The 126,238-nt window shown below is 41.8% G+C and overlaps 1 long non-coding RNA gene across 1 annotated transcript; it reads right to left on the bottom strand.

Annotated features, from left to right (window-relative positions):
• Positions 1–4,890: 4,890 nt before the first annotated feature.
• LOC135365394 (uncharacterized) lies at positions 4,891–120,948 on the bottom strand. Its single transcript, XR_010413096.1, has 3 exons — positions 120,448–120,948; positions 52,385–52,515; positions 4,891–4,968 (listed from the first exon to the last, which is right to left on the bottom strand). It is a non-coding gene; the product is annotated as an uncharacterized LOC135365394 (long non-coding RNA).
• Between the last annotated feature and the right edge of the window lie 5,290 nt (positions 120,949–126,238).

Here is a 126,238-nt window from a genome sequence, read left to right as displayed (position 1 = left end):
CCCATTTTGCAGGGAAGACACTGAATCTTGACCAAGGCCAATAAGCAGTAAGTCAGGATCTGAATCCAGGTTTGCCTGGCTCCAGAGCTTACTCTCGATGTCATTAATACTGCCTCTTGCAAGTAAAATTTTCTTATTATAAATAACCATGTGAACACCACCAACTTTTTAAACATGGTAAGTGTGTTTTAATCAAATATCTGTGTAGTATAGAAAACATTGTCCTATACTTCCCTCAGGTAAAGCATCAGGTCTATATCCTTTTTGTTAGTTTGCTTTTAGCATAACAGGAGAAATTCTGTTTTCAAAGCTATATTCCAGAAAAGTAATGACAAGCAGCACCTCCATCTTTAGGGACAGTCTGATATTCTTGTTAAAAAGGAAACATCAGGTCCAAAATGGAGTCACTTGTACTAAGTCCCATGTCAGCAAACCAAGGCTTGATACCTAACCTAACTGCAGCTTCGATTACCTGGTCAGCTCTAGTGAGGTAATCGGCCCACCTGATATGCCCTTTCTGTTCCCCTTATGAGGGTGACCTTGCCTGAAACAATGCATTCATTTATTTTTAATTAATTTTTTATTTTTGTTATTGAAGTATAGTTGACATACGTTATATTACTTTCAGGTGTACAATACAGTGATTTGACAATGCTATATATTACTCACTGCTACATGATTAAGTGTAGTCAGCATCTATCCACCATACGTCATTATTATAATATTATTGACCATATTCCCTATGTTGTACTTTTCATCTCCATGACTTACTTATTTTATGACTGGGAGTTTGTACCTCTTCATTCTCTTCACCTACTTTACCCATACCCCCATCTCCCTCCCCTCCAGCAACCAACAGTTCTCTGTATTTATGAATCTGTTTCTGTTTGTTTTGTTCCTTTCATTTTCTTTAGTGTCCGGATATAAGTGAAATCATATGTTATTCATCTTTGTCTGACTTATTTCACTTAGAATAATACCCTCTAGGTCCATCTATGTTCTCACAAATGGCAAGATCTTATATGATCCAGCAGTTCCACTACTGGGTATTTACCCAAAGAAAATAAAAATACTAATTCAAAAACACGCATGCATCTCTACGTTTACTACAACGTTATTTACAATATAGCCAAGATATAGAAGGAACCCAAGTATCCATCAATACATGAATGGATAACGAAGATGTGTGTATATATATACATATATACACACACACACACAATGGACTATTACTCAGCCATAAAAAAGAATGAAACACCGTTTTGTTTGCTAATTTCCTTTCCCCCTTTTCTGCCTTTAAAAGCTCTTCCTTTTCTACAGCTCAGCAGACTTCTATTTGCTAGATGGGGTGCTGCCCAATTCATGAATTGTTGAATAAAGCCATTTTGATCTTTAAATTGAAGATCATTGAAATTTTGCTTTTTAACACTCTTAACATAGTCTTCTCTAAAAACCATTAAGTACCTCATATTGTATACCGTAGTCTCAATTTTTAGAAAAATCTAAGTCCACAGTTATTTATTTTTCCTTTGTAGAATTCTGACTTTGTGTTGATTTAATTCAGGAAGAGTTTAAGGGGGGTGTCTGGGTGGCTTGGTCAGTTTAGTGTCCAATTCTTGGTTTTGACTCAGGTCATGATCTCGAGGTCATGAGATTGAGCCCTGTGTTGGGCTCTGCACTCAGCACAGAATCTGCTTCAGATTCTCTCTCTCTCTCTCATTCCCACTTGCACTGTCCCTCCCTCTCTCTCTCTCTCTCTGCAAAATAAATAAATAAATAAAATGTTTTTAAAAAGGGAGAGTTTAAGAACAAGACCTGGATTTTCATTTAAGACTTTATTTTCTCCGAATCTGATCCATGGGAAGTGATTTTTGTGGTACATATGCTCAGTATATAACAGATCATAGTGCTGTATCACAGACTTTCACTCTGTGGGCTTCTATCCCTGAATCTTTCTGCTTTGGGGAGACAGTGTGCTTAGCTCCAGTCTGTAGATCTCGATTCCCTTAAACCAGTTATAATAATCCTTCTGTTGTGTCAGATACCCACTATCCCAATCTCCCTTGCAACTAGTGGTGGCCATGGGATCCAGTCTTCATCAATGAGATATATGGATGAAGTCTGTTAAGAGGATTTTAAGAAAGATTTTATTTTCAGATACTACAACAGACACACGAAGAAAAGCTTACTGGCACCACACTTTGTCTCGTTTCTACTTGCTTCTTATGTGAACATGTTGCCTGGAAAGGCAAGCTTCATCTTGTGACCATCAGGCAACATGCTAAAGACAACTGAGCAGAACGTTAGAAAGGCCTGGATCCTCTGAAGCTGAACCAAGCCTGCCACTGCCTACCTCCCAACTACTCATCAGGTGAGGAAACCAAATTTTTAATTGCATAAGCCAGTGTTAACCAAGTTTCCTATTTCTTGATATTAAAAGTCTTCCTAATGATTAGATATCACAAATGTATATGTTAAATTTTTAAGACAAGGCACCCCGGTGACACGTGTCAGTGCATTGTTTGCTTGGTCAGTGCTGTCAAGATTAAGTCACATGCCTTTGCATTGGTGATTTCTTAACATTCTGGGGTATGACAGGCCACTTCCAAAAGGTTGGTTATCACATTATAACAGAAATACCTATATAATACACTTGTTATTTTTCATGAGTATTCAGTATGAAATACATTTTAGAAGAAAATCTGCTGGCATTGATTTTTTCCTCCCAGGATCACTTGCAAACATCTAAATGAATGCTCCTGATTTGGAAAAGACTGACCCAGCAAGCTCCTCTCTTCCCATTTAAAGCCACCCCCAGGGCTGCAGCTCAGAGCCAGGGAGAGCCTGCTGATCACAGAGGCAGCTGTGGCAGAGTATTCATTAGAGGAACCCAAACATGCTCAGAAGTACATTTCCTGAAGGTTGCACCTAAGTAGTAAACTTGAAGCAGTTGAAAACAGAATGCTTGTGAGTTCTCAATAATTGTGTAATCAAAGCCACCGTGACCAAGATCTAGAGCTGTGTGGTCTGGAAGAGAATGGGTGGCAGATGCAGACCAAAGATGAAGAAAGCACTAGGACATAGCCTGCCTCCTTTCTCACCCGTGGGGAAGGTGTCTAGTGATTCCCCAGTGAAAAGGGATTTGAAGTTACCATCACAGCTGAATGACTTGTTACTTTACTATTAGACATAATTATGCTTTGTAAACAACTCTTGAGCAAAACTACATTCACTTCTTTTTTCATAGTATAGGGCTAGTAATTTCAATTAATCATCTTTTTCACCTTTGTAAGCTTTTTTTTTTTTTTTTTTAAGATTTATTTATTTGAGAGAGAGAGCATGAGAGCAAGTGGGGAGCGGCAGAGGGAGAGAATCTCACGCAGACTCCCTGCTGAGCATGGAGCCTCTCAAGCAGGCCCATCTCATGAAATACGAGATCACGACCTGAGCCAAAACCAAGAGTCAGATGTTCAACTGACTGAGCCACCCAGGTGCCCCCATCTTTGAAAGCTTTTAAATGATAGAGACCTTTCACAGTGATATTTGTAATGGGTGGACCGAGTTGATGATTTTAGTCAAATTTCTTATCTCTAGAGTGAGCCCCAGTAGGTGAGCAGAAATGCCCTCTTATTTCCCCCATCCTGCTTAATGGTCTAATGTTTATAAAGCACTTCACACAGTCTGCTTATAGTAAACACCACAGATAATAGCTTTCTCTCCTAGCCCTTACAGAGGTCTTTCTCAGCACTGCTTATATTTCCCATGAATAACTGTCATCATCAGTAATGAGGAACGTGATAGTCACACCGTGTCCACCTCTGTTAGATCATACCTTAAAATGGGCAGCACACTGTAAGAGAGACAGTATCAAAATTAGTCCAGCTGAGACTGAAAATCACATTTTCTGGGGAATGGCTAATGGGTTAGGGATGTTTAGTCTGGAGTAATGAAATCTTAGGAGAAATGTGTTTGAAAGATATCTTCAACCCTATACAAGGCTGTCATGTTGCAGAGGGCTTCGTCTTGTTCTATTTGGGCCCCAGAGGATGGAAATAGGCTCAGTGAGTAAAAGGAGTACAGAAATTATTTTTTAGTCAACCTCCTTCAGTAGTGTGGTTCTCAGGAATCATGGGCTAACTTAAGAGAGTACTGACATTGTTGGTTTGAAAATTTAGGAGACATGGAAACCAGGTATACCTTTGTTTTAACCCAAATCAGACCACAAAGATTTCACCAAGATTTTATAAGCTACACAACTGAACTCTGCTCACAATCCTGCCCCCTCCTTCCACACTATGACCTATAACAGAAGATTCAGGAGATATCTCTCATCCCAGGCACTGCCTCAGCCCTTGACAGCCAAAGATTTGTAACAGTAGTATGAGGCTTAGCACTATGCTTTGAAGAAGCAAAAATAACAAATATTAGATATGCTTGGACTGGTTCCTAAGGGGAGGGGTCTGCTGGAAATAACAATGTTGTTCTAAAGCAATTTGTCAGGGTTAATTAAAAAAAAATAAAGTCATGCAAATATGAGGCTATGCATAACAATTCAAAATCACCTGCCTTGAAATCATCTCAGCTGAGAGGGTGTGAAAATTTTCCTCCAGTCTGAGTTATTATCTGTCCTTTTCATAACTGTCAGGCCTGTATGATTATTGATGTTATTTTCCAACACTCCCGCACACTTTCTCTCCCACTAAAACTCTCTCATGCTTCTGCTTCACTGCTAGGTGTTCTTCGTTCTTGAAAACCAGAGATCCCCCGCATCCAGCATCCTACCAGTGCCCCTCTGGGCTGAGAGGAACAGTAATGAGCTTACAGTAAGAGAAAAGGTAGCCCTCTTATGAGGATGGGGTAGTGATGGAGAAGGTGGTCCCTCTTGCTGACCTTTGGTCCAGTGTCCTGAGACTCCAGGAGGCCAGCTGATCTTCTGTGTGACCAATATGTGAGCTCAGCTCTGGCTGCCTAAAAAGATAAACATTGTGAAACCTCTCCCTTAAGGAAAAGTCAAGGAATTTATTTAAAGTCATAATGATCATAAACTCATATATAGAATCCTTGAACACTTAATAGTAACAATATTGGTAAAGGAGACTATAGTCAGTAATTTTTATTAAAAACCTTGTTGAAGCATAATTTTCGTACCATAAAATCACTCAGATTAAATCTACCATGATTTTCAGCAAGGTTATAGAATTTGCAGCCATCACCATTGTCTGATTTCATGTCTTTTCCATCACCCTCAGAAGAAATCTTACTGTTACTCCGCATTCCCAACCCCAGGGCTAGGCAACCTCTAATCTCCTTTCTGTCTCTGTGGGTTGGCCTGTTATGGACACTCCATATAAATGAAATCATACATACGTGTTCTACTGCTCTGACTTCTTCCGCTGACCTTAAAATTTTTGAAGTTCATCCATGCTGTAGCATGTGCCAGTCAGTACTTCATTGCTTTTTATCGCCAAATATTCCATTGTGTAGACATACCACATTATGGACATTTAGGCCTTTTCCACTTTTTGCCTCTAGTGAATAATAGTGCTATGAACATTCATATACAGCAGTCTTTTAAAGGGTTTATCCAAAATCTCATCCTATCTCCTTTCCAGTAGACTAAAAAAGTGTCATAAACGTCCAGATTCTTCCACCTGAGAGCCACTATTTGAACCTGTTTCCTTCTCCATGTCTTCCTTCATGTCTGCCCCTGCCCATTCTTTTGCAGCACCATCCAGTACCAAATTACTTGCTATTCTCCAGAAGGCTTTGTAGAATCCACCAACATACCTATTTAAAATATTGTATTTCAGGCTGCATTCCAACTATTAGAATGTTCTAACCAATTTCCTTTCATTCTGTCCTACAATCTCCAGCCAAGCCCCTTGGCCCCATTCTTGTGAGGCATAGTATAAAGGTCTCTTTTCAGGACATGGAAACATACAATTTTTAGATGGAAAAATCAGATGCCAGATAGGGATAGCTAGTAGGTAAAAACAGCCACATCTTCTCCAGTAGTTAGATCTCTAGCTAACTGAGTAGCTTGGACTACCCCAACACTGATGGTTGGGAGCAGAAGATTCAATTCTACTTTAGAAAGGAAAAAAAATCACTCATTTAAACCTGTAAAGTAAGTTTACAACTAAGCAATACTTCCATTAAAATGGTATAAAAATTTTTCCCTTTTATTCAGATCTCAGAATATAACACATAATCACACTTTATATTTCCTACAAAGAAAGGTAAGATTTCCATTTATTTTAATGAAGACCTAGTTCATAATATCCAATTGGTAAACTTAATGACCTTGATACTTCAAGAAATTGGACTCCAATAGCTAATGGAAAGACTGATTTTTTTTTTTTTATTTCTAGCCTTGGCATGTACATATATGCATACACGAAAAGCATTGAAATTCCTCAAAATGTGCATAATTACTGACCTTTTTTTTTTAAGATTTTTTAAATGTATTTATTTGAGAGAGAGAGAGAACAGAGTGAGAACATGAGTGGGGGGGGAGGGGCAGTGGGAGAAGGAGAAGCAGAGTCCCTGCTGAGCAGGGAGCCCAATGTGACCCAGGGCTCTATCCCAGGACCCTGGGATCATGACTTGAGTCGAAGGCAGACGCTTAACCGACTGAGTCACCCAGGTGCCCTTACTGACCTTTTTTCTTAAGGAAGGATCCTTAACGTTCTCGAAACCAAAAAAACCACTTTACCCTATAGCGTCAAGGATAATTCTTCAGGGTTCCTACCTATGTGTGAAAGGAGGAGGTTGGACACATTTATAGACAAGGCTTCAAAAGTCGAGGAAAAGCCTGTGCATGAGCCCCAAGCCTGATCTCATCCCAGGTCCCTCCCCTTCAGATTTCCATCTCCAGTAGTCATCAGGTATGTTCTAGGAGGTGGGTTTCCCAGCAGTTCTCCAGAGCCCAGTCCCTCCCTTCAAAAAGGATGTGGTGTCCCCAAAGCCCATTATTTCTTTAATTAGCTCATTCAAGGAGTGAGTTTGATTATTAACAGTCAGTTTCTCTTTTCCAACATCTCTGGAGGTAGAGACTTTTGTGAGTACTGCCAAGGGAGGGAACAAACTCTAATTTTTCCATCTAATCTTGCTCCCCCTTAGTGGCAAAAAATTTTATCCCTCTACCCAAAAGCAAAAGAGAGTTTATGAGAGGGGTTTAACTTTCACCTATTTGCAGCCTGAAGGATGATTTTGAAGGAGATCAGTATATGCCACCCACAAATATGCCAATTTGATATAAGGATTATTTTGAGCTGAAAGCAATTAAAAATTAACAGGTGCAGGAAGAGTCACTACCTTTTTCTTTTTTGCCTAAAAGCAGGGTATAAATTTCCCTTTGTGTCGGTGTTTCCTCACCCATTCCTACCACCATACCAAGAAGCAGAGAGCACTCTTACCACTGGAGACAGAAAGTCAACACCAAAACAAGTTTGGTTAAACAGATGTTGGTAAAATAACCCTTATCTTCTATTAATCCCTCCAAATATTTCCTACTCACTTTCTCACAACCTATTGTCCCTTGAAACCCAAATCCCCTTTCCTTTTTTAAAATGGAAAAGTCTAGGCACTTTTTTGTGAACTCCCATGCACTTAAAATACTATAAACGTTGTACACCTTTTCTTTTGTAAACTTCTTTTGTTAGTTTTTAAAAAATTTTTTATTGTTATGTTAATCACCATACATTACATCATTAGTTTTTGATGTAGGGTTCCATGATTCATTGTTTGCATATAACACCCAGTGCTCCATGCAGAATGTGCCCTCTTTAATACCCATCACCAGGCTAACCCATCCTCCCACCCCCTCCCCTCTAGAACCCTCAGTTTGTTTTTCAGAGTCCATCATCTCTCATGGTTCATCTCCCCCTCTGATTTCCCCCCCCTTCATTCTTCCCCTCCTGCTATCTTTTTTTTTTTTTTAAGATATATCGTATTATTTGTTTCAGACGTACAGATCTGTGATTCAACAGTCTTGCACAATTCACAGCACTCACCATAGCACATACCCTCCCCAATGTCTGTCACCCAGCCACCCCATCCCTCCCACCCCCCACAACTCCAGCAACTCTCAGTTTGTTTCCTGAGATTAAGCATTCCTCAGATCAGTGAGGTCATATGATACATGTCTTTCTCTGATTGACTTATTTCGCTCAGCATAACACCCTCCAGTTCCATCCACGTTGTTCCAAATGGCAAGATCTCATTCCTTTTGATGGCTGCATAATATTCCATTGCATATATATACCACACCTTCTTTATCCATTCATCTGTCGATGGACATCTTGGCTCTTTCCACAGTTTGGCTATTGTGGACATTGCTGCTATAAACATTGGGGTGCACATACCCCTTCGGATCCCTACATTTGTATCTTTGGGGTAAATACCCGGTAGTGCAATTACTGGATCGTAGGGTAGCTCTATTTTCAACTTTTTGAGGAACCTCCATACTGTTTTCCAGAGTGGCTGCACCACCTTGCATTCCCACCAATGGTGTAGGAGGGTTCCCCTTTCTCCACATCCCCACCAACATCTGTCGTTTCTTGACTTGTTAATTGTAGCCATTCTGACGGGTGTGAGATGGTATCTCATTGAGGTTTTGATTTGGATTTCCCTGATGCTGAGCGATGTTGAGCACTTTTTCATGTGTCTGTTGGCCATTTGGATGTCTTCTTTGGAAAAATGTCTGTTCATGTCTTCTGCCCATTTCTTTTTTTTTTTTTTAAAGATTTTATTTTATTTTATTTGACAGAGAGAGACACAGCGAGAGAGGGAACACAAGCAGGGGGAGTGCAAGATGGAGAAGCAGGCTTCCCACAGAGTGGGGAGCCCGATGTGGGGCTCGATCCCAGGACCCTGGGACCATGACTTGAGCTGAATGCAGACGCTTAACGACTGAGCCACCCAGGCGCCCCTCTTCTGCCCATTTCTTGATTGGATTCTTTGTTCTTTGGGTGTTGAGTTTGGTAAGTTCTTTATAGATTTTGGATACTAGCCCTTTATCTGATATGTCATTTGCAAATATCTTCTCCCATCCTGTCGGTTGTCTTTTGGTTTTGTCGACTGTTTCTTTTGTGTGCAAAAGCTTTTTATCTTGATGAAGTCCCAATAGTTCATTTTTGCCCTTGCTTCCCTTGCCTTTGGCGATGTTTCTAGGAAGAAGTTGCTGTGGCTGAGGTCAAAGAGGTTGCTGCCTGTGTTCTCCTTTAGGATTTGGATGGACTCCTGTCTCACAGGTCTTTCAACCATTTGGCATCTATTTTTGTGTGTGGTGTAAGGAAATGGTCCAGTTTCATTCTTCTGCATGTGGCTGTCCAATTTTCCCAACACCATTTGTTGAAGAGACTGTCTTTTTTCCATTGGACATTCTTTCCTGCTTTGTCGAAGATTAGTTGACCATAGAGTTGAGGGTCCATTTCTGGGCTCTCTGTTCTGTTCCATGGATCTATGTGTCTGTTTTTGTGCCAGTACCATACTATCTTGATGATGACAGTTTTGTAATAGAGCCGGAAGTCCGGAATTGTGATGCCGCCAGCTTTGCTTTTCTTTTTTAACATTCCTCTGGCTATTCGGGATCTTTTCTGGTTCCATACAAATTTTAGGATTATTTGTTCCATTTTGTTGAAAAATGTTGATGGTATTTTGATGGGGATTGCATTGAATGTGTAGATTGCTCTAGGTAGCATTGACATCTTCACAATATTTGTTCTTCCAATCCATGAGCATGGACGTTTTTCCATTTCTTTGTGTCTTCCTCGATTTCTTTCATGAGTATTTTAGAGTTTTCTGAGTTCAGATCCTTTGCCTCTTTGGTTAGATTTATGCCTAGGTATCTTATGGTTTTGGGTGCCATTGTAAATGGGATCGACTTCTTAATTTCTCTTTCTTCTGTCTTGTTGTTGGTATATAGGAATGCCACTGATTTCTGTGCATTGATTTTATATCCTACCACTTGACTGAATTCCTGTATGAGTTCTAGCAGTTTTGGGGTGGAGTCTTTTGGGTTTTCCACATAAAGTATCATATCATCTGCAAAGAGTGAGAGTTTGACTTCTTCTTTGCTGATTTGGATGCCTTTGATTTCTTTTTGTTGTCTGATTGCTGTGGCTAGGACTTCTAATACTATGTTGAATAGCAGTGGTGATAGTGGACATCCCTGCCACGTTCCTGACCTTAGGGGGAAAGCTCTCAGTTTTTCCCCATTGAGAATGATATTCGCTGTGGGTTTTTCATAGATGGTTTTTATGATATTGAGGTATATACCCTCTATCCCTATACTCTGAAGAATTTTGATCAAGAAAGGATGCTGTACTTTGTCAAATGCTTTTTCTGCATCTATTGAGAGGATCATGTAATTCTTGTTCTTTCTTTTGTTAATGTATTGTATCACATTGATTTGCGGATGTTGAACCAACCTTGCAGCCCAGGGATAATTCCCACTTGCTCATGGTGAATAATCCTTTTAATGTACTGTTGTATACTATTGGCTAATATTTTGGTGAGAATTTTTGCATCCATGTTCATCAAGGATATTGGTCTGTAATTCTCTTTGATGGGATCTTTGTCTGGTTTGGGGATCAAGGTAATGGTGGCCTCATAAAACGAGTTTGAAAGTTTTCCTTCCATTTCTATTTTTTGGAACAGTTTCATAAGAATAGGTATTAATTCTTCTTTAAATGTTTAGTAGAATTCCCCTGGGAAGCCATCTGGCCCTGGGCTTTTGTTTTTTGGGAGATTTTTGATGACTGCTTCAATTTCCTTAGTGGTTATAGGTCTGTTCAGGTTTTCTATTTCTTCCTGGTTCAGTTTTGGTAGTTGATATATCTTTAGGAATGCATCCATTTCTTCCAGGTTATCTAATTTGCTGGCATATAGTTGCTCATAATATGTTCTTATAATTGTTTGTATTTCTTTGGTGTTGGTTGTGATCTCTCCTCTTTCATTCATGATTTTGTTGATTTGGGTCATTTCTCTTTTCTTTTTGGTAAGTCTGGCCAGGGGTTTATCAATCTTGTTAATTCTTTCAAAGAACCAGCTCCTAGTTTCGTTGATCTGTTCTGTTCTTTTGGTTTCTATTTCATTGATTTCTGCTCTGATCTTTCTTATTTCTCTCCTCCTGCTGGGTTTAGGCTTTACTTGCTGTTCTTTCTCCAGCTCCTTTAGGTGTAGGGTTAGGCTGTGTATTTGAGACCTTTCTTGTTTCTTGAGAAAGGCTTGTATTGCTATATACTTTCCTTTTAGGACCACCTTTGCTGCATCCCAAAGATTTTGAACAGTGTGTTTTCATTTTCATTGGTTTCCATGAATTTTTTAAATTCTTCTTTAATTTCCTGGTTGACGTGTTCATTCTTTAGTAGGATGCTCTTTAGCCTCCATGTATTTGAGTTCTTTCCAACTTTCCTCTTGTAAGTGAGCTCTAGTTTCAAAGCATTGTGGTCTGAAAATATTCAGGGAAGGATCCCAATCTTTTGGTACCGGTTGAGACTTGATTTGTGACCTAGGATGTGATCTATTCTGGAGAATTTTCCATGGGCACTAGAGAAGAATGTGTATTCTGTTGCTTTGGGATGGAATGTTCTGAATATATCTGTGAAGTCCATTTGGTCCAGTGTGTCATTTAAAGTCTTTATTTCCTTGTTGATCTTTTGCTTAGATGATCTGTCCATTTCAGTGAGGGGGGTGTTAAAGTCCCCCGCTATTATTGTTTTGTTGTCAATGTGTTTCTTTGCTCTTGTTATTAATTGCCTTATATAATTGGCTGCTCCCATGTTAGGGGCATAGATATTTACAATTGTTAGATCTTCTTGTTGAATAGACCCTTTAAGTAGGATATAGTGTCCTTCCTCATCTCTTATTACAGTCTTTGGTTTAAAATCTAATTTGTCTGATATAAGGATTGCCACCCCAGCTTTCTTTTGGTATCCATTAGCATGGTAAATGGTTTTCCACGCCTCACTTTCAATCTGGGGGTGTCTTTGGGTCTAAAATAAGTCTCTTGCAGACAGCATATCGATGGGTCTTGTTTTTTTAATCCAATCTGATAGCCTGTGTCTTTTGATTGGGGCATTTAGTCCGTTTACATCCAAGGTAACTATTGAAAGATATGAATTTAGTGCCATTATATTGCCTGTAAGGTGACTGTTACTGTATATTGTCTGTGTTCCTTTCTGGTCTATGTTGCTTTTAGGTTCTCTCTTTGCTTAGAGGACCCCTTTCAATATTTCTTGTAGGGCTGGTTTCGTGTTTGCAAATTCCTTTAGTTTTTGTTTGTCCTGAAGCTTTCTATCTCTCCTTCTATTTTCAATGACAGCCTAGCTGGATATAGTATTCTTGGCTGCATATTTTTCTCATTTAGTGCTCTGAATATATCATGCCAGTCCTTTCTGGCCTGCCAGGTCTCTGTGGATAGGTGTCTTGCCAGTCTAATGTTTCTACCATCGTAGGTTACAGATCTCTTCTCCTGAGTTGCTTTCAGGATTTTCTCTTTGTCTCTGAGACTCGTAAGTTTTACTATTAGATGTCGGGGTGTTGACCTATTTTTATTGATTTTGAGAGGGGTTCTCTGTGCCTCCTGGATTTTGCTGCCTGTCTCCTTCCCCAGATTAGGGAAGTTCTCTGCTATAATTTGCTCCAATATACCTTCTGCCCCTCTCTCTCTTTCTTCTTCTTCTGGGATCCCAATTATTCTAATGTTGTTTCGTCTTATGGTATTGCTTATCTCTCGACTTCTGCCCTCGTGATCCAGTAGCTGTTTATCTCTCTTTTTCTCAGCTTTTTTATTTTCCATCATTTGATCTTCTATATCACTGATTCTCTCTTCTGCCTCATTTATCCTAGCAGTTAGAGCGCCCATTTTTTATTGCACCTCATTAATAGCCTTTTTGATTTAGACTTGGTTAGATTTTAGTTCTTTTATTTCTCCAGAAAGGGTTTCTCTAATAACTTCCATGCTTTTTTCAAGCCCAGCTAGTATCTTTAAAGTCATGATTCTGAACTCTAGATCCGACATCGTACTAATGTCCGTATTGAGTAGGTCCCTGGCAGTCGGTACTGCCTCTTGTTCTTTTTGTTGAGGTGATTTTTTCCGTCTTGTCATTTTGTCCAGAGGAGAATAGTTGAATGAGAGGACAAAATGCTAACAGGGTAACAACGTCCCCAGAAAATATACTCTAAACAAATCAGAAAAGACCTGAAACCGGGGGAAAAGAAAGGGAAAGAAAGAAAAAGAAAAAGATAAAAACAAACAAAAACAGAACAAAACAACAACAAAAAAACAGAATATGATCAAATATGATCAGGCTGGTGCATAGATCAGTGCCACACACTAGATTTTGGGTGTATTTTGTTCTGTTAGAAGAAAGTGCCTCCCAAAATTTTAAAGAAAGAAAAACTTATTTATGTACAAAAATAAGGGTTAATATGATGAAGGGATGGAATACGACTGTAAAGATGAAAGTTATAAAAATTTTTTTAAAAGGAATTGTTAAGTTGTTTGAAAAAAAGAGGATTTATTTTTTTTTTAAAGATTTTTATTTATTTATTTGAGAGGGAGAGAGAGCACACGAGAGGGGGGAGGGTCAGAGGGAGAAGCAGACTCCCTGCTGAGCAGGGCGCCCAATGCGGGACTCGATCCCGGGACTCCAGGATCACGACCTGAGCCGAAGGCAGTCACTTAACCAACTGAGCCACCCAGGTGCCCGAAAGAAGAGGATTTAAAAAAAAAAAGTAAAAAGGGAGAGAATGTGATCAGGCAGGAGACTAGAACAAAGCCATACAGTAGAGATTTAGGGTATATTTTGATCTGTTAGAAGAAATTGTATCTCAAAATTTTAGAGAGAGAACAACTTATATATATGTGCCCAAAATAAGGGTAACTACTATGAAGGGATAGAATATGATTCTAAAAATGAAAAATAAAAATGTTTTTTAAAAAAGGGATTGATAAGATGTTGGTTGAAAAAGGGAAAAAGAAAAATTAAAAAAAAAAAAGACAGTTAAAAAAAATTAACTTTGAAAGACTAAAGAATCATGGTAAAAAAGCCATGGATTCTATGTGCAGTATTCCCCTAGCGCTGGAGTTCTGCCGTTCTCACTGATCGGTAAACTTGGTCTTGGCTGGCTGTTCTTGCTGATCTTCTGGGGAGGGGCCTCTCCTTCTTTTGTTAGTTTAATTAACAGACCTCTAAACATAGAACCTAAGAGGGTAGAGGAAAAGGGTTTTGTTTTTTTTTTTTGTCCAGAAAGTCTTCAGTCTGGATTCTGAGCATTTGTTACAGGCCAGGGTAGCACCTGTACAAAGACATGTCCAATTCATGAGTCTCTTAAAAGGCCTCCCCCAGTGATTTTTTAATGATGTAATCCATATAGTGACTTGAATCTCTCCACAGGGCCTCATCCCTGTATGAATGAGTCCTTTAAAATTTAGTTGCATGTCCAGATTTTTCTGCCTCAGTCTGAGTTACTCTGTCATAATTCAATCCAAAATGCATAGCTCTCAGAATTTGCCATACTTGCTTTGGTAGTTGTGGCTCATTAGGGGCCCTATAGGGTAACTTAAAAGAATACAGAAATTATTGTCCCTTGTGACACAGGAGTCAAAGTCTCCTAAAAATCTTTACAAATTATTAAATTATAATATTTTCTCAAGTCTTTCATAGTGTTTTCTTCATCCCATTGTAAAATAACAGCACTTAGTATGAATAATACAAAAACAAAAACGATGCCATTACACAAATGTGTTGCCAATTGTAATTGGTCAATACCTTCTTGCCTTGAGAAATTAAAGTCAGATAATGAGGGAACATAGAGTATTTGATAGTTTTCCCTTGGCTGAGTTATTAAACCTCTTTTTTTTTTTTAAGATTTTATTTATTTATTTGACACAGAGAGAGGGAGAAAGCACAAGCGGGGGGGCAGCAGAGGGAGAGGGAGAAGCAGGCTTCCTGCTGAGCAGGGAGCCCCATGCGGGGCTCGATCCCAGGACTCTGGGATCACGACCTGAGTCGAAGGCAGACACTCAACTGATTGAGCCACCCAGGCGCCCCGGAGTTATTAAACCTCTTGAAAGGATTATTTGGATTCTTCATGCTTATTAACATCATTCCTCAATAGTTTTGGGTCCAGAAAAGTATGAACCATATTCAGTTAGAGCTGCCCTTTGAGTAGAATTTGGTCTCTGGGAGGTAGTCAGTGTGCCATCAGTAGAGTGTTGTTAGTTCAGGGAATGAATGAACCTCAAGCAGCCTCCACTTGAGGTGTTTATGGAGGTAGTATGTGTCTATACTTAGTGGGCACAGCACAGGGACTTTGCAGCTAGTTCATGTCCAAAGTTTTCTGAAACCCCACCCTTCCATGAGCCTCTAGTTAGCCTCAGGTGGCAAAAGAAAGACAGATATGAACAATCACATTTCCGTTCACTGTCTAAGTTCTTCAGGGAATTTACAGTGTTTTTCCTCAGTTTCATTGATTGTGCAGTTCTGGTTCCTTAGGAAATCTCATAATTTATCAATGCCTCTTGGCAACTTCTTATAAATAAACTGCAATTCCAACAAAAAAATATTGATGGAACGATTTCAGTCCAGACCTTCTGATCAGGCTCTGATATAAACTATTTTATTCTAGGCTGCTTTTTATTGCTTAATGAATAGACTTTGCTTTGGAAAGACACAGACTGTCATACTTCGATTTGATTTCAAGAATTCTGAAGCATTTTCAGTGCTGGCCCGGGGAGTTTTACTATTGCCTGACTAAGTCATGCTTCAGGAAAAGGAGTTCTGTGAATTTATTTTGTAAAGCATTTTTAAAGCTTTCAGGCTATCATCAGTGAAAAGCTGAAAATCAAAACAATGCAAACTTAGCTTTCATTTCATTCCATTGACCAAAGGCTTGTTTGAAGATTACCATCTGATTGGTAACTTGATTTACCTTGATTGACTGAGGTAAAAACACATTACTTGTCCCCAAACTAAGATTAGGGCCAGCGCTGTGAATCTGGCAGCCACATTTGGAAAGAGAGTATAAAGAGCCTCTGCTCTGTGTCTTTCTCAGTCATGTGATCATGACACATTTCTAGGCAAAGGAGAAGAGTTGCCTGGAAAATGTGACTCTCTCCCCTAAAGGTCTGAGGGGAGCATATAGGGTATCTCTTTTTCCTTTACTCTTTGCTCCTTTGGGTCTTTGGACCTCCCTAGGCTGGCTGTGACTTAGGCTCTAGCCTTCCCGAGCAAAAGCATTTTCAGTAAATACTGGCTTGGATAAGAGGCCCAAGGGTCTGTTCATTTTGCTTGAAGGGAATCAGGAGAGGGAACAGGGGTATCCTAATACATTTTTAAGACAAGCATTTGATTTTTTTGTTTTCTCAGGAGTTCTGAGCAGAGAGGGCAGGTTAATCCTAAAACAGTAGCGATTCAGCTGAAGTATTAAAAAGAACTTTTGTGTGTGAGATATTGACCTGCCTACCCCAGGGAAGTGGAGTTTTCCTAGGATGAATAGGCAGTTCAATGCTGTCTGAAGGTGGGAAGATGAACTATAACACCATTTCAAGTTTGCTTCTGGCTGTAGAGCTCTGTAATTTCTTACTGGACATGGTTTCTATTTTTGGAAGAGCAGAAAGATTTGATTTCAAAGGCAGATAGGAAAACTGCATGTGGGTGAACCTCTGGTGCAGGAATTCTTACATGAGATCCCCAGCCGCTAACTGAGGGGCATCAGAGGCCTATGAACTCCTGAAATTATATATGAACTTGTGTTTTTGTGGCTATTAGGGAGAGAACATTCATGGCTGCCATCAACTTCACAAGGGAGTCTATAATTAAAAGACAAAAAGAAAAGAAAACCATTTAAAGAATCATTGCTCCAAGGGAAGAATTTGTTCAGTGAGGATGACTGACTAATCCTGGATATTCCTTCTCAGACCTTTGCAGTTTGGTGAGAAGATGAGGCAGATGGCTGGGGTGGGTGGGACAGAGCCCTCTCCACTGACAAAGGGCTGAGCTACAGGGAAGGAAGTGCAGGATTCCTCCACCCTGATTCATTCATTCATTTGTTCAACAAATACTTAATTAACACCTATTGTGTGCCAGGCACTATTCCAGGCATTGCAGGCATAGCAGGGAACAAAACAGATCAAGATTCCTGCCTGTATGCAGTATATATGGGTTGGAGGGTGGGCAGTGGCAGAAACAAATAATAAACATAACATGAGTATATCATATAGTGGAGCAGGGTAAAGGGGACTTACCATGTGGAGGAGAGGAACAAGACCGAGAAAAGGAGGCAGTTTGCATTATTATATAGGGCAGATCTCAAAGAGAAGGTGTTATTTGATAAAAAATTGAAGGAGGCAAAGGAGATAGCCTTGCAGATGTCTTTTATCTGGGGGAAGAACATTCCAGCAGAGAGAACAAGCAGTATGCTCCTAAGATGGGAGGGTTAGGGACCATGTGATGAACAGCAAAGAGGTCAGTAGGAATGGAGCAGAGAAAACAAAGGGGAGAGTAAGTAGAAGAAGAGGTAACTGGGGGAGGAGGAGGCAGACCGCATAGGGTCTGGTGATTCATTATAGAAGAGTTTGAGGAGAGAAGTTACCTAATCTAACTTACGCTTTAATAGGATTAATCTGGTGCTGTTTTGGGGAGAGACTATAGGGGGAAAGGGTGGCAACAGGGAGACCAGTGAGAAGTGATCCAGGAGAGACAGTGGTGGCTTGCACCAGGATGGCAGCAGCAGAAGTGGTGAGAAGTGACAGGTCTGGATATATTTTGAAGGGAGAACCAGTAGAGCTTCCTTATGGCTTGGGTATGGGACCTTTATCAGCACGACTCCATTTCTCTTTTTCACACCTGCTCCTCACTGGCGTGAGTAGATAGTGTCTCCAGCCACTCTCTGTGCTAGGTTGGCCCGTGGTCTGCGTCAGTGCTGTCCAGTCCCACAGCCACCAGCCACTCGTGGCTGCTGAGCACTTAAATGTGGCTCGTTGGAATTGAGATGTGCTTTAAATGTAAAATACTGTATTTTGAAGATTTAGTACAAAAAATGTAAAGTATTTCAAGGGTGATTTTTAAAATATTGATTACATGTTGAAATAATGATATTTTAGATACATTGGGTTAAGTAAAATTTATTAAAATTAATTTCATATCTTTCTTTTTACTTTAATATGATCAACATGAAATTTTAAATTACATGCTTAGCTCACATCATATTTTATATTTCATTTGGGTAGCACTGTTCTAGAGAATATTTGAGAGACCCATGGTTACATTTGACTCAAAAGTCCCTCTGGGCTCATTCTTTTGAGAATGGAAAGCTGATTTGAAATACCTGCCTAACAGTGATTAAGGGCCATAAATTTCCAAAGTATTTGTTGTGTAGAGCCTCACATGCTGCTTTCTTTGAAAGAAATGAGACATTTGCTCATGTGCAGACACCCTGAGGTTGGCCCATCCAAAACTCAACAGTCAAGAACTGGACCTCATGCAGGTGCCCTTGAGAGGACACTGCTCCAGATAGCCAGAGATTGAGTCCTCTTCACCACCTGTAGCAACACACCACTAAGCCCCCAAGTGGTGATCCCTTAGGTCCAACAATATGACTTCCAACTTGAAATATCCCTTCATATTGACCTAATGTGAATATCTAACCCCTGGTGGCCAGGTGGTATCTGAGCATCTCTTGACAGTGGGTGCACACTGGAGCTACATGTTTCTGAATACTTTTTCCTGTTTATTTTGTAGAGAGACTTTGCATATACAGTCTTTGCTGTTTTATACAGGGCATAATGCTGAATACTGTGACTAGTACAAATGGTTTTAGACCCTTTGAGTCAGGATCTCTGAGGAGGACTCACATCTCTACCAAGCTTCACAGGTGATTTCTATGCTCCCTGAAGTTAGAGAGCTGCCATAGAGAAATGGCAGCAGGATAAAGGGTATCATTCCCTTCTTTCAATCAAGAGTCTTATGCTTGGCAGCTCTATTTTGGGGGGCTTAGTCTAGTATGTCCTAAATTATTATATTCGTGTGTGTGCCTGCATGAGAGAGAGAGAGAGATAACAATAGAAGATCAATGTGAATGACCATAACAACAAAAACTTCAACCTATTTTCATTGTCTGGGAGGAAAATTCCACCCTGAGTCACGGACAGGCAGTTCTGGGCAGCTCCCACCTCACAGGCTCGGGCTCTTCAGGCTTCATCTCCTCCTTCTGACTGCCTATCTAGAGCTGCTGAAGCTGGCAGGGGAATGATCTCTTTTGCTATTCACTTGGGGATATCCCTTTTAAAGCTCCTGTCTCCTACACACCTCTGCCTGCCACCCCCCCTCCAAGTTCTGCCACTTTCTTTCTAATTCTTTGTCTCTGTAGCCCAAAACATCTTTGGCGGGTAGCAGACTGTCCCCTATCTGAGTGTGGGTACAGGAAATTTAATCCCAAACCCATTGTCTTTCTGCTCAGCAGCCAGGGCCATGGACCACAGCCAATACAACACAACAAAATGTTAAGGCCTGTGGTTTCCCCTTGCCCATGGCCAAATAATCCCCTGTTGCTCCACCATCTCCCTGCTCTGTTTCCTTCAGATCATAGAGTCTTTGGGGGAGACACAGCTTTACCTTTCTGTGGTGAAATGGACCCATGGAGACATGTTTACAAATTGGTTTGTTTACCTGGATTGCATTTTTCAAGAAACAATGTAATACATAGGCAGCCATTAATCTTTTTAACTTATAGTGGGCCTGAATTGGGGTACTCTTTTAACTGCACTGTTTCAGTTCTGTCTACTGAAAACGTTTTTATGTGGTCCAAGTGTAACTTGAGAATAGGAACACGTGTCCCTGAGCTCTGGGAGTGGGAAAGGATGTTCCCACGGTGGTGGGGGTAGGTGGGGTGGGTGAGGATCAGGAGGCATGTAGAAGGGGGTTCTGGAGAGGTGCTGTGGCTCAGGTGGGGAGGGGAGCCAAGAAAATTGCTCCTGTGCTCCAGTAACTCCATCATTCCCTGTGCTCCATAAGCTTGCAGCCTAAAGGTACTTTGAATGAGGGACAAAGGGCAGGGAAATAGGGCTTTTCTGGGATACTGAAGTGATTCACAAAATGAGAGTTGGTAGATGGGACATGGCCCACATTTTATTTCTTTCCACTGTAGTCTTCCTATCGACTATTTCAAGACTAGTACATAAAACATTTCACATTTTGTGAGATTATCCTGCTTTTTAATATTTCTGACAGGTGTCCTGCGGGTCCTTCTGGACTGGCAATCTGTCCCTTTCTTCTGTTATGCAAATGTGCTCACCCTATTTTCCTTGTCAGGGAGAGGATCAGAGATGAAAGATGTCCCTCCTAACCAAGCTCTTCTGTCACTGGTGTATTAAAAATACTGTGAAGCATCCAAAAGGGACAGACAGGCTTTAGAACTTGCTCCTGATTACAAATCATGCCCTTTCTTTCATGCTTTTACTTGCACTCTTGGCTATTTGCATTGCTTTTCTGACAGAGTCCCCCTCCTGCCGCTGTTGCTGTGGCTTAGATGGCGTTCATTTGTGTTTCGGAGCTCTCTCACTTTTCATATCTGACCTTTGTGGAGACAGAAAGCATTTGAGAAAGCTGGACTGTCAGAAGGAAAGGATGGATGACCTGGGGGCTGGCGTCAGCACAGAGTGCTTTCTTACCCGCAGCATCTGTATTGGGTTATCATTTAGAAACGATACCAAATTTAAATTGCATAAGAGTAGGCTACTTTCAGAGCCAAATCCTATATATTTTTTAGCCTTTATAGGCCAAAGTCGGATTTTAAGACTTGTGGAAGAGCAAGAAGGTTGGAGGGAGAGAAATGTGTGTTGGGAGATCACCAGAGCATGGAGTTAATTATGTCTCTTGTACAAACCTGTCAATATTTTTCTTCTCACATTAAAACTGCACTCTCTCTTCAGCAGTCGTATTGATGATATTAACCCATTGTGACCCTTGAGAGAAGGAGGCAGGGCTTTATTTGGGGAGAGTAATAACACATGCAGACGAAATAGGCCTAGACTGACAAGCTGGGTCTCACACACAAATCACTTTGAAAAATTTGGCTGAATGGGAGGTTGATGAGAAGGCAAGAAACTTCTGACTCATCACTGTTTTCTCTCCTTGAATTATGGTTTATACGATCTCAGGGCTGAAGGGGAACCTTAAGAACGGCCAGTACAATTCCCTCTGACCCAGTCTTCCCTTCCCTTCCACCCTCAGGAAGCATCTTTTTGACTCTGCCTGGCTGTACCCAGGCCCAAGAAGCTCTGTGCTGTTAGAGCTAGCCTTCATATTGAGAGGAAATCTGTCTTCCTATAGCTTCTACCCTTTGAGACTGGTCTCTCAGAGCTTTGAGTAGATTGGGGATTACTTATTTCTGGCAGCCTGCAACAACCAAACATCAAGTCAGGCCAGAATTGATGGCCTTTCTACTTATCAGACTCCCAGGAGGACATGCCAATTCCTTGGCCCTAAGCGCCCAACACAGTGATGTCCACAGTGGGGAGGCTGATCTACGGCTAACATTAGCATTGTCTACACCCCCACCCTTTCCAGTATGGAACCTTCACCGGTGGCATCAGTATCCCTTGGAGCTTATTAGAAGTGAAGAATCTGGAGTCCCTACCCCCACTTACTAAATCAGAATCTGTGTTTTTGTTGTGGTTTTTTTTGAAAGATTGTATTCATTTATTTGAGACAGAGAGAGAGCCAAAGAGAGATCACAAGTAGAAGGGGTGGGGACAGAGGCAGAAGCAGACTCCTCACTAAGCAGGGAGCCCGATGTGGGGCTCGATCCCAAGACCCTGGGATCATGACCTGAGCTGAGGGCAGACACTTAGCTGACTGAGCCACCCAGGTGCCCCCCAGAATCTGCATTTTAACAAGATCCATTGAGCAGATGATTTGTCTGCACATTCATATGCACATCCTCACTTGTCCATGTGGCTTAGGAAGAGCACCAGCTGATTCTGACCCATGTGCCTGACTTGGGGCCCCAGAATATTGATGTATGGTGTCACTAGGGACCAATGACCCCGTCCAGGAAATCTGGACTTCCACAGATGAGGTAGTACTTTTAAGGAGGGTACCTTGAAGGGTGACAGAGATATCAGGTATGTGCTTTGAGGACGTCCCCTTGAGGAGGTGACCTTGGGGAGGAACCCTGAAATGTACCCCCAAGACTGGGAGACGCAAGCTTCAGGAAACATTCCACCCTTCCTCTGGTACAGGCCCTCAGGCCAACTTGCTGGGATGTGATCCAGCTCAATGACTAAGAGAACTGTTAGATTCTGGAGCCTTTGTAAATTTCCCAAGCTTGTTGTTATTGTTCTTAGTCTCTATTTATTCCTATAATTTGTTTTTAAAAAGATTAATAGTAGCAAAACCACTCTGGGAACTGACTTCCCAAAGACAGCAGGTAGTTAGGGAATTGGCCAGTCTATCACTCACAGCCAAGCTTGCAGAGAAAGGAGCCTCCAGAGCAGAAAAGATGGTGTTAGTGTGGTGAAAAGGAAAAGGGGAAATCAGGAGCTGAAGGAAGGGGAGCGCAGAAGCCTGGAGATGGCCACCTGGTGACTATCGCTTCAGGGTGCACGTGGTAGGAGGACCATGTAGCTGACATCCCAGTTCCCATCCCAGGAGACTCATGAGCACCACAAGAACTGGAAGGCAGTGCAGTATAGTTGTGGAGGGCATGCTGCTTACCAGCCATGTAACCTAGAAAACCACTGTGTTGCGCATGGTGTCCTCTTCCCAGCATCCATTCCACCCCAGCTGCTTCAGCCTCTAAACAGTTTATAGAACCCATCATGTCCACAGTGATTTGTTAGGAATGGGCGGGCCTCAGCCAACTTGGGTCTCTCCTATTGGATGCAAATATAGAAGCACGCAGACCCAACTCTGTGGCATTTTTCTCATGGCACCTGCAAACAGTAGGACAGAAAGACCAAAGGCACTTTGGGACTTGGCTGATAATGGTAAGCTTCTGCACAAACCAGTCCTGAAGGCTGTTGATTCTCCTTTTTCTTCTCGGAAGAGACAGAATGTATCTAACACATTTCCTTGTTGTTTAACTCCATTGGGACAGAGTTTTATGATACTTGAAGCTAGAAGCATCCATACTGTTACAAGGCTGTATGTAAAGTGCTTAGCGAAATGCCTGGCACATAGTAAGCTCTTGAAAATTGTTAGCTCTTGTTATTATTATTTATTACAGTGTGTAGGACACAGAAAGGAAACCGTATCAATTCAAAAGGGGTACAAAGAATGAGATACCTCTTTATAGGAGGTTTAAAAACAACATACTCTAATCTGTTACAACCAGGCAACAGGAAAGGTTTCTTTCCCCCTCCTGCTCCCACCCCCCACCTCGCTTTTCACTTACAGGAAAATAACTAAGAATACTAGCTGACTGAAAGGATTTATCAGCAGCAATTCCCAAGCTTGCCCTAGCCTCAGTACAGCTCCAGGCCCTCCCCTTTCCCTTGATCTTTATATTCATACAATAGAAAGAATAATAGCGTGACACCCAGAAGACAGGGCTCTGGACCAAATGGTATCTTTTTGTTTGTTTCTCTTCATGTTGAGAAGCTTTAAAAATACAGAAAAAGATAAAGAACAACATAATAAACACTCATGTTGTGTTTACTTCATTTAATACAGTAAAAATTACAGAAAACAATTTGAAGACTTCGACCATTTTCATCTTTCAGCTGATTTCATTGATATTTTTACAGCCTTTTTTTATTCATGAATCCATGAGTAGAATATATTATTTTATCTGTGTTTTAAAGATTTACTTACATGGTAGGCTATAATATAGTTAAAAAACTTGCTCTTTTCATTGAATGTTATTTTTTTAGATTTATCTATGATGAACATGTAGATCTATTTCATTGTCTGCATTTAGAGTTTCAACATATACATGTAAGAGATTTTATTTATCCATTACTTTGTTAATGGACACTTAGTTGTTTTCAATTTTTTTGCCATCATAAATGTGATAGCAATGAACACCCTTGTATATGACCCACAGTTTTAGATCTCTTTCACACTGAAATGTATAGCTTGAAGCCTAATGCATAAAACATGTAACTCATCAACACATATTTATTAAGCCTAGTTGGTATGAGGGTAAAAAATTAGGTCAGAGAATCTTAATTAGCCCCTGACTTGCATAGGGACATGGTCTATAGCTTAAGGAATTGTCAGTGCAGGGAGGAGTAAATATAGCTAATAATACAAGGCAGGAAATCTTAAGTATCAAATTAGTAGTATAGTCAGTGCTGTTAGAATTTAGAAGATACGAGTTTGAAGTAAGGTGATCAAGAAGCATCATGTTATCCTGTATCTAGAAGGTTGAGTAGAATTTCAACCAGCAGAAATGGGGAGGATATTCAAGGCAGGGTCAAGGTTATGAACAAAGGTAAAGAAGTGGGAAGCCCTATAAACTCTGGGCTCCAGATGAAGGGAAACAGTTCACTCCCACCATCCCAGGAGGAGTTACAAATCCAGTTGATCAAATTTAGGACAATGATTGGACCAAGTTTTGGTGGTGGGCAAGAACATGTGAATGTTAAAAAGTTGATGCAAGGGGTGCCTGGCTCCCTCAGTCGGAAAAAGATGCGACTCTTGATTTCCAAGTCATGAGCCCCACCTTGGGTATAGAGATCACTTAAATAATTTTTTTTTAAAGGTTTACTTATTTATTAGAGAGAGAGTGAGAGCACATGGTGGGGGGGAGGAGGGAGAGAGAGTCTTAAGCAGACTCTGTGCTAAGTGTAGAGACCCACACAGGGCTTTGATCTCAAGACCCTGAGATCACGACCTGAGCTGAAACCAAGAGTCAGCCATTTAACCGACTGCACCACCCAGGCGCCCATTAAATAAATAAAAAATTTTAAAATGTTGATATAATAAGTTGAGTATGGCACTCTCTTATGCCATTCCTCTCCATGTGGCTAGATGGGAGGCTAGAGGTCACTTTTGCTTGAGAGCAGCCATTTTGCTTGCTTTGATTTCTCTTTGGTTATGAGTATTTGGGTTCTCTGCCTCATTCACATTAGGTTACTGCCTGGTGCTGAGCTTTCGGTTTATGCCTAGAGGAGAGAGAGTCCCATTGTAGGCTTTGGGCCTTAGCCTCAGTTCTCGCCCAGTTTATGAGTCAGTGCTGTACATTGGGTACCTAAGTTGACAGAGAAATTTTGTAAAAAAAAAAAAGAAGAAATAGATTTGAAAGGGGAGATTTGGGGTCAGATTGTGATGGACACTGAATGACAGATTGCAGAATTTTGACTGATTCTCAAGGATAATTAGGTGCCACTGAAGATTTTTGAGCAAGAGATCATGGGTGTTATATGCAACTAATGAATCATTGAATGCTGTATCAGAAACTAATGATGTACTCTATGTTGGTTAATTGAATTTAAATTAAAAAAAAAGAGAGAGATCATGAGATCAAGGAATGATCTAGAACGACCAGTCTGAATTAGAGGGGAGTGAGTGAAGAGGCCATTGGAAGAAATTCAAAAGTGGATGACCTGAAATTCCATTTCTGAAGGTGGTAGTGGAGTCAGAAAAAAAAGAAGGAATAGCTGTGAGAATTTTCAAGGTTTGATGAATAATTGGATGTAGAAGTTCCTGGAAAGAAATATGATTGGGATGTTTTCAGTTTAGGTAACAGATAATTAGCAAATATGTCAAGAAGGGGATTTGGGATTGATTGTTATACATTTGAGCCACTCACATTTTAGTGGGGTGATAACATCTATTGGGGCTTAAGAAATGTGAGCCTGGGGCTCATAAGAAAGATGAGGAGATATGGGGTAATAATACATGGAGAAATGTCTGTAATGTTGCTTAGTCTTTTTACATATTTCACATAAGAATGACTGCACTTAGGATGGCTGACTATAGGTCTGTCAACCACCATTCTAAGCCCTTTATGTTTACTGATTCATTTAATACTTATAACAACCCTATGAGATAGGTACCATTGTTATCCAATTTTGCAGATAAAGAAACTGAGGCTCAGAGAGTGTAACTGGGGTCCCAAAGCTCTAGGTAACTGGTGGATCAGGAACACAAACCCATTTAGTCTGAACTGAGAATCTGCTCCTAACCACACTCCATTTCCTCAATACTCAGCCTTGTAAATTGCACATAACAATGTTCTAACTATTGGACAATTCACTACTACTGAATATCACTGCCTTTTCTGGATAGTATTAAGAATTTCTGGATAATAGGAAAGCAAGAAAACTCAACTATTTCTAAGATTACTGAAAGAAAATCCCTTCTTTTTGGTTTTTCTCCCCCATGAGAGACTATGGACTCTGGAAATCAAACTGAGGGTTATCAAGGGGAGGGGCCTGGAGGGATGAGTGAGCCCGGGGATGGGTATTAAGAAGGGCACATATTGCATGGAGCACATGATTCCAATGAATCATGGAACACTACATCAAAAACTAATGATGTACTGTATGGTGACCAACATAACATAACATAATAAAAAAAAAACCGTAATAAAAAAATAAAAACACTTATTAAAAAAAAAGAAAATCCCTTCTTTTGATCAGTGCATGTGATAAGTAGTTTAAAGAGGCTAAAAATGTTATTTTTTGTAGGCATTATTTTTTCTTCTTGAAACAGCCATTAAAAGCCCTCTTTCTCAAGCTTTTCCTCCATTATCAGGAATAAGGCATGGGTGTCCACTTTCACCACTTTTATTCAACATAGTACTGAAGTCCTGGCCACAGCAATCAGACAGGAAAAAGAAATAAGAGGCATACATATTTAAAGAAGTTAAACTGTCACTATTTGCAGATGACATGATACATGGAAAACCCTGAAGACTCCACCAAAAAATTACTAGAGGTAATAATTCAGTAAATCTGCAGGATACAAACCAGTAGCATTTCTATACATTAATAATGAAATAGCAGAAAGAAATTAAGAAAAAAATTCCATTTACAACTGCACAGAAAAGAATAAAATCCCTAGGAACAAACTTAACCAAGGGAGTGAAATACCTGTACTCTAAAAATTATAAAGCAATGATGAAAAAAATTGAAGATGACACAAACAAATGGGAAGGTATACCATGCTCATGCGCTGGAAGAATTAATATTGTTAAAATGTCTATATTACCAAAGGCGCCTGGGTGGCTTAGTCAGTTAAGCCTCTGCCTTTGGCTCAGGTCATGATTCCAGGGTTCTGGGATTGAGCCCTGTGTCAGGCTCCTGGCTTAGCAGGGAGCCTGCTTCATCCTCTGCCCTTCCCCTCGCCCCCAACCACTGGTGCTCTCTCAAATATAAATAAGTAAGTAAGCCTATACTACCCAAAGCAGCCTATATGTTCAATGCAATCCCCATCAAAATACCAATAGTATTTTTCCAGAACTAGAACAAATAATACTAAAATTTCTATGGAACCACAAAAGATCCCAAATAGCCAAAATGATCTTGAGAAAGAACAAAGCTGGAGGTATCACAATCCCAGATTTCAAAATATACTACAAAGCTATAGTAATCAAACAGTATGGTATTGGCACAAAAATAGACACAGACCAATGGAACAAAATTGAGAGCCAGAAATAAACCCATAGTTATTTGGTCAATTAATCTATGATGAAGGAGGCAAGAATACACAATGGGGAACAGACATTCTCTTCAATCAGTGGTGCTGGGGAAACTGGACAGCTACTTGCCAAAGAATGAAACTGGACCACTTTCTTACACCATACACAAAAATAAACTTAAAATGGATTAAAGACCTAAATGTGAGACCCAAAACTGTAAAACTTTTTGAAGAGAAGCAGTAATATCTTTGACATAAACCTTAGCAACATTTTTTTAGATATGTCTCCTCATGAACAAAACAAAGGCAAAAATAAACTACAGGGATTACACCAAAATAAAAATCTTCTGCACAGTGAAGGAAACCATCATTAGAACTAAAAGACAACCAGGATGCCTGGATGGCTCAGTTGGTTAAGCGTCTGCCTTCAGCTTGGGTCATGATCCCAGGGTCCTGGGATCGAGTCTCACATCAGTCTCCTTGCTCAGTGGGGAGCCTGCTTCTGCCTCTGCGTGCCACTCTCCCTGCTTGTGTGCTCTCTCTCTCTGACAAATAAAATCTTTTTTTAATTTAATTTTATTATGTTATGTTAGTCACCATACAGTACATCATTAGTTTTGATGTACTGTTCCATGATTCATTGTTTGCGTATAACATCCAGTGCTCCACTCAATACGTGCCCTCCTTAATACCCACCACCAGGCTAACCCATCCCCCCACCCCGCTCCCCTCTAAAACCCTCAGTTTGTTTCTCAGAGTCCATAGTCTCCCATGGTTCGTCTCCCCCTCCGATTTCGCCACCTTCATTTTTTCCTCCCTACTATCTTCTTTTTTTTTTTTAAACATATAATGTATTATTTGTTTCAGGGGTACAGTCTGTGAGTCATCAGTCTTACACAATTCACAGAACTCACCATAGCACATACCCTCCCTAATGTCTATAACCCAGCCACCCCATCCCTCCCACCCCCCACCACTCCAGCAACCCTCAGTTTGTTTCCTGAGATTAAGAGTCTCTTATGGTTTGTCTCCCTCTCTGGTTTCATCTTGTTTCATTTTTTTTTCCCTTCCCCTATGATCCTCTGTCTTGTTTCTCAAATTCCTCATATCAGTGAGATCATATGATACTTGTCTTTCTCTGATTGACTTATTTCGCTTAGCATAATAACCTCTAGTTCCATCCACATCGTTGCAAATGGCAAGATTTTGGGGGTTTTTTGATGGCTGCATAATATTCCATTGTATATATATACCACATCTTCTTTACCCATTCATCTGTTGATGGATATCTGGGCTCTTTCCATAGTTTGGCTATTGTGGACATTGCTGCTATAAACATTGGGGTGCATGTGCCCCTTCGGATCACTACATTTGTATTTTTGGGGTAAATACCCAGTAGTACAATTGCTGGGTCGTAGGGTAGCTCTATTTTCAACTTTTTGAGGACCCTCCATACTGTTTTCCAGAGTGGCTGCACCAGCTTGCATTCCCACCAACAGTGTAGGAGGGTTCCCCTTTCTCCCCATCCTCACCAACATCTGTCGTTTCCTGACTTGTTAATTGTAGCCATTCTGACTGATGTGAGGTGGTATCTCATTGAGGTTTTGATTTGTATTTCCCTGATGCCGAGGGATGTTGAACACTTTTTCATGTGTCTGTTGGCCAACAAATAAATAAAATCTTTAAAAAACCCCTAAAAGACAACCTAGTGAATGGGAGAAGGTATCAGCAAATGATGTACCTGATAAGGGGTTCGTATCTGAAATATATAAAGAACTTATACCACTTAACCCAAAAACCCTAAACAATCTGATTAAAAAATGGGCAGAGGATTTGAATACACATTTTTCCAAAGAAGACATACAGATGGCTAACAGACAAAGGAAAAGATGCTCAACATCACTCATCATCAGGGAAATGCAAGTCAAAACCACAGTGAGCTATTACTTTCCACCTGTCAGAATGGCTAAAATTAAAAAGACAAATAAGTGTTGAAGAGGATGTGGAGCAAAGGGAACCTTAGTGCACGGTTTGTGGGAATGTAAATTGGTACAGCCACTGTGGAAAACAGTATGGAAGTTCCTCAAAAAACTTAAAATAGAAATACAAAGTAATCCAGTAGTTCTACTGCTGGATATTTGCCCAAAGAAAACAAAAACACTAATTTAAAAAGATACATGCACCCCTATGTTTATTGCAGTATTATTTACAGTAGCCAAAATATGGAAGCAACCCAAGAGTCCACTGACAGAGAAAAAAGGTGCAGTATGTATACATGTGCACATATAGATATATAGATATAATGGAATATTATGCAACTATAAAGAGAGTGAGATCTTGCCATTTGCAACAATATGGATGTGCCTCAAGGGTATGATGCTAAGTGAAAAAAGTCAGACTGAGAAAGACAAATACCATATGATTTTATTCATATGTGAAATCTAAAAACCCAAACAAATGAATAAACAAAAAGCTGAATCAGACCTGTAAATACAGAGAACTGATGGCTGCCAGAGGAAAGAGGGGTTGGGGGGCTGGGCAACATGGGTGAAGGGGAGAGTGAGGTAGAGGCTTCCAGTTACAGAATGAATTAAGTCATGGGACTAAAAGGCACAGCGTAGGGAATATAGTCGATGGCATTGTAATAGCACTGTATGGTGACAGATGCGAGCACAGCATAATGTATAGCGTTGAGTCACTGTGTTGTGCACTGAAACTAATGTAACATTGTGTTAACTATACTCAGATTAAAAAAAGAACTTACACTGTTGGTGGGAATGCAAGTTGGTACAGACACTTTAGAAAACAGTGTGGAGGTTCCTTAAAAAATTAAAAATAGAGTTACCCTATGACCCAGCAATTGCATAACTGGGTATTTACCCCAAAGATGCAGATGTAGTGAAAAGAAGGGCCATATGCACCCCAATGTTCATAGCAGCAATGTCCGCAATAGCCAAACTGTGGAAAGAGCCGAGATGCCCTTCTACAGACGAATGGATAAAGAAGATGTGGTCCATATATACAATGGAATATTACTCAGCCATCAGAAAGGATGAATACCCAACTTTTGCATCAACATGGATGGGACTGGAGGAGATTATGCTAAGTGACATAAGTCAAGCAGAGAAAGTCAATTATCATAAGGTTTCACTTATTTGTGGAACATAAGGAATAGCATGGAGGACATTAGGAGAAGGAAGAGAAAAATGAAGGGGGGGGGGAATCAGAGGGGGAGATGAACCATGAGAGACTATGGACTCTGAGAAACAAACTGAGGGTTCTAGAGGGGAGGGGGGGTGGGGGGATGGGTTAGCCTGGTGATGGGTATTAAAGAGGGCACATACTGAATGGAGCACTGGGTGTTATACGCAAACAATGAATCATGGAACACAACATCAAAAACTAATGATGTACTGTATGGTGACTAACATAAGATAATAAAATTAAAAAGCAAAAGAAAGAAATTAAAAATAGAAAAGCCATCTTTCTCCTTGCAGACCTGGGATATGTGAGATGGTACCTTAGAGCATAGGCTATCTACCTGCATGTGTCTACCAAGGTCTGTTTACATACCTATCAGACTGTGAAGTCCTGTAGGACTGTATACTTCCTGGCCCCTTTTTAGGAGCTTAATATAATGTCTTATTGAATAAATGGGTAAATAAATAAATGACCACTTATACATATGCTATGGGATATCCCAAGCCTTGGCTATGTGTCAGGGAAAGCTTCCAGCAGTTGATCGTATCCAGCCTGAGTTGAAGAATGACCTGAAGCTAGCCAGGCAGAGCTAGGGGAAAGTGTTTCTGGGCAGTGGCACTAACTTAAGCAAGAGAGAGCATGGCATATTCAGGGAGCTGTCAGCTGTCAGTGTGGCGGCAGAGGGGCCAGATGAGAAAATGAAGAGGCACACGGGCCACACTGCAAAAGCTGTATGTATTATGAGGAGTTTGTACTTTGTCCTGAGGGCAAAGGAGAGCCATTGAAGACCTTTTCCCCCTATTGATGCTTTTCTTTTCCAGATTATAAGAATCGAGGAATAGTGTGTGTGTGTGTGTGTGTGGTAAAATGCACAAATCTAAACTTAGGGTGAGCAACCATCCTGGTTTCCCCAGGAAAGGACTTTTAGTTTAAAAACTAGGACAGTTTCACGTAATCCGGGGCCCATTGGTCTTCCTATCTAAAGTGTGCTGTCCCCACCTTCCACATCAAACCCCAGAAGCCTTCCTCATGCCTCTTCTCAGTCAACACTCCTCTCCTAAAGTAACCACTATTCCAAAATCTCTTACCATAGATAAGTTTTATCTCATTTTGAACTTTATGTAAATTTACATAGTATGTTTTCTTTTGAGTCTATGGGTTTTTTCATTCAACTTTGTGGTCTGTGAGATTCTCTTTGCTGTTGCTGTATTTGCCTTTCATTGCTCTGCAGTATTGTAAGAACATATCTCAATCTGCTTATCCATTTATCCATGGTTAATAGGCATTTAAATTGAGTCCAGATTTTGCAATTATGGATAGCTGTTAGGAATATTCTTGTAGACATCTTCGGTGGGCACATGCAGTCATTTCTGTTGGGTAAATAGTGAGGAGTGGAATTGCACGGTCATAGGGTATGTGTAAGTTTGGCCTTAGTAGCAACTGCTAAGTTATGTCCCACAGTAGTTGTACCATTTTACACTGTTAGCAATAATTGTGAAAATTCTTGTTTCTCCACATTCTCATCAACACCTGGTATTGTCTGTCTTTTTAATTTTAGCCATTACAGTTGGGCATGAAGTCATACCTCATGGTGTTGATGTGCATTTCTCTAATGACTAACAATGTTGAGAATCTTTTTATTGGCCATTCATATATCTTTTTGCTAAGTGTCTGTTCAGGTCATTTGCCCATTTAGAAAATTAGGTTGTTGGCTTTTAATTGTTATTCGGGAGTTTTTTTTAACATCGGGACACAAGTCCTTTGTGAGATATATGCATTGTACATATTTTCTCCTAATCTGTGACTTGCTTTCTCACTTTCTTAATAGAGTCTTTTGAAGAGCGAAAAGCAGAATTTTAATTTTGATTTAAAATTTTTCATTTTTTTTTTCCTGTGGTCAGTGTTTTTTGTGTTTTATTTAAGAAACTGTTGCTTAGGGGTGCCTGGGTGGCTCAGTTGGTTAAGTGACTGCCTTCAGCTCAGGTCCTGATCGTCCCAGGATCGAGTCCCACATTGGGCTTCCTGCTCCTCCCTCTGACCCTCCCCCATCTCATGCTCTCTCCCTCATTCTTTCTCTCAAATAAATAAATAAAGTCTTAAAAAAAAAAAAAACAAACTGTTGCTTAACCCAGGATATGAAAAGAATCATTTTCTTATAGAAGTTTTATTTTTTCCTATTTGCACTTAGATTTATGATCTAGCTCAAACAGATTTTTGTTATGTATACAGCAGGAGTTGAGATTCATTTTTTTTTCCCATGTGGATATCATGTTTCCATATAATTTGTTGGAATTCCCCATGGAATTATTTTGGAGCTTTTGTCTAAAATCAATTGACCATATATGTGTGGGTCTATTTATGGACTCTAATATGTTCCATTTATTTATTTGTGTATCCTTATGCCAATACCACAGTGAATTTTATAATAAATTAGTCTCAAATTCAGGTAATTTAAGTCTTCCAGATTTGTCCCTTTTGTTTTCAAATTTGTTTTGACTATTTTATATTCTCTGCATGTTTGTATAAATTTTAAAATTTTGGCAATTCTTATTTTTAAAAAATCCTGCTGAGGTTTTGATTGGGATTACATTTCATCTGTAGGTCCATTTGAGAAAAATTGACATCTTGACAGTATTGAGTCTTGCATCCTATGAACTTGATATATCTATCTGTTTATTGAAGACTTAAAAAATTTCTCTCGGGGCTCCTGTGGCTCAGTTGGTTAAGCATCTGCCTTTGGCTCAGGTCATGATCCCAGGGTGCTGGGATTGAGCCCTGAGTGGGCTCCCTGCTCAGCAGGGATTCTGCTTCTCCCTCTCCCCATGCTGCTCCCCCTGCTTGTGCTTGCTTGCTTTCTCTCTCTCTGACAAATAAATAAAATCTTTAAAAATTTTTCTTTTAATAATGCCTTATACATTTTAGTACAGAGGCCTTGTGCATCTTAGATTTATTACTAGACATTTTATTTTTTTATACTAAATGGCATTTTTTTAAATTTCTAATTATTTGTTGCTAGCATATACAAGTAATTTCTATATATTGACCTTGTATAGAGTGATAATATAAAATTATTTAATTTTAATAGTTATTTTGACCGATTCTTTTCAATTATTTATGTATGCATCATGTAGTCTATAAATAATACGAGTTTTATTTCTTCCTTTCCATTATACCTCCTTTTTGCTAAGCTTATTGTACTGAATGGAGCCTCCAGTACAATATTGAATAATAATGTTGAAAGAGGACACCACTCTCTTGTTGTTGAACTCAGGGGGAGCCATGTAATAAATACCTTGCCATCAACTATAACATATGCTGTAGAACATTTCCTTTTATTATTAGTTTGCTGAGAATTTTTATTTTTATCAAGAATAGATGTTGAATTTTGTCAAATGGTTTTTCCTACATATATTGAGATGATGATGATTTTTCTCTATAAATATAATGAATTTCATTGGCTGATTTTTGTATGTTGTCAGCCTTACATTTCTAGAATATAGACATTATATATTACCTTCGTACTCTATTGATAGGTTTTATTGATTAAAATTTTGTTTATGATTTTTGCACCTGTGTTCATAAGTGAATTTGGTCTGTGATTTTCCTTTCTTGAAATGTTATTCTCAGATGTTAGTATCACCTCTTAAAAGTAATGCTGGTTGTATAAAATGAGCTGAAAATTATTCATTCTTGTTCTTTTTTTTTCTAGATGACTTTTTGTAAGATTAGTATTATTTCTTCCATGAATATTTGGAAGAAATCACTAGGGAAGCCACTTAAGACTGGAGTTTTCTGTGTCTGAATGTTTTAAATTAGAAATCAAAATTATTTAATAGCTATGGGAAGATTCTACTTAGTGTTAATTTTAGGGAATTGTGCTTTTCAAGAACTTTTTCATTTCATCTAGGTTAAATTTATTGGCATAAAGATGTATACTTAAAATATATTAGTACTGACAGTAATTAAAAATAGAATATACAGTGAATTAAAGACAAAGATTTTAAATATTTATTTAAAAATAAAAAACAAATGTTGTTTCTAAAAGACAAACTTACATATAAGGATTGAAAAGGGGACAGAAAAACCCTCTTTCCTCTATTCACTGAACACTTCTGGCCACCTAGTGTATAGATTTTTTTCCCACTTGACCAATTCTCCAACACCATCTGGGTGTTGTATAATTCAACGAAATTTTCACACTCTCTACCTAACTGCATCAGATCCCTCAAGTTAAGGGCTCAGTCCCTCAAGACTTGCCCCACTCAGATACCAATGGTAAGTAGTGGGTTCCCAGGGTACCCATACTTCTGTCCAAATTGGCTACAAATCGGGAGTTCCACAAAGCCTTCCTCAGGTTTAATAATTTGCTGTAATGACTCACAGAAATTGGGCAACACATACATTTACTAGTTTATTATCTTGTATAAAGAATATGACACAGGATACAGATGAACAGTCAGATAAAGAGATACATAGGGTAAGTGCAAGAGCTTTTGTCCCTATAGAGTTGGAAGGCACCACCATCCCAGCACATGGATGTATTTATCAACCCTAGAAGCTCTCTGAACCCTATACTTCAGGGATTTTTATGGAGACTTTATCACATAGTCATGAACAATTTTTAACTCAATCTCTAGCTCCTCTCCCCTCCCTGGAAGATAGGGGGTGAGGCTGAAAGTTCCATGCTTCTAATCATGGCAGCTTTTTTTTTTTTTTTAAGATTTTATTTATTTATTTGGCAGAGAGAGAGAGACCACAAGCAGGAGGAGTGGCAGGCAGAGGGAGAAGGAGAAGCGGGTTCCCTGCTGAGCAGGGAGCCTGATGTGGGGCTAAATCCCAGGACCCCAAGATCGTGACCTGAGCGGAAGGCAGATGCTTAACTGACTGAGCCACTGACTGATCACCCAGTCATGGCTGATCTTTCTGGTGACTGGTCCCCACCCAGGAGTCCACTAAGAGTCACCTTATTAGAACAAAAGACATTTCTATCACCCAAGAAATTCCAAGGGATTTAGGAACTGAGGTAAAAAGAACAATATTACAACAGAAGATACGCCTAGCACCCCTATTACTCAGGAGATTATAAGAATTTTAGGACCAATATGTCAGAAACTGGGAGAAGATACATATATATAATATATGTATATAATTATTTAGACATATAAATAATTATTTTAGAAGGACATAGAAAGATTCAAAGTAAAAGGATGGAAAAAGGTACACTATACAAAGCAAATATGGATGTGGGTATACTAATTTCAGATAAAAGAAAAACTTTAAAGAAATATTATTAGATATATGGTGCTGAAAAGATGAGTAAAATTAACAACTCTAGCTAAACTTCAGTAAAACATAAGAGACATCTTTAATTTTCCATTATGACAAAAGGGTCGATTCAACAGGAAGATTCTAAATTATATGAACTTAACAGCTTTAAAATATGTAAAGCAAAAGTTGATAGACTAAAAGGAGAAATAGACAAAAATGCATTATCATAAATGAAGACTTTAGGGGCACCTGGGTGGCTCAGTCAGTTAAGCATCCAACTCATGAACTCAGCTAAGGTCTTGAGCTCAGGGTCGTGAGTTCAAGCCCCGCACTAGGCTCCACGCTGGGCGTGGAGCCTACTAAATACATAAATACATAATTAAATATTTTAATATAACTCAGTAACTTATAGAACAAGTAGATCAAAAAAGTCATTAAGGAAACAAGCTTGAACAATATGATTAGACAACTTGACAGAATTGAACATTGCAAAAAACAACTTCAGAACATATGCTTCTCAAGTACATATGGAACATTTACTGAATACCACGTGTTGGGCTACTAAGTAAAGAGACATCATTATAGATTTGACAGACATTAAAAGGAAGTAAGAGTGTATTATGAACAATGCTAAGCCAATAAATCTGACAATTTAGAGGACTGATTTTCAAATATGGAGTAACATGCTCAGACTTTGATTTCAGAAAGATTACTCTGGCTGCAGTTTGGAGAATGGGCTAGATGGGGGCAAGACCAGAGGCAGGGAGGATGTTAGGACGCTATTACAACAATCTAGGCAAAGATAATAATGACCTAGATTAAGAAATGGCGACAGGGAGACGGAAGAAGGAATCAAACAAAAGAGCAAGTAAGTAAAGCTGAGGGTCAGTAATTATGGGACGTTGCAAAATGTTGATTCAAAAAATATTTATTGAGTCCCTACTATATGCCCTGTACTGCTTGCAATAGTCAGCTAGACAGGTATAGTCCCTGCCTTAGTGATGAAGCTTACCTGTGGTTGGCATCAGAGCCAGAAGTTGTACTAGGAGTCTGGACTTCAGTTCCAAGGCTAGTGTGCTTTCAACAACAACCCAGACTTGCCCTCTGTCATAACACTTGTTTTGTCTGTTGCACCTAATAGCAACATAAGTATTCTTGTATCTGCCTCTTCGAGATACCATAATGGCCAGATTCTTCCAGGCAGCACTTACTGATTTAAAAATTTTATAAGATTAAGCTGAACCCTCATAAATTTCCTTGGTTTGGCTCAAAGTTACATATACTAGGAGATGGCTATTCTAAAAATCAATAGGCTTTCTTTTTTTAATGGAGCTGGGTTCTTTGTCACAATGTATTTGCAATCTGCTGGGCATTAGCACCTTCTTCCTGGGATAAGGCAGGGCAAAGTTTGGTGAAAATAGCTTCTTCAAACCACTTCAATCACCTTTGTCAAAAGCAAAGGTTGTGGGAAGCCTGGCGACCTGGATTCATCTGGTTTCCTTTTAGTTCCTTCTCTGAACTATAGAACTGAAAAATGTTGGAGCTAGAAGGAATTGCAGAAACCATTTAATCCAACCTACGCATTTTAGAGAGGAAGCATCAAGGCTCAGAGAAGTACAGTGACTTGCAAAGTCACCTCTCTACTTTTACATAGACCCAGGACTGGGATCCAGGTCCTTCCAGTGCTCTTTAACACCAGCACTCTGCACCACAGCAGGAGAGCCAGGGCTCTATTCTTAACCTGCTTTATATTCTGGAAAAATGAAACTTTAGCTTTTGCTCCAAATGACCATTTCTGTTTCAAATCCTCTTCTCTGTTTACATCCTGTTGGCTCTTCATTATTGTCTCTGGCTGAATGGACGCCGGAACCTGTGCTATGCAAAGCAGAAGCAGCAGATGCTATTTGGGGTGATTTCAAGGACCAAGGAAAGGACCTTCTTCTTCCTACCTGCTTTTAGGTACTGGAAATTTTTAAAACATAAAAACTTTTCATTTTACAAGGAGAACCAAGGTCCATGGTGCATATACCCATGGGAAGGAAACTATGATGGCTTCAGTCGACAATGAATAGCAAATAATTGGCATTGGATCCCTTCCCAGAAGCATTTTTCTTTGACAGAACAGAAGATGTTGCAAAAGGATACTAAGATATTTAGGAAGGCTAGAGAGCAGTTGACTATACTAGAAGAAAGGAATAGAGGGGATGTGCATGTGTGTGTGTGTTTGTGTGTGTGTATCTGTGTGTGTGTGTGTACCCACACAGGTATTGTGGGGGTAGAAGTAGGAGATTCCAAAGACAAACTTTGTCTACAGACTTTGTCACAGCTTGGTCCTGCCTTGATCCTGTCTGTCAGACTGACATGCTTGCATCCTAATCCCAGACCTGCATATCTAAAACACTTCCATCCAAGGTGCCAACAAGGAATATGAGGGAGGGGAATGTCTTCAAGCCAGTGAGCACCCAAACTGTGCACCAGAGATAAATCCCATACTAACAGAAGCTAAGCCCTATTGGTTCTTTGTTATAGGAGTTGTCATGAAAATTCTCTGTGCAGTGGTTTTTAGGGCACTGAAACTACTCTCTATGATGATATAATAATACACCACCAAGACTGAAACCTAATGTAAACTATGGACTTTGAGTGACCATGATGTGTCAGTGTGGGTTCAGTATTTGTCAAAAATGGACCACTCTGGGGCAGGGTTGGGGGTAATACTGATAATGGAGGAAGCTCTGTGTGTGTGAGAAATCTCTGTACCTTCTACTCAATTTTGAGGTAGACCCAAAACTGCTCTTAAAAAATAGTCCATTAAAAAAATTCTCATTTCACAGAGCCTGGTGGATTGGCTGGAAATCCCTACAGGGGGCACAAAGTAGAGGTAGCAGGGTGGGATTCACTGAGGCTAATACGAAAATAAGGAAATCTAGGCTCTACTCCTAACTCTACGACTAACTGTGGGGACTTGACCTCTGTTTCCTCAACTGTAAAATGAGGAGGATAGGTTTGGGAACCTATAGTTGCATTCCAATTTTATGGTCTTCAATAAAGATTATTTTCCAGATTCTGTCTTCTTGAGAGAAATACTGTGCCTTAGGATAAAGGAGTAACTAGGCATAGAGAAAAGATCCTGTTTTCTCAGTTGAGACCCTCAGGGTTCCCTCTGGTTTTGTTGGCTGAGTCCAGAAGTATTGCCATGATCCAGCCCAGGTTTTGCCTTCATCCAAGTAGGCCTGTGTGCTCTGAAGCCTACTCAGAGTAGATGTCAGGGCTCCTAACTGGGGAATAGAATCTCTTTTGCACCTCCCACAAGCTGACCTCTTACCCAGAAGGATCCTTATCTTCCTTGGAAGAGCTTAAGCATCAGCCCAAGCCCAGGACCCTGACAGGGGTTGGGGTGCTTAGAGTCAGGCGCAAGGTCATTTTACTTCAGGCCTGTTCGGTCGTTCTTCCCTTCCCTTCTCACTAGGCCTACGCAGGGCACCATCCTGCGTCAGCACGAGCTTCAGAGATGTGTTTATCTTTCTTCTGCAGCTCCTAGAACACAGTGATTGCACCCGAAGCACTGTTATTTGTAACTTCAGCCGGTGATTCCCAGCTCTCTTGGCTTCTGCCCTGGGACTCATGCTGGCACTCCGTTCCCTTGTCAGATTCCAGGCCTTCAGTGTCTTCAAGAGAGCGGTAAGCACCAGCCCGGATGCCTGCTGGGTTGGGACCTTAGGATCACAGCTCCCATACTCCCTTTAAATTCAGGTAAGTGTTTGTGGGTCTCTACCACACGTGTTTGTTAGAGGCAGGAGACAAAGAACCCAGGCAGCTTCTAGTCTTTAATCAGCAAAAGCAGCCAAAGCATTTGATGAAATCAAGCAAGCTCTCAAGGTTTCCCTCCTGCTTATCCAGCAAAACAGAAAGCCCCAGCCCTCTATTCTGGACTGCACGCAGGCATGGATGCCACTGTCTTGACTAGCTGCCTGCTGCCTTGCCGCCGGGACAAGCCCATCCATTTAGTACCTCTGGGAATGGAAGGAGAATGTATTTCTCTTGGTCTCTCCATTCAAGCCACTGTCCACATATTTCTTTCCCTTCACGGTGTTTTCATATTTCTTCTCCTCTTCAGAATTCAGCTCCCTTCCCTCTGCTGCTTTCTGTACTGCCCAAAGCATGTACCTTATGGGCTGGACCGGAGTATGCAAAGCACATCCCCCCCCACTGCCCCGCCCCGACCACACATGTACAGTGCTTCCATCCCCCTAGGTTAGCCCTGGCAGTGGCCTTGGCAAGGTGGGCACTATGCCAGTGACTGAGTCTTCAGATGAAGGGCTGCCCAGGCTCTTTCCTCTCTCCTCTGGGAGAGTTTCCTGCAGAATTGGGGAACCAGGCTGAGGACAGGCCGCACAGGTTTACCCAGGGTCTTTTCTGGGAATCTGTAGTTTGGAAGCTCCAAGTTGAAAAGCACCTAATTACTTGGGAAAGAGTAATTGCATCCAAAGTTGGGGGCTGTGATTTGCTGTGCACATAAAAATAAGAGCAATTCCATGGTGAGGAATTCACCAGGGCTAGGCCCTCCCACCCTAGTACCTGCTCTGTGTTGAGCAGTAGCTGGTGCCTGGGCCCTGGGGAAAGTGGCAGGCCTCTGGCAGCACAGCCCTGAGCACTGGATGAATCGGTGCAGAAGGGGCCCGTGTTTTGTTCGGTCACTTTCTTCTCCACTCTATTCTGTGTCACGGGAAAGACAAGGCCTGTGGCAGAAAGTGTAGGAGACGAAAATCGATTTAGAAAGGATCCTATAGGTCTGCATGCTCTGTGTGTGTGTGTGTTATGTGTGTGCATGTGCACCTCTGGTGGGCACACTTAACATCCATAGCTTTTGTTTTAGGGCAGTGGAGTGCGGCAAAAACATTCTTTGGGTCTGTTTTGGCTTTTTTTTTTTTGGTTTGCTTGTTCATTTTGTTTTTTAGATTCTACATATAAGTGAAATCATAATGTATTTGTCTTTCTCTGCCTTATTTCACTTAGTATAATATCCCTTAGGTCCATCCGTGTTGTCACAAATGGCAAGATCTCATTCTTTTTTATGACTAATACTCCATTATATAAATATATATATATAATCTTCTTTATATAAATAATATATATATATATTCATTTTCTTTATCTGTTTGTCTATTGATGGACACTTATTTGTATCCATATCTTGGCTATTGTAAATAATGTGACAGTAAACATAGGGGTGCATGTATCTTTTCAGATTAGTGTTTCTGTTTTCTCTGGGTAAAGGCCCACTAGTGGAATTCCTGGATCACATGGTATTTCTATTTTAAGTTTTTTGAAGAACCCCCATACTGTTTTCCACAGTGGCTGCACCAGCTTGCACTCCCACCAACAGTGCACGAGCATTGTCTTTTCTCCACATCTTCTCCAACACTTGCTGTTTCTTATGCTTTTGATTTTAGCCATTCTGACAGGTAGGAGGTGATACCTCATTTTGGTTTTGATTTGCATTTCCCTAAAGATGAGGGATGTTGAGCATCTTTTCATGTGTCTGTTGGCCATCTGTATGTCTTCTCTGGAGAAGTGTCTTTTCACATCCTCTGCCCATTTTTTAATTAGATTGTCTGGGTTTTTTTTGGTGGAGTGGTATAAGTTCTTTATATATTTTGGATATTAATCTCTTATTGGATATGTCCTTTGCAAATATCTTCTCCTATTCACTAGGTTGTCTTTTTGTTTTATTGATGGTTTCCTTCACTGTGCAGATTTCTCAGTAGTTTATTTTTGCTTTTGTTTCTCTTGCATGAGAGGACATATCTATAAAAATGTTGCTAAGGTGTATGTCAAAGAGATGACTGCCTTTGTTTTCTTCTAGAAGTTTTATGGTTTCAGGTCTTACACTTAGGTCTTTAATCCATTTAAAGTTTATTCTTGTGTATGGTGTAAGAAAGTGGTCCAGTTTCGTCCAGTTTCATTCTTTGGCATATAGCTGTCCAGTTTTCCTAACACCATTTGTTGAAGAGACTGTCTTTTCCCCACTGTATATTCTTGCCTCCTTTGTTGTACATTAATTGGCCATATAAGTATTGGTTTATTTTGGGGCTCTGGATTCCATTGAGCTGTGTGTCTATTTTTGTGCCAGTACCGTACTGTTTTTTTTTTTAAGATTATTTATTTATTTATTTATTTGAGAGAGAGAATGAGAGATAGAGAGCATGAGAGGGAAGAGGGTCAGAGGGAGAAGCAGACTCCCGCTGAGCAGGGAGCCCGATGTGGGACTCGATCCTGGGACTCCAGGGTCATGACCTGAGCCGAAGGCAGTCGCTTAACCAACTGAGCCACCCAGGGGCCTAGTACCATACTGTTTTGATTACTATAGGTTTATGGTGTATCTTGAAATCTGGGATTGTGATACCTCCAGCTTTGTTCTTTCTCAAGATCATTTTGGCTATTTAGGATCTTTTGTGGTTCCATAGAAATTTTAGTATTAGTTCTAGTTCTGTGAAAAATACTATTGGTATTTTGATAGGGATTGCATTGAATATGTAGGCTGCTTTGGGTAGTATGGACATTTTAACAATATTAATTCTGCAGGATAAAAATAGAAAGCTGCTTCCAAGGTTTGAGCACTCAAGTTGGAAACCGCTCCTCCACTTGCCTTCAGTAGCACCTGAAATTTTCGCTATTAATCTCTTAAGGTTAAAGTATTTCCCTGTAGGGGCGCCTGGTGGCTCAGTCAGTTAAGCATCTGCCTTCAGCTCAGGTCATGATCTCAGGGTCCTGGCATCGAGACCCATGTTGGGCTCCCTGCTCAGTGTGGAGCCTGCATCTCCCTCTCCCTCTGCTCCTCCCCCATGCTCACTTGCTCTCCTGCTCTCTCTCAAATAAATACACGAAATCTTTAAAAAAAAAAAAAAAAAAAGCATTTCCCTGTAAAACACTGTTGTTTGAACTGTTACATAGGGCAGGGGCAATACCTTGACTGGACAAGGGACAATCATAATCATTTTCACATTGTAGTTACTTCTCAGACCTAGCCAGGAAACAGAGTAAGTTCATTTTGTTGTTTAGAAGAGGAAAGAAGCACATGGTAGAAAGAGGCTGAAATTTAAAGTCAGAAGACCTGAGTCTATTAATAACTCTGTGGTTTGAATAAATAGCTTACCTTTATAACCTCATCTGTAAAATGAAATGCCAGCTGTTTTTCACAGAGTGGTTGTGAGAGTCAAGAGAGAGAGTGCATGTGAAAGAACTTTAAGTCCTATAAAAATCTAAGTTATTACAATATTTGAATTGGCAAGACATAGCTCCTTCCTTTTGCTGATTGGTCCTTTGAAGGCACTGGGCCTGCAATTCAGGTTTGTACCACTAGAGGGGCAGTGTTGTCTAGTAGCCTGCAAAAACCAAATACACACTTCTTAGGCACTTCAAGCTGATGTCCAACAGCAGTTACCTAGAGGTTTCCATGCAAGCTAAAGGCCCAGGCTTGGATAATGGCCCCTTCACAATAAATGTGAACTTCATTTGCTCTCCATCAGGACCTGGAACTAAGTCTGTACTTCTTTTTAGAGGCTTCCAATCCCTGAAAGAGCCCAAAAGCAAATGTTTTTAATAAATCAAGTCATGGACTCTGCCTGATGCCATTTTGATAAACTGAGTTTTCTCACAGCCTGAGAATGAGGCTGCTGGTTACATCTTGCTCTTGGTTTCACAAAGAAACCAATCTTGCTCACCAGCTTAGGTCAGCATGCAATATGTTACACTTTAAACTTTATTGAGTGCATCCAAAATGGTCCAGTCTACAGTGATTAGTCCGAAAGGCAGCATCACAGGTAGCCTCATCCTCTGTTTACTTGGCAACATTTGCATCTCATTTTAGAGGAGAAAACTTGTTAATATGTACAGGCAATAAACCCTGAAACCCATGCCACATGTAGTTTGCCTTTTTAACAGCAGAAAATGAAAAAGAGCTTTCCAGTTAATTGACTGAATGCAGGACTCATAAAACTTGTGAGTGTTCAGGATCACAAGGTCAGATTCCAATACAGAGATACATGCAAAAAACATTGTAGCTTCTCCTTTTTTCAGCTGTGGTGCCGGCCATGTGTATTAAGACCATTCAGTAATCTTCCACTCCATTCTCCCATTTTCCTTCCTCACCACATCTCAGTACTACACTGTCTCCAAAGAGTTGGGGGCAGGGGTGCCGGTTTTCTCCAGTCTCATTTCTGCTTGAGTGTTAGAGACTGAGCAGTGGGCTCCTGAGGTGTGAGCAAGGCTTGAGTTACGTTAGAATGGCAACCACATATTAATCTTCTAAAAGATGCCCCATGGGTCATGAACTAAATGTAAAGCTAGGATTTGTGGGGCTGAGCTCCCTAAGCTAGGAATGCTCTACCATGCTCCTCAATTTCTAATGCGCATCTATAGAGCAGAGATGAAGATCCTAATTGTTTTACATTTCAGTAATATTTTCACTCTTGAGATTGTGTCTTACATTTGCAATACTAGATAGAATAATGCATTGCCATGTATCTCTTCCTAACTCTGTATTCAGTGATATATTGGTAGCTTGAAATTGGCCATGATGGAGGTATTTCTACCACAGAAATCAGCAAATGTTACCTATTAGTGCCTTTTTTTATCCCAGGGAGCTGGTTGTTAAAACATTTTTCAGCACACCACTACATGAGGGCATAGAGCAGGGAGAGGTAATCCAACCTGGAGGTAGTAGGTGTAGAGAAATGATCAGGGAAGGTGTGGCATCTGCCAATGGCTGTTTGTCCATAGTTATTCTTAGCTTTGCTCTTAAAACATAGCCACTCTTTATGGTGGCAATTTGCTCAGCTAAGAAACAATTAAAACCCCCATATATCCCAGCCTCCCTTAAGGTTGGAGCCACAGGATTCAGTTCTGCTCAGTGAGGCGGAAGTAGAAATCTACTGGGAAAGGTCTTGCTTCTCGATGTGGGTACCGCCCCTTCCTCATTACTTTTGCTATTTCTTTATCTTGCCTGGAATGATGATTGGAGTTGGAACAGCCATCTTTTACCACAGAGGAACCGTGAGGATGAAATAGTTCAAGAATAGCCAGACAAAGACAGAGGGAGCTGGGACCTGGATGACACTGTGGAGCTGGCAGGCCCCTGAACTGCTCCCTTCTGGATTTCTTCTTAGGTGAAAAATAATCCCTATTTGGTTCAACTCCTCAGTTGATTCCCTTTACATGTAGCCAAATGCAGTCCCTTATTAAGAATGAAGACTTCCCTTAAGAAGTGATGTTTGTGCTGACCTGATGGGAGGAGCAGCTAAATGGAGCTACTAAACGTCAGCTAAATGGAGCATTTACTAAATGCCAAGTGAGCAGGTTCCCTGTGTTGCACAGCCCTCAGATTTGCACCCCCTGACCACTTGACTTCTCCCTGCTAAAAATGCCTGGAATTGGCAGGTGAAAGGGAAGACAACAAGGAGGTTGCTAAGGCAATCACAGTTTTGTTTTCTCCCTAGGGGTATCATTTCATGGATTCGTGGCAGTGGGGATGGGCTCCCATAGGGCAGGCTGGAAGATGAAATCAGGCTGAAACCAACCACTCCGCACAGTAAGGAGCAACCTCTCTTCCTTCCTCTCCCTACCCTAGTCCACCTACAACCTTCTAATCTTATTTCCACATTCTCAGCCCCCAGGCAAACTAGCCCACCCTTTCCTGCTTGCCACAAAGCTGCCTTTCCAGGGAAGAGAGAGCCTTTTGAATTCAAGTACAGATAATCCTCATATTAAAAAAAAAAAAAAAAAAAAAGCCTTCAACTGGTTGCTAGGGTTATGTGTATCCTGCTTACGGAGCTTGCCTAGGAAAAGAGACTCGTCTCTATAGAAACTGCCACGTCACAGGAGCTCTGAACAGCAGCTCTGAGACCAGTGTCTCTTCCAGAACAGCCTTCCTATCAAAGCCTCTCTCACTGAGATGAGTGCCTGGGGACTGGGGAGGGAGAGAACCCTAGAATCATTGGAGGCTTTGAACGGATCTCTTTCTCTTTTTTTCCTTTTCCCTTCCTTCATATTGCAAACAGATGGAGGAGGCATTTCTAGTCATAAAGAGCATTTCTCCCTGTATCTCCACTTTTCTTCTTACCCGTGGGAAGATTAGGCTTCTCCCACACCCGTTTATCTAACTGGAACAGAGTGGCCGCTTAGGGGCAGTGCATTTGAGGAACACTCAGGGACCCTGTCTTGTTTATGAGGACTCAGCGCTATGTCAGGCCTGCACCCCAGAAAGCCCTCGAGTCAGGCCAAACAAGTTCAAGCTGAGGGAGTTTGGGGTATGTGGGACCCTCTTCTGTATCTTAGAGAGGAATTCAAGGTCATCTAGGCAAAATTATCATCCTCCTACACTAAAATATAAGTAGCTCTTGCCTTAAAAATAGGGTGATCCTATAGTTTACCACACAAACCAGGACGTCTATGAGAGGAGCTCTTAGTAATTACGGTGGGACTATAGCCACATACCAGGAGGGTCTGGACTTGGGCCACTCCACTTAATACTTGGAAATATGTGCTTTACAAACGGTATACATGAAGAAATGGCTTCCTGCACCCCATTCCCCCCTCCCGAAGGCCCTGCTGCTCCTAAAAATGGAGAAATTTGGGAAATTGGAAGCGTTTGAAAACCAGGTGGGCTCAGAAGTGAAAAAAGAAATGACACCGTTGAAGGATTAGAAGATAGATTTTCAAAAAGAAAGACTTTTGTATACGAAGTATTTCATACAAATGTATCTGAGGATAAATCCGTATCAGCATCTCCACACACCCTCATCAATATGTGCCTTCCTCAGTCTTTTCAGCCATTGTCTCTCCAATGTCATTTAGAGCTGTCATTCTTCTTACATCTGGCTCCTCGTGCTCTGTTCACCGTGAGACTTTTGTCTCTTCAAAAATGTGGTGCTGACTTGATGCAGACTAACACATGGACTGTAGATCACCTTAGGCTTGTGTGTGAGGGAGGTGCCAGAGCTGCAAGATGGAGGGAGCTGGCTTCTTCGTAATAGGTTCTAAAAATCCCTTAAGGCAAATCCCACTGCTGCTTTCGCTTTTCAGAAATTCTGGACTCTTCGTGCTTCTTAGTTTTTCTCAGCAAACTTTGGCATCAGTGAATCACTTCTAAGAATTTTTTTCTTCAAGTGTTGTTTTGAGGTAATAACATAAAGGTTAACTTACGGGAAAATTATATCTTTATGTTGTGTTTCTGTTTTCTTATGCAAGAAATTGGTTTACCTTCCCATTTTGTTTGTCTTCTTTTATGTTGTTGTTGTTGTTGTTGTTTAAAGATTTTATTTATTTATTTGAGAGACAGAAAGCATGAGAGGGAGGAAGGTCAGAGGGAGAAGCAGACTCCCTGCCGAGCAGGGAGCCCGATGCGGGACTCGATCCCGAGACTTCAGGATCATGACCTGAGCCGAAGGCAGTCGCTTAACCAACTGAGCCACCCAGGCGCCCTGTTGTTGTTGTTTAATACAAGTTCTTGGACCACAAGCCGGGACGATCTAATTTAGTATACTTGGAGCTGGGACAGTGGAAAGAGCTCAGGGTACAGGAAGAAGAGCCTAAGGGCTCAAAAGACAAGCTTAGCCACTTTATTTCACATCATTAGATTACAGATCATTTCACATCCCTGTCTGCCTCACATCCTGAAATTGAGAGGCAAATATTTTTCCTCAATTGCAGTATTAATAATAATGGGTAACACACACAGCCTTTTATGTGTTGAACCAGGAACTGGGCCAGGAGGGCTGCTGTAGACAGACTGGGCTCAGAGTCCCATGGCACAGGTTAGAGGTCTATAGCTCCACTGCTCACCTGCTCCATGAGCTTGGAAAATTTGACATATTTCTGTTTTTTTCCCCACCATCTTTAATGTGGACTAATAATACTTCTGACCCAAAGGTGTTGTGAGGATCAAATGAAATCGCATATCTACTTACATTTGAACAACTGAAGAGTATCTAAAAGCTGCAAAACAGGATTAAAAAGTGAGATGTTCTAATCTTTTCTAATGGGAAATCATAATTTATTATATTTTGAGTTACAAACATCTGACCTGTTGCTTTTGAAATCCGGCATGTCCCTGAGTTTGGGATTCATACAGACTGATAGAATTTATGCCTGCGTTTCCTACATGCTTGAAGAAAGAAAAGCAGTCTTGGCAAGGTTATCTTTAAGGATCACGAAACAAAAGATGACTACCATGTATTTAGTGTGACAAAGCCTGGGAGTATCAGAGTAAGAGAACCCTCAGCTCAGTATTGTCAGTAGCAATACATAAGTGGGGCGCTTTGTTGTATAAATGAGATTCACTAGTGGAAACTACAGCTCAGACTGGTCCACCTTCCCTCTTCTCCCATTTATTGACTGGCTCAACACATGAACCCCAGTGTTTGGCAATGCATACTTCGACATCCTGTCAATTGCTGGGCGTGTGAGGCCCATTTCATAATCTTCTGATGGGAAAAGTACACACTTCACCAAAGGCACATCCAAATGATTAAAAATAAACCAGAAGTGTGTGAGGACCGAGTACCACAAAGCCCCGGTAGTAAAACTTCTCTGCCAGTAGGCTAATTTATGGAAATGATTCCACTGGGGTAACCTTGAATTAAAAGGGAGGAGCATAGAACGCGTTTGGAAGTTTTCCTTCTATTTTCTATTTTTTGAAACAGCTTCAGTAGAATAGGTATTATTTCTTCTTTGAATGTTTGGTAGAATTCCCCAGGGAATCCATCAGGCCCTGGACTCTTTGTTTTTGGGGAGGTTTTTGATCACCGCTTCAATTTCCCTGCTGGTTATTGGCATGCACTATATGTTGACTAGTTGAATTTAAATAACTAGAAAAAATAAATAAAAATAAAAGGGAGGAGCAATGGACTCTTACAGATTAGCTTCATAGGTGAGGAATCTCCTTTTAAAAAGTGAAGTAGAATTCTCCTTTTCCATGCCCCTTCTGGCCTCACCTTCATAGGCTTCAGGACTATTTATATCCTATCTGTAAATGGTCCTTAAATCTGTTCTTTGTGCCTTTTTTCTTTTTCAGTTACTCTCCTATCCTGCCTTTCTCTTCTTGAAAATACAAAATTCTATTTCATTTTCTCTGATAAAGAACCACCTCCACAAGTCTAAGTTTGTTCACATTTTTTGGAAGTCCTAACAGTGTTATGTGACAAAAACTGCAAGTAAGTGTTCACATTCTTTGACCTATTAATCCTAACTTTGGGAAATGGTCCCAAAATAATAACTCAAAGGAAGAAAAAGAAAAAGAAAACTACATGTAGAAAAGATATATATGGGAAGATATTGGATAATGTCCAAAGATAGTGTCCCATAAACTTGTACCAAATTTATAAAATAAAATATCACACAATTTCAAAGGAGAAAAGGGAAGACTTTGTAGAAACCTTTTTAAATTGCTTCTCAGTGAAAAATAAAGAATGCAAAGTAGTACATGTGTTATGATTACAATTACATAGCAATTATGTTCATAATAATCAAATAATTAGGAGAGAACAGAGCAAGAAAGGGTACAGTTCCTATGGAGCTGCTTTAATAATAGGCATGAAAAGAAAGATGTTTTCACTGGCTCCCACCACACAGCTCACCCTTCCTAGCTTCCCAGCCCATTCCAGAATGATATAAGAAAAGGAGAATTTTGCATCAAATAATTCCAAATAACATTGGAATTTTGGGTTGCTAAAGACTAAATGTGAACTTTTGACAGCTTCCCAGTGGCCACTTCAACCACCCCCAGCTGCCACTAGAATAGGATCCTTCTGCGGCTTCCTTATAAACATTGCACAGCTGACATTAAATAAAGGTATTTTTATAATTTAAAAGAAAAGTGGTGACTTCATTTCCCTAAAGCAGGACCCCTCCTGAGGTTTGAGAGTAAGGGCTGAGGTGGGGAGTACAGCATAGCCCTTGTTAATGTATTTAAAACTTTTTAGTGAAAAAGCTTCCTTTTACTACAATGTCATTAACACTTTCCCCAAACTTTGATGAAAACAGGGACTTGAACCACACCATGAATCAAAAGCATGGGAAGACTATGCCAATTTTCTGGAGCTCAAACATAGTTTATTTGTTGAGTCATAAAGCTAACTTTTAAAAAATCAACTGTTTTAAATTGGAACGAAACCTACTTAATAATAAAATAGGACAGAAGCATTAAAATATTCTATGAAAGGGAGGAATGCATTATTCAAGTTTTTACACTTAACTCACAATTTTTTTCTTCAATTCACATCTATTCTGTTATAGGTTGGGTGTTCGTACATTGTACTTACTGCCTAGCACTAAGTATTTGTCTAAGGACTTTATGTGAAATAACTCACTAAATATGCCAATGACCCTAAGATGTAGGTATAGGATCCTATCCCCATGGTACAGAGGAAAATCGAGGCACAGAGAGGTCACATACTAATAAGTAACTGAGCCCGGAGTCAAACCTGGGCTGTCTGGCCCTCAGGTGTATGCTCTACCCACCACATAGAGTCTGGTTTTTGTTTGTCTTTTTTTTCCCCCCTTTATTTGTTCATTTGTTTTATTTCTTATATTCCACATGTGAGTGAAGTCATATGGTATTTGGCTTTCTCTGTTTGGCTTATTTCACTTGGCATTATACCTTCTAGGTCTGTCCATGTTGCTGCAAATGGCAAGATCTCATTCTTCTTTATGGCTTAGTAATATTCCATTATATATATACACCACATCTTCTTCTTCCATTCATCTATCAGTGGACACATGGGCTGCTTCCATATTTTGGCTCTTGTAAATAATGCTGCAATAAACTTATGCCTTTTTGAATTAATGTTTTCATTTTCTTTAGATAGATACCCAGTAGTGGAATTACTGGATTGTATGATATTTCTATTTTTAGATTTTTGAGAAACCTCCATTCTATTTCCCACAGTGACTGCACCAGTTTGCATTCCTACCAAAAGTGCCTGAGGGTTCCATTTTCTCCAAATCCTCACCAACGCCTGTTATTTCTTGTGTTGTGGATACTAGCCGTTCTGACAGGTGTAAGGTGATACCTCGTTGTGCTTTTGATTTGCATTTCCCTGATGATGAATGATGTTAAACATCTTTTCATGTGTTTTTTGGCCATCTGTATGTCTTCTTGGAAAAAAAAAATCTATTCAGTTCCTCTACCTATTTCTTAATTGGATCATTTTTGGGTTTTTTTGGTGTTGAGTTGTAAAGTTATTTATATATTTTAGATCTGAATCCCTTATTGGGTGTATCATTTGCACATACCTGTCCCATTCAGTAGTTGTCTTGATGACTCGGCTTCAAGTTGTATACAGGGAGCTATTTGCCCCCAATTCTTATGTCTAACTCTGTTTTTCTCACTCACCAGCCTTCAAGAGGATAAACATAGGACAGCAGAGTTGGGGAGTCTCAATTCTTTTCTTCCTGCTGTCTTTCCTTGTCAATCTCCCTGCTTTAAAATTGCTATCTCTAATCTACTGTGGACAGGGAAATGAAACCAACATTGTTGGAATCATGCCTAAAACAAGAGTAAGAGTGTATACTTTTTTGCAAGGAACAAATATTTTGTAATTTTATAAGTGGAAAAGAGATAGAAAAATACACCAAAATATTTAAGGTGGTCAATTCTGAGGGATAGGATTGGAGGCGAAATTCTTTTACTTTTCATTTAAAAATTGTCCCCAATTTGTCTATTATGAGATTTATGACAGAAAAAGGACACTGATAGATAAGAAGGAAGTCTAAACAATTCTTTAATCAGGCACAAAACCCTTTTTCCCGTATTGAAGAACTACACTTATTTTATGTATATATTTATATATAGTACGTATGTGGAGTATATACTATATATATATATACACACACACATACATACAATATATAATGTAATATACATGGGGAACCAAACATTGGCTGAACTTATTAAGGTGTAAATGGTTGAGACATGACTTAGGAACAACTGCAAGTAAAGAAGGGAAGAACAGAAAGAAGAAAACTCTGAGTACCTTAAGAGATTATGAGTAGGTTTGTATTTGTGGGGAGTAGGGGAGGAGAGCAATTTGAAGTGAAAAGGAAAATCAGAAACAACTGTCAATGTTGGGAGGAAAATGGAGATCCCAAGACAAAATATACACTGCTCCACAGGACTGGCAGGCCCAGTGGTGCTGTTCATCAGACAGGATCTTGTGTTCTGTGCGCCCGTGGAGATTAACAGCCATGTTCCCACATTGGGGCCATTTTGCAATAGGGGAAATAGAGGCCTGGGTCTGTTGGGATGCTGTCCCCCTTACCTTCCAGGACAAGGACAGGTTAGTTCATGTCCCAGCTCTTCTTGCTTCACAGCCTGCTGAGGACTGTGGCATCTCATCAGGATCTGCTTCTCTGGAATTCTTTGGCATAAGTGTCTGTTCTACCCTGATCACTGTAAACAGAAACAGTTGACTTTTAATTAATGGAAGCGGATGCATTTCTTTAATACACACAGAAGTAAAAGATTTATGTCTTTTTGCACACACATAGGGACAGCTTAATTTAATGGAGCTGAAGGGGGAAGGGTGGGGGTCTTAGCAAGACCCATCTGGCCCAGCTCCTACTTAGCATGGATCACTTCCCACTCATGGCAGAGATGCTAATTGTGAGCATTACTTCCAAACACCATAGGATGTGGTGTAATTACGCTGTTCATAAAAGAATTCCAAACAGGGTTCTGTTTTGAATTTGATGAAACATAATGAGAAATCTCTGTGGCAGATGACAACATTCTTTCAATTAATGGGATACTTGCTCAGAGTCATCCCAAAAACCATTAGGCACTGATTAGAGAGATTTATAGCCTCTGAAAGGACTAAACACAAATATTTTTCAACTGGGAAGTGTGGTAAAACTGTCTCCTTTGAGGACATCTGGGAGGATATTTATTTAAATAAAATGTGAGTAGACAGAGGAATTTACTAGAACACTTTCCACCCAGATCTGAAAGTTAGATTGTCCAAATGCAAACCTCATTCAACCATTTCTTGGAGGGTTTCATTCATGCCCTTCAATCATTCATTCTTAAAAATGACCCAGCAGATACTCATGGAACATTATCCTGAGTAAGGTGTAGGGCTTGGCTATGTTACACTACAATGATGAATCAGAAGGGCAGTTTTCCGTAAGAGGACTCTGCATGTTTGAAAGAAAGCAGATGTGAAATATAGAAATCCTTAATTGAAGTTCAAGCATTCCCCTGTGCTAGGTATGTGACTTTAAGCAAATCATTTCTCTCTCAGCCTCAAAGCCCTTAAAATGTAGATAAGAATGCTGGCCTTTCAAACCTCATAGAATTGCTCTAAGTAAAATGAGGTACACAAAATTTGACCATAAATTGCTACAGAAATGCAAGAGGCTATTGATATAAAAACACTATCCAGGAAGGGAGATTTAAATACCTACAGCACAAGGCAAAAAGCCAATGCTATTTTAATAGAGGTACAAATTTATTTATTAGTTCAAAAATATCTTTTGAGCCCTAATATGGCCTAGATGATGTGCTCAAATGAAGTGCAAAGGAGTTTAGAAGAGGAAGAATTATCTGCTTGTTTTTTAAATGTTCCCCACCAGGATTATTCCCCACATCTTACAGTAACCCTACAGTTATCAGTGTTGTTCTCATTCTTTCCAACTATTATAAAATTCTTTGTGCACAGTCTGATTTCATTTCATTACAAGGATCTGCTATTGCTCTTAAAACAGTCTTACCCCAGGTTGTGATCTCAGGGTTGTGAGATCAAGTGTGGAGTCTGGGATTCGCTCTCTCCCTCTGCCTCTCCCCCAACCCCCTTGTGCTTTCTCTTTCTCACTCTCTTGTTCTTTCTCTCTCAAGTAAATAAATAAATCTTTTTTAAAAATCCTACCCAGCCGCTCCCTGCCTCTCCCCCATCTTTTTCTTGCCTGAAGATAAGGTGAGAGGGTGGACTAGCTTTGGACACGCACTGACCCACCTGGACTCTGCCTTGTCCAAGTTGGTTGACCCCAGCAAAGTTACCAGGCATTTGTGAGCCTCTGGGATCTACCCTGTACAGCAGGGTAAATTATACTGACTTTGTAGTGTCCTTGTGTGGTGAGAGCAATTTGTGGGAAGCTTCTGGCTTGTTGAACATGCTCGGCAACTGCGGCTATTGGTACTGTAACAAAGGCCATTTTAATCCAGTCTCCTTGTTTCCTCCATGCATGGAATGACTCAGGTTTTCATAGATTTGATTCAACCAAGTCAGAGATACTTTTTTTTGCCACTTACTGATTTGGGAGAAGAAATAACAAAATTTTTTCAGTAGAGGGGCACTTGGATGGCTCAGTCAGCTAAGCATCAGACTCCTGATTGCGGCTCAGGTCATAATCACAGGGTCGTGAGATGGAACCCCATGTTGGGCTCCATGTTCATTGCCCAGTCTGCTTGAGATTCTCTCTCTCCCTCTTTCTCTGCCCTTCCCCCCACTCTTGCACGCACATGCGTGCATGTGCTCTCTCTCAAATAAATAAATCATAGCCAAAAAAATTTTTTTCAGTAGTCTTCAAGCCAATTATTCAAAAGATACAGACATGATAAGATGATCTGTTGTAGGGAGAACACTTGGTGCTTCTTTTACAATCAAAGAGCTAGAGTCCTCTTTTCTTTCTGACCTATTTTTAGCATCAGTTTCTCAACCATTTCCCATATGGCTTTGTTTTTATTTCTTTTACCATGCAGGGGATGTCACTTTTTTGGTGTGGGCTCTCTAGTTTCAACAATTCCATTTACAATTACAGTTGGTCTTTGAACCCCTGTAGGAGTTGGAGCACCCCCTGCCCCACCCCACACAGTTGAAAATCCACAAGTAACTTTTGACTCCCCCAAACTTAATAGCCTCCTGTGGGTTTTGGGGGGGGTTTCCTTCAAAATTTTATTTAAATTCTAGTTAGGTAACATACAGTGCAATATTAGTTTCAGGAGTAGAATTCAGTGATTCATCACTTACATACAACACCCAGTGCTCATCACAAGTGCCCTCCTTAATCCCCGTCACCCATCTAGCCCATCCCCCACCCACGTCCCTCCATCAACCCTCAGTTGGTTCTCTATAATTAAGAGTCTCTTATGGTTTGTTTCCCACCCACCTCCTCTTTTTTCCCCATTCCCATATGTTCATCAGTTTTTCTTAAATTCCAGATATGAGTGAAATCATATGATATTTGTCTTTCTCTGACTTATTTCACTTAACATAATACACTCTAGCTCCATCCACATCATTGCTAATGGCAAGATTTCATTCTTTTTGATGGCTGAGTAATATTCCTCTGTGTGTGTGTGTGTGTGTGTGTATGTGTACCACATCTTCTTTACCAACTCATCAGTTAATGGACATTTGGCCTCTTTCCATATTCTGGCTATTGTTGATAATGCTAATAGCCTACTGCTGATGAAAGTCTTACTGATATATAAACAGTTGTTTAACACACATTTTGTATGCTATATGTATTATATACTGTAGTCTTACAATCAAATAAGCTAGAGAAAAGAGAATCAGGAAGAGAAAAATACATTTACAGTACTGTATTTTTTAAAATCCACATATATGTGAACCTGTGTAGTTCACATGAATTCATGTTGTTCAGGAGTCAACTGTATATCTTATTTTAAGCACATCATAAAATGGAAGTGGCAAATCATCCAATTGCTTTAAAAAAAGGTGTTAGCAGAGACTGTCCTTCACCTGGTGGGTGCACAATTGAAAATAAGATGATGGGTAAGGAGGTACTCTGCAGTCCATCATGACAAGCTATAAAGTACAAAGTGTTAATGCTTTTTCACAGCTTCCTCTGAAAGTCAAGAGAAGTGCTGTCCTTAGTGATCCCAGAGAAATTGGAGAGAAATAAGATTTGGGCCAATCTTCTTCCAGTCAAGGTTCAGGACCACAAGTTCAATTACAGTCCTTTGCCACTCAGAAGGGAAACTTCCAAATTGGGCAGAGAACAAGAATTTGATCTGACAAGTGTAGGAGTTTTCACACAAGTTAATAGAACTTGGAATTATGGAGATGCTTAAAAATAGCTTTAGACTAAAGATTTTCTCCATGACAGTTATTTGTTTCTTTGCAATTTTGAAAATATCCAGAAAGTATATATCTGCAAGCCCTGCCCCGTCACTTCTCCATCCAGCAATGCATGGTTGTTGTTGTTTTTTTTAGTAGAGGAATTTTATTTGCCTTTTTCTGAGGCCTCCTCTTCCACTTTGTGTCCTCTGAGAAATATATGCCAACCAGAATAAAACATGCAGAAGGGAAATGTTTGTAAAGGGTACAGGAGAGAGGGAGCAGGAATGGGCAGGGAGAGCCTTCAGAGCCCTGTGCAGGGCTAACAGCTGTGCAAGGAGAGGGAAGAGAGGAGAACTGAGTAGGAGATTTCAGTGGCAGTGAAACTCTGTTAACATCTCAGCCAGACCAACAGGAAGCCCCAGTGCAAAGACTGCCCATCACAGGAGTCCCACGTTGGGCTGGTATGGCCAGCTTTCATCTTCTTCCCGTGCTTGGCCACTGGCTAGGAGAAACCGATGGAGAGCAAGGCCTCAGAATGAAAGCTGCATTAGATCCAAGGTGAATAGCTGGAGGCTGCCCAGGAACTATTCTCCTCATAGGTGCTTCTCTTGAAGGGAGATCTGAGTGCAGTACTTCCATGGCTGCCATTTCCACAGCTTCTGCCACACAGATCTGTTGCTCTACATGTGTTTGGTAAGCAGCATCTCCCTGGTTCATGTGGGCATCTTTTCTAGAGGAGAAACCTAGAAGAGGTTAGTTGGATGAACTAATAGCTCCATTTCTGCATTTAGTCAGTCTCCCTCCTCCACTATCCGTTCTAAATTCTCTTTACTTTTCAGTGTCACTTGGGCAGGTCTTTATGATTTACCCAATGGTAGACCCCAATCTCTCGTTGCTAAGGGATCTGAGCCCCCAGTATAACTGGGCAAAAACTACTAAAAGTGCCTATTTGGCTCCACCACATTTCAGACATATTCCTCTCTGTCCCCATTGTGTAAGCGTAGCTCTGCCTCCTCAGCAGGAAGCAGTTATCCCTGCCAGAATGATGCCTCCCTTTCTTACCTGCTGGTCTTTGGACACCAGAAGTCCAGAGTGCCCGGGTGGAAACAGTCATTTAAGGGTCCTCTCTTTGGTGACTAGGACCTCGAACCCTACAAAGCCCAGACCTGTGGTGATGGAAGGCACAAAATCCCCATGTGGGTCATTGAGTGTAACGGTAAGTGGGGCTACTCTTGCTTTCACCCCCTTAGTTTCTAGCTGGTTCAGAACGATTGCAGTTATATTATGACAACAAATGGGAAAGTTAACATAGCCCTGGGGCAATATGAAATAAATACTGTTGTCTGTTCCATGTAAATGCAGACTGTTTCTGATCTTCTGATTTTTTTTGACTGGAGTAGAAATAATGAAGATACCAAGTCAATAGCCACATACTGTCTACCTCTGAGACCTTAACAATCAGCTGTAGCAAAGACACAGTGTCTGAAACAACATTGTAATAAGAGCTGCTATTTGACTAAGTTTGTAGTAGTTTACAGTCATCCCTCTACCCCCTTCTAAAAAAAAAAAAACTTTGGATGTGGTATTGTTTTTATTTACTTTAGAGGCTTCCAGTTGACCTTTCCCCACTATGCTCACTCTTACCCACAAGCCAGGAGCTCAGTACTCCAATTGCCATGTATGGGTGCATGGACCCTTAAACCTACTGTAAACTAGACTAGCTAGGTCTTCTTCATTCACTAGGGGATTATGAAAATACTTGGGGTCTTTGGTTGTCAGTGTCAAGTAAGACTCTGTGTCCAGTACTTCTTGAAATGTCTGGGTATTCATCTTCCCACTGTGCAGTCACCCAAATAAATTGCCATAGGTCTTTTTAAGGAAGGACTGAAGGAGTCATTATACTTGCCATCATGTTGCCAGGCCCTTCTCCTGGAGATCTGGCCACCTCTTCAGTCACTGGATTTCAAATCAGAAAACTGGCTCACGGCTACTAACTGAACAAATGATACTGTCCTCTTATTGAGATGACTGCCTTCAGTCTCCTTCTCCTCTGTTGTTTTCTTCTTCTGATTGTATTAAGCAGCACTCTTGGCTTCTCATCTATTTGGTCATGTTCCTCCGACCATCTCCACCATTCCCTGTAGTCAAGCCAAGGGCTGCCTCTCTGACATTGCCAGTCATTATGGGAATTGCAGCCCCTTAGCTTCTCCTGATCAGGTGCTGCCACCTGGTCTCTATTACTTCCAGGCTCCATTTCCCATTGCTATCAGTAAGCCCAGCTTGGCCCTGCCACTACTGAACTTCACAGCCTATTCCTCATGGCCCTGGTGAATGCTGTGTCCACTGGACTGTCCAATGCAATACAGTCCTCAGGTGGGTCTTCTGATCTCACATAAAATATGAATTCTAGTATTCTTTCCTCACTGAGTTTTAAAACTCCTTCCTTTACCATCTGCCAGGGAAAAGTAAGATTCTTGGGAGCCTCCACCCAGATGCCCCCGTCCAAGCTTTCATGGTCCAAGGTTTTCCTAGCTAAGGGCCAAACCTTAGCATAACAACCCTGTCTTGGTTGAGCATTTAAATATCTCTAGAGCTCTAAGAAACTATTAGATCCTGAGTCTTCTCTTCAACTGTGATCATTATTCCACTGCAGAGATAAGAGACTCTTTGTAAGTGTCCAGAGAGGCTGTCTGGCTCTCACACTTAGTCCTGAATTGTTTGTTAATGGCCCTCGATTTCTAATTATCCCTCCCTGGTGTGTCAGTACAATTTAGTAATAACTGGCCTTGGAGTTACTCTTTTCCTCATGTATTTCAAATGCCTGCATCACTTCATTGGCAAAGATGTTCTTCTCCATGGGGACATTTTTCCAGGTCACCACCCATGAAATCTTCAGCAGTTGAGGTATACTTTCTTATTCCAGGAACTGTCCATGCCCCACATGTCAGTTGGGCTAGCGTTCTCTTTGCTAACTATGGGGTGGGTGAGCTAGTATCCAAAACCCCATTTTGTGTATCAACTGTATAAGTTTGAGTGCTCCAAGAGTGGACACCAAGATGGAATTAGATGTGTTAGAGATTCACTGGCGTAGGGTGGAAGTTGGTAGGAATTGTCCTCAGAATGTGATGTTTAAAAGGAGAGAGTTAAGAAAGGAAGACAGGAGGGAGAACCGCAGACTGCAGAACAGATCTGAAAAGGCCTAGGCAGATGAGGATCCCCAGAGCAAAGATTTCCCATTATATGAGTCTTATGTCCAACAGGAATGTCATGGCTCTAGTGTCCCTTCTAGGATCAGTCTGGCTGGTATCAAACCAGAGAGAGCATGGCCTCAGTGTGAACTCTGCTAGAGATCCAAATTTGTAGCATCTGGATGATAGCTGCCAGCTACCCTCCTTGCAGCAGGTTCTCTTGAAAAGATATCTCAGCAGCATACCTCCATGGTTGACACATATCCTCACAGAGGTGGGAAGCCAGGTTTATGGATGTAAGGCCAATGGCTAACCTCCAGTGGACAGAAACTTGGAAAACTAAATTAGTTCTCCTCTGATTATGTGGAAGAGTTCAAGCTATGGATGAAGCCTTCCATGGGCCATTTTTTGGTAATACTACGCTATAGTGTCTCCTGATTTCTTTGGCCCTGTCAGAATTCTAACCCCTATAGGCCAAGGTTCTGTATGTAGATAAGATCTTCCTAGCTGCTGTCTAACCACCTGTGGCTCAGACATCTGTAGGAATGCCAGGGCCAAACCAAGTGGTCTTGGAGGCTCAAGAAGGTATTTGTCCTCCAAGTTCAAAGGGAAAATTCAAGCCCAGAAAAAGGTTGGCTTATTGTGATCAAATCTGACCAAAATATCTCTTTCTAAACACCTGATCTTAGATTTCGCTTAATTTTTATGCTGAACACATGATATATTCTCTCTGATAGTCCATCTTCAAAGACTTGAGGTCTAATTTGTTTGATTAAGGAAGCTAACAAATGAAGGCTTAGAAATTGAAAGCAAGTAAATCAAGTAAATTCTCCCTAAGATGAGGCTGATGAAAGAGGCTGCCCAGGCAATTAGCTCTAAACATTGCTGTGTGGAATGATGGGTTTTTTGGGAAGCCCATTTCGAGGGAGTTATAAATAAAATCCTCTGAAGATTAGAGCAAAAGAAAAACCACAGTCCTTAGTGAGGAGGCAGGCAAACGAGGAATGTCAAGCTCATAGCCAGGCAGTGCATTTTCAGGATATATGTGGGCTTCAGAGAGCAGGCTGGGATCTCCTTCCAGCTCATGGGAAGACTGTGGGCAAGTTGTCTGATGCCTGTGAGCCTCCGTTTCCTTATGTATAAAATTAAGGAAAATGCCTCTTGTTTAGTGTGTAGTTAAAGGAATTAAGAAATAATTCTTAATTACACAGTACAGCATAGTAAGAATGAGCTCTGGGGTCAGAAGTCCCAACTCTCCAACCACAGTTCAACCTTGATGAAGCTGCTGAACCCCTCTGAGTCCCAGCTGCCTCTCTTTAAAATGGAGGCCATGATACCATAATACAGTTTGTACTCTATGATGTCTGACTTCTTTTGTTAATATTTAATATTTTAATATTAATATATAACATTTTGAGATTCATCCATTTTCTTACAGGTTTCAGTAATTGATTTCCTTTTATTGCTGAGCAGATTACACTTTGGAATGTACCATAACATGTTTATCTATTCTCCTCTTGGTAGATGTTGGAGTCGTTTCCAGATTTTGATAATCATGACTCACGCAGCTATGAATATTCTTATAGAGGCATTTTTGTGGACATATATTTTCATTTCTCTGGGTAAATACCTAGGAATGGATTTCTGGATCATAGGATAGATATATGTTTAACTTGGTGAGAAAGAGCCAAACATTTTTCTGAAAGGATTGTGTCAGCAGTATACATTCTCACTAATATTTGGTGTTAATCTTTTCCATTTTAGCCACCCTAGGAAGTGAAATAGAATCTCACTGTGGTTTTAATTTGCATTTCTCTCATGGCTAATAATATTAAGGATATTTTCATGTGCATGCAGATCATTTGCATATCTTCTTTTGTGAAGTGTCTGTCTTGTTCAGTTTTTATACTGGGTTGTGTTTTTTTTTGTTATTAATACTAATGAGCTCTTTAAATATTCTGGTAATATAAATCATTTGTCAGAAAATAAGTGCCTCAGACTGGGAGAAAGCTGAGCAGTTTTTGCTGTTGGAGAAGTCCAATTTACAAATTCTTTTCTTGTGGTTACTGCTATCTTCTGTCTAAAAGAAAAAAAAAATCTTTGCTTATCCTAAGCTCACAAAGGTATTCTTCTTTCTTTAAGAGGCTGAAGAAGCCTTTACCTCCAGGTGTATGATTCATCTCAAGGTCTCAAGCTAAGTCTAGTGTATGGTATAAAACAGTATTTGGGGTTCATTTTTTGCTGTATAGTTATTCCAGCATTGCTTGTAGAAAAAGCTTTCCTTTCCCTGTTGATTTGCTCTGGTGTCTTTATAGAAAACCGACTGACTCTATATCTGGAATCTTACTTCTGCGCAGTTGATCTATTTGTCTATCCTTATGTCACTACCAACTGTCTTAATTACTGCAGCTTTAAATTTACTCTTGAAAGTAGGGAATTTAAGTTCTCCAACTTTGTTATGTTTTTCAAGGTTGTTTTCACTATTCTAGTTCCTTTTTATTTTTATCTAAACTTTCGTATCTGCTTGACGATTTCTACCAAAAACAAAAAACAAAAACGAAAAAACCACTGCTGGGATTTTAATTGGGATTACAATGAATCTTTTTTTTTTCTTCTTACTGCGTTTTAAAAATATTTATTTATTCCAGTATAATTAACTACAGTGCTATATTAGTTTCAGGTATATAATATAGTGATTTAACTATTATCTACGTTACACCGTGCTCATCAGGATAAGTTCACTCTTAAACCCCTTCACCTATTTCACCCATCTTCCCACCTACCACCAATTTGTTCTCTATATTTAAGTCTTTTTCTTTGTTCATTTGTTTTGTTTCTTAAATTCCACATTTGAGTGAAATCATATGGTATCTGTCTTCCTCTGACCTATTTCACTTAGCATTATACTCTCTAGATCCATCCATGTTGTTGCAAATGGCAAGATTTCATTTTTTCTATGACTAATATTCCATCATATAGATTCCATTATATATTATATGTTGCATTGTATATATTATATATTATGTACATTCCATTATATATATACATATTATAATACATATATACATGTATATATATTCATGTATGGATGGACACTTGGGTTGTTTCCATATCTTGGCTATTGTAAATAATGCTGCAGTAGACATAGGGGTGCATATATCTTTTCAAATTAGTGTTTTCATATTCTTTGGGCACATACCCAGTAGTGGAATTACTGGATCATATGGTAATTCTATTTTTAATTTTTGAGGAGCCTCCATACTGTTTTCCACAGTGGCTGTGCCAGTTTGCATTCCTACCAACAGCGCATGAGGGTGCCTTTTTCTCCACGCCCTCACCAATACTTATTTCTTGTGTTTTTTATTTTAGCCATTCTGTTTTTTAAATACAATTAGCTAACATGTAATATATCATTACTTTCAGATGTAGTGTTCAACAGTTCATCATTTACATATAACACCCAGTTCTCATCACATCATGTGCCCTCCTTAATGCCCATCACCCAGTTACCCCATCCTCCCACCCCTCTCCCCTCCAGGGGCCCTCAGTTTGTTTCCCATAGTTAAGAGTCTCTCATGGTTTGTCTCCTTCTCTGATTTCTCCCCATCCAGTTTTCCCTCCCTTCCCTTATGGTCTTCTGCGCTGTTTCTTATGTTCCACATATGAGTGAAACCATATGATAATTGTCTTTCTCCAGTTGACTTATTTCACTTAGCATAATATCCTCCAATTCCATCCACATCAGTGTAAACAGTAAGTATTCATCATTTCTGATGGCTGAGTAATATTCCACTGTATATATATATACCACATCTTTATCCATTCATCTGTCAAAGGACATCTTGTTAGCGATTCTATTCTGACAGGTGTGGGGTGGTATCTCATTGAAGTTTTGATTTGCATTTCTCTGATGATAAGTGATGTTGAGCATCTTTTCATGTGTCTGTTGGCATCTGTATGTTATCTTTGGAGAAATATCTGTTCATGTCTTCTGCCCATTTTTAATTGGATTGTTTGGCTTTTTGGTGCTGAGTTATATAAGTTCTTTATATATTTTGCATATTAACCCCTTATGGGATATATCATTTGCAAATATCTTCTCGAATTTGGTGGATTGTCTTTTTGTTTCATTGATGGTTTCTTTCACTGCGCAGAAGCTTTTTATTTTGGTGTAGTCCCAGTAGTTTCAGTTTGCTTTTGTTTCCGTTGCCTCAGGAGACATATCTAGAAAAATGTTTCTATGGCTGATGTCAAAGAGATTACTGCCTATGTTTTCTTCTAGGTGTTTTATGGCTTCAGGTTTCACATTTCGGTCTTTAATTCATTTTGAGCTTATTTTTATAGTGTAAGAAAGTGTCTGGTTTCATTCTTTAGAATGTAGCTGTCCAGTTTTCTCAGCACCATTTGTTGAAGAGACTTTTTCCCTTTCCCTTTGTGTGTTCTTGCCTCCTTTGTCATAAATTAATTGACCATATAATTATGGGTTTATCTCTGGACTCTCTACTCTGTTCCATTGATCTTTGTGTCTGTTTTTGTGCCAGTACCATATTGTTTTGCTTGCTACAGCTTTGTAGTATAACTTGAAATCTAAGATTTTTATAGCTCCAATTTTGTTCTTTTTCAGGGTTGCTTTGGCTATTCAGGGTCTTTAGGGGTTCCATATAAATTTTAGGAGTTTGTTTTAGTTCTATTTAAAAATGCTGTTAGTATTTTGATAGGGCTTGCATTAAATTGTAGATTGCTTGGGATTAAATTGAATATCAAAAACTGGGGAAAAAAGACATCTTAACAATACTGGATCTTATCAGCCATGAATAGGGTGTATCTCTCCATTTATTTGTCTTCTTCATTTGTTTCACAATGTTTTGTAGTTTCTAGTTTTCAATTTAGGAGTGTTACACATCTTTTAATTTAACTTTATTTAAATTAAATTAATTAACATATAATGTATTATTAGTTTCAGGGGCAGAGTTCAGTGATTCATCTGTTGCATATAACACCCAGTGCTCATTACATCACATGCCCTCTGTAATGTCCATCACCCAGTTACCCCGTGCCCCCTCCCACCTCCCCTCCAGCAGTACTGTTTGTTTCCTATCATTAGGAGTCTCTTATGGTTTGCCTCCCTCTCTGATTTCATCTTGTTTTATTTTTCTCTCTCTTCCCCTATGATCCTCTGTTTTGTTTCTTAAATTCCACATATGAGTGAAATCATATGATAATTGTCTTTCTCTGATTGACTTATTTTGCTTAGCATAATACCCTCTAGTTCCACCCATGTCATTGCAAATGGCAAGATTTCGTTCTTTTCAGTGGCTGAATAATATTCCATTGTATATATAAACCACATCTTTTTTTTTAAGATTTTTTATTTATTTGAGAGAGAGAGAGAATGAAAGAGAGCACATGAGAGGGGGGAGGGTCAGAGGGAGAAGCAGACTCCCTGCCGAGCAGGGAGCCTGATGCGGGACTCAATCCCGGGACTCCAGGATCATGACCTGAGCCGAAGGCAGTCGCTCAACCAACTGAGCCACCCAGGCGCCCCTATAAACCACATCTTTATCCATTCATCTGTCGACAGACATCCGGGCTCTTTCCATATTTTGGCTATTGTGGACATTGTTGCTATAAACATTGGGGTGCAGGTGCCCCTTCAAATCACTATTTTTGTATCCTTTGGATGAATATCTAGTAGTGCAATTGTTGGGTTATAGGGTAGTTCTATTTTTAATCTTTTGAAGAACCTCCATACTGTTTTCCAGAGTGACTGCACCAGCTTGCATTCCCACCAACAATGTGAGAGGGTTGCCCTTTCTCCAAATCCTCGCCAACACCTGTCATTTCCAGACTTTTTAATTTTAGCCATTCTCACCGGTGTGAGGTAATATCACACTGTGATTTTGATTTGTATTTCCCTGTTACTAAGTGATGTTGAGCATTTTTTCATGTGTCTGTTATCCATTTGTATGTCTTCTTTGAAGAAATGTCTATTCATAAAGAAAGCAATCAACAAAACTAAAAGGCAACCTGCAGGATGGGAGAAGGTATTCACAAATGACATCAGATAAAGGGCTAGCATCCAGAATCTATAAAGAACTTATCATCAAACTCAACACTCAAAAAACAAAAAATAATAGGGACTTTAACACCCCACTTACACTGATGGACAGATCATCCAGGCAGAAAATCAACAAGGAAACAGTGGCTTTGAGTGACACATTGGACCAGATGGACCTAATAGATATATACAGAACATTCCACCTCAAGACAAAGAATGCACATTCTTTTCAAGTGCACAGTGAACATTCTCCAGGATAGATCATGTGTTAGGCCACAAAACAAGTCACAACAAATTCAAGAAAATCAGAGTCATACCATGCATCTTTTTTTTTTTTTTTTACCACAAAGGTGTGTAACTAGAAATCAATCACAAGAAAATCACAAGAGAAAACCTAGAAAGAGCACAAATACATGGAAATTAAATAACATGCTATTGTTGAACAACGAATGGGTCAGTAAAGAAATCAGAGAAGAAATTGAAAACATAATGCTCCAAAATCTTTGGGATGCAGCAAAATCAGTTCTAAGAGGGAAGTTTATAGCCATACAAGCCTACCTCAAGAAGCAAGAAAAACCTCAAATAAACAACCTAACCTTAAACCTAAAGGAACTAGAAAAAGAAGAACAAAGAAAACCCAAAACCAGAAGAAGGAAGGAAATAATGATTAGAACAGAAATAAATGATACAGAAACTAAAAAAAAAAAAAAAAAGATCAATGAAACTAGGAGCAGGTTCTTTTAAAAAATCAATGAAATTGATAAACCTCTAGCCAGATTTGGAAAAAATAAAGTCCTGAATAAAATCAGAAATGAAAAAGGAGAAATAACAACCCACACCACAGAAGTACAAAGGACTGTAAAAGAATATTATGAAAAATTATATGCCAACAAATTGGACAACCTAGAAAAAATGAATAAAGTCCTAGAAACATATAACCTACCAAAACCGAAGCAAGAATAGAAAAAAAAATTTTTTTTTTAAGATTTTATTTATTTATTTGAGAGAGAGAGAGAATGAGAGACAGAGAGCATGAGAGGGAGGAGGGTCAGAGGGAGAAGCAGACTCCCCGCCGAGCAGGGAGCCCGATGCAGGACTCGATCCCGGGACTCCAGGATCATGACCTGAGCCGAAGGCAGTCACTTAACCAACTGAGCCACCCAGGCGCCCAGAAAAAATTTTTTTGAACAAACTTATTGCAGCAATGAAATTAAATCAGTAATCAAAAAACTCCCAATAAAAGTAATTCCAGGACCCGACACCTTCACAGATGAATTCTACCAAATATTTAAAGAAGAGTTAGTACCTATTCTTCTCAAACTATTCCAAAAAATAAAAGAGAAAGGAAAACTTCCAAAAGGCACCACAAAAAAAGAGAACTACAAGCCAATATTTGTGATGAACATAGATGCAAAAATTCTCCACAAAATACTAGCAAACTGAGCTCAACAATACATTAAAAAAATCATTCACCATGATCAAGTGGGATTTATTCCCAGGATGCAAGGGTGTTTCAAAATTTACAAATCAATGTGATACATCATATCAATAAGAAAGGATAAAAACCATATGATTTCAACAGATGCAGAAAAAGCATATGAAAAGGTACAACATCCATTCATGATAAAAACCCTCAACAAAGTAGGTTTAGAGGGAATGTACCTCAACATAATAAAGGTCTTATATGAGAAACCCACAGCTAACATCATACTCAATGGGGAAAAACTGAGAGCTTTTCTTCTAAAGTCAGGAACATGACAAGGATGTTTACTTTTATTCAACATAGTACTGGAAGTCCTGCCTCACCAATGAGACAACAAAAAGGAATAAAAGGCATTGAAAATGGTAAGGATGAAGTACAATTTCACTATTTGCAGATGACATGATATTGTATATAGAAAACCCAAAGACACCACCAAAAAACTACTAGAACTGATATATGAATTCAGTAAATTTGTAGGATACAAAATCAATCTACAGAAATCGTTGCATTACTATACATTAATAATGAAGCAGCAGGAAGTAAAATTAAGAAAACAATCCCATTTTTAATTGCACCCAAACAATAAAATATCTGGGAAAAACTTAACCAGAGATGAAAGACCTGTACTCTGAAAAGTATAAAACACTGATGATAGAAATTGAAGATGACACAAAGAAAGGGAAAGTCATTCCATGCTCATGGGTTGGAAGAACAAATATTATTGAAATGTCCCTACTCCCCTCCAGTTCCATCCTGGAGGGGATTATGCTAAGTGAAATAAGTCAAGTGGAGAAAGACATTTATCATATGGTTTCACTTATATGTGGAACATAAAATAAGGACTAGAGCAGAGGACCACAGGGGAAGGGAGGGAAAACTAAATAGGAAGAAATCAGAGAGGGAGACAAACCATGAGAGACTCTGGACTCCACGAAACAAACTGAGGGTTACAGAAGGGAGGTGGGGGCGGTGGGGTGACTGGGTGATGGGTCTTAAGGAGGGAACGTGTTGGGATGAGCACTGGGTAACTGAACATAATAAAAAAAAATAAAATTAAAAAAAAGGAAAAAACCATCCATACTACCCAAAGCAATCTACATATTTAATGCAATGCGTATCAAAATACCAGCAGCATTTTTCACAGAAATAGAAAGAACAATCCTAAAATTTGTATGGAACCCAAAAGACGCCAAATAGCCAAAGCAATCTTGAAAAACAAAACTGGAGGTATCACAATGCCAGACTTCAAGTTATATTAAAAAGCTGTAGTAATCAAAACAGCATGGTACTGGCACGAAAATAGACACATAGATCAATAAAACAGAATAGAAAACCCAGAAATGAACCCACAACTATATGGTCAATTAATCTTTGACAAAGCAGGAAAAAGTATCCAATGGGAACAAATGGTGTTGGGAAAACTGGACAGCTACCTGCAAAAATAAACTCAAAACGGATTAAAGACCTAAATATGAGACCTGAAACCATAGAAATCCTAGAAGAGAACACAAGCAGTAATGTCTCTGACATTAACTGCCTCAACATTTTTCTAGATATGTCTCCTGAGTCAAGAAAAACAAAAGCAAAAAACTACTGGGACTACATCAAAATAACAGGTTTCTGCACATCAAAATAACAGGTTTCTGCACATCAAAGGAAACAACAAAACTAAAAGGCAACCTATAGAATGTGAGAAGATATTTGCAAATGACATCTCTGATAAAGGGTGAATGTCCAAAATATACAAAGAACTTATAAAACTCAACACCCCAAACCCAAATAATCCAATTAAAAATAAGCAGAAGACATGAACAGACATTTCTCCAAAGAAGACCTCCAGATGGCCAACAGACATGTGAAAAGATGCTCAACATCACTCATCATCAGGAAAATGCAAAATCAAAACTACAATCAACGATCACTTCACACATGTCAGAACGGCCAAAATCAACACAAGAAACAACAGGTGTTGGCAAGGATGTGGAGAAAAAGGAACCCTCTTGCCCTGTTGGTGGGAATGCAAACTGATGCAGCCATTGTGGAAAAGAGTATGGAGGTTCCTCAAAAAGTTTAAAATAGAGGGGCGCCTGGGTGGCTCAGTCGGTTAAGCCTCTGACTTCGGCTCAGGTCATGATCTTGGGGTCCTGGGATCGAGCCCCGCATCAGGCTCCCTGCTCAGTGGGAAGTTTGCTTCTCCCTCTCCCTCTGCCCCTCCACCTCCTCATGCTCTCTCTCTCTCTCAAATAAACAAATAAAATCTTTAAAAAAAAAAAAAAGTTTAAAATAGAACAAGCCTTACGATCCAGTAATGGCACTACTGGGTATTTACCCTAAGAATACAAAAGCACTAATTCAAAGGGATGCATGTATCCCTATGTTTATCACAGCATTATTTACAATAGCCAAATTATTGTAGCAGCCCAAGTGTCCATCAGTAGATGGATAAAGAAGATGTGATATATTTATACAATGGAATATTATTCAGCCACAAAAATAATGAAATTTTGCCATTTGCAATGACATGGATAGAGCTAGAAAGTAAAATGCTAAGCAAAATAAGTGAATCAGAGAAAGACAAATACCATATGATTTCACTCATATGGAATTTAAGAAACAAAAGGTATGAGCAAAGGAAAAAAGACAAACCAAGAAATATGCTCTCACCTATAGAGAACAAACTGATGGTCACCAGAGGGTAGATGGGTGGGGAGATGGGCAAAATAGGTGATTGGAATTAAAGAGTACACTTAACATGATGAGCATTGAGTAATATGTAGAATTGTTGGATCACTATATTGTACACCTGAAACTAATAATACTGTATGTTAACTGTACTGGAATTAAAACTTAATAAAAGATATTTTGAACTGAATGGAAATGAGAGCAAAACATGTCAAAATTTGTGGGATGCAGCCATAGAAATCCTTAGAAATTTATAGAATCAAATACTTAAAGTAGACAACAGGAGAGGTATAAAATCAGTAATCTAAACTTTTACTTAAAAAGCTAGGAAAAGAGCAAATTAAACCAAAATAAGTAGAATATAAAAACATAAAGCATGGAAATCAGTAAAACAATAAGCCTGCAAACCACTGGCAAAATCAACAAAACCAAAAGTTGTTTCATTGAAAAAGACTAATGAAATTGATGAATCCAGAGCAAGAAGATAGTGAAAAAGAGAAAATACAAATTAACAGTATCAGTAATGAAAGAGGACATTCACTACAGCTCCGGTAGACATTGAAGGGATAATAAAATATTATGAACAAATTTTAATGGCAATAAATTTGGTAATTAAGATAAACTAGACATTTATTGAAAGATACAGCTTAGCAAAACCAGCACAAGAAAAACAAAATCTGATAGCCACATATCTATTAAAGAAATTCAATTTATAATTAAAATTTTCACATAAAGAAAACTCCAGTCTACATGGTTGCACTGGTAAGTTCTGTCCAACATTTCTGAGCAGGACATAATATCAGTGCTATACAAACTTTTAGAATAGAGAGGAAAAAGGGAGTACTTTCTAACCAATTTTATGAGGTCAGCATAACCCTGATATCAAAAGCTGACAAGGACATTGAAAAGATAAATTACAGACCAATATCCTTCCTAAGCCTAGATGCAAAAATCCTTAACAATATTAGCAAATTAAATCAAATAATATATAAAGATGATAATACATCAAGACCAATTGGGGCATTATTTCAGAAAGGCAAGATTGGCTTTATATTAGGAAATCAATAAAAGCACATTAACAGAAACAGGAGAAAAATTATGATTAGCTCAAGAGATACAGAAAAAGCATTTGACCAAATTTCAACATCCATTCATGACAAAAGTAGAAATTCTCAACAAACCAGGCATAAAAGAAAACTTCTTCACCCTGATGAAAAGCTATCCATAAAATAACTGTAGCTAACGTCATACAACATAAGTAAAATACTGAATGCATTCCCCCTACCATCACAAGGCAAGGGTATCTGTTCTCACTACTTGTATTCAACACTGTACTAGAGATCTTAGCCAGGGCAAAAGGAAAGACTAAAAAAAAAGGATTGTAAAGGAGAAGTAAAACTGTCTTTTTTTCACAGAAGATGTAGTTGTATACACAAATAATCTGATTCCAAAGGAATCTACCTAAAACTATTAAAACTAATTAAATGAATTTAGCAAGAACACCGGATACAAAGTCAGTACCTAAAAATCAGTTGTATTTCTATATACTAGGAATAAAATTGGCAAATGAAATATAAAAGTTTACACTTACAACAGCATTACAAAACAAAATACTGAGGAATAAGTTTATCAGAAGATGTGTCCATAGGGTAGCTCTGTTTTTAACTTTTTGAGGAACCTCCCCGTACTATTTTCCAGGGTGACTGTACCAGTTTGCATTCCCACCAACATTGTAAGACAGTTCCCCTTTCTTTCTTTTTTTTAAGGTTTTATTTATTTATTGGCGAGAGAGAGAGAGAGAGCTCATGTGCACAAGCGGGGGTGGGGGGGGCAGAGGGAGAGGGAGAAGCAGACTCCCCGCTGAGCAGGGAGTCTGATGCGGGACACCCTATCCCAGGACCCTGGGATCATGAACTGAGCCAAAGGCAGATGCTTAACTGACTGAGCCACCCAGGTGCCCGAGGGTTCCCCTTTCTCCGCATCCTGGCCAACATTCGTTGTTTCCTGACTTGTTAATTTTAGCTATTCTGACTGGTGTGAGGTAGTATCTCACTGTGGTTTTGATTTGTATTTCCCTGATGCCAAGTGATACTGTGACTCAAAAACTTATAATTATGGATTTGTTTCATTCTTAGTCCTACTTTCTTGGGGTACCTGGGTGGCTCAGTCGTTAAGCATCTGCCTTCAGCTCAGGTCATGATCCCAGGGTCCTGGGATTGAGCCCCACATTGGGCTCCCTGCTCCACGGGAAGCCTGCTTCTCCCTCTCCCACTCCCCCTGCTTGTGTTCCCTCTCTCGTTGTGTCTCTCTCTGTCAAGTAAATAAAATCTTTAAAAAAAAAAATCCTGCCTTCTTAATGAACTGACTGTTCTATTATTATGAAATGTCTCCTTTTTATTCTTGTTATTGCTTTTTGACTTGAAGTTTATTTTGTTTGATATTAATAAACAATATCAGCTTTCTTACAGTTAGTTTTTGCATGGTATTATTCTTCCATCCCTTTGTTTCAACTTTTTTTATGACTTTATATTTAAAATGTATCTCTCATAAACAACATACAAGTGGATCTTTCCTTTTTATTCCATCTAACAATTTCTACCTTTTAACATTTAATTGTATGGTTGGGTTTAATTTTAGCATCTTGTACTTATTATATAGTCCTTCTTTCTTGGTTCCTTTGTTTTTCTTTCATTTGCCTTCTCTTGGATTGATTGAGATTTTTTTATATTTCATTTTACCTCCCCTATTGGCTTTTCAGCTATGTCTTTGTTTTATTTTGTTAGTGGTTGCTTTAGGAACCCGTTTTATCTTGATTAATGGTATATCACTTCATATATAATGAAAGACATCTTAACAGTGCTAGTTTGGGTTCTCTGAAAAGCAGACAGCAAGATGGGATTACATATACAATATTGTGGGGGAACATCTGTGAAGGATAAAGGGGGAGAGAGCAGGGGAGGTGGAAACATCCTCAGGCTGTGAAAGGAGAATGGAGAGGAAGAAGTGTGGAAGTAGAATCTCAGATTGTAACACAGTTCTAAGAAAGTCTTTGTTAAGCTAAGAGGAGTCCCTAAATAAAGGTTGTCTACTAGATGTGTCTGGCATTAGGCCAAAATGGACTGTCTTTAGTACCTCCTCGTGATGCTGAGTCATTGGCTGGTAGCAGCCAGGGAAAGTAGGACCTTGTCATGAAAACCACAGTAGAAAGAAAGTGGCAGTAGCTAGAAGTTGTCAGTCAACTGAAGACCCCAGTAGGCTCTCCTAAAGGCAGGTAGAGCAGTTCAGCTCCATGCTGCCACAGACCGCCCTTTTTGCTGTACAGATCGTCTTTTCCCTGTATGTTCAGGAAGCAACTCCTTCATGGTTCCTGTGGGCCTCTCTCTTTCAGTAGAAACTTAGTAGAGAGAGGTTAGTGGGACAGCCTCTTTTCCTTCCAGGCCCCTAAGCAACCAGCCAGGCCACTGGACACTGTCTAGGAATCTGCATGTATGTTCTTACCTTGTGCTACTTCTCTTTCCGCTCAAAGTGAATGACCGGGTATGTCACTTGCAGCTCTGCCTACTGGAAAGATTTTCACTTTTCTCTGCTTTTCAAGGTCACCCTTGAATGTGGACACAATGCAGCACTCTGTGTTCAGCTTGCTTGCATATACTGAGTCAACTCAACTGTACCCCAGGTTCAGGCTTTTTCCTCCTCCCTCAGCTGATCATATGCGATCCTCCCTATAGCCTCTGGTGTGGCCTGGGAGACGGGTGCTGCTGCAACCATAGTGAGTGACATGGAAGTGTGGGCCACCTGCTTGTGCTGTTAACTTGTGCTCTCCTAGGCTTAGGCTTGAGCCTGTAACAGTCCCATTTTATAACAGACCGATTCTGGGCTTACCCAATGTTACGACTTGACAGATCTGATGGACCCCAGATCAGCAGGGATAATTCCAGGTGCAGGATCATTTGAGACTCCAAATTACCAAGCCTTCTATCTCTACCAGGTCCCAATAGCATGACAAGAGTTAATTTTCAAAAGGCATATATTTCTCTGCTGCAAATATCATGACCTTGCTCCAGAATCCCAGAGGCCTGCATTACCATTCTCCCTCAGAGGCTTGCTATAAATTTCACACTGCATCTTTTCCCACCACAGATACCGCTGACACCAGAGGGCCTGTTAGACTGCATGACCTATATGGCAAGACTGCTTGTACCATGGCCTGAACTCACTGCACAGCTCTTTCCTATTCTGGGCCCCCCACAAAGCTGATGGCCTTCTGTGTCACCACATATATGGGCCAGAGCAATATTCCTAGATATGGAATGTGTTGTCTCTAGGTCCCAAAGTCATCTACCAGGTACTGTGCTTCCTTCTTTGTGGTAGGGAATGCTAGATACCGTCATTTTTCTTTTACTTCAGTAGAGATAGCTTAGTACATCCCTGACCACTAGACCCTAAAAACTTAAGTGGCAGGTTCCTGAATTGTCATAGAGGTTTTCTCCCACTATCCAGAGCCCATGGGTCTTAAATGGACTTCACTATACTACCTCCTTCTGCTCATTTTCCCAATCAGCATGATGTAATAAATCAATGTGATGTTCTACAGAATGTCTAGACAATCCAGATCTCTTTGGAATATATTATGTCAGAGGGTGGAAAAGCTAACATAGCCCTGCAAATGAATATTCATTGTCCATTCCATATAAATATGAACTCTTTCTAATCTTCTTTTCTGATCTGAACAAAAAAGAACACATTCACAAAAGCAACTGACCTTATGCAATGTGTCTGAAGCCTTACTAACGCACTCTAACAAGGGTCCACAACTATAACACATCAAGTGCAACTGACATTCCTGTGGTTACAGAACAACAGAAGAGAGATGAGACAGATAACAGATAGCAAAAAGGCATATCTAAATACAAACATACCAATTATTATATTAATGTGAATGCACTGCACATTCCAATCAAAAGCCACAGATTAACAGACTGGATAAAAAAAAAGATCCAAATATAGATTGTCCACAGTTTTTCAGGATGATAGGAGTATTGTAGAACTTGATTGTGGTGATGGTTGGAAAACATGTACATTTTTCCAAAATTGATCAAACTTAAAAAGGCTGAATGTTACTATGTATAAATTATATCTCAATAAACCTATAAAAGAAAGCATTTTAAAAAGAGAATATGTTCCAACTCATTCCATGAGCCTGGAACCTCCATCATAATGTATCTAGTCAAAGCCGGGGGGCGGGGGGGAAGAAAAAGGAAGATAGCAGGTAATATAACTGATAAAAGTAAATGCAAAAATCCTAAACAAACTATTTACAAACTGAATTCAGCAATGGGTAAAGAAAGAGAAAACATCCTGACCAAGTTGGGTGTGTCCGAAGAATGGAAGACTGGCTTAACCTTAAAAAGCTGGGTAATGCAATTCATCATGTTATTAAATTGTAAGAGTAAACACAAATGATCATCACAGGATATGAAGAAAGAGCATTTGATAAAACATAACATTCATTAAGCTTTAACAAAAAATATAACTCTTACTAAATTTGGAATAAAAAGAAACTTCCTAAACATAAGTTACAATAAACAACATACTTAATGGTAGAATGCTTAAGATCAGGAAACATGCAAGGAGATCTACTTCCACTACTCCTTTCCAACACTGGACTAGAGATCCTATCCATTCAGACTGAAAAGGGAAATAGGTGTAAGTATTTGAAAAATATATAACTGTCACTATTGTAGGGACTATGATTATTCATGAAGAAGTCCCAAGAATGTGTAGATAATTATTAGAATTAGTACAAGGTTGCTAGATTTTTTAAAAAATCAATATTCCAAAATCAATGGCGTTTCTATGTGTTAGTCAAAACAAAAGAAGTAATTTAAAGATGTTATTTATGATAACAAAAAAAGAATACCTAAAAAGAAGTTTTAAAATGGATATGTACGTGCTCTTTTTGAACAAAATTATAATTATAAAAGTTTACTGAAAGAGAAGACCTAAGTAAAGGAAAGATTATTCCATGCTAGTAGATAGGAAGACTCAATTTCATAAAGATGTCCATTCTTTTTTTTTTTTAATATTTTATTTATTTATTTGTCAGAGAGAGAGAGTAAAGCAGGGGGAGCAGAGGGAGAGGGAGCCCGATACAGGACTCGATCCCAGAACCCTGAGATCATGACCTGAGCCGAAGGCAGACACTTAACTGACTGAGCCACTCAGGCGTCCCAAGATGTCCATTCTCTTAAAAAATGTATCTCTAAAATCAGAGCAAATCCTGCCAGACAAATAGATGGCTGGAACAGAACAGAGAGCCTCAAAACAGACTCATGTATACATGCAAACTGGATTTATAACAACAGACATTGTACATCAGCAGGGAAAGGATGAGCTACTTAATAAATGGGATTTGGACACTTCATTTTTCATAAAGAAAAATGAAACCTGATCCTTGCCTCATACCATACACAGAATTCAAATCCACATGATTTAAGACTTAAATGTGAATGGTACAACTAAAGGAATTGTGTAGGACAATGTAGAAGGAAGTCTGTGAACTCAGCACGGAGAATTACTTCTGAAATACGGAGTACAGACCACAGAGGGAAACACACCCCCCCTCAGCAGAGGCCCTCAGTGGTCTCAGTGGCCCTTCACGTCAGGGCCAGCACCTCCTGCCTCCTTCCCTTCAGCAGACCTTTGAGCAGGGCGGTCAGCGCCCTGAGGAGGCTCTGGACAGACAAGAGAAAGATGGCCGCTGCCTCCTTTTTTGCAGGCTCGTAGGAGATTGTCTCCATCTTCCCACAGAAAGAAAACGTGTTCAAAACAGGGAAACACACTGGTTTAATTTAGAGAGCACCTTTCAAGAGACAAGTAATTAAGCTTTGAAACGTTGCTTCCCTGGTGTAATACCCTCCAGTCGGGCAGCGCATTTCCTTTGCTTCAGAGCTGATGATAATCAACAACAATGCATTTGAGAGAAGGACAGGATGCTATGATGAGGAGTGATGAGGGAAATGAGCGTGTGAAACAGGCAGGAGAGAAGGATGCCAACCATTTTAGCCTCCAAAAGAGATGCGTTGTATGGGACAGAATCCCCACGGTGTATCTCATCTGCACAGCCCTGATGCTGGCACACCATCGGCAGCCATCCCTCTAGCCAGCCAGCTGCGAGGATCTGACTGTCCCAGCTCACACGGGCCAGTCTCAAGGGAGGGCTCTGGAGCCATCTCCTCCCTGCTTCCCTGTGCCGAGGGGAGGGGCTGAGTGTGCAAAAGGGGCTGAAGTGTTGGAGGGAAGAAAGGGATCAACTCTGAAAAACAGAACACATGGTCCTTTTTCTATCACTGTTTTTTTTTTCAAGATCCTATTTATTTGACAGAGAGAGATACAGCGAGAGAGGGAACACAAGCAGGGGGAGCGGGAGAGGGAGAAGCAGGCTTCCTGCCGAGCAGGGAGCCTGATGCGGGGCTTGATCCCAGGACCCTGGGATCCTGACCTGAGCCGAAGGCAGACGCTTAACGACTGAGCCACCCAGGCGCCCCTCTATCACTGATTTCTACCAAACTATTATTTACTCTTCAGAGTCCAGAGTTCTGTTATTTAAGTAACAAAATAAATCTTTTTGTTGTTTAGATGCCTCCATTGGGATCAAACCCTCTCAGTAAAGGTGAACATTATATCTGCTGTCTGGTAGACATTCAGAGCCAGTGTTAAATCCTATGACCATTTTATCTTTGTTTTAAAGACTAGCACTTTTTTTTTTTTTTTAAAGAGGGGGAAGAGAGAGAGAGAGGAAGAGAGAGAGAGAGCATGAGCAGGGGTAAGGGGGGGTGCAGAGGGAGAAGCAGATTCCCCACTGAACAGGGAGCCCGATGGAGGGCTTGACCTTGGGATCCTGGGATCATGACCTGAGCCAAAGACAGACACTTAACCAACTGAGTCACCCAGGCGCCCCAAGACTAGCACATTTTTACCATGGCTCCATCTCATCATAATGAAGTGGAACTGGAAGATTAGCAAAGCATTTCAGGTATTTAAAATTGCAAGGGCACTGTAAGTCAAGGTGTGGACTAATGCCTCCAGCTGCTGAAAGGGAAGTGCAATGATAATACTTACTCAGTAGACTTTATTTTTCACACTGCCTAAGCTGCCCCCAGTGATAAGCTAGCCACTTATGCAGGCTTTTTAAATCTGCTGAATGGTACTTCTGCTCTTCCTAATATGTTCCTTAGGCTTTTGTGCTTCTGTCCACACTGCATCCCCATCGGAAATATGCCTCTCTCTGCCTGTTCATGCATCTATAAGCTGACTATATATTTTATAAAATTTGTTTATAAATTTATAAAATCTCTTCCATGTGTCAGTCTCTTTAAGCATCTAAGCTATAAAATATGAAACAAATAGTCCTTGCCATGAATCTGAGAGTTTGATGGAGAAGGAAGAAAGATATACACACACACACTGGTTAAGAATATGGGTTTTGGCATAAGATGACTCAGGTTCAAATCCCATCTCTGGCATTTCCTAGTTGTGTGGCTTTGAATAAGTCACTTAATTTTTCTAAGTTTCAATATTCTCATCTCTAAAATGGAGATTTATTTATCTATCAAGTATTTATTGAGGACACACTTTGTGCCCAGCACAGGCTAGATACTAGGGATCTAGCTCTGGACTCAGACAGACAAAATCCCTCCCAAGTGAACCCGGCATTCAGATGTTAACAAACAGATATTAAAAGTGAAATAACAGATACAGAGTATGTCAGGTAATGATAAATGCTATGAAGGAAAATAGAGCAGGGTGAGACCATAAATGCAGGATTAGATAGGTCAGGGAATACTTGTCTGAAGAGGTAGTTTGGGGCAGAGGCCTGGGTGAGTTAGCAGCGGGCTCACATGACAGTCTGGAAGAAGAGCATTTCAGGCACAAAGAGCAAGGCCATACCTTAGTATGGCCAACTGACAGCAAGGGGCCAGCGTGGCTGAGAGCTGCAAGCAAGGGGGAGAGGGAGAGGGGAGGAGCTGAGGCTGGGGCCAGGCCACACTGGGCCATGTAGACGGAGGTGAGAACAGTGTTCAATGGGGTCCATAACAGCAGCTTCCTTTAGGGTTGTTGTTTGGGTAAAACAAAGTCCTGACTGCCAGGGGTGTGACTTAATAAGCACTCAGTATGCCCCAGCCGTTGTCACCGTGGGAGAAGGATGACAATGGAGCTATGAGCCAAGCATTAGGGAAGCACAGCAGAGGGCTCTGAGGAAAGGCACCCAAGTTAAAGTTTGTGCCCTCAAGAAGTTTACAATCCAGCAGGAGAAATAAAATGAGAATCCAAATATATACCCTCGGTAGATAAAATATGGCATGGGCCCCTATTAAAGCTCAGTCCTCTGCATTTCAGAAAAAAAAATCATGATTTTTTTTCTTTGAGGATTACTATAACATCCATGACTGTAGTCCATGGACCTTTCTTACTCCCTGGGCACCTGGGCAATGTCCCTGAGGCCTAGCATAGTGCCCCACACATAGTGGGTACTCAAATAATATTTGCTGAATGGTTCTACAAGCTGATTTAATGCAAGTAACCATACATGTGGAAATATTTTCAATTTCTTGGTACTGACAATATCATATTAGTTTCTTAAACTTTCAGACACAAAATGATTTTTTAGGTAATCAGGGAGCCAATTCATTGAATGTTTAACTTGGTCACTGGGATTCTTGGAAACTGATGCCAAAGAATCTCTTTAAAGCACTTAGGGAAGTATCAGTTGCCCTCTGAATGAGGGTGGCAAGGTTCCTTGTGAAATACATCCTAATTATGCCTCATGGTCCCTAGCACTGGTGTCCCCATCTGGTTTGCTTTGAGGCCAAGATTTATAGAACAAAAGGATAGCAGAGGCCTTCAGAGGTCACCGTGGCCAGCTCTCACACACAGCATGTTTGTATTGTGAGACTTATCAATGTGAAGGTTAAAAAAATAAAAACAAAACTTGTCCTATATAATTTCCGAGCCCTGCCCTGGCTAAGGACCATTATTCTTAGTCCAGATGTGGAGTTGGGGATTAGTTTAGATGTGGCTACAGGGTACATGATATTACTAAATCATCCAGTAGAGATACTATTCTGTTCATATTCCTATTGGCCAGGAGCAGCCATGGGGGTGGGGGGGGTCTCTCTCAGTGTCCAGCAAGGGGAGGCAGAGTATAGGGGGTTGTGGGACTGAGGGTGAGGTATGTCTTAGGTACTCACATAGCTGGGAGAAAAGTTCTTCTCATGCTGGGGGGAAAATCTGGAAGTTAATGAAGGAGGACGAGACCAACCCAGCAAAGTTAGCATCAAACTGGGTTGCTAGGAAACAAGAAAATCTCAATAAGGTGGGATCCTGGGAATTAAGGCTAGGTGAAATAGGAGAAAGGCAGGAGAGGAGAGAAAACATTAACGATTTCAGGAAAATAAAGGAAAAATGCTTAAATCATTAAGGTGCCAAGCTCATTTTTTTTTTTAAAGATTTATTTATTTGAGAGAGAGAGAATGAGAGAGAGCACATGAGAGGGGGGAGGGTCAGAGGGAGAAGCAGACTCCCTGCCGAGCAGGGAGCCCGATGCGGGACTCGATCCAGGGACTCCAGGATCATGACCTGAGCCGAAGGCAGTTGCTTAACCAACTGAGCCACCCGGGCGCCCCTCCAAGCTCATTTTTAAAAGCAAGACCAAAAAATGAAATGGGGCGTTTGGAAAGAGGTAAGAAACATGAAAAACAGAAATGGATGAAAGGTCAAGTTAAGCCAGTAGAAGGGTCTCCCACTGTACAAAGGTGCCAACAACCGTCCTCACTCTCCGCTGAGCAGCCTGCCCCTACTCACCCTCAAATTAGAGGTCCTGCTAGTGCTGCCATGAAAATGCTTTTTCTTAAAAAAAGATTTTATGTATTTATTTGACAGAGAGAGAGAGTGCAGCACAAGCAGGGGGAGCAGCAGGCAGAGGGAGAGGGAGAAGCAGACTCCCCACTGAGCAGGGAGCCCGACATGGGGCTCAATCCCAGGACCCTTAACCGGCGGAGCCACCCAGGTACCCCGCCAGGAAAATTCTTGTGATAAGCTTTAGAGCCTTGTGAATCTCTGAGATTGATGTTCAGGGGGAAAAAAAAATGCTATAACTAGCTGAGGGAAGCTGAACTCTAGAGCAGAAGATCAGCCTGAACCTGAAATTTTTCCTACAACACTCCCTGAACTTTCTACTCTATGAAATAGCTGCTTATACTGCCTTAAATTCTACTGGTTAAAGATGCATATATATCACTGTATACCTTCTTTTCAAAAGACAAAAAACTCCCAGGATGTTATTAGAGGTATTAGTTAGTCATTCACACATTATTATAAATTAGTCAACACACTTTTCTTTCTAACATCTAGCTGAGATCATTTGCTTTAAGGGAGGAGGTCTTAATCAAGAATGAAAGTTAGTGGGGCACCTGGGTGGCTCAGTTGGTTAAGCATCCAACTCTTGATTTTGGCTCAGGTCATGATCTCAGGGTCGTGAGATCAAGCCCCGTGTCATTGCAGAGCCTGCTTAGAATTCTCTCTCCCCCTCTCTCTGCTCCTCCCTGCTCTCACTCTCTCTCTCTCTCAAAAAAAAAAAAAAAAAAAGTTAGCAAATGACTATATTTATTCATATTTTGTTCTTTATGTTTCTGCTATTTTTAATTTTGAGGATTGATTTTATGGAATAAGATACACAGATTCTGCTCTCCCCTCCTCTCCCGTACACACATAAAATAGTGATGCTGTCTAGTTGAAAGTATAATTGGAACATGGTAAGGAAGAGGTTGGAAACATTACATTAAAGTGATCCCTGATAACAGAAATTAAATTGTTTCCTGCTAGTTAAATACAAAATCCATACATGTTAGGTCAGAACAGAATAAGTGATACTACATCAATTTTAAAGGATCAGAATGGCTCCCAGGCCTACCAATGTTGCCTTTAATCTGATTGGAGATATCACCACGTTAGAACAAGAATGTGTCTAGCAAAGGGCCAGAAAGTCTAGAAAAGGGAGAATGAAGGAAACAATCCCTGAGTCTTGATTATGCATGCTGTGGCTAGAGGAGAGAATAGTGGGGCCTAAAGATGTTTTTGTCCAGTCCTACAACAGTTGATGCCCTGATCTACAGGAGGCTCACCACATATCTTTCTGATTGCTCTCTAACTTCCTTTGCAGATTTCCTTCCAAGGAGGAAATGCACTGGTAGCAATGTGCTTACACAGGGGGTTTAATAGCCGGCAATGTTGGTGGGTAATCTGACATTCTGGTTGGTACATCAAGCTCATGTAAGTTTGTTTAATGGGTCAAACCCTAAATTTCAATTGTTTCTTACTCTAAGACCACAGAAAGCTGTGTGCATAGGACCTGATTATTATGAACTGTGGCCCTGGCCTAGAATTGCATGAACAAAGACATAGGGGAAAATCCCCTTCTTCTCCCATTTCTCATCCTCCTTTCCCTCATACTCTCTCTTGGGGACCACACAGATGTTCTTTCTGTTCCTAGACCCCTCACTTGCATTACAGTTCAGCTTTATTATGGATAAAATGGCTTCAGAGAGATATACCCTCCACCACCATTGTTCCTATGAGAAAAAACATTGTAAATTCCAATAGCTAATTCTCAAATGAATTTTGGAGCATGACCCAGTGATAACTTGGGGACACTTTGTTCCTGTAAATTGGTCTTTCCAGCCAGTAAAGCTGGCTGGGAAATGCACTTAGTAAATCACTCCCGGTTGTCTGAGAAGGAAAGAGAAGGTTCTAGAAGAGATGAGTCAGGCTAGGGGGTGGGTAGTGGAGGGGAAAGGAACAAAGAGCCAAGCAATATTCTGAAAATGGGATTTATACCCAGCCAGAAATAACTGTCTGATCAGGCCTAGCTAAAGATTTTCTGAAATGATGAAGCAAATATTAACAGAGAAATCTTTAAAAAGCCTCTCGAATGAGATTACATTCTTGTCAGTGATAAACTGGGAGGGTTTATAAATAACACATTCTGCCAGGCGATCTTGATAAGACTGTATTCTCCCCTTCAAAGTTGGAAATTGAAGTTTTACCTCTCTGTAAGAATACAGCAGCTGATACAGTGTCCCACCTCACTGCTCTGACCCAATGGCTTGATATGAACATGATGATATCACAATGACTCTAACAAAACAGAGGGACAAAGGTCAACTTACTTCCAAGCACCTAAATGGAAATGGGAGGCTGGGGTGGGAAGAGCTCTGTATTCACCAGGCTACATCTTACTTAGCTAGTGTGTGAGTACAGTGTGTGGGCTTCTCTTTGGCAGGCATGGGAGAGGTCTACAAAGAACTAGAAGCAATCAAGAGAGACAAAAGTCAGTATAACAGAGTTACCACAATCCTTCTAGCCTGGATAAGCACATGGCTCCTTTCCAAGGGGACCATAACAGCAGTTCTGTCAGAATACCATAGTTCTACATACTCAAAAGTTCAATTATTCATTCATTCATTCATTCATTCATTCATTCATTCATTCAGCAAGCATTTATTGGCTGCCCACTTTGTTCCAGGCAGGCATTGCTGGTCCATGAGAGGCAACAGAAGGCACACAGTTGCCAAGTTGTTTTTTTAGATTTTTTTTTTTTTTAATTTATTTGAGAGAGAGGATGAGAGGAGAGAGAGAGCACATGAGAGGCGGGAGGGTCAGAGGGAGAAGCAGACTCCCTGCCGAGCAGGGAGCCCGATGCGGGACTCGATCCCGGGACTCCAGGATCATGACCTGAGCCGAAGGCAGACGCTTAACCAACTGAGCCACCCAGGCGCCCACAGTTGCCAAGTTGTAAGAAGAGGAGTGTGCCTGAGGGGCTTCCGAAGTACGGAGGACCAGCATAGTAGGGGAGTAGAAGCAAAAGACGACCCCAGCCAGGTTTAGCCCTGACTGGTTGATCACTTTTGGGAAGAAGAGCAGTGCCTCTAAAAAGGGACAAAGGAGAAGAGCTGGATCTGATTCTATTTGAGACACTCAAAACTGAACTCAAGCCACACCAGATCGGCTCACGGGATAAGCGTCTTGCAGTGTGCACGCTGTAGGAGACCAGACAATGCCCCAAAGTGACAGGGAGCCAGAGCTTCCTCGGGGAGAAGAAGGATTAGCCTCGTAGGGCAGAATGCCCTGCCATTTTGACAGGGCCTGTCAACGTTGATTTCCTCCAAAGTGTTCCTTTCTCTTGAGAGCGCTGAAGCAGCGTCCCAAGTAATGTGACAGCTAAGAAGACACTGGCGGGGCAGTCACAGAACTGGACTGCTTTCAGCATGGGGCTAGGGCAAGTGCTGCAGTTCTGGGGTCAGAGTTGGGTTCCTAGCAGAGCTCTGACACTTCTTAGGCCCCGCAGGGTCCTCCTCTGGACAAGAGGACCCAGCTCTCAGAATTGCTTCCAAGCAAGGATTAAATAATTGCTGTCCTGAGCTCAGCACATCACAAGCAGTCCACATATGTGAGCCATTATGGTTACCAACAATAAAGAAGGGTTTTTTCCCATCGGTGTCTGGGAATGAAAGAGAACTTCACCTACCTTCATTTTGACCTCAAACTTTCTAGTGGATTAATTCTTCTTTCCAGCTTATTTCTCTTACCTCGTGCCAAAGACCCTGCTGGCAAAGCCTCCGGTGCTGGGAACTGAAACTACCCCCTCAAGCAATAAGGACAGTGCTGAGCCAGCAAGACCCTGCCCATGACTGACCCCAAGACAGTGATCGACCTGTCACTGCCCGCCTGCACGTGCCCACCGACCTCTGTCCCACATTTGCCTTTTGTAAACCGGGGAGTATTTTCAGCGCTTGGAGACAGCCTTTAAGATGCTGGTCACTGTCTTCCCAGCGGTGGCCTCACTAAATTAATTCCTTTCTTGTTTCACCACCGCTTGTGTCTCTGACTCTGGGTTTTGTCAAGTGGTGAGGGGCACACCTGGTGTGTTTGGGACCCCCAGAGCCAGGCGCTCTTAGACCTCTGCACCCCAGCCACAGGAACACAGTGCTGCCCCGGAGTGTCGATGGGATGCGGAGCTGCAGTTTTTAGACAAGGCAGAAACAAGCCAGGGAAAGGGATTGTGTTCCCTCCTCTGGGGGCTCTTCACCTGCCCCAGCCCTTTCTCCTGGAGCCACACTAAGTAAGCAAGAAACAGTGAACATTTAGTCTTGAGTCTTGCCTGCACGTTCCCCAAAGACTCACCGCCCCCCACCGCCCCAGACCCACACACAGATTTTCAGACAAGCTTCAAGGATGCTATGGACAGGAACTAAGGTAAGGGAGGAAGGAAAGAAAAGCAGTCAGGAGGTCTTTTTCTGAAGAAGAAAGGGTTCTTGCTAGTATAGGGGAAGAGAAGGCTGAGAGTTAGCAAGAAAACGCTTCTACAGATCTAACACACTATCACAGAACAAGGGCAAAGAGACTTCCTGAGGTCTCTGTGGGAAGGAGAAACTGAGGTTTAAGAACGAAAAGGCCAGAGTGCCTGGGTGGCTCAGTCAGTTTAGTATCTGACTTCGACTCACCTCATGATCTCAGGGTCCTGGGATTGAGCCCCATATCAGGCTCTGTGCTGGGCAGAGTCTACTTGTCCCTCTACTCCCTGCCCCACTCATGCTCTCTCACTCTCTTTCTCAGGCTCTGAAATAAATCTTAAACAAGAAAGAATGAAAAGGCCTTCAGACGGACTAAGGGGTCAGTCAGTTTACTGGCCAATAGGGGCTGAGGGCCTGTATCCTGGCAAGGACACATCCAGAGTTTCCATAAAGAGCCAAGGTCAGGAATTGCCCAGAATGCAGAATTAGGAACGTCAGAGATGTCATGAAAAGAAATGCAGAGAATCTGGAAAGTGTTCAGAAATGCAGGCCAAAAATGAGAAGACAGAGAGAATGGGTGGTAAATGGCAGGACTGGATTATTGTCCCGCAGGGGTCAAGGTGGGCAGGGACAATGGCAGTGAGACCATCCACTCTGATTTAGAGGAACAGTAAAAACAATCCATGCTAATTAATCTGGGGATGTTCTTTTGAATTAATTCATTTGAAGAAGCATCTCCCCGAGAGTCTGGAAATTAATCTCCAACAAAGGATTGCAGTGGAAATGTAAGAAGTAATTCAGATGGAGCACCTCAGTCCATTATCTTCTGGTCCCCACCCCATTCCAGGGAATGGGCACTGCCCAGACCTGCCCAAGCAGAGCCCTCTGTGGTACTGCCTGGCTGTTCCAACCCGCTGAAGGGAAGGAAGACGGGGTTGGTTTGGATTCACAAGGCCTTACCAGGTGTACCTGAGGGTTAGGACTAAGAACTTTTGCCCCTCCTCTTCTATCTTCTAGAAATCTGAAGACCCTATTAGAATCAATCAACCCAAACGAAGCTGGCCAAAATGACAAGAAGTTAGATGCCCACATAGATCATAGGGTTACAAAATGAAAATAAATAAATGCTGTGGATGATCCCGATTAAGGTTTTTAATCACCTCTCCCAAATTCCAAGTTTCTAGCTTAATTCAGAGGATGTCAATCAAGGTAAGCATCTTCACATAGAGATTCCTAGAGTAGAAACCTCTGTATCAGGATCCAGTAGTCAAAGAGAAACCCAATATAAACCTCCTGTTTCCTGCTCCCTATACCCCCATCTGCCCCATATCCACCCCCTATCCTAAGTTTAGGTTATTTCTCCAGGGCTGTGTAGATTTGGGGAAAATTTAATGTAAAAAAATAATGAGTGGATTAGATTCTTAGAACCTATCCTAAACATCTGACCTTTGTTGGGACCCCATAATCATTTATCCTGGGGGAGGCAGAGCAAGGATGGGAATCGGGAATGCTCAAGGTACAACCATGACAAATAATTTGCACAGGACTTTTATGCCTCTGATTCTCTTCTAGTTAAAGATGGGAAAGAGTCCCAGATTAGTCAGTGAGCCCTCACTCCTTGTCAAAATTCTCTTCATAGCTGTTCAGAAATACTCTCCCTCTTCTCTTTTTTTGTGCAATTTGGTATTATGGGAACTTCTCAGCCGCCTTCTCATAACACCTGTATCAGGCTCAGGAAATGTGTGGGCATGTCATGAGAGCTGCTTCACTTTAATTAATACTCTAGAGCACGTGGGCATATGTGGACCATTTGGAACTCCAAAGCCCCAAAGACCCAAGTAGAAGTGGTAAGTTGCATCTGAAAGGTGAGACCTGCCTAACATCATTTTTACCGTTACATCAAGATTTTCAGAAATGGTAGGGAGTTGATTATACATTCAAAACTGACATGTTCCTTGGAAACATCTCTTCCATCTCATGCACCATAAAGTAGAAGCTACAATCTGCAGCCTGAAACATTGCTAAGAGCAGAATCTTTTTGACAAAGAACTCAAGAAACTGGTTATTTTAAATGAATGAGAAGGTTCAAGATCTTCTTAGGGAGATGCATTATCAGAAAATATTCTGGGCCAAGAACACTCTGCAGAATCCCCCAGCAGAAGATGATCCATGTCAAAAACGCCCACAGACTAAGAGCAATAAAGTGTAAATAATTTAGAACTCCTTGATCTTATCCTGCCTACTCATCACGTACGTCTTTAATAATTAATTCAGCTCGGTCTTTAAAGAAATTCTCTCTACGTAACAAATCATTCTTTCTTTGTTGCCTGTTAACAGCAGGAAATCATTTCCTGTTTGGGACTCATCCTTCCCAAGTGAGGTGCTTTTATTTGTACAGGAGACATTTTCCTGCTGTTGGTTTCCATGGATGTGTTCTGCACATGCTCAGTGAGCAACATGGTTCTGATCGGAATTCTCCTGAAGATATTCACCATTGTCAGGAACTGTTTTAGTGCTTTATATATGTTGACATAATTCCCACAGCAATTCTATTACCTCCTATTATTTTTCTGTTTTACAGCTGAAAAAAAGGGTTAAGTAATTTGATCAGAATACTCCTCTCATACCTGTCTACCCCCAACACTGATAGATCATTGCCTGACATCTTCACCATGGGACTAGGACTGTACCATATCATATAACTCATATCATAACTCATATAGTGTTAACTAGGCTAATTTGGTGCAGAAAAAAAATGGTCTTGTTTCAAAAGAAGCTGGTCCCTTTAAATATCTGATTACTGAATCCTGCTAAATCATCTACACACAGAAAGCCTTGGGGGATGGGGAAAGGGAAATGACAGGGTAATTAAAAATATCTAAGGAACAGTGACATCAGATGCTTCCAATATAAAAGACAGAGGGACACCGGCTGCAGGAGAAGATTTACAGGTGTAGGAAAGGGAACTGGAGCATGTTTATATTTTGTAGAGTGTAGTTTGCTCCAGAAATGGAAATTATTCCAGGAAAGTCGGAGAGAAGATGCTGCTGTAGATGGAAAGGGCAGTTGGGCAGAAACCCTAAGACCCAAAGAAGAATCAGATCAGGTAAATTCAGGACACTGTGACTCTAAGTAATGTATCAATAGCAAAGTGAGATTTACATAGTATTTATGCCTTGAGGCTTTGCCTCTTAAAAAGAACCGAGAAGGTCAAAGCAGAGGGGTCACATATTAAAGAACTATATGTATTTTTTATTGTACACTTCCATTTTCTTTTTCCCTTGAAAATGGTTTTTATGCTGTTTATTTGGGGATTTTTACTGAGATATAAAATACAAAAAAAGTGAAATGTGTAAAGTAAATGAATCTTAATGTGTATAAATTCATGAATTTTTACATATATGTGTGTATTCACACACACACATCAATGTAATCGAAGTCCAGATCTAGATACAAAGTATCTCTACCACCCCAGCAAGCTCCCAGGCATACCCACCAACCTCCATCGGAGGTAAAAACTATTCTTACTTCAAATACCATTAGTTTTGCCTGTCCTTGACAAATGTAGAAAGGATATCAGACTATATATACTCTTGGCTCTGGCTTTTTTTTTTTTTTTTAAAGATTTTATTTATTTATTTGACAGACAGAGACACAGCGAGAGAGGGAACACAAGCAGGGGGAGTGGGAGAGGGAGAAGCAGGCTTCCTGCGGGGCAGGGAGCCCGATGCGGGGCTCGATCCCAGGACCCTGGCATCATGACCTGAGCCGAAGGCAGACGCTTAACGACTGAGCCACCCAGGCGCCCCGGCTCTGGCTTTTTCATTCAACACAATGTCTATAAGATTCATCCACATTATTGTATATATCATTAGTTCTTTTATATTATGGTTTCATATTCCTTGTATGACTATACTCCTAATTTATTTAGCTCTTCTCCTGTTGATGGACATATGTGGTGTTTCCAGCTTGGGGCTATTGTGAGAAAAGCTGCTTTTGATTTTTTATATCATTTTTTGTTGTTATTGGATAAATGCACTCATTTTTTTTTTTTCCATCTGTACCTACGAGTGTAATGTCTGGGTGATAGGGTAGGTATATGTCTAGCTTTAGTTGATGCTTTTGGTGGACACTATAATAGCTCCCTCAGATTCTCCTTTAAGATGTTCCTCCTAGCTGCTGGGACTCTTTGGGAGTGGCTTCAGTTAAAGAGTGCTTTTCCTTCAGCTCACACCCCTGGCTACCTGGGGGATCTCCGACGACCAGATGACAGAGGAGAAAAAAGCCTAAGTTCCGTTCATAGATGGGTTGGTTTGAATGTGAGTATAAGCCAAAAACAGATGACAGTTCATACTCAAGGGGGAACCTGAAGATGTGAGGAGGGATCCTCTCAATGAGCAGAGCTTTGGCTTTGAATCTGGTCATCCACTTTGTGTGTCAAAAGAAGTGGTCAGGGGTTAAAATATACATAGATCCATGGATCTACATAAGCAAATGGCTTATGCAGCTGGTCAAAAGTTTGGAAGGAGACAGAGAGGTCAGAGACAAAGAAGTCTGGGGTTGAAAGACATGGATGGACATGTGGGAATGAGCTTACAGTGTGGAGATCTTAGTATTTCGTGTTAACACCCCCCCCCCCGGAAGAACCATTAAAAATCCAGATACACATTATTAAAAATCCAGTTGACATCAGCCAGTTCCTATCACTGGCCATGCCAGTGCTGGCACGAGGGACGTATGAATGGAGTCATCATGGTAGGGATGGAGACTCTCTCAGATACCAGCAGTAGGACTCTCACAGAGGTTGATCTTGCCCATGCTGCTGTTGCATGTCCAGCCTGCTAGCAACAGGGATCAAGGATGAGTCCCTGATATAGCACCATCCCTCGCATAGGTCAACCAATTACTTGGTGGCAGGTTGATTACTTTAGATCTCTGCCATCCCAGAGAGAGAGTGCTTCATTTTGACAATAGTAGAGATATATCTGGATATGGATTTGTCTTTCCTGCCCACAGAATTTAAGCCAACTCTACTACCTGAAGTTTATAGGGTGAGCCACCACTTTACAGGAAACCATCTCTGCGATTGGGCACATGACTATGGGATTCACCAGTTATATCAAATGCCATATAACCCAGAAGCAGCTAGGCTATCAGGAATGATATGAGTGATGGAATAACCTGTTGAAGGAACAGCTAATGTGCTAATTTGGAGGTGGTACCTTGCAGGATAGGGTACCATCATCCAGGACACAATGTACACTCTAGATCAGTAACCTTTATATGGTGCTGTGTCCCCAGTAGATTGCATACTTTCGTCCAAGAACCAAGCGATAGAAGGAGGAAAGGCTTCACAATAACATGACTTCCAGTGACTGAGAGATTTTGTGCATCCCATCCCTGGACGTCTGGGCTCTGTGGGTTTAGAGGTTCTGGTTCCCAGAAGGGTAACCCTTCCACTAGGGGACATAGCAAGAGCACCACTGAAATATCCCTGCTGCCTGGGCATTTTATGCTCTTTCTGCCAAGAGATTTAATGGCAAGAAAAGGAACCACTATTCTGGCATAAATAATTGACCCAGATCACCAGGAGGAGGGGAGGGAGGAATATAATTGACATCCAGGTGACCCATTTGGGTACTTCTTGATACTCCTGTGCCAAATTTTGATGGTCAAAGGACCCTGGCCTGAGAAGAGCACTGTAACCAGGGACTCAGCTCTCAGGAATGAAGGTCTGGTTCATACCATTAGGTAAGTGTCTGGACCAAAAGGATTGGTAACTAAGGGTGCAGGAAAGCCAGCCTGGGTCATAGAAGATGGGGAAAGTGAGTAACAATCCCAGCTGGGATAGCAGAGACTACAGTTTATCCACAAAGAGTCCATCAGAATGTTTAGAGGAGCTACTCTTGAAACTTCATGAGGAAGCGAATCTGAGTAGTACAAGGGATGGATGTGGTGGAGCTCTGATGCGCCACTCCAGTCCCCTGTTGAGACTGAGGGGCCATTTCCCTCGATTCTGGGAGTGTGACTGCAGGACAGCCCAGGCACTGCCTGAGCTGGGGAGAGGTGCCTCACCCAAGGTCACAACTCCTTCCCAGGCCAGCCCACATCCAATGACTGATCAGTCAAGCCCCCTTGCCCAAGCCCAGAACAACTCTGAATGGCCATCCCAGCTTTATAGCTCCTCATGACGTCTTTCCGGAGACTGCCTTGGAGCCCAGCTTTGCCCTCTGCCCAAACCTCCTATTCCTGCACTTTTCCTTTCCTTTCCCAGGTGCTGGTCCCAACAGTACTCCCTAATAAACTCCCAACATGCTAATCTTCATCACAGAGTTTGAATCTCCAGAGTTTTCCATAGCAGCTGATCCAATTTACATTCCCATCCACAATATATGCAAATTCTAATTGTTCCATATCCTCATCCAGCTCAGTATTGTCGGTCCTTTAAATTTTAGCCATCCTAATGAGGGTATGCAGTGGTACCTCATCGTGGTTTCAATTTATCTTTTCCTGATGATTAACAATGTTGAACACCTTTTTAAATTGTCATCGGATGTTTAGTTATCGTCTTTTGCCCATTTTTACTGAGTTCTTGTCCTTTTTGACTTACGGGAATGCGTTACAAATTTGGGTGTGAGCCCTTTGTCACATAAATGCATCGCAAAAGAATTTTCCCACTCTATGGTCTGTCTTTTCACTTTCTTAATCACAGTATGCTGGTTTTATAAAAATAAAAAACAAAACCCTTTTTTACTTTGAAATAATTATAGATACATAGATTCACAGGATATTGCAAAGACAGCACAGAGCAGTCACTCAGTTCCCCCAGTGGTTACACCTTACATAGTTGTAGTACAGTAAAATGAGCAACTTGACATTGGCACAATGTATGTATAGTTCTATGCCATCTCATCACAGGCTTTGGGCTGTGTAATGGCCACTGCAATCAAGACACAGAGCTACTCATAACTCCAAAGATCTCCTTCATTCTACCCCCTTGTACTCACCCCCATCTCCCCACCATCTCTAACCTCTGGCAATCACTAATCTATTCCCCCTCTGTCAGTTAGTCATTTCAGGAACATTATACAAATGAAATGATGCAGTAAACAACGTATATGACCTTTTAAGACTGGCTTTTTTTTTTTCATTCAGCATAATACCCTTGAAGTCTATCCAAGCCCTTTTTTGTATTTAGAAAATTATGTTACTTTGCTACTTTGCATTATTTGAGCAATCTATTTGTTTGATAAGGGACCCACTTTCTGTTATTATAAAGAGATTCTCATCTTACATATAAAACAATGGAGTAGTCATTCCCTGGGTTTTAAATGTCCAGGCCAAATGGAGAGGTCCCCATTTACTGCCCACATCTGGTGGACCAGGGGGAGAGCACCACAGACTCCTGTCCTACAAGTCGTGATTATGGCCTCCATTATTGGCTACAGTCCACAAGGCCCCCTGACTTCATGTCAGGTGTATAGAATAAGCACATATAATGGAACCACTTGAAACTTCTTTTTATTGCTCAGAGATAGAAAACAAATAACTCATTTTGCTTTTAAGAATGGTGAAAAGGTTTTTCAAATTGGGGCATATTAATAACCTCATTTGCTCTTATCACTGTCAGAAATTAGATATCCTCTCTAAGTGAGAATGTAGGTGATACTCGTTTTACTGCACGAGACAATATTTCCCTGAGTCTCATGTCCCTTTCTGCCCCCCATGCCTCTGCATCTTTGTCCTTCAGGCTACCATATTCTCCCACCTTCTGTATGGTATCTGCCGTGAGCACCAAATCTTGAGCTTGCTTCTGTGGTTGTGCATGCTAATCAACAGCCTGCGAATCATCTCTGCCCTTCACTTTGAAAGGGACACACTTGGTGTTTTATTTCAATTGATTCTCTTTGCATTTCAGCAGTATATTCAATATCACAGAAGGTCATCAAAACAATACAAGAAGGAGCTGCTGCCTTTCCTCCCTCAGAGCCATGAAGGCGGGGGGCTGGGGTGGGGGGGTGGGGAGAACCAAGGGCTTTTCTAGGGTGGATGGTAAGTGTGCAAAGAACAGAATATTTCTAGGTTAGTTTGGGACTCAGCTGGAGATTGCATACTGAGCAGTCATGGAGAGAACGCCTCAGGAACTTCAAGCAAGAAGTGCCTGGGGGCCAAGCTTCACAAACAGGGGAGCTGGAGGGCAGTTCTAGACCCAGGACAGCTTGGGGCTCCCTGCAGGAGGGCCTCATGGATCTTCATTTTGCAGCTAAGTCATGCCCTAAGGAGACTGTGCCTCTCCTCTGTGTCTACCCAGTTTTTCTCGACTTACACAACTTTCTAAGTTTCTGTATCTCCTAATTCAAATTGTAGAGGGATTTGATTGGCTGAGCTAATCACTTTTTTCAAGCCAGCCTATGAGTCAGCTGCTCTTAGGTCACCCTGGCTCTAGTCCAATCAGATGTCACTGGGAGAGGCTGGGTCACATCTATGGGACTTCAGGTGGCTGTCTAAGTCTGCCCCCTCACCAGAGGCTGCCATGCATTTTCTCCTCGATGGTGCTACAAGTGTGACAGTCATCATGGGTAACATGTCTAATATAAAAGAAACAAAAAGAGGGGTGGATAAGCAGTTGGTTTTCTCTTCTTCAAAGTTTAGTTCCAAAGTAGAGTTCCCAGGGGAAAGACAGTGGCTGTTAACTGGGACTGCTGTGAACTGATCTGTTCTTAACTCACAGATAGATATTGCCTTTCAATTTATTACTGTGAGATGGCAACCAGATTTTCAAACTACATTGCGAATTTTCGATCCACATTTCCCATGTGGGTTAATCAGCTATTCTGTAATGGTGCTGCATATGGCAACTCTGACAACCTGAATGACTGAAACAACAAATCATCATTTCTCTCTCATGGATCTGAGTTGCGGTTATGTTGAGCTCACCTGAATTCAACTGGAGTCAGCTAGGCATGGCCCTAGGCTGCAGGTCAGAGCCCAGTTTGCTCCCTGTGTCTCCGATTCTGGGACCCAGGCTAAAGGAGCCATGGGGACACGTTCCTCTCACGGTGGACAGAGGGTCTACCAGAGACCCAGCCACACTCCGCAAGCACAACCAAAGCCTCTGCTCATATTACATCTGCCAGTAGTGTAATGGCCACACCCAACACGAGGACGGAAGTACGCTTGTGCCATGGGTCGGAGAAAGGTGTAGGGGAGGGTGAGCTAAACGATAACAATCGATCAGACCTACTGCCCTGCGTTACAGAATTGCCAAACAAGACAGTTGATGGCACACTGGCTGACCCTGCAACCTCCTCGAAAGAAGAAACCACATCTCAAGTTCTTCTGTGCCTAACGTCAAAGTATCTAACGCTACGTATCACTCTCAGAAGGTGCTCAATAAAACTCCCTTTAATTGATCAAATTATCAGAGTTCTGGGCTAGGATCAGCATCAATCAACATGTGACTATGGTCAAGTCCGTTGCTATGTTCGCTGCTTGAAGGGCTGGGTCTGAAGATAAAAGGGCAAAATGTAGTTAAGAACCTGGGTTCTACTCCAAACTCACAACTTCCTAGCTGTATGACCTTTGGCAAGTTGCTTAGCCTCTCTGTTTCAATTTCCTCATCTACAAAGTGAGGGTAGTAATAGTGACTGTGTGATGGGGTTGTTCTGAGGATTATGAAGTATATTCATGGGAAAGCCCATCAAGGAGGGCCCGACCCGTGATAAGTATTTAACTGTTGCAAGCAAGCTTAAAAAAAAAAAGTATCAACGTCTGCCGTTTTTTTTTTTTTTTTTTTTAGATTTTTATTTATTTAACAGAGAGAGAGAGCGCACAAGTAGGCAGAGCGGCAGATAGAGGGAGAGGGAGAAGCAGGCTCCCTGCCGAGCAGGGAGCCCGATGTGGGGCTCGATCCCAGGACCCTGGGATCATGACCTGAGCCAAAGGCAGCCGCTTAACCGACTGAGCCACCCAGGCGCCCCAACGTCTGCCTTTTAAGAGAAGCAGGATGATAAAGTGGAAAGAGCTGGGGTTTGGAGTCAAAAAACTTGTGTTGAGTCCCAGCTTCTCTATTCATATCATCTATGACCTTGACCAAGTCCCTATTATCTCACTTACGAAATAACGGCTCCCTTCCCTGCTGGTGTGAGGATCAGGTGACATGTGTGAAGGCCCTTTTGCAAAGTGAAAACCATCAGAAAAATGTGAGCTGCTTTTATCAAATTATTCCATTTTTGCCTTGCTTCTCTGATGACAACTAATGGATGGTGAAGGAATTCTCTGCTGGACATTTCTATTTCATCTTTAGAGATGTGCCAATAACATATGCATTTCTCTGAAGCTCTTGGTTCTGCAAATCATCACCCTTTCTAATGTAGCAGATACCCAGCAATCTGGTCCTCACAGATGACCATAGAAGAAAGTGTGTCCCTCTTTTTTGAGTGAATACTTGGGCTTTTCATAATTCCATACATTGACAATGAATGTCTTGAGACTGTTGTCTAATATTTACTTTGTGCTACCGTTTGGCCAGTACCTGTTGTCTCCACTTTCTCCGTTCCCAGCCCCTAGTGAACCCCCTGCACTTCCAATATTCCACTGCAGCTACTCTTGTCAAGGTCACTTATGAGTTCAGCATTGCCAAATCCAGTGGTCATGGCTCAGCAAATCTTACTGAACCTATCAGCAGTTTTCTTTTAGTAGTTGATTACTGCCTCCCCCTTGAAAGCCTTTCTTCATTTGACCTCTGGAACACCAGCCTCTTGGTTCTCCTCCTCCCCACCCAGCTGCTCCTTCTTGAGCTCCTTTGTCATCCTCTCAATATTACAGGCTCACCCCCCAGATCTCTTCTCATCTCTATGTACACTCACTCTCTGGGTGATTTCATTCAGCCCAGTGGCCTCAGATACCATCTCCGGGTTCACAACTCCAAAATTTAATTCTGTGGCCCAGACATCACCCCTAAACTCCAGAGTTATAAATCTACCTGCCCACTTAGCACCTCCACTTGAATGTCTTGTGACATCGCAAAAGTGATGTATCCAAAGCTAAGCTCCTGTTGCTCTAACTTTAATCTGCCACTTCTCAGTAAATGGCAACTCTGTTCTTGTGCTCAACACAACAATATAGGAACCATCCTTGCTCCTCTCTTATACTCTATATGCAATTTATCAGTAAGCCTGTAGGCTCCATTTTCAAACTACATCCAGAATCCAACCTTTGTTTGTTTGTTTGTTTGTTTGTTTGTTTAACACCTCTACCACTTGCATCTTTGTCTGAGCCAGCATCATCTCTTGCCTGAATTGCTGACATGGCTTCCTGTTTCCATCTTTGTGCAACCCTCCTCTCCTCTCCCAAGAAGATAGATCCTTTTAGAAGATTATTCCTATTATAGCACTCCCTTGATGAATATGCTTCAGTGGCTTCCTATCTCATTCAGAATAAAACCCCAAATCCTTACTCTAACCTACAGGAGCCTGTAAGTTCCAGCCCCCATTTCTCTCTCTGACCACCTCTTCTAACATTCTCCCTCTTGCTGTTGGTTTATTCTGTTCCAGCCAGGCTAGCCTCTTGCTCCTCTTTGGACACACCAACCTACTCTCACCACAGGGCCTTTGCACTTCCCAGCAAGTCCTGTCCCACTTTCAAAATACTGTAGGTATAAACTCATCAGATAAAGGGAGATGTTACCAGTGTGTGTCTTCAGTGCATCTTTGAAAGCTATCATTTTCTCCTTTATGCTTTTTAAAACTTCTCTAAATATTTTCAATAAATGCTATGTATCTATTTTATAATCAGAAAATAAATACAATTTAAATTGAAGTCAAGATCACAAAGGACACTGCTGTTGCTTAAATACATCGTAAAAAAGCTGCCTTGTCCCCTGTGCAGGCTCCTCATGCAGCCCAGAGAGTGGATCCACAGACAGGCCTACATAAAGCCCATGGGTCTCCTGTAGATCTGGTCCCCTCCATTGTCTTTGCTTCTTCTGCATTTCCCCCAGTTAATGAGTTTCACACCAGGACGGTGATAAGTGATCTCTGGGTGAAGATTCTGGCTCACCAGATTAAACTGCAATGAAATGCTTTTTAATAAGTAATCAAGGATGATGAGTAAATTGTTATTTTCCCCTTGTGAGTGGCATTACCTGTCATCCTAAAAATTAGTCTTATTTAAGAGATGCTTAAAATATGGAGCAATATCACGGTTCTTCAGATCAAGCAGTTAATGAGTAATTTAATTTATGTGAATTATAAATCTTGATTCAACACTATTTTGCTTTAGATCTATTAGTCACTCTCATCTTTTCTCAGTTGCTACTGAGATGTACATTCTGATTTTACAGAGTACTCTGAGTAAAGAGGAGAAAATGCTCCCGGCCTACTGAAACTTAATATAAACAACAAAACATTCCTTAGATACATTAAATGATAAAGGTCAGGGTAGCATGGTTGAGGAATCTCCCTAAGGTTTGGTAGGTGAGTGTCAAGAGCATACAAAAAAGATGACTCCTGCTTGCTTTGGAAGAAAAATGACTCAGTGTACCAGCATCATAGCATTGCTAGCAGTGCTCGTTTCAGCTTCATTTTTAAACTTCAGATATTCCCTGGAAGGGAAATGGACAAAGAATTGTGATGTGAGGTGAGAGATGGAGCAGGAAGATTTATCATGGATTTTTTTTTTTAAAGATTTTATTTATTTATTTGAGAGAGAGAGTGAGAGAGAGCATGAGAGGGGGGAGGGTCAGAGGGAGAAGCAGACTCCCCACTGAGTGGGGAGCCCGACGTGGGACTCGATCCTGGGACTCCAGGATCACGACCTGAGCTGAAGGCAGTTGCTTAACCAACTGAGCCACCCAGGCGCCCTATCATGGATTTTTTATTAGGTGTTTCAAATATTTTGTGTATGTCTTTGAGGCCCTTCAGAAATATTAAATTGAAATCTGCCTTTAAATATCAATCATCTTTATCCTACTCTGCAGTTTGTTCTGTTCCTTGGAGAGATCTGTGGAGTGAAACAGACTTCCTAGTCTTTGTGCAGCTCCAGGCTCTGTCCTGTGTTTGCACTTCTGGCAGCCAGTATGTTGCCCCATCCGAGGCCTGAGAGCCTATGACATAGAGCAGACAAAGCTTTTGCTGGAGTTAGCATAACTCAGCGGTCTTAGGTTCAGAAACGGGATAGGTGCGTATCAGGGGACTAGCGCTATGGTTTAAAGAACTCCGTGAGATCTCACCAAAGTTGACTGATTCTGTTTAAGATAAACACCAAATTTGAATGGCTTGTCTCCCTTTCTACATAGAGTTTGACCTCTCACCCCTGTAGGTAGCTCAGGACCTCTTTTTCTCTTCAAAAGTGGTCTGTGCTCCCACCTCCCCTACCGTGATGCCTACCAACTGTACTGTAATAGTCTGTCACCAGCCCACAGACCATGTCTGTCTTGTGCGTTCTTATAATTCAGAGCCCAGTACAGAGTTTGGCATATGAAAATGCCCAGTAAATATTTGGGGTTTTAGAGGGAGGGATGGGTTTGTTTTTTTTTTTTAAAGATCTTACTTATTTGAGAGAGAGACAGAGCAAGGGGAGAGGCAGAGGCAGAGGCAGAGGGAGAAGCAGGCTCCCCGCTGAGCAGGGAGCCCAATGCAGGACTCGATCCCAGGACCCTGAGATCATGACCTGAGCCGAAGGCAGATGCTTAACCAACTGAGCCACCCAGGCGCCCCTGCAATATTTATAAGATACTCTCAGTCAGTCTGGGCTACTCTTACTGAAATACCATAAAACTAAAGTCACACTCCATGTCCTTCCTCATGACACCTAATAAAGTTTTTGCTGCTGCAGATGAAGCAAGGTGCACTGGCTGATATTCTGGGTGCCTTGTGCATGTCATCGCACTGAGGACTGGGACTGTCGGGGTTATTTAGAAGAAGAGTCATTACCCCAGAACTACCTACTTATTCTCAGCTTTAAAAATAAATATTTGCCCAATAATATGGCAGGTTTACGAGCTGCATTTAATACTGTAATGAAAAAGTCTCTTACTGTGTGTATGTGTGAGAGAGAGAGAGAAGAGTTAAGGTTGCCATGGGAGCCCTTGGCACTTCTGAACCTTTATGATTATGAACAATAATTAGGTGTAATGCTTTATGGTGGTGAAGCACCTCGTGGGCTCCTGATAATTGTAAGTGTTTGGCAATTAACTCACCCTCCCTGAGATTCAGGTTGGTGTAATTAACCCCACGAGGAGAAGCAGCCTTAAAGAAGGGGAGTCACGTGGGGAGAGCCACCCTGTTTTGCAGCAGCGTAGACAAAGGGAGGCCTCACCAGTCCCTGCCCTGCATCACCTCCATCACAAATCTCCACCAGAGACCCCCTTTTTGGCCTGAGGCACTTTGCTCAGGTGGCTGGGTTGGGTTCATGGACATGCTTGCCTGCACCGTGGAGAGGTGGGTGGGAGCAAAGCCCAGGTGTCAGGCCTTCAGTGTTCCATTTCACTGGGCGTGGACATGCAGCCCTGCACAGCTGTAACAAGAGGAATTCAGAATGCCACCTGGGGAAAGGGCAGTTGGAGAGATGCTGCTTAGCTGTAATCAGCTGAAACTTCATGAAATCAATACTTCTGTCCTCTTCCCCAAGCAACTGCAATTTAGGGTTGATCCTTCGTCTGCCAACTTTTATATTTATTGTCCCATGACACATGCTGTTAAACATCTATAGATAGCTGGGGAAAGGGTGGATTTTTTTTTGATTAACATATGATGTATTATTTGTTTCAGGGGTACAGGTCTGTTACTCGTCATTCTTACACAATTCACAGCGCTCACCATAGCACATACCCTTCCCAAAGTCTATCACCCAGCCTCCCCCATCCCTCCTACCCCCCACCACTCCAGCAACCCTCAGTCTGTTTCCTGAGATTAAGAGTCTCTTACGGTCTGTCTCCCTCTCTGGTTTCATCTTGTTTCATTTTTCCCTCCCTTCCCCTATGATCCTCTCTCTTGTTTCTCAAATTCCTCGTATCAGTGAGATCATATGATACTTGTCTTTCTCTGATTGACTTATTTCACTTAGCATAATAAGGGGGTGGATATTTTTAATGCAAAGTGTCACTGACATTTTATACACACACGTATATATATACATACATATATATGCATTATGCAGCAGTCTCATATATATTATAGAGACAGGCATGTATCGGCCATATATTATAGAGACCTATGTCATTTTATACGTATTATATAAATATGTAGAATTAGAGTATAAATTTGTATATATACTGTAAGTAAACCCCTGAAATAAGTGAGTCATATGCTTTGCTCCTGTCAGATCGATGAAAAACCAGATCTGCAGTTTCTGCAAGGGAAAGCAAAATATAACTTGAAAATTTCAGTCAACACCCTTTGTTTCAATTAAATTTCCACGGACTGCTTCAAGCATTTTCTTTTCCTGGCTGAAGGTTAATGCGTTGTATATCGCCGACAGACCCCAACATGGGAATGTGTTGGATTTCTGCCATTGGCAGACTTGACCCCACTTCTCATACTCCTGCCCAAACTGCCTGCACAGCTCTGAGAGGGTTCGGTAATGGTTCGCGGCACTGACTCCAGACGTGAGGGTGACAGGTACATAAGGCTGGCACGGGGGACCATCTTTGCCCGTGCTCTGCTGAGTGGGAAGGCACGCGTGTTTTCCCTCGATGTGATGGTCTCATTAATACCTGCCCCCAGCAAGATTAATACCTGATCCCATTAGGGAGACAAGCTACACGGGCCCCTGAGCCAGACGCGGGGAGAATGGACTAGGGAAGCCACGTCTTTTGCTTCACTACAAGGGAGAGTCTGTACAGCACAAGGCCTCTAGCACATTTTGAAAGAATGTTTTGTACCAGGAAAGCTAATTTGCTATGATTAGTTCCATTACATTTGTGAGATTGTCACTCTATATTTATTTGGAAGGCAGGTTAGAGTCCCTTCTGGTGATTTTCCTCTATGTGCCGAGGGGCCTCTCCAAAATTTCTAACAAAAAATCAATCCAGATGCCACCATGAATACCTCCTGGATCCTAGGAAATGGAAATACTCGTGTGCCTTGAAAAGAAGAGCGTCCTGAGTCCTCAGCAAGTCACCCTGGCAGGAATTCAGAGGGTGGGGGAGGGAACCGGAGGACCCGGGAGAAAGCAAGTGTGGGACTGAGGTCTGGGGGGAAGGTGAAGTGGGGTCATTCCCTTTCTACTTCACATGCTTCTGTGCTGTTTGAAACTCTGACAAGTTTCATTTTGTTGGTGACAAGAAATGTTGCTTCTGTGTGGTCCCCACTGCTTTGGAGTGGCTCCGAGGAGGGGGGAGGATAATGTTATTGAGCTAGTGATGAGAGAGAAGACATCAGCTGAAGGAACAGGGCCTGAGCCAAATGCCCAAATCAGAAGAAAGAGAGAAGTAGTCCATGAAGTGTTAGAGATGGGACTTAGGGAGGATGAACGCTTCGTGCAGAAGGACTGGAGAGGGAGGGAGATCCTGTGGCCAAACACTGACAGATAAGACTTGGCAAAAGCAAGACCCTAATGGAGGTTTCTCTCTCTCTCCTTCCTTCCCCTTCTCCCTTCCCCTTCTTTCCTCCTCTCTGTCTCTCTTTATGAAATTCTGTGTGCTAAGCAATGTAGACCCTCTCTGGCCTACTATAAACCATTAGTTAAGTCTACATTTCCACTAACCCCTTGTGGAGTGAGTTTCCTTTTTAAGAGATGCAAGAACACATTCAATCTTGCTTTGGGGTGGCACAAGGGAACGCTAAGGACCAGCTACGTGCATCCTGGCTTGAGTCCTATAGTCACAAAAGGTGGTTGGTGTAATGGGATGGGGATGAGGAAAGAAGATGAGAATTTGCAACCCTGACACCACATTCCTTTACACCACTTAGCTGCCTGGTCTCTGTCCCACAGCCACCTCCCCACCTCCCCACCTCCCCTCTCCCATGGGAAGGCCCCCCATGTGGTCAGTCTCAAGGGCAGTGCCCAGGAGTGGGGGGGAAATGCCAGGACCCCCATGTGAGCGCAGGCCACCATGGATCCGGATGCAGTCAGTCCTGTCCTATCACTGCTTACCGGTGATTCAGAGAGGGCCAGCGAGCCTGTCCTTTCCAATTTTGCACAGACTCTTTAGGCCTGGGCTCAGGTGGGAGCAGGAAGTAAGAAAGCCGTTCTAAGTGGAAGGAACAGTCGTGCAGGCCACCTGGGAGCCGGGACCAGAAGACAACAAGCTCCGAAACTCCCTCTCGGGGTGTGCAGAGGCAGGTGTCGAAGGAGGCGGCACCTCCTGCATATTCTTAACATAGTCTTTGCAAGACTCGAGACCTTGCACATCTACTCATGGTGCTGATCAAAAGAGCTTTTCTGAGAGATTAGAAAAAAGAAAAGCCAAGTGTTCACGCATGCAGTCTTCCTAATTAACACTGCAGACCCAGAGTGAGAGAGAAAGCACATTGGATTTTTTTTTTTTTTTTTTTTTTTTTTTAAGCAGCTGTTCTCCCAACAGCAGGCTTTTCTCAGGGAGGCTGTGGGCTAATGCTCTCAGATTCTGTGAATTCAGAGAAGGGGCTCTGACCGCTTCCAATGGAGGGCTGGCCGCCATCTGGGGCAAAGTAATCATTTACACCACCAGCCACATCGTCAGCTGGAATCACATAACCTGGAATTCACATGGGCCAAGCGTGATGCAAAGCCTGTAATGACTGTTTACTGCGTGCCAGGCCCCGTGCTAAATTCATTTCCCACCTTCTCTCGTTTCGTGCTCCCAACAACTCAATGCGGTCATTAGCTCCCCCTTATCAATGAGGAAATGTTACTGCCGAGGTCACCTTCAGAGGACATGGTGGAGACAAAGTCTGAAAACAGGTGTATCTGGATCAAAGCCCATCCATCGTGGTCTCCATCAGCCTGCTAGACTCCCCCTCCTAGCTTCCCGCACTTTGGATGATGGGCTATTTCCAGTGCTTGGCATAGATGGAATTGGATGCAAGCTTCATAATTATAAAAATGACATGTTTTTTATTGGCCCTTCTTCATGAAGCCATCCCTCACCCCAGGTCCCTCCCCTTTGCCCACAGCACACCCACAACTGACCCTAGCATGGCTCATACTGCATTTACTTGCAACTATTTAGTCAATCCACCTTTCCTATAACACTGTGGATAACTTGGGGTGGGGGAAGGAGGGTTCCTAGCACAATGTCTGGTACATAGTCAATGTTTATAGAATGAATGAATGAATTACCTAAAACAGTTCCTCAGTAAATTATACAACAAAATAACAATGGAGCAGCTTTATGCAATGGAGAAAGCACCAGATGCAGAATCAGAAAACCTGCCCTCAAGTCTGGCTCCCTTACTTGTTAGCTGTGTGCCTTGCACACGTCACTTAGCCTTTCTTGGCTTCTGTTGCCATGTCTACAAATCAAAGCAGTTGGACTTGAGTTCCTCAAGATCATATCCAAATGCTGACAGTATCTGAGTCCAGGCTGAGCAGAGTCCATGGTGTTCCTTCATGAAGCAACCTGCTCAGGTAAGACGCTTCATGCTCAGCATGAAGAAAAACCCATCCTCAGACCCAGAGTTCAGGGACTTATTTCCTGAGCTGGGCAGCCCCCCACCCCCGGCTCTATGCCACAACCACCCCACCCCCCGGTTCCCTGGCTACTTCTCTGCCCAGGTACCAACACGTCTACCCCATCCCTTTGGCTTGATCCTTACTTTAGGCTCTTTCTAATTCAACTTCCTCCTTCACTACTCACTCTCTCTTCCTATAGACCTGGTCCTCGAGGTAACATTCCTTCCATTGGTCCACCCTGTGTGTAGGACCCACTCAGAAACTTCACGCCTCTAATGAGAATGTCAGTTGCCATCTTAAAATGATTCCCTAGACCTGTAGCATATCAGGAGATATTCATGAAGAATTTACATCTAATTTGCCACTGTGAGGTATTATTAATGTATTTGAGCAAAAAGACTGGAGGACACGCTGCAATACTCCTATTACTAATTAACACCATTCTGGCATGCACACTATTAATTGGGTACTTCCTATCAAGTAGCCTTAATAGGAGCATGTAAGAGCGTGTTAGATCAGAAGGTCACTCAGTCACCGCCCAGGGCACACAGGCAGGCAGCTGGGGAAGGAGGTGTGGAGTGCTTCGGACAGAAAAAACTGCCCTTTCTGCTTCACATTCTATGTGACTCTCGTTAGGCCCGAAGCAGATGATGGCAGGGGATAGCAATGGAGCTAGGAATAACAAGGGCATTCTGGATTCTGAATCTGACATACATAGGAGGAAATTATTTAAATTTGTCTTTCAAGTGGGGAGGAAAACCACCCTGAGGCTCATTTGCAAACAGCTTTGTATTGCAGGAATAAGAGGAAACCACAGGAACTGAGGATGCAGGACCTGGAAAAGAAAAGGCCTAGGTAGGGGAGGCCAGGCCTTCCCATGTGTTCGTGGTGGCTTGAGGACAAGGGACCTGTCCATGCCCACTGCAGGGCAGAGCAGAGCAGGGGGTAATATTTGAGCTCCCTGTGAGGAAGCATTTTTTAATGATTTGTGCTCTGGGGTAGTGAGCTTCCTGTCCCTGTCAGTTTCAAGTTGAGTCTGGACGGCCAAATAGCAGGACTGTCACAAACGGGCTTCAGTCAGAGGATGGGCTCCGATCAGGTGACCTGGAGCTCTGACCCTGCTGGTGTGCCCGGTTTGCTCGGCCTCCCGATGGTAAGAGGGCAGTGCTGAGCCAACAGGCAGCTGGCGCCCAGGGGGTCTGTCTCAGGCCTGGATGGCTCTGTTGTTTAAATTCTTCCCACGTCTTTATTGTTTGTGGCAGGTATTTTGGTTCCCAACACCCTTCGTCTTTGCTGTCTTCCCTTATAGAGGTTGCAAGAGTTAAGTCCTTGCTCCCCCAGCCTCCCTTATCGCTGGAGGTGACCATGTGACCCAGCCCTGGCCCATGAACATAAATGGAAGTTTTGAGGGAGGGAGGGAGCTTATGAGGCCTGTGGGACTCAGGTCCTATCAGGAGGGCACACTCAAATTAGGCTACCTCAAGGAGGGTCTCACAAAGGAACGACTTACAGCAGCGTGGCAGGAGTAGGGAGCCTCCAGGGGCAGGGCAGTACCCAAGGCTGGTATGGCGAGACCCAGAGGACTGAGGAGAAGGAGCAGGGAGCCGACCCAGAAGGAAAGAGCTGTATGGAATGGGTTGCCTGGAGAGGAGCCGTGGCCTTTGGTTGACGAGCAGAGCCAGCCCCAAGCAACTGCATGACCCTGACAGCAAGGACATTTCAGAGGACCTGACAGAATTCTCTCCCTGGCCGGGTACACTCACTGATTGTTGGGCAGCTTCATGGGGACTGGAAGGCAGAGGACCCAGACCTTCCAGTGAGAGAATCCTGCTGCGTCTCTAGCTATGCACAGCTGTCTGCCCACCATTCATCGTTTGTGTCCTTTATTCACAGAGAGTGTACTGTGTCCTTGATACCTTTCCATCAGTCACTGCACAACTACACCATGTGTAGGAAATCATCTTGCCCTCAAGTGGCTTAACAATCAGAGCAGATAAACAAGCACACGTGCTGAGAAGAGTCAGAAGATGTTCGAACATTAAACTTCATGGCAACAGCCTTAAGTACACAGAAATTGAAGTAGGTATTGGTCAGTGAGACCAGAGTCAAAATTCCATTTCCACTGCATATTAGCTGAGTGACATTGGACAGTTACTTCATCTTTCTGAGCCCTACTTTCCTTATATGTAAAATGGGAAGAAGGACATTCACCTTCATGGGCTGTTTTAAAGATTACAGAAAATATACATAAATGACTATATAGTGATAACATTCTTATAAAATTATTATATACCAGGTACTGTTACATAGATTAACTCTATGAGGTAGGTACTATTATCATCCCCATTATATATGTTGGAAACTGAGTCACTAAGGTGTAAATCGCTTGCCCAATAGTCAGTAGCTGATAGGTGACAGAACCAGAATTAGTACACAGACAGACAGCTAGAAGCCATCTTACCCACTACCCCATACTGGCTGACACAGTCGGTGCTTAACCATCTATCACTGTTCCTGTTAGAACCACCATCTTCCCCACGGCCACCAATACCACCATCACTAGCGTGGGCTAGACTGTTTGACAGAGTTTCCATCAGGAGTAGCATCTGGGCCTAAAGGCCAGAGTAAGTTAAGTGTGAAGAGGAGAGGACATCCTAGGGGAAGCAACAGCACAAGTAAAGGGGAGCATGGCCCTGGCCCCTAGAGGGACAGACAGCCCTGCCCAGGGGAAGCATGGCATGGCCTGGGGAGCAAGAAAAAAATGCCCAGATCGGTGGAGCTGGGGCCAGACCTCAGAAGCACCTGAGAGCCATGCGGAAGAGTCTGGGCTCGATGATGACCATGGGAGACCAGGCCAGTGCTTGGGCCAGGCCATGTGACATGCTAGAAGTCCTGTTTTAGAAAATGAGCTAGAGAGCAGAGAGGCCAGCCTTGCAGAAGGCCAGCAAGGACACTGTTGGTAGTAATGAGGTCTAACGGGACGGAAACATGGAATTGGAGAAGTGGGGCAGATGTGTCACTGTGAGGGTGCAAATTTGGTGAAGGAGACAGAGGAGTCAACGAAAGGGAATGAGGAACGAAAAATTAAATGCTGCCCCCTAGCTTTCCCAGGGATATCCCGAGAGGACTCACAGCAGCATTCCTCAACTTGCCCTCCCTCGCTGGTCTCCCCCAGCTCGCCAGTCCCACACAGGAGGGCCCCTGCGCGACGTGCACGACGTGGGCTTGAGACCCCGTGACACCAGAGTAGAGGATTCTTTCCTCCTCCTGGAAAGCAGACAGAAGCGGCACATGCTGCCAAAGACTCTCTGAAGCCCTTCCAAGAGCTGAGCCACATATCGGCTGCGACACTGAAAACATAGACTCCCTGAAAATCTCTTGTTAACAATCCTTTTGTTTAGAAATCACGAGAGCTTGCTCTCTTGATACAACTCACACACCCACACAGTTTTTAAATGAAAAATGAAGGGAAACCGTGTCCGTGTGCATCCAAATAAGGTAGAAGATGATGGAGAGTAGCTGTCACCGTGGCTCTTGATTTCTGCCCTTGGCGAAACAAAACTGGGTCAGAACGTTCCCTACCCTCAGAACCGGAATGCGGGTCAATTGTTGCAGACTCACAGCTCATCAGCAGACCGTGTTGTTGCAAAGCCACCTGCGGTCTGTCCCTATCACCAAGTGAGACACCAGCTTGAGGGTTTTGAGACTAGTTTGAAGGACTGAACGATCCTACCTTGAGGGAGGGGCTGAAATGATGTGGGGAATACCTGGCATTAAATAAAAGGGAATAAAGAGCAACTGCAACTTTTTTCAGACACAACTTCTTGACATCTTCTACCCTCATTTCCCTGTGGCCATATCCCCTTTGGACAGAACTCCCCTCCTGGGATGGCAGAGGCTGGGGAAGCTCCATCCAACATGGCAGCAGATTCCAGAGACACAGGGCCAAAGACCACAAGGGATCGCCACCAGCCGAGAGGCCCTGCCCAGAGCAGGAGAGACCCCACCCAGCAGTCTGTTTCCTCCTGAACAACCAAGTCCAGCTCCCGAGGCAAGGAGAAATTAGAGGAGTCTGACAAGATTTGTACTGTCAGAAAACAAGTTTTATTTTTACCCTCAAGCCCGTGATCTCCTAGGTGTCTGCAAATTGAGGAATTATTTTTACCCAGATGTAGAAATCAAGTTATTCCACTTTGCCTTCTGGCCCGCCCTTCCCACCTGGTGTTGGCTCTGGTGACTGGAGCTGGCTGACCTCTGTAGTGTCTGAACTGAGCTGGAATCTTCTTGCCTGTGCCACTTTCAAACCATGCCAATCCGGGTGAGGGTTTTGGGGGGTTTGGTTTGGTTTTGTTTGTTTTACCCTTTCTGGCTCTCAATTCCCTTATCTGTAAAATACACAGGGTTGGGGCGCCTGGGCGGCTCAGTTGGTTAAGCGACTGCCTTCGGCTCAGGTCATGATCCCAGGGTCCTGGGATCGAGCCCCGCATTGGGCTCCCTGCTCCGTGGGAAGTTTCTTCTCCCTCTCACTCCCCCTGCTCATGCTCCCTCTCTCGCTGTGTCTCTCTCTGTCAAATAAATAAATAAAATCTTTAAAAAATAAAATAAAATACACAGGGTTAGCCTAGGTGGTTTCTGTGGTATGAAAGAAAAAAAGGACAGAGGTTTTTAAACATCTATTTTAATGCAATCTGTTTTGTTTTTTTCTCCTCCCTGTTTATAAAAAGGGCAACATCTTATTTCTGTAGATCAAGAACATTTGCCACATTTTGGAAATGTGTGGTCTTTACCAAACGGAGGGAATGAGTAATGGAGGGGAAAAATAAATAGAGAGTACAAGAAATGAAACAGTCTGGTTTGCAGAGACTGAAACATCCGGCCTTTCGCTCCAAAGACCCAGCTTTGCAGGCCCCTGGCTTGGCTCCCTCACTTACACCTGGCTGGTGTACCTCTCAGCCATTGGCCTCTGTGGGAAGCACCATCTGAAGCCCTCTCTCTCTGGCTCTGCCTTCCCCGTGACTTGACACCTTCAGGGTTATGAGCAGAGGCATGCCGCAGAGCATAAGGTCCTATGAGATGATCTTGCTGCTCCCTCTGAGGGACCAGGGGATGGCGGGACAAGAATTCTGCCCTCCTGACCAGCACATACCAATCAGCAGCATGACAGAAGGACTTGCAGTCAGTACTTTGTGGGATAATCACCAGCTCCCTAACAGTCTGGAGGACGGAGGTCAGGAGAGCTGGCAGAAGCGGGGCACCGGGAACCCCAGCCATCCCTAACACTCCAGGAGCCGAGAAAGAACGAGAACGTTACCTCCAGTAACCTAACTAGTGGTCTCATTGTTCATTCACACCTTTCTTCTAGTAAGACTCTCTAATGAGACCTACTATGCTCCAGAAGGGAAGATAAGAAGGTGAATAAAACAGGACCCTGCCCTCCCAGACACTCCTTGTGATAGAAGAGCTGACAATTCAATAGATGACTGAAGTCCAAGTACTTTACATAAGTCTGCAGAGATGTGCCATCACCGTCATCCACTTTTAGAACAGTTTCATCATCTCAACAAAATCCCTCACTCTCATGTGCAGTTAATCCCTTTCCATCCCCAGCCAACCCCGTGTCTACTTTCTATCCCCACATCTGCCTTGACTAGACAGTACATATAAATGCAGTCATACGATGCATAGTTGTGTCTGGCCTCTTACACGTAGCGTAAAGACCATGAGGTTCATCCGTGTGGTAGCCTGTGTCAGGACTTCTCTCCCTTTTATTTTATTTTATTTTATTTTTATTTTTATTTATTTATTTGACAGAGAGAGACACAGCGGGAGAGGGAACACAAGCGGGCGGAGTGGGAGAGGGAGAAGCGGGCTTCCAGCGGAGCAGGGAGCCTGAAGCGGGGCTCGATCCCAGGACCCTGGGATCATGACCCGAGCCGAAGGCAGACGCTTAACGACTGAGCCACCCAGGCGCCCCTCTCCCTTTTATAACTGAATAATATTCCACTGTATGGATGCAGCACCTTTTCTTATCTACTCACCAGCTGATGGACATAGGGATTATTTCCAGCGTTTGGCGTATGGATAATGCTGCTGTGAACATTTGTGTGCGATTCTTTGTGTGGACATATGTTTCCATTCCTCTTGTGGGGAGACCTAGTAGTAGAATTGCTATGCTGTATGGTAAACTTATGTTTAACTTTTTAAGAAAGTGTCAAACTGTTTTCCAAAGTGGCTGGGCCGTGTTGCATGTGAACAGCACTGTAGCAGGGCTCCCATGTCCCCACATCTTAGCCAGCATTTGTCATCAGCTGTCTTCTGATTATAGCCATTCTAATGGGGCAAAATGGCATCTCGTGAGGCTTTGAATTAGCATTTCCCTCATGACTAATGACGTCCTTAGTGACAATTCATGTATCTTCTTTCCCCCACTGAATTGCCTTACGCCTTTATCAAAATCAACTGACTTTAAGTATAAGGGTTTATTAATGGACTCCCAGTCCGGTTCTAATTGAGTTATATGCGTATCCATATGCTGTATTACACTGTCTTAATAATTGTAGCTTTACAGTACATTTTGAAATTGGGAAGTGAAATTCTCCAACTTTGTTCTTTATTTTTTCTTCACAAAATAGGTTATTCTAAGTTTTTGCTTTCCATATCAATTTTAGGAATAGCCTGCTACTTTCTGTATTAAAAAAAAAAGGCTGGAATTTTTGTAGGAATTATAGACCAACTTGGAGAAAACTGCCATCTTAACAATATTGAGTCTTCCAATCCATAAACATGAAATATATTTCCATTTATTTAGACCTCTAATTTCCCACAGAAGCATTTTGTAATTTTCAGTGTACAGTCTCACACTTCTGTTAAATTTATTCCTAATCTTTTTTTTTTAAAGATTTTATTTATTTGACAGAGAGCATGAGCAGGGGAAGCGGCAGGCAGAGGGAGAGGGAGAAACAGGCTCCCCACTGAGCAGGGAGCCCGATGCAGGGCTTGATCCCAGGACCCTGAGATCAAGACCTGAGCCAAAGGCAGACGCTTAACTGACTGAGCCACTCAGGTGCCCCAAATTTATTCCTAATCTTTTTAATGATAATGTGAATGGAACTGTTTTATTTTTCTACTGTTTGTTGTTCATATATAGAAATACAATTGATTTTTGTCTCCTCTGACTTTGCTGAACTTGTTTATTAATTCTAATGTGTATGTGTGCATTCCTTAGGCTTGTTAACTAATCATTTTTATGACATACAGCTTAACAGTAAATAAAACAGAAGGGAAAAAGTAGGAAGAAAAAGAAAAAAGACAAGAACTCCAGAGGCTCAGTAGTTCAGAACCATTCAAGGTCAGGGGTGAGTTAGAGCCACACATCTCAAAATACTATGACCACACCACGGTATTAGCAGCCGGTGATACTTAGCTTCCTGAAAAAAGAAAAAATAAATTAGGTTCAATGGCTACTACTCAAGAAAACTAAAGATGCATGTCTGTCCACCTAAAAATACCATCTGTGGTGTTTTTAAGGTTTGGCATTTGCTGGAATACATCTGTCTCTTCTAGAAGGTTCACTATGAGATGCTTTCTGATGTATTGCTATATTTTTTCCTCCTGAATCCAGGATCATCCTGTCTTGCCACCAGGGCCATCAGACAATTTCCCAGTGGTTCCTACGTTCCCCTATTTCTTGGAAACTTCTAAAGTTAACTCGCCTTAGGAAATCACGTCCTGCCAGCATGAAGGAGTTTGCTAAATCTGAGTGGAGGTATGATGCTCCCTGTCTGTGTTCTCAGGACAAGGGCCTGTGAACCAGATGCAGGGAGAAAATACTACAAAGGAAATTAATACTATGGAATGACCTAACGGAGGGGAGAAGGAAGCCAGTCTGGAGCCATTAAAATGAGTTAAGTACTCAGACACAGAGCACTGCCCCTCCCATCAGCTGGGACAAAACAGATGGGCAGGGCCCGAGGGACCAGGAGGCCCGGGGTGTGCCAGAAGGTGGTGCAGAGCAGTCCTGCGCAGAGCTCCTAAGGGATTGCCCAGGAAACAGCCCTGGGATGGGTGTGGAGAAGGCCAGCTGTGCCACAAGGTCCAGGGACCTATCAGCTGTGTGCCTTAGAGGGGCAGGTAATCGTCCAAAGAGTCCCTCCGGCTTCCGTTGGTGACTTTCAGGGTATGAAGAGGGTGCTGCTCTCTGTCACTCTGTCTTGCAGTCCTCTGAGAGAGAGACATGAAACAGTGTGTGCACAGACGTGAGAACAAAGATGCTGTGTCTCTGCTGATGCTCTGGGCAGGCCTCTCAGCTCCTGCTGGCCCCGAGGTCCTGGGAAGATGCTCATGCTCCTCCCTCTCCCAGTCCAGCCTGACCCCCGTCTCCCTAGGCCCATTCTTACTCTCAGTTCCCCCGCTGGCTCCCTGGAAAATTTGCTTTGGCTTCCCACAGGCATCCCTTTAGCAAACAGCCAAAGTAAATACCAGGTCGCAGTTCACAGCAGCCCATGTGACTCTGAGCCGCCGACCCCGCAAGGAGCCACTGCGCCCGCCTGGCTCCCTGTCAGCTGCTGAGCCAGGTGCAGGCAGATCAGACAAGAGTTGACTCTGGGCTCCAGGCTCTGGCGCCCAACGCAGGGACTGGGGAACCTCATGCTACTTGGCCTCTCGGTAGGGAGAAGACAGTCCAGCAAGAGCGGAGAGCCACTGTCTGGGCCCTGGCAGCCCCAGCTGCACCCTTGCGCAGCAAGCCAAGCCCCCACCTACACCCCACCCACACCCGCTCCCGTGGTTCCCGGGCGCTGGCTGAGCATTTGCCTACTGACAGCCTGCCCTCCTAACACCAGAGCAAGGTAAGGAGTGGGCAAGAGGAGGTGTCAGTGCCCAGGAGAGGAATCAGAAACAACCAGAAACAGAGACAGTCTAGATTCCTACCCAGAAGGCCTTAGAGATAGCCAGAAGCTAAAAACAGTTAGGCTTGCAAATAAGAAACCAAGCAGACAGGTAGACAAGCTTCGGAGTTGTGAAAGGATGAGCACAGCCCCTGGCTTCACGGAGCACTGAAGGAGCAGGCTGGTGAACGCACTAAATACTGGTTCTCACGGGTTTGACAGCGACTGATGAAGCAGGACTGAGGCGGTGGGACCAGGCCCGCTGGGGGCAGGGCAGATAAAGTACCAGCCTCGGGCATCTGTGGGAGAGCTAAATATGGGAACTCCAAATCGGAGCACAGCTTGTCCCCTGCCAGGCAACCAGTCAGAGTTCTTGAACAGCAGCTGTTTCAATAACAGTGCAGGAGCCTTTCCCGCTTCCAGCATTGCAAAGGACCGACGTGTTCCACACGAGGGGATCGCCCCTCAGATGGCAAAACGTGATGCTGATAACTTTAAATAATAATCCTCAAATCAACACCTGTGGCTCTTGCCATTAAAAAAAGAGAGAGAGAGGGCGCCTGGGTGGCTCAGTTGGCTGAGCGACTGCCTTCGGCTCAGGTCATGATCCCAGGGTCCGGGGATCAAGTCCCGGCATCGGGCTCCCTGCTCAGCAGGGAGTCTGCTTCTCCCTCTGACCCTCCCGCCTTCTCGTGCTCTTTCTCTCTCACTCAAATAAATAAAGATCTTTAAAGAGAGAGAGAGAGAGAAGCATGAAGCCTGTGATCAAAACAACTCATTTATACAACCAATGAACAGGACCAGGTTCCTATTATGTGCCAGGCACCAGAGTGGTTATATAAATTCCTCAGATATGAACTGCACTCTGTAAGAGTTTGGGAAGTGGTAGAGGATGTAAGCTGTGTACAGGAGCAGCCATAAAACAAGGGAGATGATGGTACCTCACAGGAGACTGCTTTTCGGAGAGATCTGAACCAAATGCTATGAGGATACATTGATGAGTGTATGTCTATGTATTTCCTCGCTCTGTCTGCTGGGAGAGTCTAGAAACTGACAGCCCAGCAGCCACAGCATACCAATGCCCAGATCTTGGTTTCTAAGCAGGATCCATCGATAAATACTAAAATTAATGGGACAAACTTTAAGGGGAAACATACGTTCAGAATACTTATCTACAAATTTTCTAATCGTTATGATGGTTTTAACATATGATCACAAATTCTTTGATACCCAGCCCTCCAGGAAGTGGTGATCCATCCCCTTTGGTATAGGCTAGATGTAGAGACTTAGTTCTAGTGAATTATGTATGTAAGGAGAAAAAACAGTAACATTACTGTGGAAAAACCTGGAAAATACCAAGGTTAACAAAATGATCACGGTTAACATCACCAGTGATAAATCACGTTGATACCATGTGCCCACTGACATCAGGCAATGACAAGAGTACTTCCCCTCTGTGATATTTTTCCAGAAATCCATAACCTCAGCCTCTTTTTTTTTTTTTAAAGATTTTATTTATTTATTTGACACAGAGAGACACAGCGAGAGAGGGAACACAAGCAGGGGGAGTTGGAGAGGGAGAAGCAGGCTTCCCGCCGAGCGAGCCCGATGCGGGGCTCGATCCCAGGACCCTGGGTCATGACCTGAGCCGAAGGCAGATGCTTAATGACTGAGCCACCCAGGCGCCCAACCTCAGCCTCTTAATGAACACACCAGATAAACCTAAATTGAGGGACATTTTATAAAATATCTGACCACTACTCTTCAAAAGTATCAAAGTCATGAAAGCCAAAGAAAGACTGAGGAACTGTTGTGCTTTGGGGGAGACTAAGAAGACATGATGACTAAATGTAATGTGGTACCCTGGATTGGATCCTGAAACAGAAAAATAAGAAACCAAACTGACAGGTAGACAGGCTTCTGGAGTTGTGAAATGATGACCACAGCCCCATAAATGGAAAAACTGGGAAATTAGGATAAAGCCTACAGCTTAGTTAATAGTATTTTATCAATGTCAATTTCTTAGCTCTGATTAATGTACCATGGTTATGTAAGATGCTAGTATAATGGAAGCTAGGTAAGGAAGGGTATACATTTCTATGGGTAAGCCAACACAAATCCTGAGCTCACAGCCAAATGTGCATGTTGGAATACATCCTAAGAAGTACAGCAAAGCCTTTGAGAACTAAATCATATAAATCACTGCTCAAGTCCCAGACTACCCCTGAGTGCCATATGCAAGGGGCAGCCCACAAAAGCACAGCAAAGCCTTTGAAAACTATATGGGCAATGGAACCACCGCTCTCAGATCTTGCAGTCTAAACCTAACTGGCATGATTGCTTGCTAAAACAAAATGCTCCACATTCTTTGGAAGATTTTAACATGACCCAGAGTCTTACTATTTAATGTACAAACTGTCTTGGATATCATCCAGAATTACTCAACATATCAAGAACCAGGAAAATCTGACCAATTCTCAAAGGAAGAGACAATCAACAGATGCCAATTCTAAGATGACCTAGACATTGGAATTAGCAAACAAAGACCTTAAAGCATCTATTATAATCACTCTCCATGAGGCAAAAGTGAATGCTCTTGAAAGGAATGAAAAGTTCGCAACAAACAGAAACCATAACAAAAGAACTAAATGGAATTTTAGATGAGAAATATATTATCCAAAATAAAAAGTTCACCAGACAGACTCAAATAATTGGAGTCTGTCTTCAAAAAAGTAAAAAGAACCAAAAAGAGCATTCCTTAATTTGAGGATATATAAACAGAAATTCTCTAATCTAAAGAATAGACAGAAATGCTACCAATTTCTGGGTATTAATTTTGTATCTTACAACTTTATTGAACTCATTTTATTACTAATTCTAGTAGGTTTTTTTGGTGGAGTCTTTAGGGCTTTCTAGGTATAGTATTTTTTTTTTTTAAAGATTTTATTTATTTATTTGACAGAGAGAGAGACAGTGAGAGAGGGAACACAAGCAGGGGGAGTGGGAGAGGGAGAAGCAGGCTTCCCGCCGAGCAGGGAGCCCGATGCGGGGCTCGATCCCAGGACCCTGAGATCATGACCTGAGCCGAAGGCAGTCGCTCAACCAACTGAGCCACCCAGGCGCCCCTTTCTAGGTATAGTATTATGTCATTTGCAAATAGTGACAGTTTAACTTCTTTTTTACCAATATGGATACATTCCTTTTTCTTGTCTGATTATTGTGGCTAGGACTGCCAGTACTATGTTGAATAAAAGTGGTGAGAGTGGACATTTTTGTCTTGTTCCTGATCTTAGAGGAAAAACTCTGTTTTTCACCAATGAGTATGATATAATGTGTGGGTCTTATTATTTGAGGTATGTTCCTTCTAAACCTACTTTGTGAGAGTTCTTATCATGAATGGATATTGAATTTTGTCAAATGCTTTATGTGCATATTGCGATTATCATATGATTTTTGTCCTTTGTTTTGTTGATATGTTGTATCATGTCAATTGATTTGTGAATAATGAAGCATCCTTTCATCCCTGAAATAAATCCTACTTAACCTTGGTGAATGATCCTTTTAATTAATGTTAAATGCAATTTGCTAATATTTTGTTCAGAATTTCTGCATCCATATTCCTCAGGGATATTGGCCTGTAGTTTTTTTTGTTGTTGTTGTTGTTGTTGTTTTTTCACGGTGTCTGGTTTTGGGATCAAGGTAATGCTAGCCTTGTAGAATGTATTTGGCAGCTTTCCTTCCTCTTCTATTTTTTCGAATAGTTTGAGAAGAATAGGCATTAGTTCTTTTTTAAATGTTTGGTACAATTCACCTGTGAATCCTACCATGTGGTCCTGAACTTTTACTTTTTGGTAATTTTTTTATTACTGGTTCAATTTCATTACTAGTAATTGGTCTGTTCAGATTTTCTCTTTCTTCTTGATTCAGTTTTGGAAGATTTTATGTTTCTAAGAATTTATTCATTTCTTCTAGGTTGTCCAGTTTGTTGGCATATAAATTTTCATAGTATTCTCTTATAATCCCTTATATTTCTGTGTTGTCAGTTGCTACTGCTCCCCTTTCATTTCTGATTTATTTGGGTCCTTCCTCTTTTTCCAACTAAGTTGTGTTAATCTTTTCAAATAACCAGATTGTGGTTTCATTGATTTTTCTAGTGTTATTGTAGGTTCTATGTCATTTATTTCTGCTGTGATCTGTATTATTTCCTTCCTTCTATTCACCTTATACTTTGCTCTTTTTTCCTAGTTTCTCTAGGTATAAGGTTAGATTCTTTTTTTTTTTTTAAGATTTTATTTATTTCACAGAGAGAGACACAGCGAGAGAGGGAACACAAGCAGGGGGAGTGGGAGAGGGAGAAGCAGGCTTCCCGCTGAGCAGGGAGCCCGATGTGGGGCTCGATCCCAGGACCCCGGGATCATGACCTGAGCCGAAGGCAGACGCTTAATGACTGAGCCACCCAGGTGCCCCTCAGGTTAGATTCTTTATTTGAGTTTTTTCTTTTTCTTGAAGTAGGCCTGTATTGCTATATATTTCCCTCTTAGAACTGCTTTTGCTGCATCCCAAAGATTTTGGACCATTGCGTTTCCATTTTCATTTATCTCCATGTATTTTCTGATCTATTTTTTTATTGCTTCATTGACCCACTGGTTGTTTAGTATCATGTTGTTTAACCTCCACGTGATTGTGATTTCAATATTTTTTCTTGTGACTGATGTTTAGTTTCATACCATTTGTGGTTGGAGAAGATGCATAAAGAACTCACACAACTCAATACCAAAGAAATAAATAATCCAATTAAAGAATGGGCAGAGGGGGCGCCTGGGTGGCTCAGTCGGTTGGGCGACTGCCTTCGGCTCAGGTCATGATCCTGGAGTCCCTGGATCGAGTCCCGCGTCGGGCTCCCTGCTCGGCGGGGAGTCTGCTTCTCCCTCTGAGCCTCCTCCCTCTCGTGCTCTCTGTCTCTCATTCTCTCTTGCAAATAAATAAATAAAATCTTAAAAAAAAAAAAAAAAAAGAATGGGCAGAGGACCTGAATAGACATTTCTCCAAAGAAGACATCCAGAAGGCCAACAGACACATGAAAAGATGTTCAACATCACTCATCATCAGGGAAATGCAAATCAAAACCACAATGAGGTATTACCTTACACCTTTGAGAAGAATGGCTAAAGTCAAAAAGACAAGAAATCACAAGTGTTAGTGAGGGTGTGGAGAAAAAAGAACACTAGTACATTGCTGGTGGGAGTGTAAATTGGTACAGCCACTGTGGAAAACAATATGGAGCTTCCTCAAAACATTAAAAATAGAAATATCATATGACCTAATAATTCTACTAGTGGGTATTAACTCAAAGAAATAAAAAATACTAATTTGAGAAGATATATGCACCCTTATGTTTAATGCAACATTATTTATAATAGCTAAGATATGGAAGCAACTTAAGTGTTTATCAATAGACAAATGGATAAAGAAGATGGTGTGTGTGTGTGTGTGTGTGTATATATATATATATATATATATATATATATATATATATATATATGATGGAATATTATGCAGCCATTAAAAAGAGATTATGGTTTGTACAACAACATGGATGGACCTAGAGAGTATTATGCTAAGTGAAATAATCAGACTGAAAAAGACAAATACCTTACGATTTAACTTATATTTGGAATTTTAAAAACAAAACCAATGAATAAATTTAAAAAAAGCAGAATGAGACCTATAAATACAGAGAACAAACTCTGTATTGTAAGAGGAGGTGGAGGGATGGGCAAAATGGATGATGGGTGGGGAGAGATACAGGCTTCCAATTATGAAATGAATAATAGAAATAAAAGGCACAGCATAGAGAATACAGGCAATGATATTATAATAGCAATGTATCATAACAGATGGTAACTTGTGGTGAGCATAGTATACCATATAGAGAAGTTGAATGACTACATAGTACTCTGAAACTAATATAATATTGTGCATCAACTATACTCAAATAAAAATTAAAAAATAAAGGGGCACCTGGGTGGCTCAGTTGGTTAAGTGTCCAGCTCTTTATTTCAGCTCAGGTCATGATCTCAGGGTCATGAGATTGGGCCCCACATGGGGCTCCACGCTGGGTGTGGAGCCTACTTAAAATTCTCTCTCTCTCTCTCCCTCTACCCCTCCCCCACCCCGCTTGCACATGTGTGCGCGTGCACGCTCTCTCTCCAAAAAATTTTTTAAAAATTAAAAAATAAAACAGAACAGACAGAAAATAGGCTGAAAAGTTAACAGAGCCTCAGGACCTGTGGAACAATATAAAAAGATGTAATGTACATGTGCTCAGAGCCCTTAAGAAGAAAAAGATATTGGTATGGAAAAAAGTTTTTGAAGAAATAATGACAATAAATTTCCCAAATTCAGTGAAAGACATAAATTTACAGATGCAAGAAGCTCAGGGAGCATCAAACAGGACAAATCCAAATGAAACCATCATAATCAAACTGTAAAAACCAAAGGAAATAAAGAAATTTTGAAAACAGAGAAAAATGACATGTTACAAGTAGGAGAATAAAAATTTCACTGCAGATTTCTGACAGTAAACATGCAGACAAGAAAGAGAAGAACTGTCAACTCAGAATCCTACATCCCATGAAAATATCCTTCAGGAACGAAATAAAGACATTCTCAGATAAAGGAAGACTAATAGCTTTCATTGCCAACAGACCTACTCTAAAATAAACGTTAAAGGAAGTTCTTCGGATAGAAGGAAATGATCCCAGAGGGAAAATTAGAACTTCAGAGAAGGAAGAGCAACAGAAATGGTAAACATCTGAATAAACATAATAAACTACTTCTTTCCTCTTAGGTTTTCAAAATGTGTATGACTATTAAAAGCCAAAATTTTAACATCGTTGGAGAGTAGGGGGCTCTTAATGTATGCAGATGTAACATTTATGACATATGTAACATAAAGGAGGAAGGGTAAAGGAACGTATATAGTTGTGAGTTTCTACATTCTACTTGAAATGGTCAAATATTAAATTTAAATGCAATGTGAAAAGTTAGGTATACATATTGTAATCCCTAGGGCAACCACCAGAAATAAATATGAGGAGATCTAGCCATGAGCAGGGCTGCCTGACCCCTTACCTGGTCTGACCTAGACAGTTCTCCTATCTGAGGCTATGGGGAGTGACTCTCCCCATGGCTCCTCCAAACCATCATTCTGGGCTCAACGAGAAGCTCCTCTCACTGCCTCATTTTCTAATTTCCCCCATAACTGTGCAACAGAGGTTGTTCATAATTCAATCCATGTCCCAATGTTGTAAGGCAAGGAAGAATGTGAGTAAATTCAGGGCCTTCCAGTCCTGTCCTCTGATCTTGCAGATGAAGAGCCTGAAGGCAGACAAAGAAAGTTACTACTTGCTCAAGACCCCACAGCAAGCCACTGTTAGAACCAGGCCTGGAGCCAGATCTCCGAAACTAGAGCTCTGGGGCTCCTTCCCCAGCTACTTGAGAGCAAGTTTTGCATCTGGCTATCCTCCAGGACTATTAATAACAGACAAATATGCAGAATTTCTACACATGAGGCGCTATTCTACGTTTCTCTATATCTATCTATCTGTCTATCTCCTATCTACTTACCTATCCACACTAAATCCTCACATTGCCTCACTTGAGGTAGACACTATTATTCTCCCTGTTTTATAGAAAGAAAAACTACAACATTGAGGAATTAAGAAACTTGCACATCTAATAGGTGTTGGCCCTGGATTTGAACCCAGATCTGGGTGTAGTGTGTGAGTTCTGAACTATTACTGTCCTCCCCTCAGGAAGACCAATCCAGAGCAGAACTCTCTAAGACATTCCATGATCCAGAAGAAAATGTGCCCTGGCTACCCCCGACCCACATCCCACTCCCCCAGGAGCATTTTTAGCCGGGTGAAGTCTGGTTAAAAGGTGTGTGGAGGGCAGCTCTGAAGGGAAAAAATGAGAAGTAGGAGCTGACAAGAGGCGCCAGCAGCCTGAAAGGCGGATGAAGAGAGGTGCTGGAACAGTTACTAGGCAACCTACCTCATGCCTCCCGTCCTCTCAGGACTGGAGAGTTTCCCCCAGGCTCCTCCATTCTTTCCTAACAACAGCTGATGACACCAGCTCCTTCTTCCTTTCCAGCTGAGTCACTGCTGTCGCCAGTTACATGGTGAGGGCAGCCCGGAGCTGCCCCAAGATCCCCGGTAGGGGCCAGATAAGGAGCCTCCAGTCATGCTGGAGTCTAACCTCACTCCCTGGTAAAGTCCAGTCCCTTGTGACCACCAGGGAAGGGGGGCCCCAACCAGGAAGGGCATTTTGCCAAGCATCAGCAAACCACATCACCGCTCAAGCTCAGTCTGACTAGGGAGCAGTCGGTGACGGACAGCTTGCTGGTGGGGTGGAAAGGGTTCTCCTCGTCCTGTTTCCCTTTCACTTTCCTCAAAGGTATTTGCTTCACTAGCGGTTCTGTCCAGGGATCCACAAAGTGGTGCTGCTGGTGGGGCCTCACCAATTTGTCCCTCAAGCTCCCTGGGAAGTCTAAAAGGAAGCAAATGACTCACACTGCTCTCTGTACTCCTTGTCTGATTTAACTGATTCTTTGGAGGTGAAAGGCTATTTTCACAGCCAACTATGAAAAGCCAAAAAAAAAATGAGATCATCATGACCCAGCAAAGAGGGACAGGCATTACTTCCTCCCCCAGTAAAGCCACTGAATGCCATTGAGCGCTCTGAGTACTTTCTCTGCCAACAAGCCCACTCGTGTTGGTGTGATTCTTGGTCCGGTCTCTCCGCAGTGGCTTCTCGTAGCACCATCTTCCTCCCCCAGAGACGTAATAGAGAGGCCACTCTTTCCCATCACACTGCCCCATTCAGCTCACAAACCATTCAGCCACCTTTTAAAATACCCAGTCGTACCATTTTCAGTAAACAGCCTCGCTGGATGCCTTGTAGAAGCTAGATTCTTGACTTCCATAACCCATGTGTGTAACATGCTAGAAATCACTCCCTATTAAGTTAATATCATTAGGAAACATGCCAAATTTTTTTACACAGGAAGAACTAAGTAGGGAAGACAAGGAAGAACCTCCCACCTTAAGTGCCTCTTCATTACAAATTGCTCAAATACCACTTTATAAAGGTGTTAGGCTGAGTCTTCATACCAACTGAGCCTGGAAAGGCACTGAGAAGCCCACAGTTGTTTTCTGTTGAAAATAAAAGTACCCTTCAGCCACACTCTAATGTTTTCTCCCAGCCATTTCCAAAGTAGGACTCCAATGCCAGGGTTACTGGGACATACTAAGGGGGTATCAAATCCACTTCCCACCAATTCTTTTGAGAACATCCTACAGTGGAACCCAGAGCTCTTCTGAGGGTCCCCCAAGAAAGGAGGAGACATCTAGCTGGAGGAGGCAGAGAACAAGACACATGAGGCTTTCAGAACTGTAAACGTCTTCTACTTGATGCAGGAGGAAGTTGTGTTTCTAACATAGTGTCAGTTTTCCAGAAACCAACAAGTAACTACTGTCTGCCCTTCCCCCAACCTGGGATCCCAGATTTAGACACTGGCCCCAAGAAAGCTGGGGTCATTTTCACAAGTAATCAGTGGAGCTCCCATGGGTAGTAAGCAGATGGCTCATTATTATCCCATCCTCTGACAAAACACAAAAAGGGCTAATTTGTCTTGGTGAATGAAGCACAGAGTTCTCACTTGGCCCTCACCCCTCAAGAAGATATCTCGCCGGGCCTAGTAGCCCTGAGGCTCTGAGTGGTCATGCTGGGTAACTTTCCACCAGGGTAAAAGGAGATTCCCAACAACTCCTGTGCTCAGGAAAGTTCTTGAACTTCTAATTTCAATAACACTGCCCCCTGCCCTTCGATCTCACACACACAAACACACACACACACACACACATGCACACACCATAGCTGGTATAGAAAAAATTGGTTTGCTTTCCTAAGAAGGACAAAGATCTTCTTCAATTCGTCCTCAAACCTTGTCCTCTATCCTCACCTCACCTCCTTCGAAACCACAAATGAGGCATGGAGGACTGAATAAACTCAAATGGATGAAAGGGTCGTTCCTGACTCCCACACCCATAGCGGAAACCAAAGCAGAAGGAAGGAAAGAATAATATGAGTCCGTGTTCTTAGGAACCCCTTGTCTACAAGCTATCAGATAACAATTGGGCCCTGAAATTAATCTGTTCCCAAAAAGAGATTTGTCCAATTGTGTCCCCATATAAACCCTCCATATAGCATAGTCACAATGGGTGGTACCATGTCGTCATCCTCCAGATACCCAGAAGAAACACCGATTTGGGGAGAAGCAGCAACATTTCCTCCTACATCGACTTTTCTTCCTGGTGTTGATGTTGAGACTGAGAGGTAAAATGGGCAGAAGGAAAATTTCTTTTTTGGGAAATTAATAAGAATAATATTGTTCCAGTTACTCTTGCTGAATAAGAAGCTGTCCCCCCCAAATTCAATGGCTTCAAATGGCACTGATCATTGATTTTGTTCATGAATCTGTAATTTGGACAGGGTTCAGTGAAGCCAGATCATTTCTCTCCATTCAGTGTAAACTGGGCAGCTTCACCAGAACTGGAGGTTCCACTCCTACAATGACTCATGCAGATGTCTGGCAGGGTTCACACAGTCTGTCAGTTCCTCCTCAAGTGGCCCTTTCCATGGGGTGACTTGGGCTTCCTGATAGCATGGAGGCTGGGTTTTCAGTGTGAGCATCCCAAGAGAAGCAAGCCCAAGCTGTATCACTTTCTTATGGCCTAGCCTCAGAAGTCACAAAGTATCACTCCCAGCAGAGCCATAGGTCCACCCACATTCATGAAAAAACAGACCCACCTCTTGCGGAAGGGGAATTACCATAGCACCGGAAGAAAAGCAGGTTGAATGAGAGACACTATGGTGGCCATTTTGGGGAAAGACAACCTGCCACAAAAATTAACTACAACTAATATACGATGATTCCTTACTCTATTCTACACTTTGGGGTAAAGTGTTTAATATGAATTATCATTTTAAATCTCACAACAAGCCTAGAAAGTGGGTATTAACATTGCCCCCATTTTATACATGGGAAAACTGAGGCTTAGAGGGAGATGAAGTAATTTCTCAGCTTGAAAGTGGCAGAGCTGGACTCTGAATCCAGGCTCACTTGGGTCAAGTACCAGAACTCACAACCACTGCCCTGCAAACCTCTCAGAACTGATGGCTAGCCTTGGTTGGGACTCACTAAAGTGATACAAAGGAAAGAGAACAGAACTTGGGCATGGGAACCAAGATTTTACCTCTAGCTCTGCTACTCATTAGAGGTGCCATTTATTATATGTCACGTGCTATGTGAAGCACTTTACATGCATTATCTCATATATTCCTTAAAATAATACTGTAAGGGAGCTATTATGTGATGCCCATTTAACAGGTAAAAAAAAAAATAAAGGCTCTAAGTGGTGAAGTAACTTGCCCAAGCTACACAGATATTAACTTACTGAACTGGGATTTAAAACTATTCTGTCTTGGGCGCCTGGGTGGCTCAGTTGGTTAAGTGACTGCCTTCGGCTCAGGTCATGATCCTGGAGTCCCAGGATCGAGTCCCGCATCGGGCTCCCTGCTCGGCAGGGAGTCTGCTTCTCCCTCTGACCCTCCTCCCTCTCGTGCTCTCTGTCTCTCATTCTCTCTCTCAAATAAATAAATAAAATCTTTAAAAAAAAAAAAAAACTATTCTGTCTTACTTCAGGGCTGTTACTCATCTCAATCCAAGGCCAGAGTCCCTGGACAAGTCTCTTTACTCTTTGAGCCTCGAATGCCTCACCTGTAAGAGCAGAAACCTGTGAAAAGGTTTTGGCTCCAATGGGTGGCCCCAGGCATGGAGGCCTCCAGTGTTAAATGCCTTTTACGCATGGTTTCCCAACCTCAGCACCACTGATATGTTGGGCTGGACAATTCTTTGTTATGGCGGCCGTCCTGTGCAATATAGGAATTTTAGCAGCATCCCTGGCTTCTGCCCACTGGATGCCAAGCGGACCTCCTTCCCCATGATGTGACAACTAAAAATGTCTCCAGACATTGCCAAATATCCCAGGGGGGATGATCTTGCTTTACCCCTCCCTTCCCCCCCTGCCTTAAGAACCTCTGCATTAAGGTAACACTATCGTGGCCCCGAAGTAAATCTTCAGAGTTCCGGTGGCCAGCATCTCCTTCCCCAGAGGTCCCTCTCCTCTTATTGGTAACATCGTCACCAGCTGGGAAGATCAAGGAGGGATCTGGATGGTATAACAAACTCACTTTTTTCCTTTTGTTGGGCCATTCCTTCACTTTAGACCCTTACCGACCCAGAAACTGATGGTACTCAAATGCGAGCAGGTGCCAAATGCCCGATGTAAGCACAAGCGCTGGCCTTTTTTCCCTCCCTCCCTTCTGCTCCCCGACTCTCTTACTCCTATTCTCCCCACACACCCCGTCTCCTTTTCATCAGGCATTTGGCCGAGCAGGGGAGATGCTGTTGCCGGGAAATCATTTGCATTCTTGGGCACACTGCTTCCTAGCAGGCCCTTCCTCTGAGTGGAGCCTGAGGAGAGCCAATGACCCTGTCCCCCAGCTCCAGCCGGCGGGCACCAGTGGTCCAGGGTCTAGGCACTGCCTTCAAGAGGTCCTTGAGCCTGCAGAGGGCCCCCACTCCCTTCCGCACCCCCTCAGGCTCTGCTCACAGGACTCCTGCTGTCAACGCTGAGCAAGCCCCACAAAGGAAATACCTGGAGCAATTCGCAGGTCACTTCAGGACCTCATTCCTCCAAAGCAGAGAGTACTGGAGCAGGGACACACAAGAAGGGAAACGCCTCACCAGCAGCCCACCCAAGTTCTCACCAGCTCACAAGGCGTCTGGGACACAACCACAGAGCCTGACAGCTTCTACCCTTGGGTCCCACATCTACCCCTGTGAGAATGAGACCCATTCTCCTTCTGTATGAGAGCCCATCAAAACATCTGATGCATTATCATGTCTCTCAGTTCTTTGCTTCCACAGGTTAATTAACTGAATATCACACAGACTGAATATCAATCCTGGGGTATGACTTGCAAACACAGCACTAGCCCCAACGTGTTTCTTTGCCAGTGTCTCCTCAAAAGAAATATATTCAGGATGAAATCCACACATTATTATTTTTTTTTTTTTACCATTCCTCTATCGCAATTAATTCCGGCAGCATATGTGACAAAATAGAAGAGTATATTTTTGCAAGCCTCAGCTCATCCTGTGACATAATTGCCCTTATATAATTACTTCAGGTTTGTGTCATCATTGGGACATTAGGATTTGTCCCCATGTCCTTCACTGGTGGGATAATTACTTCTCTTAATACTGAGTCTATATTTTATTAACACAGCTGATAAAGACATTAGCTTCCTGGTAGGCACATCATATCAGCAACCCACAGTGAGCTTATAGTTAACAGAAGCATTAAGGTGATTTTCACATGAACTCTTGTTAATGTGGTCAATGGTCTCAAGGCAGGCACGTTCAGTTGATTTTTTTTTTTAACCTAAGGACCAGACTTTACATTTGTCTCTATTGAGTGTTACCTTCTTTGCTAGCTATATTTTTGAATCTCAGTTTCTCCTTCCAATATATTCTCATCCAAGATCTATATGATCAGTATACATGAAAATCCAACCTTCTATGTCTCCACTCATAATTAATATTTTATTAATATTTTAATAAAAATATTGACCAAGATGGCAGTCAATTTTTAATTATCTACCAGAGATATCTGTCCATAAGAAAATAGTCTTGGGCATGATCATCCAGGCAGCTATG

The sequence above is a fragment of the Mirounga angustirostris genome, unplaced genomic scaffold (genome assembly GCF_029215605.1).
Source record: "Mirounga angustirostris isolate CCGP_5_RB_7025 unplaced genomic scaffold, mMirAng1.0.hap1 SCAF_7, whole genome shotgun sequence".
Classification (NCBI taxonomy): domain Eukaryota; kingdom Metazoa; phylum Chordata; class Mammalia; order Carnivora; family Phocidae; genus Mirounga; species Mirounga angustirostris.
This window is presented reverse-complemented; position numbering and strand designations above follow the sequence as displayed.